At 42.3% G+C, this 144,179-nt stretch overlaps 2 protein-coding genes and 1 long non-coding RNA gene across 3 annotated transcripts; 1 reads left to right on the top strand and 2 right to left on the bottom strand.

Annotated features, from left to right (window-relative positions):
* The first annotated feature begins 15,793 nt into the window (after nucleotides 1-15,793).
* Nucleotides 15,794-16,069, top strand: LOC120241983 (40S ribosomal protein S28-like). The gene has a single exon (XM_039247422.1). The coding sequence runs from the start codon at nucleotides 15,794-15,796 to the stop codon at nucleotides 16,067-16,069; it is 276 nt and encodes a 91-aa protein (XP_039103353.1).
* Nucleotides 16,070-34,780: 18,711 nt separating this feature from the next.
* On the bottom strand, nucleotides 34,781-81,476 carry AMOT (angiomotin). The gene is made up of 11 exons (XM_039247420.1): nucleotides 80,605-81,476; nucleotides 72,848-73,331; nucleotides 68,617-68,761; nucleotides 67,420-67,512; nucleotides 64,728-64,873; nucleotides 49,110-49,259; nucleotides 48,138-48,328; nucleotides 39,398-39,520; nucleotides 38,415-38,647; nucleotides 36,612-37,316; nucleotides 34,781-36,239 (listed from the first exon to the last, which is right to left on the bottom strand). Exons 1-11 carry the CDS (start codon nucleotides 81,474-81,476, stop codon nucleotides 36,142-36,144), a joined length of 3,240 nt encoding a protein of 1,079 aa, XP_039103351.1. The 3' UTR covers nucleotides 34,781-36,141.
* Nucleotides 81,477-83,526: 2,050 nt separating this feature from the next.
* On the bottom strand, nucleotides 83,527-98,508 carry LOC120241981. The gene is made up of 3 exons (XR_005530999.1): nucleotides 98,173-98,508; nucleotides 89,970-90,042; nucleotides 83,527-83,608 (listed from the first exon to the last, which is right to left on the bottom strand). It is a non-coding gene; the product is annotated as an uncharacterized LOC120241981 (long non-coding RNA).
* Nucleotides 98,509-144,179: the final 45,671 nt, after the last annotated feature.

Raw genomic sequence — 144,179 nt, 5'->3', positions numbered from 1 at the left:
CAAAAATATACAGCCCAGGACAAGCACCAACCTCTCCTAAACTCTCTTTTCCGGCTCCGCCTTGAATTAGTCCTCCAAGTTTTTACCTTTGGCTCTCCTCTGTTCTCACTGTACATCTTTTCCCTAGGTGATCTCATCCTTTCTGGTGATTTTTACCCTCATCCATATGCCGATGCTTTCCAAATCTAAATCTTTCATCTTGTCATTTCCCTGGAGCTCTAGACTCATATATTGAAAAATGTCCAGTGACCATCTCCACATAGGTGCCTCCAAACCATCTGAAACTCAAGATGACCAAAACTAAACTCATTATTTTCCTCTAGACTCTATTCTCTATTCTTTATCTTGGTTGGTGAAACCAACCATCACTAAGACTATAAACCTGGGAATCCTCCTCAACTCCTTTCCCTTCAACCAGCATATCAAATTAGTCACCACGTCCTGCCACCTTTATTTCCCCCCAGCCTCTCCCCTTCTCTCTATCACTACTGCTTTGCTTTAGTCAAGGCCTTCATCATGAAGTATGAACTGTTACAGTAATTTCCTACTAGGTTTCCCTGCTTCTGTTCTTGCCTCCTCTAATCTCACTCCTTCCTATCCCACCCTCCAATGAAAGTCCATTGGATGAATCAGTACATCTGGTAAGCCCTGGGTGAAGTTATTTCAATGACTCCTCTTCACCTACTAAATGAATCCAGACTCCATGGCATGGCATAGAAATCCCCCTAAACTTGGCCTTTGCCTTTCTCCTTAGCCCCATCTCCTACCACTCTCTTGCCCCTTACTTTCGATGCATTTTCTGTTCCATCAATGCTGAAATACTTATGGTTCCTCCCACATCCCATGCTGCTGCATGCCTCTGCATCTTTGCTCATGTTATTTCTACAACTAAGAATGACAACCTTATCCCTACTTTTTCTTTGCTTGGAATAACTCTTTTCACCACCCAAAACTTAATTCCAGAGGTCCCTCTTATGAGAAGCCTTTCCTGAACCCCACACCCTCCAGAGCAACGTTCTCTCTCTGTGCTTCTCCAGCACCCTATGCATGTGTCTTTCTCACACTGAATGTACCACACATTATTTTGTAACTGTTGGTTTGCCTTTGGTTTCGGGTCTGTCTTCTGTACTGTGTTGTCAGCTCCTTGATGTTAGAGTAGAGGCTGCATTGCAATTGGATTTATCTCGCCATTGCCATGTCTGCTGTTAGTGCAGATCCTCATTACTGCTAGCTTGAACTCTCTCCCTATATGCAGTCTTTCCATGTCTTCAATGATTTTCTAGAGGGTAAAGCCCAAAATCCTTAGAGTGGCATACACAAATGAATCTCAGCCAACTTTCAGGTCTATTTCCTAACAATACGTACCCTGCTCACATCTGAATTACAACTACGCTCAACTGCCATGCATTTGCCTCTGCATACTTTCTTTTTTTTTTTTAATGTTTTTTAAATTTATTTCTAGGAGACAGAGAAAGAGACAGCGTGAGCAGGGGAGGGTCAGAGAGAGAGGGAGTCACAGACTGAAACAGGCTCCAGGCTCTGAGCTGGCAGTCAGCACAGAGCCCGACGCGGGGCTCTAACCCACGAACCGCGAGATCATGACCTAAGCGAAAGTCGGATGCTTAACCGACTAAGCCACCCAGGCGCCCTTGCCTCTGCATACTTTCATCCCTCATGATGGACCACCTTACATGTGCTGCCCTATGTGATGCCTTCCCCTGATCTCTGCAAGCAGAGTTAGATATTTCCATCTTTGTACTCCAATTGCACTTGCCTGTTATAGCAACTTCTATGCTCAATTGTAATCATCATTTTCACTCTTCTTAGCCTCAGTTTCCTCATCTGGAAAACTCCTCAAATTCATAGAGTAGTTGCAATAACTAAAGGTGACAATGTATGTAAAGCAAATAGCACAGAGCCCAGCACATAGTAAGTTCTGAATACATCGTAGCTGATGTCAGTTGAGCTCTCAGTATATGCCATGTACTATACTTGTGTGAACGCATTCCATTGTCTTCGTGAGGTAGGTACCACTGTTGCCTCTACATTCCAAATGAGGATACAGTGACTCAGAGGGGGAAATGACTTGCCCAAGGTCACACGGCTAGTTAGTGGAAAAGATAGTTGAATTCATGTAATCTGGTACCAGAGCCATGCTCTTAACCACTGTACACCTGAGTACACTTGACTCATTCTGACTCCTCAAAGGAAAGGAACTCTTCTAGGAAAGGAACTCCTTTGGCCTCCATCCAAAAGTCGGACCCACAATCTCTAACTCTCTTTGTGTGTCCCTGAGAGGGGATACAGACACTGGTTTCCAGCCCTCAACTCTGCTTAGACAACCGGAACTTTGCCTCTGCTCCCTCGCTTCCTTTGGCAATCAAGCCACATTGCCCTAAAACATTTCTAAGTGCTTTACATTTCTGAGCCTGTCTCCAGCTGCTGCTTTGCTCCTTCACGCTGCTTCAGTGACTTTAATGCATTCCAGATCTACCTGAGGAACCCAAGTGCACTTCAGGTGAATGGAACGGGGTTCTACACTGCATAAGAATTTCAATCAATGTTCACTAACTGTTTTATTGAGTGTAGTTTTATAATGATTACAGACAGAACTGCAAATGCACCACACAAGCTGCTATTCTGATTGATATGCCCAGGCTACAATCTGGGATCTATACACACGAGCTAAATTCAGCACATGTCACAGTCCATTTCAAAGATGGTAAATGTTGGTATTGTTTAGCAGTCTTGAAAAAGGGAGTATCATATAAAGTGAATGGCCAGCAGTAGCTCCAGAATTTCTATATGGGCCTCTGCCCCTCCACCCGCCCCACCCCATACATATGTCTTTTACTATTTGTGTTCACATTCTGAATTTATGTGAGAAGGGGCTTGGTGAGGCTGGTGAAAATTAAAGGGTTTGCCTTGAAGGTGTATTTGTAGAGCAAGCAAGCACACTTTTTGAAACCTTATTTGGAGTAACTTGAGGGTGACTAATACCTTCTTCCCCAAGCCAAATGGCAGTGTCGCTGAGAATGGCTCATGGTCACCTAGTGAGTCTTGGTAAAAGATAGAAGTTTCCACTTCTCTGCTCCAATTGCTGGGTTACTGAAAACTTACTTCCATCATCCTTTCCAGACGCCTACTAATTTAGGAGAAGATGGAAACCCTTTGTTGGTGAGAAATCCCAATTAGAAAGATAAGAGTGAAGCCAGGAAAAGAAAGAGTAGGGGGGAAATGGGCAGGAGCCAAGAAGAAGAAAATCACACCCACACCAGAGTCAAGGCAAGGTTTGTAGTTCCCAGTAAGAAATGAAGAAAGCTGAAAACAGGAAGAAAGAGGTGAGGTGCAATCCAAAAAGCAATCAGCTCACTGACATTTTATTTGTTTTTACCTGGGGTGAGAGGGTGTGGGGAGGGGGTTTGGGCTCCCTCGCTGACCCAGCAGCTGCAGCTGCTATTAAGGGAGAGAGTGTTGGAGGAGGGGAAAAGGGGAGCAGAGCAGGGGGCCCAGCCTGTTCCTCGCTCCCAAAAGAGACCAAGAGAATCTGAAGGAAAGAACCTGAGACTGTGTGAAGCCCAAGAGACTGAGATATTTCCAAACCCTGCAGAAAAGGAAGCTGCTCTCCAAGGACACAGAATTTATCCCAGCCCAGACCTGAAGACCCAAAGGAGACCTCCCACCCCCACTGCCTTTAGTCTGCACTGTTCCCTTGGGCCATTTCAAGAGTGGATGAGGGCAATGAAGGTGCAAAGGGAATGAAGAGAAAGGCATAAACTATGCCAATAAAATATACAAAATTAACTGAAAACAAGACTTTTCTGGGATCTTTCCCTTGATCTTATAGCATCTGGTTTCATTTCTCGTCCCTGAAGAAAAAAAGAAAAGAAAAGGGGTGGGGGATTGGTGACCATAATACATATGTTTCCAATGGAGTTTTTTTTTTTAAACATACACAGGGCAGCTAGCTGGGAGCTGCAGCCCCTGAGATGGAGCTCTTGTTGCTGCCAAAGCCAATACCATCCTGTCAGGTGGGTATACGGGATTGAGTGGTCCTGAGTAAGTCATTTTGCACCCTGTCCCAGCTTCTACCTCACAGAACAAGCAGTGAGACCCCCAAAAGAAGCAACAGAAGAAACTATGATGAAAAGAACGAACTAACATATATATATATGTAAGAATCATAGAACTAACATATTCTAGAAGACTTCTTGTGTTTTACCTGCATTTTCTCCTCTAATTCCCACAAAACTCAGTGTGATTATCATCATTATTGTCCCATTTTATAGATGAGAAAACTGGGTTATACTGAGGTTGACTTGTTACAGTCAAACAGCCAATAGTTAGAGGGATTTGAACCCAGCTCTGACTGATCTAAGAGCTTTTAACTCCTAGATTATATAAGGTAAGATTTGGGGGATTGTCACTAAATTGCACACTTCATGGTTTCCATATTTTGTCTGGAGGAAATGTACAATCTGAATACAGTTTTTTTTTAAGTTTACTTATTTAAGTAATCTCCACACCCAACATGGGGCTCAAATTCACAACCCTGCAATCAAGGGTTGCACGCTCCCCTGACTGAGCCAGCCAGGCATCTGAATAGGGTGTTTTTAACCAACTCTTAGAGATGAGAACTAGAGTACTTCTCTCTGGAAAGTGGGAGTTGAGAGTGGGGCATTTGATTCCACAACCCAAATTCCAGAGTTATAACTGGAGCAAATGACACCCACCTGCCATCAGGCATTCTGGACTCAGTAATGTCAGCCTGAACTGGTCAAGGAATACTTCTGCTAAGTACTGAAGTCTTCAACCTCTCTGTAATTGTTTTCTAATCTATAAAATGGGGCAATAATAGTACTTGTCACATCAGGTTTTGTGAGAATTGGATGGAAAAAAAGTACATGTAAAGCTTCTAGAAAATGTTAGGGCTATTTTTATATGTCTCCTGTCACTCAAGAACATCATCCAGGAGTTACTTCCAACTGCACCTTCCTAAAATCTATATTTTATGGGGGAAGGGGCATATGCATTGGGTATAAAACAGTGGAAAGATCTCTGTCGCTAAGGATGAGATACCTAGGTTCTACTTCTAGCTTTGTTTCTCTCTAGCAGTATAACCATGGGCAAGTCACGTGCCTGTTGGTATATGGGGTCAATCATACTTGCCCAGTCTGCCTCATGGGGTCGTGGCCCAAAAAAGAGTGAGTAGTACAGATATAAAGTTCGATAGATGGTCTCATGGGCCATGTAATGACTATGCCTTGTAATATCAAAGATTGAAAAAGCAATCTGAGAAATTGAAGGTAGTATTTTAACAAAGTGGCATTACTGTTTATAATTGGTGTGTCACACTATTTTTTTTCAGAGACTACATTTCGTCTTTGTCCACACTGAACTGGAACAGACCCCACTTCACTTCCTAAATCTCAAACATATGTATGGGTGCCTGAGAGACGATATAATGATCAGAGGCAGTTAGTAGAGGCGAATGTGGTCAGCCAGGAAATCACCGAAGAGTAGAAAATACAACTCTCCTTTCTGGCTATGGCTTAGCAAGTAAGTATGAAAAGGGAGTCAGAGAAGTGGGAGACGAAAATAGATAAAGGAACAGAGAGGCAGGAGACAGAGCCAAGGCAAAGGGGAGGAAGGCAGGGTGAAGGACAAAGAGCTGAAGAACTCCAGATGGGAGTCTTGGGTTTTAACACATCCAGCAGATGCTTGACCCTGGAGCAGACATGGAAGGGTGTACAGATTTTAATTTCCTCTGTGAAAAAATACAAAATAAGCATTTGGCTCTATCGAAGATAGCTTGAGATTTCTTTAGTCATCAATGCTTGCCTGAGCACAGACACCAAAGGGTGTCTCTGCTTGTGAGCCGACTATACCCTTCCTCCAAGTCTTCCCCATTTCTGAAACTTTGGATTGCACAGAAATTACTGGAAGTACTGGGCATGGGAACAGAGAAGAAAAGAGGGATTCAGAACCAAGGTCAACTGGATGGGAAGGGGCTTTCTGGCCTCTACAATGGTTCCCTGAGTGGCCAACAATGCCAGTATAGTATAATCATTAGGGGTATGGGCACCAAGGTTGGCCAGACCCAGGCCCCAAATCCTGATTCTGCTACTTACCAGATGTGTGTGTCCTTCAACTAGTTGCTTCCACCATCTGTGCCTCAGTTTTCTCACGGATAATGTAAATATAATATCAGCTTCTGTCTTTTGCATTACTGTGAGGATGAAATGAGTTAGGGAAAGTAAAAGGCCTGGGACGGGGCCCACAACATAGTGATAGACCCTTAATAAATGGTTGACATTACTATAATAAGTTGGTCCCAAAAAAGGTGCCACCTGAGCCATATTTTGCAGAAATGTCTTGTCTCATTCAGAGTGATTACCAGAACTAGACTAGCCCATACCCTCCACGCTTTTTCAAATGCTTTTCTCAAAATGCTGAAAAGATTTTTCTTTTATCAATCTCTCTTCTGCCTTAGTGCCCTCTCCAGCTCTCTCACGCTCTCTTGTGCTCTCTGTTTCTTTCCCCACACCCCTCCTCCCCCGCCATCACCAAAGAAGCCCCAAGTGCTCCAACTAGATATAAAGATGGGGCCATACACAGGCCTCACTTCATTTGAAGCTGGGTAGACTTGTCCAAAAGGGATGACAATATTGCTTTTGTTTCTCAGATCCTAGAGTCTCCCACAGATCCTTAAGTGGACATTCCAGCGCCTCTTCAACCCACTCCTAGCTACTTCAGCCCAGGCTCTCAGGAATCCAACACTGCCACCTTTAAGGCCTCGCTCACAGTTCTGACACCTGCATCCTGGCCCCTATAGAAACTCTTTCCCTCTTCTCAATGTATGTGATGTTGAGAAAACCACAGGATGAATGGGGAAGGCATAATCATAATGTTAATGGGACTTTAGACATGCAAATGTATGTTCTGAGCATGGGGGAGCTGAACAAAGTGGATGTGAGAGGCAGGAATGGACAAGTGCCATCAGAGCCCCAGATGTGTGACGCTGGGAAGAGAGGGCTGAGAAATGATGAAAGGAAACATAAAGGGTTATTTAGAAAAATGGGACATTTGAAGGACTCAATGAGAGGTGTGTAAATGGACGGACAGCATGAGAAAGTAAGGGAAAGAAGTCTGAGTGTCTGCAAGGAACACAGATCAGAGAATTCTTAAAAGCCAGAGAGCAGGAGAGGAGGAGTCTGGGTAGGAAACTGCCTGAAGCTGGGGGCTTTGTGCTTAAAGAGCTCCAGGACAGGGGCACATGGGAGCCTTTCTGATCGGGCTGCCAGGTACAGTTAGAGCTGTTTCATCCTGGGACCAAAGGACCCACCTAGGAGTGAGCCCGGAAGAATCTTGTTTCCCACTGATGAGTGAAGCTAGCCAGTGAATCTGGACTTATCTTCCTATCCTTTGGGCCTTGCATTTCTTCCCACTGTAATAATGCATTTCAAACGGCTACCTAAAACTCCTGGCAAAGACCAGAAGAGACTAGAACATAGGGAGGGCCCAGTCTTGGATCCAGCTGACATCTGGATCCATGTCCCAGTAAACTGCTCTTCTCTAAATAGTGTTTTTCAGACTATTCTCTCAGAGAATGCTGTATCCTATGAAAAACAAACAAGCAAACAAAACAGCATTCTATTACTAAAAATGAAGTGAAGTGAAATGAAATGATGGTCCCTCCCCCCAAATTTTCTGAGAAAATGCAGTAAGCCAATGGATAGAGTGTGATCCCATAAATTATGCTGACATCCTGCTCCCGTGTGCTTATACTCGAATATAAAAGTTACAATCTGAATTTTATGCTTTGCATATTAATATTGCATGATATTGCACAATGCTGTGTCACTGAAACAGTGTTTAAAAGCTCTGGAATCAAGGATTGAGATCATAATCTTTATCCTGCGTGATGATGTTCTCCCTTTCATTTTTGCTCTATTCCAACTCATTCTCCACTCAGTGGCGACAATGATATTTTTCACATGTTAACCAGATCATGTCATTTCCCAGCTTTGACCCCTTTAGAGGCTTCACATCGCCTTTACACTAAAACACAGACCTCGACTATGACTCCCAAACCCTGCACGAGTTGGCTCCTGCCCACCTCTCCCACCTCATCTTGCCCCACTGTCCCCCTTGTTTGCAATGTCCCAGCTACACTGGCCTTTTCAGTTCCTCAAATAGGCCAAGCTGAAGTTCATTTTATTGCAGGTGTTCATGCTGTTCCCTCTGCATGGAACATCCTTTCTATCTGTGGTAGGCAGAATTTTTTCACCCCCTGGTGTCACACCCTTTGTTATGTGACATTACATGGCAAAAGGAATTATTCAAGTGTAATTATGATTACTGATAAACTGACCTTAAGGTTGTTGCTGTCTTGAAGCTGGAGGGGACCATGTGGAAAACACGAAAAGAAGAGCACAAAAGTGGATTCTTTCGCAGAGTCTCCACTAAGGAATGCAGTCCAACCTACACCTTGATTTTGGCTTTGGAAGACTCCGAGCAGAGAACCTAGCTGAGCCGCACTGTGCCCAGAGTACTGACCCACGGAAACTGAAACAATAAATCACGGTTGTTTTCATTAACTACGTTTGTAGTAGTTTCTTATAACAACAATAACGTACTAATACATCATCCTTCCCTTTCCATGGTTACCTCCTCCCCATCTTGGATCTCAGCTTAAATGTCACCATGTCCAAGGGTCCTATGCTGACCAGCCTACTCAAAAGGAGTCCCCTCTCCCCTTTCCCATTATTCTCCTTCTCAACCCCTGTTGTTTGCTTCCTTCATGGTCCTTATCATCTTTTTAGCTATCTTATTTATTTGACTTTTTAACATAAGCCCCACGATAAACACAGACTTTTGTTCAGTGCTATGGAACATAGAAGAATGAATTGCACAAAGTATTCAATAAATATTTGTGAAATGAATAAATGAATATCTATTAAGCAGTTACTTTGTGCCCAGCACTGTGTTCTGCACTTGACCTACCTTGTTTCACTGCAATTTGACAAGACCAACTCACGTTAAGCACTGTTATTTTTCCCATTTTATAAAGGGATGATGCTCAGAGTGATTACATACATTGTTCAAGATCACACAGCTATTAAATGGTATAGCCAGAATTCAAAGCCAGGTCTTTCTGGACTCTAAAGCCTATTTCTTTCACTGTGATACACTGACTCTCAAGTATTAACACAAAGGACTTACACTCTGGCCTAAAAAAAGAGCTTCACAATGAGTCAATTTTTAAAAAAAAAAAATGCACATATACACAGACACACTAAACTTTGCATACAGTTGCAGGGAATCCAGGGGCGCCTGAGTGGCTTAGTCTGTTGAGTGTCTGACTTCCACTCAGGTGATAATCTCACGGCTCATGGGTTTGAGCCGCTCATCGGGCTCTCTGCTATCAACACAGAGCCTGCTTTGAGCTCCTTTGTCTTCCTCTCTCTCTTCCCGCCTCCCCTGCTGTCTCTCTTTCAAAAATAAACATTAAAAATGTTTTCAATAAAATAAAATAAACTTCATAAAATAAAAATTAAGAAACAAAACAAAATAAAATAAAATAAAAATTGCAGGGAATTCAGAGAACCCATAGCTTCAGGTTAATTTATACACTACCTGCATCAAAGAGTATTCACAGTTTAATAGAGATGAGCTGAGTTGACCCGGATGCACCTCAGACACCCTTCTAGGTTTTAGATGGGCATTCCTGAAGATGGGGAAAGAACTCCAAGACTCAAAAACTTTAGGTGCCAATAGTAGGATGACCAGTATGGTGGCAGTTGATATTTTAAGAACAAGGCTCTGTGTAATATTCCCTATGATTGAGAAACCATGTAAATGCCCTACCAGTAAGACCTATAGGGACTATAGCAGTTCCTCTGGTGGAACCTAATATTCCAAGTATTTGTGAAGTCACCAGAGATTTGAGAACAGCCTAAAGCAAAGCAAGTAACAAAAGCTTAGGGCAGAGTTATGAACTGAGGTAGGTCAGTATTCCTAACCACCCAGCTCCTGTGGTTCAAGGTCTGGGAACTGTAACAGTTCCCCTTTCTTCAAAAGCTCCCACCCAGCCCTGGCTCTCAGGAGCTTTCCACTCCCCCTCCGAGCACTATTTCATCGAAACCAAGTAGTATTTATGGTCCCTCTCAGCTTTGTGTAACACTCGAAATTCCTTCCAGATAAACAACAGGATTGTGGCCAAGAAGGAGCCAAGAAAGAAGTGAGAGATAAGACCTCGAGGCTTGATTTATGAAGCTGAGTTTCTTGAAAGTTGCTCCTGTCCCAGTGGCCAGACGGCAGCTGGCAGAGTTGTCTCTCCCAGCTTCGTTGCCACTGTCCCAGCTCTACTTGTGCCTGCAGCCTCGGAATGCTGGTCTCTCTCTCCCTTATCTCCCATTCCCTTCCTCACAGTGAGTCATTATGACAGCCACAGACTCCCAGGCTGGGCTTCTTGTGTGCAGCTGAAAGTATCCTGCAACAGACAGTAAAGGGAGCAGAAGTGCAACCAGTTGACACGCAGCGCTGGCTCATTCTCCGCAGACATGGTCCACCCCAAAACCTGTGTTCTCTTAAGAGTCTGGACACTCTCCAGCTGAATCCCCCTTCACTTTCCTAAATGGCCTCTTCCCTCTCCATAGGCTTCCCTGGGGCTTCAGCTTCTAATTTGCAAGGGCATAACATAGTGGTTAAGAGTCCAGGCTCTGGAGCCACATTGTCTAGTTTCGTCTCCAGCTCTGCTACTGCTTGCTAGCTAAATTGTGTGACTTGTAGCCAGTTACCCAACCTCTCTGGGCCTCTTTGCTCATCAGGAGACCGGAGATCATAATGATAGCCTTGAATGCTTGGTTTTATAAAGATTCAACAAGTTAGTACAAGTAAAACACTTAGAACTTTGCCTGGTTCACGGTTAGCACTCAATGAACATTAACTATTATTTTTTACCTATTCTGGGAGGCAAGGGATTCTCTTGTGTATCCATAGCACAAGTAGATACCTTAACTGCTGCTTTCAATGCCATTACTCTGCACCACATCGAGTGATGTACGGTGGTCTTAACTAGGGACTATGTAATGCCCCACTATGATAATAATAACAGATATGACTTATTGAGCACTTACTATGTTTCAGAATCTGCCCTGTTAAACACTTATTTTTAATGTTTATTTATTTATTTTGAGAGAGAGAGAGAAAGAAAGAGAATCCCAATCATATTCCACACTGTCAGCACAGAGCTCAAGGCGGGGTCAAACTCATGAACTGAGAGATCACTACCTGAGCCAAAATCAAGAGTCAGACAGTTAACTGACTGAGCCACGCAGGCACCCTTAAATACTTACAAAATGCACTATTTTATTTAGTGGTTATAAGAAACCTAAGAGGTGGGTGCTATTGTTTTCTTCACCCATGCCATCAAGGCACAGAGATATTAACTATGTAGTGAAAAATCAAAGTGAGCTTTGCATAACGGGTAACTATCATGGGCTGAGGCAAATAAGAAAAGATCTATGGAGGAAATAGAAATTTGCTTTTGAATCACATACTAGAATTTGGCTAAGCAGAAGGAAACAGGAGGGGGAAACACAAGCAGAGGAAATCGTGGAAATGGAAGGTGCAAAGGAACCCTAGTGTGTGTGGAGTAAAGGGAATAGACAGACTGTCCTCACTGTTTCAGAGGTCAGTGACAGAGAAAGGTAGAAACTCAGGCTGATAGCATCATCCCTCCCACCTCTCAGACTGAACAACTGAGCCTTGTCACTAGAAGAGCACCACCCAGCACTCAGATCTATCAACAACCTTTTGCTCTGCTTCCTTACCCTGCCCACTTTAGATCATCATGCCTTCTAGATCATCACTCTGGGCTCCCCCCAAAATGACCATGTGGTATACTCTCAGTTTCCAAGGCCACAATTTCTCCTTCTCAGAACCCCACTGAGATTTGGCAAGGCACGTAGGCTGGGCTAGGAGAGTGAGGCTTGTGAGGTCTGAGCTAAAGTTGATCCATTCCCTACTTTAGGATCCCAAAGCAATTCAAATCCAAGCCAGAACCTTGCCAACCTCCCCCGCCCAGACCTGTCCTCATTTAAATTTATTGTTTCACTGCTGACCCTGACTGTTGGGTTTTGCTCCAGGTGAGGAGAGCCCTCTAAGAAAAACAAGATTTATTTTTGCTACAAAAGTTTATGAATCTCTCAGCCATGTCAGACCATTGATGGCATCTACTGCAGCATATGAAATCAGGAGAGAAGAGTTAAGGAGAGCCGGATTTGCAAGGAAAGATACAGCTGGGAACAATTTTTCCAGACTAGAAAGGGTTAATGACAGCAAAGTGTTTTGTTGCAAGCAAAATACCAATGGAAAAAAAGCCTCTCCCCTCCCTAGCTTCCTTCTTCCCTTTCTCCCTCTCTCCCTCCCTTCCTCCCTTCCTTCTCCTTGTGCCTGTGGCCTCCGGCACAGGGCACAGCCTCCCTCCCTTTTACCTTCCTCCCTTCCTTCCTTCCTTCCTTCCTTCCTTCCTTCCTTCCTTCCTTCCTTCCTTCCTTCCTTCCTTCCTTCCCTCCTTTCACCTTCAAAAATGAAGACATTGCAAACAGGAAGAAAAGAATGTCCACCTTCCCATCACCCTCTTCCTGCACGCCCCCGACACACACTTGACAGTCGGAGGTCCACGCGCTTTGAGTGATGAATCCCATCTTGACAGGAATGAGAGGCCAGGCAGAATGTGAGAATTCTATCTTCTCCCTTGAGCCTGAAATGCATGCCCAGATGTTGCCATGGCAACTCACTAGTAATCAGGCTCCCATCCGCACAAGCATGATGGTTCTCTAGTGACCACCCAGTTCTATAGCTTTTATGTTTGTTTCCCCTTTTCTGGACATCAATAACGTGCTGGAGTCTTAGCAGATCACAGGCTAGTCTGGGAAACAATTGTACCACCAGTAAATACAAAAGGAAGAAGAGTAGGTTAAAACTGGTCTGTAAGGTGGAAGACAGTTTTATTTGAAGCTCTCTATCAGTGGGCTATGCAACTTAGAAAGATGCTTTATCGGGGTGCCTGGGTGGCTCAGTTGGTTAAGCATCCGACTTTGGCTCAGGTCATGATCTCATGGTTCATGGGTTCAAGCCTTGTGTCGGGCTCTGTGCTGACAGCTAGCTTGGAGCCTGGAGCCTGTTTTGGATTCTGCATCTCCCTCTCTCTGACCCTCCCCTGCTCATGCCGTTTTTCTCTCTCTCGGAAATAAATAAAAAAAAGAAAGGAATATGCTTTATCTCTCATGTCCTCTTATTCCCTTTCTAGTATATAAGAGGGGTGGACTACCCGATTTCCAAAAACTTTCTCTACCCAAAATGATTCTTTGCATATCTTTCGCATACACAGAAATGTCAGTGGTAATTGTTTCTAGAGCATCAGCTGGGGTCCTAATAATTGAAAAGAGAAGCTATTTAATGAAAAGCCCATGAAGGGAGAGAGGAAAAGGGAATAAATGGGGGTTGGAGGTGGCTGGGAGTAGGAGACAAGCTGTAACTTCATACCCTCCAGTTGCTGGGAAACCACTCAGGGTCAGATATAAGTGAGAAATGAAGCCACCATTCACTCTTCTGGCATTTGTACCTTCTGGGTACTTGGTCTCCTAAATCCCTAGATTACAGGAGCTCGTTCTCACCTTCTTGCCTCTATGAGACCACGTTCCCCATCTGAACTCCTTATCAGCTCTACCAACCAAATTCAACATGAGTGTCGGGTCTAGTGTAAGTCTCATCACCTCCATGCAAGTTTTCCGTAGCTCTCACAGGCTACAGGGATCACTCATCCTACCAAATGTGTATGACTTTCAGGATGTGCACCTCCTAATTCTTATCATAGACTGCTCTCCTGTTTTAGCTACTTTTGTTTGTTTTAGATGTATTTCTTTTCAAAATTTAGTTACTTTCATATCAACTTTAAATATGGAGAGATACAGGGGCACCTGGGGGGCTCAGTTGGTTAAGCGTCTGACTTTTCATTTCGGCTCAGGTCTTGATTTCAAGATTTGTGAGTTCAAGCCCCACACAAGGCTCTGCTCTGACTCTGATTCTTTCTCTCCCTCTCTCTCTCTGCCCTTCTCATGTTCTCATGCTCTCCCTCTGTCAAAATAAATAAATAAACCCTAAAAAACAAAAATAAATATGTAAACATACAAAGAAGGAAACAAATTGAGCAAAAATTTCCCCCTCCTAACTGCACTGGCGTTTATATATATATATATATACATATACATATATATACATATATATACATATATATATACATATATATATGGGAATATAAATATAATATATAGCAATATAAATAATTGCTTCCCTTTATATATATATATATATATATATATAAACACATATAAAGGTTAGAAAATTCAAACTGTGAAGGCACCAAATGAAAACCAAAAGCCTTTCCCTGCCATCCCTAATCTCTTTCTCAAAGATCACTCTAAAATATTTCATGTAGTATCATCCATAAAAGAAAAGAAGGTAACATATACTAACATACATATGTGTATCTATATTACAGGGCATAATTGCTTATCCTAAACCCTTGAGGGCAGAAATATGTTGAATTCAGCATTTTTTAAGATTTTTGCATGGTGATATAGTGCCTTTAACATTTAGCATGTCACTCCCTCAGCAGGGTTGGGGACAACAGGGACATAAATTAGACATGTTCACATTACAATTTATGGAGCAAAGTGAAAAATCACACTACTTGGAATAAATGAAGACCACAAATAGCCACATGTCAGTAAACACCAGGTTTTCCCCCAAATGAATCTAAGCCAAATTTGGGAGAAAAATATTCTGTTTTCAAAGCTTTGGGGATTAAGGAAAAGTAGATAAGGGATTGTTTTCTCTCTCTCTCTGTCTCTCTCTGTCTCTTTTTGTCTCTCTCTCTGTCTCTGTCTCTCTCTCTGTCTCTCTCTGTCTCTCTGTCTCTCTCTGTCTCTCTGTCTCTCTGTCTCTCTCTCTCTCTCTCACACACACACACACACACACACACACACACACAGGGGATACTATACCCACGGCTCTACTCTTGCTTCCCTTTCTTCTGAAACACATATATTACAGATATTTTTGTATCAACCCCAAAAGTTCTAACTTATTCTTTCCAATGTTATCCCCCAACATTTAAGTGTATGACGGCACCAATATTTATTTACTTATTTATTTATTGAGTCCCCTACTGGTGAGCCTTTGGGTAATTCCCAGGTTTTTCGTTGTGGTGTTTGTTAGTTGTGTCCATGTGGTTTGTTTTGTTTTCCTACTACAAAATTGCAGGGAATGTCCTTCATACTTCCTGGTGAACTTTAGCAAGTGTACCTGTAAGGGAAATTCTTACCAACAGAATTTGGTAATGTTTGATGTGTTTGGGTCTTGTCTTTTTGGATAGACACTAAGCTCCAAAGAACACAGTTTGTATCTTTAGATTCTTTGTATCCACCTCAGGCATTTGGCATACAGTAAGTGGTAGTAAATGTTTGTTAAATGACTACAAATAAGGAAGATAATGAAAAATGTGAAGGTAATGAATACACTAGTGAAGATCCTCATATAGATCTTAAAATCAGTACCACAAATTTTGTCGACTTTGTAGACACAAATATGTAGCAAGAACTTACCATTTGACACTATAGTTCCAGCGCTAGCTAAATTTTCCCTACAGAAATCATTTTAAATGTAGAAATTTAGGAATTAAAACATCAGCTGGGCTCTGTCCAACTGCCATGGAGCCGTCTTCATGGACACCAGCCATATGCAACCCATCAGGCTGGCCAGGGTCACCAAGGTGCTGGGCAGGACCAGCTTGCAGGGACAGTGGATGGAGTTCATGGATGACACGAGCTGCAACATGAAACGCCCCGTGCGCAAGGGCGACATGTTTACCTTTTTGGAGTCAGAGCGAGAAGCTCTGAGGTTGAGCTCACCTTGTGTCTGGGTCCTGGATATCTGGGTGGACCATTTGGCTCATAGGGATGATCTGCGATTATTAATAAAGCATTCATGCTGCATGTAATATATATATATTATATTACAAATATATATATATATCACTACAAATAGTATATGTATGTAGTACTTTTACACACACACACACACACACACACACACACATATATATATAGCAAAACCTTTGAGAATGCCCAAATGCTCAACAATGCTGGAGTGTAGTATGCATGTTTGCAAAACTTTATGATATGGAGAACATTTTAAGATCAAGTGGGGCAGGGAGTAAGCTAAAAATAATATATACAATTCTTAACTATGTAGAGGTGGTTTAAAGGCACTGGGAGAAAAGAGGAACAAAGCATGAACAATGGCTGCATCTAGGTGGAGAAAGGTAGGGAATGGGGATTCCCCAGGTGGCTCAGTTGGTTAAGTGTCCAACTTCAGCTCAGGTCAAAATTTTGAGGTTCGTGGGTTTGAGCCCTGCTTCAGGCTCTGTGCTGACAGCTCAGAGCCTGGAGCCTGCTTCAGATTCTGTGTCTCCCTCTCTCTCTGCCCCACACCCAGTCCTGCTCCCTCTCTCTCTCTCTCTCTCTCTCTCTCTCTCTCTCTCTCTCTCTCTCTCTCTCTTTCTCTCTCTCTCAAAAATAAATAAACATTAAAGAAGGAATGCTTTTATGGGCTTTTTTATACTATGCTATGTTTCTTGCATTTCCACTCTACCTTGTATTGTTTTGATAATTGGGATCAAGGTTTTTTTTAAGTTAGCTACAAGGAAAGTGTCATAATCTATTTGAGCTGTTGTCACAAAATACCATAGGCTGGGTGGCTTATAAACAACAGAAGTCTGTTTCTCGCAGTGCCAGAGGCTTGGAAGTCCACAATCAAGGCACCAGTGGATCAGTGTCCGCTGAGGGCCTACTTCCCAGTTTCTAGACAGTGCCTTCTCTCTGTGTCCTCACATAATGGAAGGGATGAGGGGTCTCTCTGGGGCATCAGTTATTTTATTTTATTTTTAAAAATCTTTTTAACATTTATTTATTTCTGAGAGAGAGAGAGACAGCGTGAGCAGGGGAGGGTCAAATAGATAGGGAGACACAGAATCCGAAGCAGGCTTCAGGCTCTGAGCTGTCAGTCCAGAGCCCAATGCGGGGCTTGAACTCATGAACCACGAGATCATGACCTCAGCCAAAGTTGGCCGCTTAACTGACTGAGTGGGGCATCTTTTATAAGTCACTAATCCTATTCATGAAGGCTCCACCCTCATAACCTAGTCACCTCACAAAGGCTTCACCTCATAATGCCATCACATTGGGGATTAGAATTTCAACATGAATGGGGGGGTGCAGAGGATACAAATATTCAGTCTATAGCAGAAAACATTCTTATTTCCATCTCCACATAGAGGTGTGGGAACATCTTTCGGTGCTTGTTCATACCTTTCCCCAGCCAGCACCCTAGTTGATTCTGACAAGGTCTCCAGGATGCATTGCTGATCATAAGGTGTGTGTGCTCTGTCATGTACTCATTTAATAAACTCCAGCCCAGGTTGAACTAGGCCTTCCTCAGAAAGCCTTTTTCTTCCCATCCCCAGCTCTACACACAACTATCCCTTGGACCCATCCTAATTCAGATGAGTCAGCCTGGCTACTTGATCATTCTAATAGCTTTGGGACTTCTGTAGAGGGTAGAGGTTGTTTATAAAGCCAAATCCATGTCGTATCCTACCTCTATTCAACCAAAATCATGTCCTCAAGCCAGTCTTGTCTTTATTATCGCCATAATCGTATTTTCCCAGTTTATATGCATGATCATGTGTCCTAACTGGGAGAAGGGAGCCTCTTATCTATATGCCATCTACCATGTTAATCATATGGATTCTCTAGGTCAAGAGTTGGCCAGCTACAGACTAGCAGTCAAACCTGCTCAAGCAGCCTATTTTTGTGTGGCCTGGGCGCTAACAATGTTTGTGCTTTTTATATTTTTTAATGTTTAAGAAATGAAAAAATAATATTTCATGACCATGAAAATTATATGAAATTCCAATTTTAGAGTTCATATATCAAGTTTTATGCCAATCCCATTGCTTTACAAATATGTCTGTGTCTGCTTTTGCACTACAATGGCAGAGTTGAGTAGTTGATACAGAGACTACATGGCCCACAAAGCCTAAATTATTTACCATCTGTCCCTTTGCAGAAGAGGTTTGCCAACTCCTCCTCAAATGCATGCTTCTCTATGAGTTGTTAGTGTTTTCCCAAAGTCCTGTGCTTGGAAAATGCCAGGCTATTGGCATAAATGAGTGAAGCAGCCGGGGTGTAAAGCAATAGGGAAGGATGCAGCAAATTAAACAGCACATGTCTATCTAAAGATGACAACCACGACCTGTGACCATTCGTGGTGCAGGCTTAGCTTTGTCACATTTCCTTATTTTTCGAGAGAAATCCAGATTTTTTAATGTGTACTTTCCTGATTTTTTTTTTTATCATGGCAAACACAGGTCAGGTCAAATAAATCATGTCTGCCAACTACCAGTTTACAACTCCTCCTCTATGGCTTCTAACATGCAAGGAGTCAGTTCAGGCTGTACGTCAGAGCCCCACATTGCACCAGCTTCGAAAACCAAGGGTGCATGCAAAGAACAGTTAAGCTTATTATGAAAGTTTGTTCTACTGTAGGTACCACAGTGCTGGGGGGTAAGGACTGGAAATGAAAATGAGGAGAGAAGTCCATCAATTTTTTCTGTTGCCTTATCAAAATTTAACGGCTTTTCACTCTCTTGAAACTCTCCACACTCTGGGATTTTCTCTTCCCTCTCTAGACAGGTTTCCTCTTTGTTTCTCTGGTGCCTCTTCTGCTCCCGTTTATTTTCTCTCTTTGATTAAACGGGGGTTCTTTATCTTCTATCGCCACTCTTTCAGGCAGCTATGTTGACAAGGGGTCACAGAATTTGCCCTTGGCTCAGTTGTTCTTACAGCTTCCTCCAGGTTTACCCAGAGAGTGATAGGTTCTAGAAGGAGATAGAAACCCTACTTAGGCCTATGACCTAAGCTATGTATGCAAACTCAACTTTCCTAGAAAGCCATGCAATGAATTTTCAGATTTTCTATTAAGTGATATTTTGTCCCCCATTTGCCTACTGTTCTTTGCAAATCTTTCCCTAGGAAATCCCATGATGGGAAAAACCTGACTGGCTGTGAAGGACTTGAACATGCCCAAGTACTATGGACAAATGTCATCTAAACACTAGCAAAATTTCACCCCAATTCCCAACAAAAACCTTTCCTCTTTATTCTTTTCTTTCCTCTCTGGCTGCTCCATCCCAGGCTCTATCACCAGCCCCTCTTTTTGTGCTCAACCCTTAAATGTTGCTTTGACCTAGGGTTATTTCCCTGCCCCTTCTCTTTTTGTGCTCTGTACACTCTTACTACATAATCTCAACCAATCCTGTGGTTTTAAATACAACATTGCTGATTCTAAAATCTTTATCTTCAGTCTACATCTCTCCCTTAGATTCAGACACATATATCCATCTGCCTACTGGTTATCTCATCTGGGTATTTCAAAGGCACCTAAAGCTCAACATGTCCCAAACTAGGTCAATTATCTCTATTCCTCCCCCCTCCCCACCTTCTCTTTCTGTGTACTTTTAGTGAATTGCTCCACTAGTCCCCAAGACACTCAAGCCAGAAACCTGGGAGTCATCTTACATTCCTCTCTCTACCCTCCCCTACCACATTCACTCACTCACTATGCCCTGTGAATGTCACCTCCTAATTCTCTCCAACACCAGTCCTTCCTCTCCACTCCCACTGCTACTAGTAGCCCTAGTTCAGCCAGAGTGATGTTTTTCCAAAATGCAAAGCGGGTCACGTCCCTTTCCTGCTTGAAACATTCTATATCTCTGCAAAGGGTCAAGTCTAAATCCTTGTGTGTGGCATGTAAGATTCTATATGATGTGACTTCTGCTTTGAACACTCTCCTTATATGTCTTGCCCCAGTTGTCTTGAGAACCTTGTGTGCCTCAATTTCAAACACTCTATGCTATTTCTGACCTTCATGCCTTTGCCTGGAATACCCTTCTCCATACCACCATGACCCCTTGCAAATCCGATAGCACAGCTTATCAGAGCTTTGCTGGGTGGCAAGCTGGCTAACATCTGATAGACATTCACAAATCAAATGGCTGGTGGCTACTTCTTGTCAAAGAATAATGCTAGTCATAGCCAATACTTATATAGTGCTTACCATGTGATACGCATTCTTCCAAGTATTTTCTTATATTAATCCATTTAATCCTCGCCACAGCTCTAAGAGATAGGTACCACTATCCTCCTCATTTTATAAATAAAAATAATGATTCAGAGTCACAAAAGCTTGAAAGTTGTCAAGCAAATTTAAACCCAGGCATTCTGGCTCCAGAATGTATGCTTTTAACTCCAGATCTCTCATTGTCACATTGCGTTAACTGCATCACCACTTTGTGGAGAGCAGTATAGTACACCAGTTAAGAATGTGGGCTCTGCACTGTCGTCGGATTCTGTGTCTCCCTCTCTCTGACCCTCCTCAGCTCACGCTGCCTCTCTCTCACAAAATAAATTAAAAAAAGAAAACATTAAAAAAAAGAATGTGGGCTCTGCAGACAGAACTGGTTTCAAATCAGAGCTTTGCCACTTGCTCACTGTGTGACCATGAGCAATGAATTAACTTCTCTGATTCTCAGCTTCTTCTTCCTAAAATGAAGATAGTTGTTGTAAAGGTTAAATGATAAAACAATATATGTTAAATGTTTAGTACAGTACCTGATGCTTATTAATACTTTAATAATGTTACCATCATTGATTGTTAACAGTGAATGAAAACAATGCTTCTCTAATGGTGGAGACTTCAGATATCACAGGGAAGGAAATATAGAAAAGTGGTTATGAAAAAGACTTTGCCCCTTAGCTCTGCTGCTTGATAACTGTGTGACCTTAGGCAAGTTACTTAATCGCTCTGTGTCTCAGTTTCTTCATCTATAAAATGGGATAATAACAGTACTTATTTCATAGGATTATTTTGGTGATGAAATGAGTTAATAGATGTAAAACATTTAGAAAAGTGTCTGGTTCTTAGTACTACATAGCTGCTGGGTTATGACAATGAATATATTTCTCTGAGTTTCATGCCCCTTTTGCTCATTCCACTCTACATGCAGCTTTGTTTTGGGGACATTTGTGCTAGACAGCTACTACTTCTTTTTTTAATCATTAATGTCCTTAAAGGCAGATACTTAACTTCTTCACTCTATCTCCCAAGCCAGCACAGTATCTGGAACATTGTTTGATGAATGAATGAATGGGCGTGAATCAAAACATGAAAAAATAAACAAAAGAATGAAAAATTTGATTCAAGTTCTGAAGCTGTTATAACATCAGCAGGTAGGGCCAATTTTTCTGACCAAACAGTAGAATGGAAAATTCCTTACTGTACACTTTGGGGACTTGTTAAATACTTAATAAATGGCACTTAAATGGCAATATGCAAATGACCTATTCCCATTCCATTTAGCTCAATAGGCTACTTCATAGTTCTTCATTTGAAAGCAACCACAACAGATCATTCATTTGCCTTACATATCAAGCATCAGCATGAAATAATTACCTTTTTTCAAACCATGGCAGCCTGAGGGTCTGGAACTGATCTAGTTAAGGAAAGCTGACATTGGCACTTATCCTGTTATGTACACCTCCTAATTGTGGAGACCCTCTAAAGCCAAGGGTTTTCAATCCTGACTGCACCACAATAACCTGGGAGTTTGTTAAATATGCAGATACCCAGGTCTCATAACCAGCCTACCAAATCATATCTTCTGGGAACAGATTCCAGGACCCTGTATTTTTAGAAATCTGCTCAGATGGCTCTAAAGTGGTACCTTACAGATAGTCAAGATTGGCCAATAGATGTCACTGAATCCTTCCCAGCCTACATCACCCACCTGTCCTGACATCCTAACCTTTACACACTAACTGAGAAAACTGTCTACAGCAAGTAGCTCTGACCACTTCCCAGAGACATCCATAGCTCAGGTCACACAGATCATGAGAGAGAACAAGGGCCCTGTCATACACAGCATCTGGGAACCAAATGTTTTCCTGGGCATCTTGGTGAAGGAAGCTTGGTGAGGCCTGTACATGAAGCAGTCCTCAGCCTGTGGTTTTTCGTTCCATATTGATTCACTGACTGTTAAGGTGATATAGTCTGAACGAGCCACTATTCCTTTGGAGGCTTGGAAATAAATAGATCTGTTAAATGGAGCACAGAATCACAAGCAGCAATAGTAATACTTAAAAAAAAAGAAAGAAAAGAAAAAGAAAACTATTTTGTTTAATTTCTAAATAGACTTCAATTTTTAATTTACTTTTAATTCTAAAGAAACTGGAAAAAAAAAAAAAACGTTGCAGAAGAAGGTACAGAAATAATCCCATCTGCTACAGAGTGCTTCTACAGAACTTGACCACTAAAAAAAGAAACAGACTCTTCCTTGCTTCAACAACTCAGCTTCTCATGGTTTAATCAAGCCAGCCTTACTACAGAAGGTTTCAACTATTTGCTCAGAAATGTGGCTTTAGTTTAAAACACAAATGACCCCCTGCTGGAAAACAGTTGTTGATTCCACAAACCTAACAGTGACTTTCAGTGATCCTTGTCTGGGAATACAGGCACCAGTCATTCACACACCACACTCCACTGTTCCCCATGTTTAGGGGCCTCAAATCAGGGTGGAGTTTCTGTTCCTCTTGATTTGTAGCCGTTTCCTCCACTGCTTCTGTGTGCAAGCCTGCATGTGCCCCAAGTGTGAAGGAAGAGAAGTGTCTTAGTCAGTTCAGTCTGCCATCCATGACAAATACTGTAAATTGGCTGCTTAAACAACAGATATTTATTTTCTCATGTTCTGGAGGCTGGGAAGTCCAAGATCAGGGTCTGGCAGGATTTGGCTTCTGGTGAGAGCTCTCATCCTGGCTAGCAGGCAGCCACTTTCTCACTGTGTGTTCACATGGTCTTCCCTCCCTGCTTGCTCAAGGAGAGTACAAGACATCTCTCTTTCTCTTCTTATAAAACCACAAATCCCATCAGATTAGGACTCCACCCTTATGACTTCATTCCACCTTAATTACTTCCTTTTAGCCCAATCTCTACATACGATCACATTGGGGGTTAGGGCTTCAACATATGAATTTTGGGGGGTCACAATTCAGTCAATAGAAAAAAGGCAGCTTAGGAAGACTGAAAACAGACACATAGCCCAGCTTGCTAGCAGCTTTTGGAAAGACCAGCGCTTCTGGAAAGAGAAGTGCACCATAGACAAAGGAGCTAACCACCAAAGGGCCAGTGAGTCTGCACTCCCTAACTCACATCCTCCACTCCCACATCCACCCTGTTGCCATCTACAATAGTTGGATGTGTATGCTTTGCCAAGGAGTGTCTGCTTTAATTCACTTTTCAACAGGTACCCCAAATAGTAGATTTATGCTCCTGAAGGCTCATTTTTGCCTTGGTGAAAAAGTAGGGGAAGTTGGATAAATTGTGTATCAATTATCAACATGATATGTACTAAAAACAAATACTAGCTAAGTATGAAAAGAGCAGAGACATGAAATACTTGTACAGCGATGATTATAATTGCATTTATAGAGCATGGCTTACTTTGGGTACATTTTAGTACATTATCCCATTTGGGCCTCAAAGTAAACCAGGAGTTATTGTTCCCATTTGACAAATGAGGATATAGATATAAATGAGCTATGACTGTGCCCAAGATCATAAGCCAAATTACTGTTAGAGTCAATACTGGAGTCTTCAGGAATGTCAACAGTCATCAATAAAGTAATGGGGACACACTGTTATACACAGGAGGTACTACTATGTAGATAGCATCAAACATTTAGTACTGAAGTCCTCTCCTATTATTTCATGTACATTTATGTAGTCTTCTTAGATTGTGAGTTTCTCAAAATCAGGGACTTAGGTTTTTATATTATTGAATTGCCCATAAAGTCTAGCATAGAACTGGGCCAAGAAGATGAACTCACTAAAAATACTTAAATGTTGATATCTTAATTCACAGCTTGCAAAGTGCTTTCATATATCTTATTTTATTCCATTTTTTATGGCAACCACCAGGATATCATTTCAGGAAAGATCATTTTGTCTTCTCCTCCTCGTGATGCTTATTTTAATTCTATCATAATGCACTCATTTTATTAAACATTAATTCAGAACTTACCATTACTTTTTTCATTAAAAACTAGCACTGACTGAGTACCTACTAGGTAGCAGGCATGGAAGCAGGCGAAGCAGGCACTGTGCCCAGTGCTGAGAGGACAAAAATAAATCCTGTGTGTCCCTGCCCTGAAGGAGTCTTGTGAATAACTATGCAGTTTGATGAATGTCTGTTAAGTGATCATTTGGCCTCTGGACTGGACTGCTCCAATGATGAGTATCTAATCATCCTCTAAGCAGCTCATTCCATTTTCAGATAGTTCTGATAGAAAGCTCTTCCTCACCTTGCATAAATCTTCCTCACTTTTGCTGCCACTCCCCACTCCTCGCCCTAGCCCTAGCCCTGGGGCATAGAATGTAAATCTTCCTTTTCACTTGACAACCCTTCAAAATATTCCAAGGCAACTATCGTCATCAGCCACCCCCTCTTCAGCTTCCCAGTGTCTGCCTCTGCCTGCTCCAGCTCCCCCACCCACAGTTTGGCCTGCTGATCTACCCCCAAGGACGGGGCCCAGCCCTAGTTTCCAGAGCAACTGAAGCTTGAGGTGAGAAGTCCTCAAGTGGCCCCCCTCAGCCTCTTCCATTCCAAATTGCAATCACTGCCCACCCTCTCCCCCCAACACACATTAGGACACTCCTTGTTCTGTTAGTTCCTTGAAGTCCAGCTTCTTCCCGACCTGTGCCCTAGTTTGTAAAACAAGAGCCACCTGCAAATTAAGTGCATTAATTAGATAGGGAGGAGGAACAGGGAAGGAGAGGAGAGGTTACAGATAAGACAAAGAGGGGACTTCATGGGTGGATCAAAGTGCACAAGATTAGGGTGAAGTCCAGAGCAAAGATGGAGGTGATGGGATTGATTTTGATCTGGAAGAAGCACGCCTTATCCACAAAGACTAGAGGGGGAAAAAAGATGAGCACAGGTTGTGTGAGAAGAGTGCTATCTGTGGGATACCTTTGGAAGGGAACAAGAAACTGGCCAAGGGTAAATACCGCTGAAATTGGAGCCTCTGAATATGTAGTGGCACCAATTTACTCATCTTTCTCCAGAAGCCACAATAACTCAGATACAAGAGTGGAGAATGTTGTTGGCTGGATTGAAAAAAAAAAAAAAAAGGTAGTGAGCACCTATTTTTTAATCAGTCACTCTATTCTAGGCTCTAAGGATATAATAATGAGCAAAAGTAGAGTCATTTACAATATCAAAGTGGTGCATGAAAGCATTTTCCCTTTCGCTCCCTGGGAAATCATGCGAAATGGAGAATGAAGCCTGGAAGGCTACTCTGGCCCCTTTTCCATAGCTGGAGTCTTCTGCAAATAGCTGAGTCCAGATAATCCAAATCACTCAAGGATGGATAATAAAAAAGGAACTGAGACAGGATTGATGAAAGTATACTATCTTTTTAAAAGTGGTAAAGCATAACAAAAACAAAACACCATAAAAAATTATACCACTGAGTAGATGACAATTGTATGCAAACGGGTTCTCCATAAAATTAAAAAATAGTGAGGTAACTAACCTTTGACAAATATAAAGTAGACATGAAGAAACTCTGGAAGAGATGGTGATACAACAGTAGAAGATTGAACTAGCAGAACTCAGTGGAATGATCAGATTCTGGATATATTTTGAAGGTGGAGCTGATGAGATTTGCTGATGGATTGGACATGGGATATGAATTGCATGGGCCCATTCCAATGCCATGGGAGGGGTTCTGCTGTGATCATTGACTTTATGTGCCAACTTCACTACGCCATGGTGCCCAGTTGTGCGGTCAAATACTATGAAGATATTTTTAGATGTGATTAACATTTAAATCAGTAGACTTTGTATAAAGCAAATCACCCTTCATAATAAGGCAAGCCCCATCTAATTAGTTGAATGCATTAACAGCAAACACTGAGGTTTCCCAGAGTAAAAGCAGTTCTGCCTCTATATTTGGGACTTGACAGTTTCTGTCTCCCTCTCTACATAGACACATACATATACATAGACACATGCACATACGTATATACATATACACATACATATACATATATAATTGTTGTTCCTCTGGAGAACCCTAAAATACCTCTTTCCACTCTGATATCCTTCCATTACATTCCCTCTTATATTTGACACCGAACAAAGGGGAAGTTCAGTTGGAGATATATTTAGTTTGTGTTTAGTGACTTATATTTATGTGGTTTGTTGTCAGTCCTGTGTATCGACAGATCTTTGCCAAACCATCCTGGGGAAAGAATGGCTTCCAGAAATACCCTTATTGCTCACTCTGCTGCCTATCCAGCATGGTAATACAAAGGTGCAAAGCCAGATTCTTATCACTATATGAATGTGTCTTATGGTACTTGAGTCTGGAAGTATGTGGCTATTGAGGTAGGGTTTGAAATGTATGGGTCCAGAAGCTGATCTGTGGAAAATGCCTTTGATTACCTGATTTGCAAAGTGGTATGCACAGTATCCAATTCTCACTCATGTATAAAGACAAAGGAAGTTTTCTTCTGTTAGGAATATACTTGGGGCACCTGGATGGCTCAGTTGTTTATAAGTGTCTGACTTCAGATTAGGTCATGATCTCGTGATTCATGAGTTCGAGCCCCGCATTGGGCTTTGTGCTGACAGTTCAGAGCCTGGAGCCTGCCTCGAATTCTATGCCTCCCTCTCTCTCTGGCCCTCCCCAACTCACACTCTGTCTGTCTCTCTATCAAAAATAAATAAACCTTAAAAAATAAATAAAAATAAAAATAAACAATGTTGTTTTTCTTATTCATTATCATGTTTGTGAAGATTGTCAGCTTTTAAAAATTATAATTAGTTGTGATTCCTCATTCTAAATAAATATGTTACTATCTAGTGGATGTATAATTATTTAAGATCCCTTTTTATTAAGAGGACCTTCTAAATTGTTTAGTTTCAAGAGTCACAAGATGTTCATCTCCCTCTGGGCATGAGAGAAAGAAAAGAGTTTTAAAAGATACATGCTTTTTATTTTTTGGATCTTTTAACTTTGGTTGCCGGAAAGAATACATATTTTATGTATTTGTCCCGCAACTAGTCTCTAACACCTAGCAGGTTACAAAAAGTTATTTCCCTTTCCCTTTCCCTTTCCCTTTCCGTAGCTCCACTTAGTCTCATGGGTGTAATGGTGGCTCAGCAACTGTCTTCTTTCTCTTGGCCATCTACTGTGACATGACACATGCCTTGATTATTTCCCTTCTACCCTACCTTTTTTGTGCCACTCAGGCCCCTACAACTGGATAAATGCAAGTTACCATAGACTCATGGCTTAAAAGAAGTGCAAAACTATCCTGCTTTCCTTCTGTTTTGATCTCAGATTTTCCTGGGAAATTTATTCTTGCGTACATGTCTTCTTTGGAAAATGACAGGCCTCATAGGAGAATGGAGTAGGTATAGCCAAGACGGAATAAAATGTCAAGTATGGGCACAGCCAGTGGGGGACAAATTGAAGCCTGATGAATAAATCTTAGGCCTGTAAAATATTTTCAGTATATTCAGATTTTAAAATGTCTTTTATCTGTGCCACATGGCCAATTTTGGATCCACGTGAAAGAATTTATGACCTCAGAGGTAGTATTTAGTCTCATGGAATCAAGGAATGTAAGAGCCCAAAGGGACATTAGAGATCATAATCCTGTGACCTCATATTACAGAATGGTCACTGGGGCTAAATGAGCTGGCCAAGATCATAAATACGGCTGTGGTTGTTTCAAAGACTATAAACCATGTAAACCAATAACAAAAGTAACCAACAACATGTCTGGTTTGATCAGAGCAGTAAATCCACCCACTTAAGAGTCATATCTGGGAGAAAGAGACAGCCATTTCACCATCAGTAGTAAGAAAATAAAACGGCTGCCTATTGAAGTAAGGGTGTGTGTGATAGCTGATGTCCAACTTGGACTTTATCGTTTCACTGTGTGCAGCTGGGAGTCTTTTATGCAGCAGTGGGGCTGAAGAGGAGAAGGGAAGTAACATAAATCCCAGGAAATTCTCAGCCAGTGTTTGTCCAAGTATGTAGTCTCAGGACAAGCTTCATCAAAATCTCCCAAGAAGCTTGTTACAATGCAAATTCCTGGGTCTAATCCTAGAACTACAGGATAATCTTCTCTGTGGCAAGACCAGGGAGTGTGCACTGAATAAATGCTTGAGGCAATTCCAATAACATGATTTGAAGATGACTTCAAGAAACACTCTTCTGGGGGCACTTAGGTGGCTTAGTTGGTTGAGCATCTGACTCTTGATTTCAGCTCAGGTCATGATCCCAGCGTCATTGGATAGAGCCCTGTGTCGTACTCTGTGCTGAGTGTGGAACCTGCTCTAGATTGTCTCTCTCTCCCTCTCTCTCTTTTTCTCTCTCCCTCTGTCCCTCTCTCTCTCTTTCTCTCCCCCTCTCTCCCTCCCTCCCACCCACTCTCACCACGTGCACTCTCTCTCTCCCTCTCTCTCTAAAATAACTAAATAAAAAGACACTTAAAAAAGTAAGTACTGTTCTAGGTTAGCATCAGAGAAAATAATGATGCTATAGTGCAGTAGTGTACTGTAAACATAAGAAAAGAAGGTACTCAGAACAAAGCATGATGATGATGCTACTGGAATGAGTCCAGGATATCTGGGTTTTAGTTTTAAATCCATCAACTGTAAACCTTTAGGGTAGTTGTTTTACCTCTTGCAATAGGTAGCTTTAGAAAGATTTTAAGCTGGGGAATGACATGATATGAATTATATTTGTTGCTGAATAAATATAAATACAAATACAAGTATAAATATAAATATTTGTTGCTGAATAAATATAATAGTAGTAGTACTAGTAGGGTGAACATAGCAAATAAGTTAATATGCAAAGGAAATAGTCTAGGTGAAAGATAATGGTAGATTCAAATAAGTTGTTGACTATAGATGGAAAGCAGTGAATGGATTTTGTTTGTTTTGTTAGGATCAATGATGGATTGGCTATCAGCTATGAGAGGAAGGTGTCAAAGAAGACACAGGAGATTCTGGCTTGCAGTGAATGGTTGATATTTTAAGGAGTATGTATGAATTGAGGGTTCAGGTGATTGAGCACGAAGTCCAGATTAAGCAGGTTGGGGTTAAAAGCCTAGGAGGAAATGGGGGCATCGTGGGACTTTGGGTGTCTTGGAAGTCAAAGGGCAGATAGAGTCATATCAGGAGAACTGGGGCGATGGGAGACTGGGTCCAGAGAGTGAGGTACTGGTGTATGTGATTTCCGTAGTGGATCAGTTCTACATGATGACCAGGTCTGGGTTAGCTGTGAGCACAGTAGGCTAAAGTGTAGTGGATGTGGAGGTCAGTGGAGTTGGAAAGGGCAGCGAGCTAATTAAGGCCAGGCTGCTAATTTGGTCTTTTGGGCCTGGAGAGGACAACTGTGACTTAGGGACCAAAATCATCAGTGAACTTGGGATAGTGACCAATTTAGTAGATGATGATAAATAAGAAACAGGTGGATGACAGAAACTTTAAAGAAGGTGGACCTTATTATATGAGTGGAGGAAAAATAATAGCTTGGAACCTGCACTGGAAAGACTTTAAAGAAAATACATTCCCCTTTGATATTCAGATTGTGTGAGAATGAACCCTTCCATTTTTGAGACAGTAGGTTTTGGTTTAAGGGAGGAGTTGTGAGATCAAAGAAGCTTTGGTTTTTTTAAGTTTAGTTATTTATTTTGAGGGAGAGACAGTGAGTGAGCAGGGGAGGGTCAGAGAGCGAGGGAGAGAGAGGAACCCAAGCAAGCTCTGTGCTGTCAGGGCAGAGCCCCAGGTGGGGCTTGAACTCACAAACTGTGAGATCATGACCCCGGAGATCATGACATCTGAGATCGTGACCTGAGCGAAAACCAAGAGTCAGACGCTTAACTGACTGAGCCACCCCAATGCCCCTATAAAGAAGCTTTGTAAGTGGCAAAGCACAAACGTGCTATCGACTTGTTTGGTTATGTATTTTGGTTCCAGGAGTAGCATTTTATACATTTCATTATTTAAAAAGTTCATGTCTATGCATACTGAAATATTTATGGATGAAATGCTATGATGTCTGGGATGTGCTTCAAAATAATACAGGGGAGATTGGCAGCGGTGATAAGTGAATTGAGATTTTCTGTACAATGATAATGCTGAAGCCCAGTAATGGACACATGGAGTGCCCTGTACTGTTGTTTTGTGTATGTCTGAGTTTTATTTAATAAAAAGTTACAGAAACTTCATCTTTATAGATTCAGTCCATTATTTTCAACTGGCATCTTTTTATGTTCTTATTTTATGAAGATCCTTATCCTCCTCTCGCGAGCCCCACAAGGATAGATACATACCTCCATTTTACTGACCTCTGGTTCTGTTAAGGGACTTCTCCAAAGGTAAACATCTATTTAGCTGCAGATTTAGGACTAGAACTCCCATGTTATTTTGACTTCTGGACCAATATATTTGATTACCTAATTGAGTGAGTTTGTAAGTTTCCATTAAGAGGTATAAAATTCAGAGTAGCTCTCTAGGGCTTTGATCTTGGAAACAGTGGTCTTCATTTGCAAAAAAGTGACATTGCCTTTGCACATGATTTTCCTCCACCATGGAATGTTCATTCCCATCCCCTAGTTCACCCGGGTTAACACCTATACATTGTTCAAAACTCAACTTAGTCTTCCCCAGTCCCCACATACATGCTCTGTGCCATCTCAGCAATCATTCTGTCCTTTGCATTAGTTCTGAATCTTGGTCAAACTTTTTTTCATTTCATATGCCACAATGAATTGTAAATGTGTGTATGTGCATGTCTATATGTAGTTTTCTGTAGTAAATTAGAACCATTGATGCTTTTTTTTAAATTTTGGGGCTTTTTACATAATGGCAACATCTAATACGTAGTTATTCAGCAACTCATACATGCCTGAAACCATCAGTTGATGAGATCAGCAAATGAAAATACATGGGAGCTTAAATAAATACCTTGGCTTTGGCCAGTTTGTGCATCTCAGGAGAGAGTACTTGTGATGTGTATGAAACTCTGGCATTGTTTTCTTTTTGGAAACAAAGTCCTATCACCTGGGGGTCTTCACTCAAGTATCAGTGTGATTGCCAACCCATGTAAAAAGTATTCTAAAACTAAATCACGTACACTTTTTTCCTCCAATAAAAACCTTCCTGTGGGATAAGATGGAGGTAGAGAAGGTGGGAAGCAGGAGGGGTGTTTTTAATTCTGCAACTGTGTAACTCATATAGACTGTGAATAGCTTATCACAGTAAGGGATGCTCGCAGGAGGGGAGATGAAGTACCACACGGATAATCGGATCAGTGATAATACTGGATAATATCTACAGATGCTCCCACAAGGCAATCTCCATCACTTTTGAAGTAACACTTGTCTTTTCTCCCCATGAGTGACTGCTCACTAAGAACTGGCACAATGTACTTCTGAAAAGAAATGCCTTGCAAAGCTTTGTAAGAAGGGGTGGTTGATTGAATACAATCTTCTTCGTCCCAAAAAAGAGGAGTGGGCTTTCACGAACAGATTTCAATGCACTCATCATAAATATGGAAGGACTATGTAGTCCAACCTAATAAAATAATCAAATTTCAAGTTTAATGAATTCTGTACCGTCTCCCGTCCATGTTGCAACACCCATCAAGCCAATTTTGCTGTAAAAAAAGTGCCAATTCAAAGTCCATCTCCTGTCCCCAGCCAGGGTGGGACCCAGTGGTAAACAGGAGGTACAGGGAGGGCAGTGTAAAAGCAGCTTTAACATTTTCAGTGAAAAAAAAAAAAAAAAGCTGGCATGTTCGCGGTTTTGATTTGCTTTTAATAACAAGTTCCCTCAACCAAAACTGATGAATTGGCATAAGAATAAGGGTACAAAAGAAACATCAAGGGGCCTTCCAAATTGCTAACTAAAGGATGAATTCTCTGCTTTGGGTGGCCATCATTTTAGCCCTCAGAAACAGGGAGATAAAAAGATGCAAAGCTTTTAATATATGCTGCTTAAATTTATAAAGGAACCGATTAGAGCCTGTGGCCTGTGGTGTTGTCTTAAAACTTTATAATCACATTCGGTACTTTAAGCAAATGCAAATTCTGTCGAATGCTGCCCTTGAAAGGCAATTTCACTGCATAGTAAATTGAAAGTAATCACTGATACAGGGTAAATACAGCTTCTGTTGGCTAAACACCAAAGCATTTCCACACAGTACTGCATTTTAAAATAGCTAATTTTATTGTCAGTGAAAAGATAGGCACAAAGTGGATTCAAACCTGCTTAACTTTATTGGAACTAGCTCAGTCGATTACAGAATGGGGTGGCAATCAACAAGGGGCCACATACATTTTACACCGAAGGTGATTCTTCTCTAGCCATCTGCCAACCCCAGCTATCCATTTTATTAACACATACCATTAATCACAAGGGAGGCCAGAAAGGAGGTTTGATGATTCCATGTAACCCATCATTGCTACTGGAAAAAAATAAACAAGCTCTGACACTTGTCCTACTGATGATGAATGACACTTGGGAGATATATTTCCAATGATCGTAGCGGGCTGAAATTGATGGCAATTAGCCCATACTGATGCCTTCCTTCGAAAACATGTTCCGTAAGAATGCACACATTTTAAGTAACACATTCCATATGTGAACGAGCAGTTGAGATAACAGGAGATTGTATGGCTAACAGACATGAGAATATAATTTATAAAAGTTAGTCCATATGTATACACTGTGAGCTGCCACATTATGAGTGTTTAGGCTCTTCATAAAAAAGTAGTTTGCACAATCAGTTTGTTCATTTTCCAATCGTTGTGCCCACCCAACTGTGTAACAAGAGAACACTTGGTATGTTTTCTATGGCAGATGATGGCAGATATTTCAGGTTCTTGCTCTCCCTGTCATCCTGAAGCTCAAAAGCAACATTGATAATAAATCCTTCATTAAAACAACAATCGAGATATCCATGAGTTTAAGAGAATGTGCAAGCTACTTTTCTTTAATAAAAAATGGTTAATAGGAGTTTTCTATCAAGTACAATTCATTCTAATGAAGTGTTTCTGTACATGGGACATCAGGATACAACTGACTTAAATAGGTCCCCAGAGACCACCAGGCAGTACACATTAAGACAACAAGGTCACCCTTCTGTCCTGAGGTGCCAGTAAAATGCATAGATTGGTGGGAGTCCAGAAAGATCCCCCAAATGTTATACCCACACAATTGTGAAAAGGTGACTCACTTGACATTTCTCCCGTAAGCCTGAATCTTTAGAAGGACACCTATTTGAGGTTTTTTGAAAAGGCTAAATCTACCTTGTTCTATTAGTAAACATAGTACACTGACATGGACTTCTTCCATCTCTTAGATGTATGATATTACTTGAGAAAATTACTTGGGATTAAAAAACTGAGCCAAAAAGGATTTCCTCTGGTGTGAGGGGGCAGAGATGCTGTGGAAAGTTCAAAGTAGTACTCAGCCAAGAACTTCCTCCTTTCCCCAAAATACATGAGGCTAAAGAGATGGCTGCCACACCGTGTGGAATGTATGACATTTGTCACCTTCCAGAATCTGATTGAAATCATGGCTCCCAGAGCTAGCAAAAATTCTGGCAATGTGCTATAAACATAAAAGGAGCAGATGAAAGGTTTAATTTTATTTTTATTTATTTATTTGGCTAGAAAGTAGCAGTCCTCAGGTTTGCTTTCTATTTGAGAACTTTTCCCCTTATGACTGAAGGGCGGTATTAATGAGTGTTAACAGAACGGCACTTATGATTTCTATCTAGGATTCATTTGATGGCTGAAAACTAACGTGCAGGATGATCACTTCTTTAGTGAAATGTTTAGACTGGCTGAAAATCACGTCACTCTCCCTCGTCTCTTCCCCTGCCCCACAAAAAGAATTCCTTTGGAAGGTAATTAAGAATGACACAAAAATACTGTTAAATATGTCATTCCCATGGTCACAGAGGAACCCTGTAAGATGACCTGAGACAGCCAATCCCATAGTAAGACAAGCAGTGAGGGGGGTTGCTTAGGGGGAAGTTTCATGTGATTCAATGTTGAAATGAGGACCAGCGAAGAGAAAACCTTGCAAAAAGGCACTGCAGGAGAGGCAAGGTAGGAATCTAGAACCTTGGACAAACCAACAAAGCCAGGGACATTTTACAAAATACATATGCCCTGGTCCATGAAGACGCCTTTTCTTAAAACGAAGCTTTTTGTATATAAGGATTTCCCAAAATAAACATGATAATTAGCAGAATGGAAAGCTGTGTTGGGTGATCTTGAAAAAGTAACCTCTCCAGGTCTCAAATTCCTCATCACTAAAATGAAGGGGTAGGGCTCTATTGCTGAAGTTCCTTCCAGCCACTACGCTTCCCAACGTAATATATCAGGCCTACTTTTCTATTAATCTGGTTTCTAACTAACACATCCCCAAACTTCTACCCCCCACCCTTACCTAACACCCCCCACTTCCCTCACCCTCCCATACCCCTGAAAACTGATCTTAATGACATTGTCTGTGGATCTGTCACCTTAACTAAGGGCAGAGAGGTGACACAGAGCAGGGACCCGTGGCAAGAAGCAGCCCCTTTGTGTTCCTGGAGGCAGCCCTCTGGCAAAGCTCCAGAGACATGGCCTCCTTGGTCCCTGTCCACATGCGCATTTCCTGCTGCTCTCCAAAGGTATTCCAAGATGGAGTCACTGGCAGTGAGAAGGGACAGCTAAGAATACATCTGCAGCCCACCTCTCCCCCGACTGCAGCATAGTACTTTGGGCTTCTGATGCTATTCCCTTGGAGGTTATAGTCAACGATGCCTTTTAAGACGTATGCTAAGAATTGGGGAAAACAAAATGAGTTCTTTCAAAGTAGTCACCAGAAACTCAAAGCATTCAGCCCATCTACAAGAAATGCTTCTTCATTTTGCAAATGATTGGAAATCTGAAACTGGTGACACAGCCAGTGAACTTGTGCTGGAGAAAAAAATGAACACTAGCAGATTGGTCTCAGGAAATGCAAGCGAGCTGTGTTCATGGCCACACACAGCACCTCGTGCGACTCTCCATCAAGGCCTCCGATGGTCTAACTCCCTAAGTGGGAGGAAGTTGTACAGCACACAGCTAATTTACTCTCTTAGCATCTGAAAGCAATATATTAATTATCCAAATGCATAAATTACTCCAGAGTATACGTATGAATGTATGAACCTCCGCGAGGGAACCAAAAGAATCCACTTCCAAAGCACCACTGAAATGAAGATAAACACAATCTCCTGGCACAGGGTAGCTGGGAAATTGGGAGGGAAAATTAGCTCCAGCACCCTTCCACACCCCAATATCCCTGCCTTTTCTTCTGCTTACACAGCTCCTAAAACTATTTCTTTACATGAGCCCAAGATGAGAGCTCTCTCTCTGGATGCTGCCTAGATGGTAAATATACAAAACAGCACACATGCAAATTCTCTCCAGCTTCCCACTTCTGAAATCTACATGTTACGCACTGTCTCCCAAACATACTGTGCTCTTAAATGAAAATGATCTGGAATATGGAAATGCTAAACAAAATCACGCACGTTGAAAACATTCATGTATATCCAGCTATTAACAGTTCATGTATTTGTATAAATGCAAACTATAAACTTTAGAGCACATTCTGATTAATCTGTCTTTAGAAGTACTCTCTGAGTGTGTACCAGAATAGACTGGAGTTTGTATGGTATTACTTAAGCACTATATTGCTTCAATAAAAAGTCCCTTTAAAAAACATCCCTCCCACCCCTTGTCCTTACCCTCAAAATAAGAACAAACAAAAGGGAAACATGGTTAAAAGCACTCTTGCTGATAAACTGCAGCTCTTGAATAGGCCATTTAGATGAGATACTCCACCATCTCTGCGTCAGGCTCTTGTCCCAGGATCTGAATGGGAGCTTTTCTTTCCAGAGTATTGGAGTGGAAAACAGGGCCATCTAAATGGAAACAGGGGGTTAGAAACCACTTAGGGATCAGGTAAAGACTCAGATTTCTAGAAATAGACCTCTTTCGAGCAATGAAGCAGGGGCAAAGGGAGACTTGCCGGGCACCGCCTTCCCTGGCTCACCTGAGCGTTTACAGCTACTGGGAGGAAGAACCACCTTGACACACCCCTGTTGCATCCCTGTTCCCATCCTAGTCTCCCAAGAAGTCATTTATGGACTCTACACCCATCGCTTATTATCAATCCCCTTCAGAACCTGAACAACTCTGGCCAAACGACTGGCTGTGTCTACACAGCAAGGTGCCGACAAGCAATCTGTAATAGAGGGTAGAACCTAAGTCTACCCGTTATAGAGGATCCTTACCTGTCTTATCTGGATTGCAGGTCAGACTTGGTATAGACAAACGGCGTGGTCCAGAGCCGACAGCTGGACTTGCAGAAGCCTCAGCCTGACCCAGAGCTGGAGTTGGAGCTGGAACTGGTGTAGCAGCCGCAGTCGGAGCTGGAGTTGGTGCCTGAGTCTGAGCCGGAGCAGAAGCTGTAGACGCTGTTGGAGCCGGAACCGCAGTTGGAGCCGGAGCTGGAACCGGAGCCGGAGCAGCTGGAGCAACCTGAACAGCAGCAGGAGGCGCGGCAGCGGCAGCGGTGGCGGCGGCGGCGGTGGCAGCAGAGGCAGCGGCTGGAACCTGAGCAGCAGCAGCTGGAGAAACGGCAGCCGCAAGAGCAGCAGCAACAACAGCAGTTGCTGGAGACGGGGTGGCAGCGGCGGCAGCAGCAGCCGGAGGAGCAGCAGCAGCAACAGCAAGTGGAGCAGCGGCTACCATGGTGGTGGTGTTGGTGGCAGCGTTGGCAGTGATGGCGGTAGCAGTGGCGGCAGCAGCGACTGGTGCGGGCACAGAGATTGGAGCAACAGCTGCGGTTTTGTTCGGTTCCGTGCCCCGTTCCGTCTGGGTGCTGCAATCCCGGCTGCCCGTCTTAGAGTGAGCAGAGAGCAGGGGAGTGGAGGGTGGCACGGGGGAGGGTGTGGAGGGCACAGACTCTGCGCGGTAGTCCCCACCCAGGAGGATACCTACAAAGGGAAGAGGGGAAGAGGTCAGAAAAGTACAGGCTCTTCAAATGCAGACACCGGGTTACCTCTTCTTCCATGTGGGAGGTTCAGGAGAAGCACAAAGGGGACGTGAGTCTCTACTTGCGCCTCCGAGGAACCCAGGAATCGGGTTTGGCAGGCACATCCCTTCTGGTCATCAGTTCTCCATCCCAGTACAGGGTATTAAAACCTTTAAGTGTCCTGCGAATCTGTTTTCATTTACTTTTCCAGTGGTGATTGACTTCCACTTCAAGTAGAAGCTTGCAGAAGGCTTCTACTAGGCTACACTTATCACCCATGTCATCCACGACCAGACAGCTGGGAAGGATTGGGGGAATGATATGTGATCTGTGGTCACGGATGAGCGCGAGGACAATTGTGTAACCTAAGGTTCTCATCAAGACCGGGGTCCCCGAAATGCCTACTCTATCCAAAGGTCGCTGCAACATCACAGGACCAAGTAAGGTATTAGAAGCAACACAAAGACCTAAAATTAAAACACAAAGCTGGCTTTCTCAAGCTCTAAAAATGTGCCTGGTGGTATCCACAGTGTTTCTGGGGTTTTGATTAGAGGGGAAGGAATGGACAGAAATTGAATGAAAATGTACACTCAGTTCTCATCTCAGAACACTCTGGTAACAAAAACCTGCCACCCAGCTCCATTTAGCTTAATTAGAACTCTGAGTTCTTGTATTATATGGGAGGAGAGAACAGAGAGAAATCTGGAATTCTGAACTTTTGATTGATGTGATGGTCACATGGGCTTTGCACAAAGACAAAAGGTCTGGCATGGCAAAGGCCACATCTGAGAATTTTCTAGAGAAAACTGAAGTTGTCTTCTTTCCCACCCAAACAGAACTCAGAATTCTTATCTTCTAAGGCTTTGGCTTCAACCAGTGCTCTGTCAGTGAGACATCAGAGTGTGAAGGAGCTCCTGAATAGGCAGCTAGCCTCTCAGGAGGACTGATACCCAACCCGGTGTATCTTCCACTCTAGAATCTGAACCATCACTCCTTTTCCTTGCTGAATGGGCACATATCTAAACGCATCAATTTAATCTTCTTTATCTGCTGTCATTACCTAGGCTCCCTTTCCAGCTCTTGTCATCTCGCTTCTCTTCCATGATGGGGGTGCCAGTCAGGGTGGAAGAATGTGAGAGCAGGCCTGATCCAGCATTGGAAATGGACATCAGAGACTTCGCTGGTCGCATGGATGACAGCTGCTCTGTCTTACTTGGCTCTTTCCGGGAACGCTGCTGGAGCACTTTGATCATGGCGTCCTTCTCAATAATTTGGGCATGGAGCGTCTTAATCCTAGGAGCCAAAGGCAAAGAACATATAAAAACCTCGTTGCCACCTCCATGTTATGGTCTCACTGCCTGCATGGACTTGAGTTTCCATTCTCTTTTCAACTGAGGAGTTTAATCCTTTTGGCATTGAAAAGCAAGGGGAGGTGTTCTGTATTTTTAAAAATGCCTTTCTCCATACCCAAATGGATCTAGTGGAGCATCTAGGAGTTGTTGCTTAAACCTCAGGAAGCCAAAGCAAGGTCCGAGTGGGAAAAAAGGCTGTATGTAAGAGAGTAAATGGATGTCATGGATGCTATAGTGGAGAATATGAGTCAATGGAATGATGTATTTAGTGAGAAGATGAGGACTTCTTTGATTGGGCCGCAATTTCAGTTAGTAAGTAAATGACCCTGAGTTTATAAGACATATTAGGTGCCCTACCTCCAAGTGTGAATGGATATTCTTTTACTGTGCACTCTGCTGCATCACAGGGTTGAAGTCCAATGCTAGAAAGAATACCCAAGAGTACAAATACCAACAATACAGTTCTGGCAGAGGGAAGATGGAAAGCAATTACCAAGGCCAATGGGGAAAGCAAGGTAAAGGTCACTGTATTTCAAACCCAAGTTAACAGGCTGGCAGGGGTGCAGGGGTTGGGGGAGGCTGCATTATCAGGTTTCTCAGTTGTGAATGAAGATGCCTGCCCTTCCCTACTGACCTATCTGGTCTCTATACCTTCTTCTCAGATCCACTGGGGTCCAGATTGATATTTTACCTGCCCTCCATGTCAAGGCAACGCTTGTTGGCCATTAAGATCTCTTCCTCCTCTTTCTGAATGCGAGCTTCCAGAGCCGTGTCATAGCTGGTGTTAGGAGAGTGGCTGATGACTGTTGTATCCCTAGGAAGGAAAAGGACAGTCATGATGATAAGGCAGCAAGATCAACAAATCCTATCATCTCCCGCCCACTAAAGGTTGCTGGAAAGCAGTAAGCTATGGCCAGACTCATTAGGAATGGTTGGTTCCTGGAAGACTTACTGAAAAGAACCTCTAAGATGGGAAGGTTCAGCTTTCAGAGCTAGCTAGAAGAGGTTCTGAGCAAAAGTCAGTGATGGGATTATATAAGAGATACACGGGCTTGCCTTCAGAACTAGACAGATATCTTCCCAACGCCTCCTGGCAGAGAGTCCTTTCAAGTGTTTAGATCATGGCCAGGTTATAGGAAAATCATTATCTTTTCACTTTATATCATTATTTATATTACACATAAGATATTATAGATTTTCACTTTATTTTCATGATAGATATGAAGGGGAAAAGGCTCGACTTTTAATGGCTATTGCTACAGATGTATAGCAGCAACTACACCTGAGTGCTAGGTACAAACTGTAGAGATGGCACCAGTAAAGGTCAGATCAGGCATATGAGCTGAGTGAGAAGCATGGCCTTTGAGTCAGCACCACTTAATTCCTATCTAACCTACATCAGAAACATTCTAGTGCCAAATCAAGGAGTCTCTCCCCACAGCTATGTGACTGTTCTCTTGCCAGAGTCCCAACGTCATGAGGGGCCATCATGTTTCACTTGGAAGTGTCTCAGGCCATTAACTCAAATACTCATTAAAAAGGAGCAAAAGGTGTGGGGTGGGGGGGCGAAAGGAGAAGTAGACGAAGAAGCGGAGGGGGTGGGGCAAGGCTGCTGTCAAAGATACATGGGAATCCTGTATCGTCCTGATTAAGTGAAGTTATGCATCTTTCTTTAGTTCATTTGGAACTAGTGGTAGAAAAAAAGAGGGAAAGGAATGAAAAAAACCTGGATCTTTTTTGAGTAGGTTGGAGGGAAAGAAAAAGGGATTAGGAAGACTATTGATGTAATTATATTGGTCTTAAAGGAAAAGCCGACAAAAGACTGAGAAAACAATGAACTGGCACTGCTTCATTATACTTCCTATGAGAACGGGGAGCAGTGGGAGAATTTCCTGCTGGCAACTAGTTACGTTCTCTTAGCTTAGAGACTGTGACCAGTGCAGATGGGAGTGAAAGGGCAGGGGACTGAAGATGCAGAAAGTGAGTATTAAAGTTCAGGAATTTTGGTGAGTTCCTGTAAAATAACTGTCACCCAAAATGCTTACACTTGAGATGCCATTGATTTGAATGGTGAAATAAATTGGAGAGCAAGAAGGAGAAGGGCTTACAGTGGCTCACATCAATTGCTAAACTGAAAATATTTTAGCCTCTCAGGATTCTACACTTGCTGTAGCAAATTCACTTGCTTATAGTTCTATCAGGAATGGCATTTGTGTTCCGAAGCACCCAAGGGGAAATGGCATTGTGTGACATTGAGAGCACAGGCTCTGACCATAGACTCCATGAGGGTCCAATCCCACTTTCCCAAGTACCCTGCCACGAACAAACTCTTATGAGCTCAGAAAGTCAGTTCACTGCTCTAGACCTCGGTCTCCTCATATGGAAGACAGAAGTCATAATTATACTTGTATCTCATGGCATTTTGGGAGGCTCAAATAAAAGTATGCATGTAAAAGATGCAGTGTCAGACACAGTAAAAACACTCAACAAAGTTATTGTTGTTAGAGAGAAAAGTATGAGTAGGTACACCTGGGTGGCTCAGTCAGTTAAGGGTCCAACTCTCAGTTTCTGCTCATATCATGATCTCAGGGTTTTATGAGTTCAAGCCCCCCATCGGGCTCTGTGCTGATGGTGTGGAGCCTGCTTGGGATTTGGGATTCTCTCTCTCTCTCTCTCTCTCTCTGCCCCTCCCCCACTCACTCTGTCTGTCTGTCTCTCAAAATAAAGAAATGAACTTTTAAAACAAAATTTAAAGAGAGAAAAGTATGGGTAGAAGGAGAGTAACATACAAAAAGGTATGACTTGAAGGAATTTCAGCTCTAGGTAGAATCTTAGAGGCAGCTCCTACAGTGCGCAGATCCCATGCAATGGCTGCTTCAGAGCCAGGCCTCTCTAAAGTGTGTGTGGTGTCTATCGACACTGGGGACATGAGTGTACGGTTTGTCACTGGGGGAGCCAGTGCTGGCTCACTGCCACTTTGACTGCATAAAAGACCATTCTGGGGGACTCAGAGCCCTGCCAGCTAATTGATATGGACACTGTGAGCTCCTCAGGAATGGAGCCTGAAAATGTGGGGCACTTAGCGAATTCCTACAGAGCTGCCAGGATGGCCTTCAACATCAATCTTCCTTCTAGAAAACTGGAGCTACTAAGCCAGTGGCTCAGGCAAAAGCAAGCAAGCAGTGTTTGAAGGAGCAACTTGACCTAACTCCCAAGATTCTGAGACTATCCATAAGCACATCAGGAGAGAGATGCTGGGCTTGAGAATACAATCTGCAAATTCCAGACTGTAGATCCCTGATTTTGACATCCTACATCCAAATTCTTTTTTTTTAATGTTTATTTAGTTTTTTTTTTTAAGTTTATTTTTTAAAAATTTTTTCTCATGTTTATTTACTTCGAGAGAGACAGAGACAGCACGAGCAGGGGAGGGGCAAAGAGAGAGGGAGAGAGTCCCAAGCAGGTTCGACACTGTCAGCACAGAGCCTGATGCGGGGTTCCAATTCACAAACTTTGAGATATGGCCTGAGTTGAAACCAAGAGTCAGACACTTAACTGACTGAGCCACCCAGGTGCCCTTTAAAATATGGATTTATTTATGAGAGGGAGAGAGAACATGAGCAGGGGAAATACAGAGAGAGAGGGGGACAGAGGACCTAAAGCAGGCTCCACACTGACAGCAGAGAGCCCAATGCGGGGCTCCATTTTGTAAACCATGAGATCATGACTGGAGCCGAAGTCAGACAGTCAACTGACAGAGCCACCCAGGTGTTCCCTACATCTAAATTCTTAAGTAAACGATTTCTGGCAACTATCCCTCCAGTCATCTCTCTCCTTCCTTTGATGAAATTAACCCCATCACATTGCTTACATCACTTTCCAGAATGTCACCCATGACTTCCTAATTAAAATATCTAGAGTTTTCAACTTTTAAGCTTCAAATCCATCTCTTCCTATCAGTAGCATCCTTTTGTTTATTTAATATGTGAACTTGACCATGAGTGGAGCCCTGTGGTTGAAGTTACTGCGATGCTAAAAAGTGGCTAGACATTCATCAGACTAGTCCCTGGCTGCAGGAAACTTGCAAGGGGAGAGAAGAAAATGTAAGGGCAAGTAATTAATTGTTACAGAGGGGAGTGTGAACTTTATTCCAATTGGCACTGAAAATTATTAGAGCTTTTTGAGGGGAGTAGAATGATCCAAGCTACATTTTATGAAGATAACATTATCTCTGGCTGAAATGTGATGGGGGATTAGGGGAACAATACAGTGGACTTGGTCAAACCAGTCAGAACGGTCACTGTAATAATCCCAGCAAGAGATACTGAAATCATGAACCAACGCAATAGCAAGGGGAATGCAAACAGGCCATAGGAGGCACAAATGCTACAACTTGGAGACTATTTAAATGTGGGTGTTGGAGAGAGGGAAGAATGAATGAAAGCTCTGGTGTTTCTAATTCAAAAGACTAGAAAAGATGGCATACTGCTCATTTGCTATGATAGGAATAGAAGGAGAGATTTTGGGGAAAACATTATAATGAGTTTTGATTTTAGTTACATCAGAGTTAACACATCTTATGAATAGCCATATGACAATATCCAACAAGTTGTTGACAATTCTAACTTTAACCTAAGGGATGTCAGACTTACTATTTGAAGCTGTAGTAGAGAACAAGACAGCTAAGACAGAGTGCAGAATGAGAAAAAGCAGAGGACGGAAACTGAGAAAAGCCTATAAGGAAGGAATAAGTAGGCTTTATAATGTGTGTGATCAGCTTCTGCCTCCTGCTTTCTCTTCCTTTCCTTCTTTCCCAGATTGACATCATCCAAAATAAAAACAATACACTGCACGTTTGGGGAAGGTTAATGACCGGATTCAGGAAATGTGGACTAGTAAATTACATGGTTGATTGGATTTATCTTTTTTTTTTTTGAGAGAGGAGAGAGAGAGAGAGAGAGAGAGAGAGAGGGTGTGTGTATGTGAGCAGGCATGCATGCACACACTGCGGAGGAGCAGAGGGAGAGGGAGGGAGAAAGAATCTTAAGCAGACTCCATGCCCAGCGCAGAGCCCCACGCAGGGCTAGGTCTCAGGACCATGAGATCATGACCTGAGCAGAAATCAAGAGTCAGACACTTAACCAAATCAGCCACCCAGGTGCCCCAATTATCTTTTTATCCTTTTGCTGTTATTCAGAAATAAATTCACCATTTGCAAGCCGCAATCTGCAAAGCCAAATTTATTCATATAGGTCAAACTACTTGGTAACAATTTCCCTTATGTAAATTAAGCATCTAAAGAATCTCTAGGAACACGATAATATGGAAGTTATAATATGGACCATATTATTATGATTATTTATCATACTTTTCAGTGAATAAATAAGAAGCCTCAAATTGTAAATCTTAAACAGTTCATAATCCCTAATCACCATCCTGAAATCATCATATCTGGAAGGCAGCAGAGTCTAGTGGTGAAGGTGTCAAAATGTCATTTTCAATTCCAGTTCTTCTGCTTAGTAGCTGTGTGTGATCTTGGGCAAATTATTTAACCTGTCTGTGCCTCAGTTTCCTCACACATAGGACAGATAACAGTACTTATCTCAAAGACTTATTGTGAAGATAAGCAATACCTGTAAAGCACTTAGAAGAGTACCTTATATAGAAAACACTACCTGTGCTTTCTTGCCTTGACAGCTGTCCCTTTGACAAGTGGTGCTTTGTAGAATTAAAGTGCTAACAGGAGTCTAAACAGATCACCTAACAGGCCTTATCACCTGAGAAAAGACCGTTCTCTATTATTACATTAAAATCTGTACTTTAGGGGTGCCTGGGTGGATCAGTCAGTTAAGCATCCAGCTTTGGCTCAGGTCATGATCTCACGGTTCATGAGTTCGAGCCTCGCGTCCAGCTCTGTGCTGACAGTTCAGAGCCTGGGGCATGCTTTGATTCTGTGTCTCCCTCTCTCCCTCTGCCCCTTCCCTACTTGTGCTCTGTCTCTCAAAATTAAATAAACATTAAAATTTTTAAAAACCTGTACTTTATTATTCACAATGACTAAAGACCTGAAACAATCCAAATATCCATAATCAAGTGAATGGATAGACTATGGTGGTACACCCAGACTATGGAACACTACTCAACAATAAAAAGGAATAAACTATCGATACATGCATCAACTTGTATGAATCTCAAAATAATTACGCCAAGTGAAAGAAATCAAACAGAAAGGATATATACTACATTACTTCTTTTGTACAACATTCTAGGAAAGGCAAAATTATAATAACAAACTGATTGTTGTCTAGTGTCAGGTGGGGGAGGAAGGGATCAAACTGAAGGGGTACAAGAGCACTTTAGAATGCACCCTCTATTTTGATTGTGGCTACATTATTGTCTATAACTGCCAACATTCATCAAGCCATTCATATAAAATAGGTGTTTTACAATATGTAAACAATACCTTAATTGAAAAAATTCTACAACTACCATTGATACCACCCAAGTAACACTTCCCAAATGTGCAACCTGTTATTCACCTATAAGCTATTACATTGGGAACGTATGAAGTCAGAGATACTAGCAGAATACACAGAAACCAAGCATGTCATTAAAATGTGGCACTAGATTTAGGGATTTAAGTTATAGAGTTAGAAACCATTTCCTTCTCTTTCACTTCTTTAAAAATTATTTAGAAAGAAAATAGAATATAAAGCCTTTGCCACAGAAAGGGGCAAAGAGCAGAACCTTGGTCAAATTTTTTTTTTAATATTTTTATTTTTTATTTCTAGGAGAGAGAGAGAGAGAGACAGCGTGAGCAGGGGAGGGTCAGAGAGAGAGGGAGATACAGACTCTGAAATAGGCTCCAGGCTCTGAGCTGGCAGTCAGCACAGAGCCCGACGCGGGGCTCGAACCCACGAACCGCGAGATCATGACCTAAGTGAAAGTCGGACGCTTAACCGACTAAGCCATCCAGGCGCCCCAAATTTTTAAGGTTGAATGAAACCACTGGACAGAAAAGAAAGGGCAAGAGATGTTGGAAGGGAAGGCAGAAGAGCCCATAGGTTCTGAAATAAAATTTTCTGAATGTTACCTTCCAAATTGGAAATCTCATTAAAAAAAGAGGAAAAGGAAATCAATCTCTGTGGCCAAGCATAAGAGGCACTATCTCTGGAAAAAAAAATAGTATAATCCTAGAAACAGCAGGGTCTGGAGGAATTACCTAGTCCACCTCTCTCATTTTGCAAGAATGTGAACACAGTCTCTCAATTTCTCCTGTGGGCTGGATTAACAGGCATGCAAAAAAAAAAGCATACAGTCCTGATAACACGATGTTTGACCAAGGAACTAACATAAGGTGTTTCTGGTCAGGTGGAAACTAGCTGCTTTTTATCATATTAGATGATAAGCATGCACATTTAAGTGAAAACAGTGATTACATGGAAACTTTCTACCTGGTGATTTAAACAAATGTGGTTTAAATTAAATCTACTTTGTTGAAAGCAACGGATTCTGGGAAGAAATCTATCTGAAAGATATCAAAACTCCCAATATCAAAACTTAGGAAGGAAGGAAGGATGGGAGTAGTTTTTTTTATACAAGGACCCCAGTGACAACCTCCTAGCTTTCTTGCATTTCCTGACCTGAAGTCTATTCTGAAGTCAGTTTTAGCCATGAGCCTCAAAGCATCAAGAACGTTGGCTTTCCAACATTTTCTCACACTGCACACCTTTATGAGCTAGATCTTTCTCAGTTTCTGCCCAAAGATGACAAAATCACCCTTTATCTCCTTTTCAGTGTTAGGGTTTCCTGAATAACCTTTGAATAACCATTTGGGCACAGGTGTTTTCTTAATTCTTAACTCTGCTTCTAATCTGCCTACAAACTTCCTGACCATCTTCTAGCACAGCTGGGGCTTCCTTGCACTTGGTTACTGCCCTAACATGCAGCGAGCACACTGTTCTCCGAAAAGAAAGACAGGTATGCATAAGCCCATGATGACCTCAAAATCAAGGCACAGGCAATTTCTTTCTTTTTTTTTTAGTGTTTTTTTAATTTATTTCTGAGAGAGAGAGTGAGAGAGAGGGACAGCGTGAGCAGGGGAGAGTCTGAGAGAGAGGGAGATGCAGAATCCGAAACAGGCTCCAGGCTCTGAGCTGGCTGTCAGCACAGAGCCCGACGTGGGGCTCGAACCCATGAATTGGGAGATCATGACCTGAGCTGAAGTCGGATGCTTAACAGACTGAGCCACCCAAGCGCCCCGTGGTACAGGTGATTTCAATCCATTTAAAGTTTATCTATTCTCCATGTACTTGGAGGCAGGCAGAATGTGTTAGAGAAACAGTAAGATGTCTTCCTGGAGAATCAGGAATACACGTGCAGATCACCAGCCTAGCTCTTAAGCACTGACCTCCTCCTGATTTGGCATGAGAAGGACTCACAAATAAATGTATCTGCCACCCCACCACACCCCACATCACAGCCTAAATTCTGGCAAGCGTCTCAAGATTCTGTCAGTTCGCCACCTTTAGGCGAATGTTTGAAACGACATCGTGGTTTTTTAATAACTTTCTGGGTAGAGCTTCAATGGGTGCAATATGCTCTAGCCTCCCTTAGATATCCAACTGGACACCAAAGCTCTGTCTGTCTCTCCAACAGCCCAGGCCATCTCCTGATTCGAATTTAGTTTTTTGTTGTTTCTCTCTTTCTTTTCCAACCAATGATTATGAACAGCAGTGAGACATACAAATTGGACAAGAGCACTGTTTCCTCTAAAGACCAATGTTTAATGTTTTCCCTTGAAAAAGGGGCATGGAAGAGGCAAAAAATTAAAAATCCTTCTGCCACTTTCTCTTCCTCATCAAGTGGAATGTGACTGTTTACATGTGATGAACTCAGGGACCCAGAGAGTGTGGCCTTCAAATATAGACCTTCTCAAAGGGCACGGATGGATCCATGTTCAGCACAGCCTCTGGCATACCTTGGGTAAGCCAGAGCTATCAAATGGCAGCAGCCACTCCTGAGTGACATTTTGTTTGTGAGTGGCATTTCTCCAGAGAGGCTCTCACTCCCGTCCTGGGACTAAACAAAGAAACCTACACATGTGGCCGAAAGAAGTCATGACTCTGGTGAAGGAGGCATGCGAATGTTCACTTGACCCCATCTGCCATCATCCTGGCTCCTGACGAAAGCTGAACTTTCAGTAAGTTCGTTAAGTTAACGTTCATTTTCAAATTCCTGACCCAAATTCCTAAACAGTCTCTGTTTAACCAGGTGAAAGGAAACACACTTAGGTAGACCCTGGTGAGGGGAATAAAGAGCACTATAAGAAAAAAGCAAAAACACCCAGAACAATCTTTTAACCAGTCACCTTTCTGTTCTGCCCATCACCCACACCCTCCAAGGAAGAATTCCAGAAGCCAGCTACTTACCTCTGTGCAGCTACGGTTGCAGCGGCATCTAGAGCGAAATGTCTCATCACATTCTCCTCCAAATACTTCTGCTCCCACTTGGTCATATCAGCTTCCAGGGCCAGGATCCTCTCCTCCTTCTCGCGAAGCAACTCCATCAGTGCAGTAGCGCTGTGTTCTGAAACGCTGGCAGGCTGAGGGTTACCCTGGCGCTGGTTGGGGAGATGCCGAGACCCCTCGGGTTAGTGAGAGAACCATGGTGACCGAGCCCCATTTGAAGAGCCCCTATTCTTAGAGAGCATGACTGCCCAAGCCACTTCAGTTTGGATTCTGATCCAGAAGCAAGGGGAATTCAGATTTCCTCCCAAGGCAACAGCACTTTCTGTCTTGGAGCTTGAACAGGAGACTCCTTTGATCAGGAAAGCAGCTTGCCGTATCAAACAGTCATGCCACTCAGAAAGTGGGACGGGTGGCTGAAAAATCACTATCCCTGCCTACCAGCATGGCATACACTAGAAATGGACATTAAACACCTAGGATTGAGTCCCTGCCTTGTCCCTAACTTGTTGTGTGGTCTTAAGTGAGTCATGCAACCTTTTCTGGGTCTTGATTTTCTCCCATCTGAAAATGAGGGGGTATATGGCCAGATGAGTCTAAAGACTGGAGCCAATTCTAAAATGTCTGGAGTCTATGTGTACAGCATCTTCATTTTTTTTTTTTTGTTCACCAACCCTAAACACTGCATCTTCACTTCTTAGAGGGTCTGCTGTTCATATGAAAATAAAAGGTGCGAGTCAATAGGCATTAAGGATTTTGCTGGGCTAGGAGGCTATGGAAGCTGACTTCACCATCACAATTAGGAGGTAGTCTGGAGTAAGATCAGGTGTGGGGGGGGAAACCTAAAAATGAGCACAAGTGTGGTTTTTATCTTCATGTCTGACACCATATGAAAAATAACAAATAAGGAGCTATCTCATTTTAAGTTCTCAGTACCTGCTGAATTCGGAGTGATTCCAGTTCCCTCTCTAGCCGTGTCCGGAGACGATGCTCCAACTGCTCACGTTTTTCACATGCCGCCTGGAGCTGTACCAGGGCTTGCTGCATCTTCTCGACCTTATCTACATACACTTGCTTCTTTTTCAGCTGCAATTCCAGGTTGGGAGAGTTGCGAGATGGCACAAAAGAGAACAACAGAGTCGGTTATTGAACAACAACACAATCCAGCCTTGTGTTTCGATCTCTTTCCAACCAGCTCCAAAAAAAAAAAAAAAAGAATGAATGGCAAGAAGGTTCTTCATGATGAGTCTTATACTTATCATGCAGCGAATGTGATGGGGAAGAGGAATTAGGAGCCCCCCTGCTTTTTTAAACATTTTCTTCTTTCCCCATAACTATGCCTTCCCCAGACCTATTTGGATCAGTAGGGTCTGTCTTACATGGCAAGCTTTTAAGATGATTAAAATGATAATCCTTATAGAAAGATCCTCACTTCTGCTTTTCTTCACTCTAAACTGGAATATTTTGGGAGAAAGAGATGTCTTATTTTGGTCATTACAATAGACAAATACTAAAAAAAATAAAATGGGGGGCTCTCCAAAGAAAAAACCCTAACTTGGTATGGAAAGGGAACCCATCCTCTGCCCCTTATTTAGGTGTTTCCTCTCCAAGTGACAATCAATGGGTAATGAAGGTACAAGGAGGCCAGAACTGTCTTTTTGAAGTCTGTGGTCCTTGTAATTACCCAATATAGTCATCACTTCTCTCTTGGACAGTTTTTGCTTCTCAAAAGTAAAGTTACCACCCAATAGATTAAGAATTTTTAAATCTCCTCATTGACTAGCACTGCCCCACTACCTGCACAGGTAAATAAAAGAACACAGGTTATTTGTCATTTCCGCTTCACTCATGAGCCTGAGTTGATAACATTGGACTCTGAGAACACTGGACTATAATTTCTCAACTTTATTCTGGGCCCTTTAAAGACATCTAAAGACTAGAACTAATGAGTCTTTAGATTTAGAACTAAATCTAAACCTAAATGAGTCAAACATGATTCTTCCTCTTTACAAGACTAGGAACCATAACAAAAAGCAAAGGTAGAAGCAGGTTGGGACAAAGAATCTGAACTTTTCAAGTTATTTTTAAATGTTTATTTATTTTTGAGAGAGAGAGGGACAGAGTGTGAGCAGGGAAAGGTCAGAGAGAGAGGGAGACACAGAATCCAAAGCAGGCTCCAGGCTCTGAGCTGTCTGCACAGAATCTGATGCAGGGCTCGAATCCACGAACTGTGAGATCATGACCTGAGCTGAAGTTGGGCGCTTAACCCACTGAGCCACCCAGGCGCCTCTGGTACTAAGAATCTGAGTTCTTTGTGCCCTTGTAGTTTATAAGCCAAATCATGGCTCCACTGGAGTAGAGGAATGAGGATCTCAGGGCTCTTTCAAGAAAGCATATACATCCTCAACACCTAAGAAGATTGGGCTAAGTAAGTGCAGCTTCCCAGCTTGTTAGCAAATGAGGTTATACTGTTCATCATATTCGTGCAGTGCCTCTCTTGCTAATAGAATCAACCCACGGACTCTCTCTTTTTTATTTATTTATTTTTACAAATAGTTTATTGTCAAATTAGTTTCCACATAACACTCAGTGCTCATCCCCACAAGTGCCCTCCTCCATGCCCATCCCTCCTCCCCCCACATCCATCAGTCCTCAGTTTCTGTCAGCATTCAAGAGTCTCTCATGGTTTGCCTCTCTCCCTTTCCCCCACGGACTCTCTTTCTAATGCAGACATTCTTCCAGGCTTGTCTCACATCGGTTATTATCCTTTTCATGGAAGCTGAGGTTAAGGATACTTTCACTTTAAGATCTAAATCAAAATATTATTGGTGACCTTGTGAAGAGGAAATTGAAGAATTCAGCTCAGCTCCAACTTTTCCACAAATTCCCGAGCCCTTGAGCTAGCTATGTAGACAGTTGCAATGTTAGAAGTTACCCTTCCAGAACTGCCCATATGCATTTAGTGAGGGCAAGCCAGCAGGCCCAACCCGGCTCCGCTATTGCAGAAACCTGGTAACTTAATGGTAATAAGTCCAAATCATTGCTGTAAAGAATGTCCAGTCAGACAGCAATGTGCCAAACTCTCCTTGTCTTATAAATGCCTTCTCCCCAAATTAGACTCGCCAAACTTTATCTAGGTTGCAGAAAACCTATCTTGTATTTTTCTATCAGAACTGTGGTATACTTTGCCTAGGTGACTTGGAAAAGAAAACTTAAAAGTTTTTTTTTCCTATGCTTTCTTGACATTTACTTTCATTCTAAGACCTTCTTCAATTTAGCCTCATAGACCAGTTGAGGTGAGTTATAAGTCTAGATGCTTTTTATCCATTAGATCTTTTCCTAGGAAATAACAGAAATCAAAACCATTCTCTTTCTTTCAGCAAGTTTACACTTTTCTTTCCTGGGATACATGACTATTTGTAATAATAATGACTAGGGCAATCAAGACCTTTAAGCCATGGATGTCTTTGCCTTCCTATTTGCTAAGCTTTGAATAATTGGAGAGCAGGGAATATCCTTTAACTTCACCTTTTGGATTCCATAATCCTCAAGAGCTATTTCAAGTTGAATGCATTTATTTGTGAATCACTCTGAAAATCCTAGGGGAGCAGTGCAATGTTAATGCAGAGAATGCTAACTGTAATTATGGAGGCTTACAGCAGTTATACTTAAAGGCAATTAAAGTTAGCATGGGTTTTTGCCTTGATGGTGAAGTACTCTGGTGCAACCTCAGAGAACTGAAAAACAAGCAGTCCAGGGCCTGGTGGAGATCTCCACACCCTGCCTTTCTTGGAGAAATGAAATCTTAATATCTTGGCAAAAGCATCTCTAGCAGTAGAAGTCACTGAGCCAACCTCCTGGAAGGGAAAAGCAATAAAGGCCCAGGAAGTTTTCTGAGCTGGCTGAAGACAGGCATGCAGGTCAGACAGCTCTCACAAAGCAGGCTGAGAAAAAAATCCAATTATGCTTTTCCATTGAGATATTTATACATAAGGTACCAGGACCATGGTTACTGGCATAATTCGCCTCCTACCTCCTTTAAAAGAAGAAAAGAGTGTAGGTCACCCATAAATACCATGGTCACTTAGCAAATGCTTAATTTGTAGATAACTTATGACAGAAAGGGACAAATCTTGGATGCTACCAATACAAGACCCTAGAGATGAAATCAACAAATCAGTTGTATTCTGTTATGTACACTTTTTTCCTAGATCTCATCTGTATTTAGAAAGGAACAAAGGTCTATATGGTTTATTAATTCCTCTATTATTGTCATATGCTTCGCTTTTACCTTCATTGTGATAAATCCCCTTTTCTTTTCTGCCTCACCTCTGTACACTTATCTCCTGTGCTAAGTTCCTCAAATGTTAGATCATTAATTAGGACATTCTGGGTCCCCAACTTCATCTTCCAATGTCATCAGAAATGCCAGTGGCTCCTCATCAGTTAAAAGAGAGACCACATAGTAAAATGGTTATGGTCATGAGCTCTGGCCTCAGACTATCGGAGTCTAAATGCGAGCTCTCCCACTCATTAGGTATGCAAACTTAGGTAAGCTACTTAATCTCTCTGACCTTCCATTTATTCATCCATACAACATGGAGATGATGATAATGTGATATACCTCTATAAAGATCAAATGAAATAACTCATGAAGTGCTTAGTAGATGGCCTAATACAAAAGTACTTAGAGTTGTTCTTTTTTTTAAAAAAAGTTAATGTCAAATCACACATGCTCTAGTCTTTTCAACTCTGAACATTCATGCTAGATAGCCTTGATATAGATCTCATTATTTCTGTAACTCTAATTATCACATTAATGTTAAGACAAACCAAATGAGCAAATAACAACAAAGACAGAAACCAATTCATAAATATGAGAACAAACTGGCGGTTGCCAAAGGGTAGGGGAGTGAGGGGTGGACAAAATGAATGAAGGAGATTAAGAAGTACAAACTTCCAGCTATAAAATATACAAGTCATGGTGGTAAAAAGCACAGCATAAGAATGTAGCCAATAATATTGTAACACACTTATCATGGTGTGTATTTCATAATGCACATAATTGTTGAAACACTATGTTGTACACCTAAAATTAATATTATATGTCAACTATACTTAAAGAAAAAAAATTTAAAGACATTAAAAATGCAGCCATTTTCCCCTAAGAAAACATATAAAACTAGGCCTCAAAAATTTCATATGATGGTGCTTCAGATACCTTTGTAAGGCAAGGCCATTCACTGGAGATACAATTAGAAGCAAGGGCTAAGTAGCCACAAGACACCATATTTTCTCCAAATGACACATTTCTCCAAATGAGAAATAAATACTTATAGTCAAAGGTACTGCTTAAAAAAAAGAGCCTTAGCCATTTGTAGCAATGTGGATGGAACTTGAGGGTGTTATGCTGAGCGAAATAAGTCAGGCAGAGTACGACAGATACCATATGTTTTCACTTATAGGTGGATTAGGAGAAACTTAAAGGAAGACCATGGGGGAGGAGAAGGGGAAAAAATAGTTGGGGAGAGGGAGGGAGGCAAACCATGAGACTCTTGAATGCTGACAACAAACTGAAGGCTGATGGGGGTGGGGGAGAAGGGAAGGGGGGTGATGGGCATGGGGGAGGGCACTTGGGGATGAGCACTGGGTGTTATATGGAAACCAACTTGACAATAAACTATGAAAGAAAAAAAAAGAGCCTTAGGCAGAGCTCATTCCCCACAAAACACACACATACACACACACAGAGTCAGATTTTAAATTTTTAATGTTTGATGTTTAATGTTTTATTATTTTTGAGAGAAAGAGAGAGAGAGAGAGAGAGAATGAGAGAGAACATGAGCGGGGGAAGGGCAGAGAGCAAGAGGGAAACACAGAATCTGAAACAGGCTTCAGGCTCTGAGCTGTCAGCACAGAGCTTGATGTGGGGCTTGAGCTCACAAACTGTGAGATCATGACCTGAGCTGAAGTCAGAAGCTTAACCAACTGAGCCCCCCAGGCGCCCCCATGTATATCTATCTATTTGACAGTGAAATGAAAGGTAAATGAACAAAGGGGCAATCAGGAAACTTGGATTCTAGTCCTAGCTCTGCTATTGATGGTAATTTGTTTCCGTTTTCAACTTCAGCATCCCCGTTTGTAAAAAATGAGGAGGGTTTTAGGAGTCAACAAAGGAAAATGGTCAGCAGCGGGCCAAATCCATCCATCTCCATTCATTTACATATTGGCTATCGATGTATTCTAGCTAGAATGGCAGAGTTGAGCAGGTGCGGTTACAAAAGAAACTGTATGGTCTACAAAACTTCAACTATTTACTATCTGGTCCTTTGCAGATAAAATGCCAGACGCTGGACTGATTTTCAAATTGTTCTGTGGAGTGCCTCAGAGGCCACTGTGGTGGGTAAGTTGTATCAGATGGCTTCTCTTTTATGTGTTTTATATATTAGGGTTCTGCGTAAAACTTAACTTCAAAAAAGATTGCCACGTCTTCAAAAATACATATGAATATATACATGTTCTTGTGTGTTGTCTTGTCTTCCCTAGAGAATGGGCCTCCCATCTTACCTCACTCCATCATCTTTTCACACTTGACATCTCAGCATGGTTAAATAATTTAAGGTCCCTGAGGAACCCATGGTATTTCACACCTCATTGCCTTTGGATATGGCATGCTCTCTCTTAGGAGAGACCATTGACCAGTAGGTTTTAAGAAATTAAAAACAAATACTAGGCTAGAGAGATGATCTCAGATGGTCTCTAATAGTCTTTCTTTTTTTTTAATGTTTATTTTTGAGAGAAAGAGAAAGAGAGAGACAGACAGACAGACAGAGCATGAATTAGGGAGGAGCAGAGAGGGAGATACAGAATCCAAAGCAGGCTCCAGTCTCTGAGCCGTCAGCACAAAGCCCGACGGGGGGCTTGAACTTACAAACCGCAAGATCATGACCTGAGCTGAAATAGGCGCTTAATCGATTGAGCCACCCAGGCGCCCCTCTAATAGTCTTTCAATTCACAAATATTTTATGGATTTTATCTTCCCCTTTTCCCCTTCAACATTGGCCAACAACTAAGAGAGGAGTCAAAATGAAATCCCAGAATTCTGTATGGGCACACTCTTGGAGGCAAAAACAAAATAGAAGTTCTGCTTTAGTTTGTGTGTATGTGCATGCAAAAGACAGAACATGAACCGTATGTACTCTCCATAGGATCCTAGATGATTTGTTTCTCTATGTCTTCAGTATTCAAGGAAGTGAAAGTTCACTTGAAAAGTTTCTAAAGCCAAGGCAGTGGCTCAGGTCTAGAGATGAGTACCCATGGGCCTCTAGAAGAAGCCAAGTAAATCCATCACTTAAACCAATTTCTCTGGGTACCTGGGTGGCTTAGTCGGTTAAGTCCGAGTTTGGCTCAGGTCATGATCTTGTGGTTCATGAGTTCAGGCCCCGGGCTGGGCTCTATGCCGACAGCTCAGAACCCGGAGCTTACTTCGGATTCTGTGTCTCCCTCTCTCTCTGTTTCTCCCCTGCTTGTTCTCTCTCTCTCTGACCCTGTCTTGGTATTTTAGACTCACCTTCCCTTCCAACCCTATCCCTACCTCCTACTATACCACAAAGGTGTAATCTATGGTTCTTTATTCTTTTGCCTCTATTCCAATGGTTCTTAACTAGGGGCTCTTTTTCCCCCAAGGGGTCATTCAGCAATGTGTGGAGACATTTTTGGTTGTTACTGCTCAGGGTAGGTTGCTACTGGCTTCTTGTGGGTATAACATCCCACAATACACAAAACAGCCTCCTCTACTATTACCAGTAAAGAATTATCTGCCTCCAATGTCAATAATGTTGAGGTGGAGATTCCTTGATCTACACTTGAGCACTACTGGAGATTTCATTCATGTCACACTTTCAACACTGCTTATATTCACATTTTATTACCATACTCTCTTTAGTCACAGACCTCTAGCTGAGTACAGGATTTCACACTCTGACACTTCATGTGTCCCAGACTGCTTTCATCTTTCCCCAAAAGTCTATCCTTTTGATAGTTCAGTCAATATTATCACTTAATCTGTTGTTTCCAGTCACAATACCTTGAAATTATTGTTCTTCCTCTTCCCTCTGTCCACCATACCCAATCTGTCACTGTTACTATGTGAATTAAACACATCTCATATTCTTTTGTGTCCTTACATTTTCATAGCTTACATAGTTTTAAATCCTAATTTCACAACTAAATTATTATAATAATAACCTAACAGATCTCCTTACTCTCAGTTGCTCTCTGCCATTGACACAACGTGCGTGTGCATGCGTGCACACACACACACACGATCAGTGCATCCTACACACAGTTATAACATACTTCCTCAAGAAATACATTTTGGCATTGCTCTCTTTAAGGACAAAGCAAGCTACTGCTAGCATATCCATTCAAGTAGTATTGATTAGGTATCTACTATATCCAAGGCGCCTCTATACCTCCTCTCTCACTTCTTTAGACCAAAACTCTTCTTTCTCACCTATATCTCAAGCTACTTGATGCTTCTCATTTCATCCTCAGTCAGCTAAAATATGCTTTTATCAATGTTTTATCCTCCTCTACCTTAAAATTCTACCAGGCCTCCCTTGCAAACTATCAAGCTTTGTATTAGTCTGATCATTTCTTTCTTTCTTCCTTTTCTTTTTTTCTTTAATCTGATCTTTCTTCATCCCTCCTCCACATCACTAAACTCTCCAGGAGTTTTTCCTTGAATAATCTGATGTGACCCTGATTGTTGCTTTTCTCTAAAGTCTCTCATAATGTGTAGCAGTAATTGTATAAGATTTTATTTTATTTTAATTTTTTTATAGTTTATTTTTGAGACAGAGAGAGACAGAGCATGGGGGGGGGGGCAGAGAGAGATAGAGACACAGATTCTGAAACAGGCTCCAGGCTCTTAGCTGTCCACACAGAACCTGACGCGGGGCTCGAACCCACAAACAGCAAGATCATGACCTAAGCGGAAGTCGGACGCTTAACCAACTGAGCCACCCTGGCGCCCCTATAAGATTTTAATTCATGTGTGGATTCATTCGTTCGTTCATTTGACGGACAGATATTTACTGAATGCTTATCATGTGTCAGGCCCTATTCTACATCTGAGAGCAGAAGTGATACATGGGAAGCAAGACAAAGTCCCTGCCCCATTATAGAGCATCATCCCATAAGCCACATAAGGGCAGGGCCTTTCTTTTTCCTTTGCATCTCTCTGAGGTTCTAGATCTAGTTCATTTTTCACTGCCCTCTTGGTGACCAGCTAACGTTAAATAGCTGTCAAACAGAAGAATAAAAATGAGCATAGCATAACAGCTATAACACTACAACTATATGAAAAATAAACACACATTCATTAATATATCTGCTTTGTTTGGCAAGTCAAGTTAAGGCTTTCACGTCATTCTGATTAAGAGACAATTTTTTAAAGGAGAATCATAAAGTGGGAAGAATGGCAGAAAGGCAATCCAGTGAAGAATAGGGCAAATACTCTTGAGCTCAATCAATCATATTTTTCCATTGCACTTCTGCAATAATTTGAACCCATTCCCAAGCATTTGGCAGATCTCCTAACCCCCTTCTGACTCAGGAAAATCTGATCCCTGCAAATGAATACCACGTGATGGCATCTCTTCCCTCCTTCCAACAACTGTGGACATCTTTCAAATTTATTTTTTTTAAAGATGGTTACATACAAAATTACTTCTGGGGCCCCTAAAGCTACCCATTTATCTTGGCCATCTGAAAGAAACTCATTTAATCATTTATGCACTTTTCCATTTATGCACTGGTGGACAAAGCAAAGGGCACGATACTTTAGAATTAAGAGATCTGGATTTTGTCCTAGATTTGTCACTAACTGTATAATCTGCCCGCACTTTAATTTCCTAATCTGTTGAAAGAAGACAAAACTTGCAACGTTCATAGTGGGAGATATAATAATGTTTTCAAAAAGTTAAAAAAAAAACACATGGGGGTAGAGATGAATCAACAGGGCACAGAACCTTTAGGGAGTGAAAATAATCTACATGATACCATAATGACAGATACATGTCATTATACATTTGTCCAAACCCAAAGAAAACACAACACCAAGAGTGAACCCTAATATAAACTATGAACTTTGGAACACTGATATGTGAATGCAGGTTCATCTAGTGTAACAAATTTTACCTCTCTGGTGGGGGATGTTGATAATGGTGGAGGCTATGCGGGTGTGGGAGCAGGGAGTATATGGAAAATTTCTGTACCTTCCCCTTTTATTTTTAGGGAAACCCAAAACCAGTCTTTAAAAGCAAAGTCTTGGGGCACCTGGATGGCTCAGTTGGTTGAATGTCCAACTTCGACTCAGGTCATGATTTCACGGTTTGTGAGTTCAAGCCCCACATCGGGCTCTGTGCTGACAGCTCAGAGCTCCTCTCTCTGCCCCTCCCCTGCTTGCACTGTCTCTCTCTCTCTCAAAAATAAATAAACATTAAAAAATTTTAGAGTAAAGTCTTACTAAGTAATAAAAATATACAGATGGATAGGTGGGGGGGTGGGATATTGTTACTGGCTGGCTGAACACCATCATATACACACACTTCACTGGCTAAAAGACACTGAAACTAATTACACAGAACTAAGTCCAGTGCCATAGAAGACATCCTTCACTATGACTGATTTTCATCTTTCCCTTCCATTGCCCACAACTCCACTCACTGTATCACAAATGTCACAATTAAAGTACACTTTCTGGGGCACCCAGGTGGCTCAGTTGGTTAGGCATCTAACTCTTGATTCTGGCTCAGATCATGATCTCACAGTTCATGGGTTTGAGCCCCATATCGGGCTCTGCGCTGACAGTGTGGAGCCTACTTGGGATTCTCTCTCCCTCTCTCCCTCTCTGCCCCTCCCTGGTTCATGTGTGTGCACTCTCTCTCTCTCTTAAAATAAACAGGTCAACTTAAAAAAATAAAAATATAAAGGGGCGCCTGGGTGGCTCACTTAGCTATGCATCCTGACTCGATTTCAGCTCAGGTCATGATCTCATGGTTCATGAGACTGAACGCTATATCAGGCTCTGTGTTGACAGCACAGAGCAGACTGCTTGGGATTCTCTCTGCCTCTCTACATCCTTGGCTCTCTCTCTCTAAAAATAAATAAATAAATAAATAAAAATTTAAACAAACAAACACACAAATAAAGTGTATTTTCCTTGCTCCTCTCTTCTCCATACAACTAGTTATATGTTGCTCCATGACCCTTCTGTGATTTCTATTTGATTTGATTTAGCCTTACTCAGGAGCCCGAGGCTCCAAGTAAGAGTTCCTTCTGAAGCAATTTGGTAACACTACCCTGGTATTAGCAAGCTGCCTCTGTCTATTGCCAAGAGGCTGTGGTCCACTGGTGGATATTAAAAGAACTGAAGAGTGGAAACCACCTCTAGAAACTTGGTACCAAGAGGATGGAGTTCATTCTGTTAAGGAGACTAAAGGAATTATACAAGGCTTCCAATTTGGTAACTTTAAAAGTTAAAACCATAGGAAAAAACTGAGAAAAATCAAGCTCTGAGAGTTCGTTCCATCTCTATTTGGGGTGGAGACATAATTTCTTAACATAGTGGGTGGAGCAACACCTACTTCAATAAAATATGCAGCCTTAAATATGGGAAATATCATCCTTAGATGAAATGACCTTCAAGTGAGTCAATAATTCATCAGCAGAACACTGTGGAAGATTCTTGGGGAGATAACGTACTTTATCCGAATTCCCATCAACCCTCTAAGTGCACACATAATTAGTACCCTCAGATCTTCTGTCCATACTTTATAATCCAGCGAACTATTGTGTGAGTTTTACCTACTAGTAACAAAATCCTATTCGTTTGAAGATTATTTTGGATGAGACATAAATGTCGATGCCTAGCACAGCTTCCTCTAATACCGGGAAAGGAGACCAGTTATGATACTGAGGATGGCGTAAAACTGTCCATCTCTCAAACCAAAATGACAAATCAAGTAAGTAACAAGGGAACTAGAAATAAGAGAAATTGTCAGCCATAAAGACTAATAGTGGAAATGGAGGGAAACAATGTGAATGTTGTTTAGAAGAACTGAGTGGAGTGGCAAAAGGACACTGGAAAACGCACTGCCACCAAGGGTTATCACTGCGATGTCTAAAGCATCACCAGCCATCATAGTTCAGCAAAGGTTAACACTTGGCCCCTTTACCCTGAATCTCTGTGGCCGTCATTCTAGCCTAAAGCCAAAGAACAAGGCTCACTCGCTTTTTTTTTTTTTTTTTTTTTTTTTGCCAGCACTCCCACATTCTGCTCTGTCCCTTCCAGTGCACTCTTCTCAGTAAGCAGCCCACCCGCAGCATCTTCCCTCTTTGATCTTGCCAGGGTCTTTTTCCCACCATCCCTGAAACAATTACCCAAGCAGTGGCTCGGCTCTGGGTCATCATAAGACAGTAGCCAGCCAGAAGCCTGGGCTGCCTTGAGCCTTGTGAGTGGATATGCCAGGCATCTGTCGAAACTCTCCAGTGAGGTCAAATTAGTAGGGGTGGGGAGGGGAGGTGGGGGAGATCTCTTTGAATGGGAGAATACCATGGTTGCTGTGGGACACAGAGTTCTTTTGACTTGGAGTTTAATGAGCCTACACTTCAATAGGACCTACGTGTCCCGAAAGATAAGGGCAAGGATGGAAAGGCACCATTTACCTTGGTTGCTGCTTGCTGCATAGGCTGCCGATTGGTGGCAAGACCTGGATCATAGTGAATCACCAAAAAAAAGAAAGAAAGAAAGAAAGAAAGAAAGAAAGAAAGAAAGAAAGAAAGAAAGAAAGAAAAAACCAAGACAAGTCTGTTCTCTAGTAAAAGTGCTAGCCCTGTTCCAGCAAGATACCTTCCCTGATGTCAACAGAGTGGGGTCGACCAGAGAATCTCTGCTGAGCGTAGAAGAAGAAGGAAGTTGTGACTACGGGAGAAAGTTCTCTGTAAGCCTGAGGCACATTTCTGTATAGAGCTTAGAGCACGGTGAATGTAGACTATCATGGGCAAGAGACTTAATGGGACTAGAAAAATAAACTGAATTTCAGGAAAAGCATCTAAATGAGGACTTCATACAGAAAAAGACATAAATGCATGCAAGGGTCCTGGAACTGTTAAAGTAGTCATAATCTTTCTCTGACTTTTTTTTAATTGAGATATATTTGACATATAACCTTATATTATTTTCAGGTGTACAACATAATAACTTGATATATGTATTGACCTGCCCTGACACTTAGCAGGCTAAGAACATACTCCTTAGACAAATGACTTAATTTGGGAAAATTTCCCTAATTGTCCTTTGCAAAGCAGACTACAGATATTTCCCCTGGAAGAACTTCTAAGAAAAATTCAAGGTGCCATTTGTGAGCCATAACTTAATTCTCTGTTTATATAAGACATAGGCAAATGTCTGACATATCTTTCTGCCTTCCAAAAGGACTTTACATCTCCAACAGATAGAGAAATACAGATTCTATTCATGAATACCCTTTCCTGATTTAGAGATGTTCACTAGTTTTGTGAACAGTGAAGACTCCTTACTAGATTATTTCCAGAGCCCCTTTCTCTAATGTCTCATACTTAAAAAGTTGACACCAGGTAGAATGAGCCTAGTGGGCATGGAGTCACAGCAGAAAAGCCAAACTTCAAGGATCACTTCCTATATTTGAGAATAAGGAAAAGGAATGTTTTCCTTTGACTATTATAGAGGAGAGAAGGCAAACACCACGTAGGAGCAAAGCCATCTCTGATAGGCTGCTAAAAAAAAAAAAAAAAAGAAAGAAAGAAAATACCAATCAGTGGACTTTTCTTGAGATGTGGTTTCAAGCCCTTTCATGTGCTAGAGTCTGGAAGACATTACATGGCCTCTGCCTTTGTGATTCCACTGGGTAGAAGGCTCCCAGCCTGCTCTCCCCATCAAATGTTCCACCTCTTGTAGCAACAGCAACTCAGAATTTCCCAACCACTAGCCTCTGAGCAAAAGCGCAAGCTGGACGAAGGCTAAAAAATTGACAATAATTGATGAGTTCATTTGACATATCTGGCCGCTAGATGCCACGATTCAAACCTAGCCCAAGTTTGCGAACTTCTTTTTTACACTGTCAATCTACGTGTTTTGGGGACCCGGCCCTGGAAAACGACTAAATATCTCTGGAACAAATGCCCAGAAAAGCCTCAGAAGTCTGAAGCCAGAAATATATTTCAGGCAACTGTTTCAGTGAGGGCTGCCCAGTGGGAACTACAAATTAACATCCTCTCCTTAGATGTATATTATTTTCATGATTAACAACCAGTTACTACTGAGCCCTAGGACAGAGCAAACCGAGAGAGCTGCAGAGTCTCTGTCCCCATTTATCTTCTACTGGATGGGCCCGCATCCTGGAAGGGCATCAGTGCTGTGTATATATACCCAAATCTCGAAGCAGGCTGGACAAGCTTCTTGTTGAAAAAGAGGGGCCTAACGGGTGAAGAGGTTTTTTGTGTTTTTTTTTAAATGAAAAGATGCAGGGGTTACTAAATCTGAACAACAAGCGCCCACATTTTCTCCTTGGGAATGGAACCAAAGGATGATTCAGATGGGGAGACAAGCAGCAAGGGCTAGGGAATTCATGGGCTAGGGAGTCATGTGACTCCAGTTTTATTCCTGGCTCTACCCGACACTTGCCATGTGACCCTCAGCCAGCTACTTCTCAGCCAGTCTCTTTTCCCTTCTCTAAAAGAATACAGTCTTATCCTTGTCTTGTCATTGACTCTGCGACTTCCTCACAAAAGGGAGAGGGGAAAGAATATACGAGGAGTAGCACAAGGTTAAACGGGGTGCTCCTGAGGTCTGGATACCAGACATACACGAATATTCCTCATGTTCAATAAAGCAACTCAATATTTCTGATGCAGACCACGAATGAAGCAGGACACTAGCCAGACTTTATACAACCTGAAGTTTAATGATGACATAAGTCAGGTCAAGGACATCATAGGTCAGGCAACATCACCTACTGGAAATGTATGAAGCCACAACCCAGTTCCAACAAGTGTTTTAATTCCCATCCCAAAAAAGCAAAAGGTATCCGGGAGTCAGGAGATCTCTAGGTACTAGAACCATTCTTCCTGAGGGAACGGAGGCAGGTCATGAATGAAGGTAGGAAAGACACCGCACATGCAAGAGCTGCAACGCTGAGGGCTTGGTCACTAAACATTTTTTTTTTTGGTCTCAAGTTTATAAAGCTTTCAATTTGTTACAATGGAGGCTATTTTTTGTCTTAAAAATTTTTAAATTTTAGGCGCGCCTGAGTGGTTCAGTCGGTTAAGTGTCCGGCTTCTGCTCAGGTCATGATCTTGCTGCCCCTGGGTTTGAGTCCCGTGTCTGACTCTGTGCTGACAGCTCGGAGCCTGGGGCCTGCTTCAGATTCTGTGTCTCTTTTTTTCTCTCTCTCTTCCCCCTCCCCATCACATACTCTGTCTCTCTCAAAAATAAACATTAAAAAATTTTTGTAAAAACATTCAAATTTTAGACTAGTGGGATGTGAAATTTTCTTCACCAAGTTACACTTTGGCATCCACTTTTGTTGGAACAAACCATTCCCTGAAGTACAAAACACTGAAGCCTTAGTAGTACTTCAATACAATGACAACGGATACCCAAGATTAATTAATGACAGGCCAGCAGCAATATTCCTTCTCTTTCAGATGAACACAGTTCAGTGTTGCAATCGAGTAACATCCACATCAAGACTAATCAGATGCACATTTATCATATGCTTAGGATTTGGGGGGCCCTTGTATTTGTCAAAGAAAGACCCCATTCTTGCACACAAATAACTGACACTTTTTCCCCTTCACATAGCCAGTAAGACCCAGGGCGCAGTTCCTGGCCTGCCATAAACTGTAAGTTTTCCCTGGAACCCATCCTGTCCCAGAGCCCCTCAAGATTGCTTCTACTTCAAAACCAATCTGCAAAATAAATCCTAGAAGAGAGGCCTACCCATCAAGATTCTTTCTTTTTTAACCCGAGAGGACCAACTTCCCACTGAGCATGGGGAGACAAGGACCATTTTGATTTTAAGATTGTTGGACTATTTTAAAATATCTGGAGTCATTTTTTAGCCCTTCTGAAATAAAGCTTTAAAGCTCTATAAGGGCAGGAATTTTTAAAAGAATATGTATCTGTCACAGGCCGAAGGCAGGGCTGGGTCCATAGTAAGAACTTGGAGGGGGGTTGTCAGTTTATTAGATGAATGAGCAAATGGAAATTACTTCTTGACCTTGGTAATTTTCTATTCTGGAACCAAAGGAAAGGACTTGCAGAGAAGAAGAAGAAAATCAAAGTCCACTCACATGAGGACAACTGTAAGTAGAAGTAGCATATGGTACCTTCATGCTGGGGGATAGCATAGCTGCCAGTTCACCAAAATGGGGAGTCCCCAGTGCCCCTGATTTTCCAGCTCTCCCCCTCCTTGGGGCTCATATTCTACCTAAGGAAACCACACATACCTCTTCCTCCAGCTTAACCACCTTGGCCTGGGCGTTGCTCAGGGCCTGGTCTCGGATTTCAATGTGTCGTCGTTGGTCCTCATTGGTAGAACGGGCAGTGGCCAGCTCGGCCTCCAGCTTCTCCTTCTCCCTCTGGCTTTCCTTATCTATCAAGACATGAATTATCAATACCGCCATTCTGGAGCTGGCTCAAAAGCTTACCTAAGCAAGACTGACAATCATACCCTACTAGATATCCTCTAACACACAGCTAAATGAACCAGGATACCCGAGATCGGGACCCTATCGTTGTTTCTACTGCAAACTTGTTATGTAAACTCAGAAAAGTCACTTAATAATGGTTGTTATACAGAAGCAATGTGAAAGTGTATGTAAAAATGTTTTTGAAAGGTATTATGCAAAGAATACACACAGACAGACACAGACACACACACACACACACACACACAGGAGAGCAGACAAGCTTGGGTCTTCAATTTTATTTCCTCAAGCGGTCTTATATTGGCAAAAGAACAATTGAGCCCCCCAAAATTTTCCCAGCTGTCTCCTCAAGACAATATATTAAACCAATCTAAAAATGGTATTCCATAGAATGTATAAAACTTCAAATCCCACTCTTTACTCACTAGCATTATTTTCTAATTGAAATAAATCCAGGATTGCCTTGGAGGTACAAATGACCATGACACATGTAGATATCCCCCCTGCTTTTCTAAGTCCCTCCCCTTTTATAGACCTCATACCAGAAACGCAAAGGAACCATTTTGATTCTCACTTGGAGGTTAAGGTGCCCTTCCTCTGCAGACCGTGATACTTAAGTTTGTAAGAGAAACTTTAACAGGGCAGCCCCACGCTCCCTCCTGCTCTGACTTTACATACCCATATAGTTGTAATTTGGAAAGAAATGAACATTTGTTGAATACTTACTGCATACCAAGTATTGTACTAACTTTATCCTCAGAGGAGTCATGCAAGGAAGGTATTATTCTCTTTTCCATTTCGTATATGAAAAAAAAAAAACAAAAAAAAACAGAGACTCGGAGGACTTGAGTAACTTGTACCCGGTCTCACAATTAGTAAATGAGTACACAGTGGAGCCCATACTTAAGGTCAGGCTGTTCTAAACTCTAACGAGACTGCCTTCTCCTAGGGTTGAGCTGGTTTGGTCTCTCTAACGTAACTGGAGCACATTCCCCAGGGAGGCTTTTCAAGAGGGCTTTCTTGGCTCTTACCCCAATTCCAACCATGCAGCACCCTGTTGATGCCCAAAAGTGAAAAGAACTAAAGGGCTGCAAGTCATGCCTTCTTCCTTGCTTACTAAGCAGAGTCCATTTTTCCATTCGACAATCTCTCACCCTGTTGTGAATACATTTTTTTCCTACTAAATTCCCACATTTTATAAACCAGTAGCATAGCTTGTAGGACACCTGAAATACCATTGCCACACATGGAGGAATATGAACTAGCAGATCCAGGGAAAGAATTCATACATTTTCTCTTTAGTTTTGTTTTGTTTTGTCCCGGGAGGCTGCCATCTTCTCCACCAGTGAACTAACTTCCAGGGTTAACGGTGACACCACAAAGGCAACTTCACAACAATTTTCACGAGGTACTGATGACACCAGAAAAACTACATTCTTCCCTCTAACACATACTGACAAAGGAACAGGAGGCCCAGGGAAATGAGGAGAAAAAAAGCCCCACTTCTGAGGTCAGAGCACAACAGAGCAACTCGGGAAGGGAGGGGGATATTGTAAGTGAAGATCAAACAAACTTGTAAAAGCTGACTAGAAGCCGCATGGAATGACTTGAAAGGGTCATGTGGAGGCCCAGCAAAGATGGGGCCTGACAAGTCCCCACCATGCACTACTCTAGCTGGGAACCACAGTGAGGGAGGCTGGGGGTAGGGAACACTAATTACGGACATCTGCAGAAGTGAGGGTAGTTCATCTGTTTCCCTCTGTGGACTCAATCCCTGCATAGTTTATATTGCTGGTTTTATTGTGGCAATTGGAAAGAATGAGGCATTGTCTAGCTGGGTGGAGTCTATTAGGGACCGATAAAGAAGAGGATTAGTTCATTGTCACGGTCCTCGGAGTATTTCCAGACAAAGGAAACAGTATTATGAGGAAGACATAGTTCTGCCCTCCTCCCTATCCTCCAACTCTGCAACCAGTCACTAGTTCAGGGCTAGCAGCGGGTCCTCCTGTAGCTACTGTTGGAGTCTGCCAACATGTGACAATATGATATAATACAGGGTGTTGAACTAAGGGAGCCGCAGGTGCAGATCAGGTATTCCAAACACTAATCATCAATCCTGCATGTTGATCCCATCTCTCCTGGAGCCAGCACATGGAGGCTTCAACAATAAAATCCCTTCAACATTAAGCGACACCATGTTCCCTGAGGTCCTTTGCAGCTAGCCATGACAAAAGCAGGGATTTCAAGGGGGCTTCTCTGCTTCAAAACAGAAGGAGCCATGTTGGTGTGACTAAACGTGGCAAGCGGCCTTCTTGGCATAGAAGGAAAAGAACAACAATCCCAACTTTATGCCTGAACAGGAGAAAGAATCCCTCGATGGCATTCACTCTGTTCTGGCTGTTCTAGATGGATCAACAGAACTGTATGATATTTTTACCCATCTTGCTCGCAACCACGCATTCATACCTGCTGCTGGAGCTTTCAGACTTACTTTTTGCAAAGAGCTGAGAGATGGTTTTTCTAGTATCTTCTGACCCCTCATATTCCTTCTCCGCAAGCTGCTTGTTGGCAGTCTCCAGACGCTCTGTGGAATTCAGAAACAATCAACAACCAGGTCCTCATATACAAACTTCCAAGCACATAGTGTTTGCCCGCTAAATATTGATCTCGGGGGCACCTGGATGGCTCAGTTGAGCATCCAACTGTCGATCTCAGCTCAGGTCATGGTCTCATGGTTCATGAGTTTGAGCCCCACATCGGACTTTGCACTGAGAGCATGGAGCCTGCTTTGAATTTTCTCTCCCTCTCTCTCTATCCTGACCCCACTTGTTATCACTCTCTCTCTCTCTCCTAAGATAAAAAAAAAATAATAATAAAAATAAATAAATAAATACTGATTTTGGGCAAAACAAGCCTGCCTCTTCTTGTTACTCAGGAATAGGTGACACAGACACAGATTTGCAAATGTGGAACCCCAAACAAAACTAAGCCATGGTAGGGAAGGAGGAGGTGAGTACTGAACACTTTCACTCCTCACTGACAAAACCTAAGTGCAGAATCCTAAATTCCAGTGAAGGAATCTAGCCCTGAATATGACATCTTTCATTCCCCAGGAAAAAAGAGCACCAAAGTTATCATAAAGTCTTAAAATCGTGTGACATCAGAGAGCTAGAAGGGGACCATGGACAGCATCCAGTGTAGCTGTCTCGTTTGATCAATAAGATCATCTAAATCCAAAGACAGAAGATAACATCCCCCAGGTCATCAGTTTCGAAGGTGATGAAGGTGGTCATTTCTCACCATCTTCAGTATTATCATGTTAAAGTAGAAATACAAGGAGGGAGTCCTAGAAACATTGGAGGATGTCACTATTTCAAGCTTGCACAGCCCAAATACAAGCCTCTGCAAAACCTATAAAGGAAGAAAAGCAGTGTAGATTGTGGGGACAGGCCAGGAGGGTCCAGGAGTCCCGGGAGGGATATTAGCTGATTAACACACGAGCTCATCCCACTTCAATTAAGCAAACTTGGGACCAAGTTCTATTGCAGTCCCTGAAACTTAGCCTTGCCTATGCCCTGCAATTTCATCACCATACCAGTGGGCTGGTCAAGCCCTGAGACGCTCAAGCTATACTCCTCAGACTTTCCCTTCACTATCTTGGCCAGTGCTTCAGAAATAAGTCCCTCACCTCTCAGATCCCTGTTGAAGTCGTGCATTCTTCGAATTTCACCCTCCAGCTTATTTCTCATGGCTTTCTCCAGGGCCTCTCTTTTGGAGGATGACTTCACAAGGTTCTCATATGCCTCCGAGACACGCTGGATTTCTGTCTCCACCTGAAAAAAAATAAAAAGAGGAAAGATAGTGGGGATGTTAGGAACTTAGTGGGAAAGATGGTCTGGAAACCTATCTGCAAACCCTTAATAAAACCTTCTGCCAGGGCTTTACAAATGGCCCAGACACCAGCATAACATAGTCAGATGAGAGAAGTTTCCCAGAAGGATTGCTAAAGTCAACCTTCAGCTCAGCAACTAATTCACAGGTTAAAAACGAATACCATTTCTGCCTTCTTCAGAGAAGGTGGTAGGAGAATAAATTTCATCAGTACAGTTAGAAATGATTTTCATTTCTGCATAAGAATTGTTCTTAATTTTGAAAATACTATTAATAATGTATATAGTACACAGATAACATTACTCCAGAGTTTCCAAAGGGCTTTCCCATGTTTGTTTCAATTTGCCTGAATATCTGCCTTCACAAGGACACCTCTTTCCATCTTAGCAGACAGAAAAGTAAAACTTCCCTTTCTGAGATCGAGTTAGTGGCAGAGGCAAACCTTAAAACTCTAAGCCTCAGCCTTATGCAGTAGTTCAGTTCAATCTAACAAACCTTTACCAAGGGCCAAATAGTTACAGAGCTCTTAAAAACATAGTGGGTAGGGGCACCTGGGTGGCTCAGTCGGTTAAGCATCTAACTTCGGCTCAGGTCATGATCTCATGGGTCGTGAAATCGAGCCCCACGTTGGGCTATGTGCTCAGAGCCTGGAGCCTGCTTCAGATTCTGTGTCTCCCTCTCTCTCTGGCCCTCCCTTGCTAATCTCTCTCTCTCTCTCTCTCTCTCTCAAAAATAAACATTTAAAAAAATTTTTTTAATGTTTTATTTATTTCTAGGAGAGAGAGAGAGAGACAGTGTGAGCAGGGGAGGGTCAGAGAGAGAGGGAGTCACAGACTGAAACAGGCTCCAGGCTCTGAGCTGGCAGTCAGCACAGAGCCCGACACGGGGCTCGAACCCACAAACCGTGAGATCATGACCTAAGCGAAAGTCAGACGCTTAACCAACTAAGCCACCCAGGCACCCCAATAAATAAACATTTTAAAAATACGGTGGGGTGTGTAAATATGAGTGAGGGCATTACTGTTTCCCTTCAAGGAGCTTTCATTCTAATCAATAACAAGAATATAGAGAAGGATGCATTATTCAGGACAGTAGAAGTAAATGCCAGAAAAGTGCAGGGGAGGAAAAGGTATTCCTGGTTGGGGTGAGTGGAGAGGAGAACAATTTCAGGCAGGAGGTGGCATTTCTAGTCAGATCCTGAAAGCTGGGTCAGATTTCAATAAGCAGAGGTGAGGGGAAGGGTATTCTATTCTGAGTGAGCGAACGCATTCCCAGAATGACCAATAGTCTCATTTGGCTGGACACTGTGGGGTACACAGACGGAAGCTGGTGAGATCTGGCTGCAAAGATAGACTGGAGTCAGATCATAAAAGGGCTTTAATGCCAGGTATTTGGACTTTCTCCCATAGTGGGAGACTGGAATGGATTTTTCAACAGAAATTTGTGATCGGAGTTGTGTTTTATGACACCAGGGCAAATCCTGTAGAATGCAAAATAACAACAACAACAAAACCCAACAACACACAAAACCTCACAGAGAAAGGGTCTTGCCCCAAATCAGCCCGAATTGGGAAGAAAATACGAAATTAGACCAGTATAGCTTCATTGCACATAAAATAGCCACAGAGATATTTGCATATGATTTGTATAAGATAAATAAACCCCATGGCCTATTAAGCAATTTGCAAATTAAATCTGACTCCTATAACCATTCTGCATTCCTTCTCAGTTTTCCACTACCCTCCTTAACACAGCTCGGGGTACTTTCTGGAGAGAAGTATCAGGCCTCCAGCGGGAGACTGGGGGAAAGGCTGGGTTACCAAACAACTCAGATTCCACCTGCCCCAGCTCCAAAATGATGCCTGAGGCAGGACTGCCTGCAAACAAATGAGGCTTACACCACAGAAAAGAGCGGACTCCAGAGTGTTTTTCTCTTTGCAGATGGCACCAAGATAGCAGCACAGAAGGTGAAAACTGGTGAATGGCATTTTGAGACAAGATCTGCGAGGCCTGGGCCCGATAAAGCTTGTGCATGAAATTCAAGTGCTCGGTACAGAAAATAAACATTTCCATTTGAAAGAGCAGGCTTGGTATTAGTCGGCTCTGGGCAGCCTTGAGAAGGCAAAGCTTTCCAGTCCCCCCACAGAATGCCACACTCGGAGGGCAGTCCCTTCACTCAAATTGTTGAGTACTATTTCGAGATCTGATACCAAATCTTTCCCTACCCCCTGTGTAGATGCTGTACCCCCCAAATGGGCCAGTTTTACTGCCATCCACAGGACCTTCCAGGAAAAGAAGTCACAGAAGGGCGAATCCCCTGATTTGGTCTAGAATGGTAGGGGCAGGGAAGAGGGAGGTGGTGGGGGGTTTCTGTCTAATTATTCCCCTCACGAGCCTCGGCCTTTCCTATCTTGTCTAGCACCAGCTGATACCTACCATAGTCTTCCCACTTTCCTTTCCCTCTTCTGCCCAACTTATGCCTCTCATCCACTGCGGCACTGGGTCAGCCTTCACTTCCCCCAACACTCACGCTGTGCCAATTACACTTGGTTGAGGCACCTTTCCCCTGGCTGGGGAACAAGCAACAACAAACAACAACACAAATCCAATTCTGCTTCTCTCGCCTGTCACCCACCTTGCCAATTACTGCATCAGAGATGGGGCTGGGGCCACCCTGAATAGAGTTTGGGGAGGGGTATCTATCAACCCCAATCAGCCAAACTGGGCCAGCCTTCTTTGAGTGTGCAAGTATGGTTATATTTGTTGTACCAGTGTGATTGGGGGCGGGGTGTACAGTTAAATGAGAGGAGAGAGAAAATGCAAAATTGGCGGTGGGGGGCAAAACCAGGGAGAAACAGTTCTCACTCAACCCCAACAAATCCCATCAAGATTTTGGAATACTATGGGGGGGGGGGGAGTTGCTACATAAAAAAAAAAACCTCAGCTGACAGTAAGCCCTCCTCAACTGTAGGACACAGACCTGTTTACCTGTGTGTAAACACACATTCTCAGTTTCATTCGGGCCCCTGAAATTTCCAGTCCCGGGTGTCTCCTAAGGACAGAGCTGCTGAACAAAACCGGGCAATGTCCTCTCCCTCCCACACCTTCACCCTCACCTCCCCTGAACAGTTCACATTGTCGGGAGATCAAAACCACATGAGCTCCACAATGACAAACGCTGCAAGGAGGCTGCCAAAGGCATAACCCTATTCACTGACAGCCACTGGAAGCCAAGAGCTAAGGTTCCTAGCTTAGGGCGCTCAAGAGCTAAAGTCCCAGCTGGAGGAGACGGTTGGGGGTGGGTGGGCAGGGAAGCCTGTGAATTCTATGCCTCTATGGGACATACAGCCCTTTTTCTACTTCCTCAGCCTAGGGCTGGCACCTGTCACCCAGCTGTGGTGCTAAGCCCCTCCTGCCCCCCACCCACACCAGAAAGAGAGACAGCAGATGTTGAATGTGAGCTGCAGGGAAAAACCAAAGCAAAAAGCAGGAAAAAGAAGAGGTGCTGAAAAAGATTTACAATGAGAACTCCCACTTGGAAAAGTGCTCTAAGCCTTTTCCAGAATAAGGCAGGGCTGGATCTGGATGTAAATACAGTGGTGAGATTTTTGTAGGAATTGTGGTTTCACGTTGAAGATCCAAATTCAGTATTGGGAAAGATAAAATCAAGGCAAAATGTCTTTAGACTGGCAGGATGTTCACCTATATAGGTAATGGCCAGTGTTCTTGACCTTATGAAGACGTTTCTCTGCCTTTTGGAATTTGGAAACAATCAATCAAGTTTATATTAGGGCTATGGTGTTTAGGAAAACTGTGTAACTATGGGTTTTTTTTTTCTCCTCACATAAATGTGAAATGTGACTTCCCCTAGAAAGTTAGGCAGAAAGCCTTTCCCCAAGTTTGATCCATATCTAACTTTCAGAAGACCTTCCCACAAGTCATGCAGGCACCAACAAGTGGAGACTTGCATCGATCTGAAACAAATAAGATTGAAAGACAACTCTAATACCCCGAAACGGGGGCCTCACCTTCTGCAGTCTTGCCACCTTTTCATAGCATCCTTCCAATTCTTGCCTCAAGTTCCGGTTCTCATCTGACAGGATCTCAACCATCTGCTGGGCTCTGGAAACAATGGCAAAGGGGTCCGCTGGCATTGGCTGATAGGAAGCGGATGACGGCTGAGCCCGAGGCATAGCTGAATAGGCTTCTCCCGGCTGCTCCTGGTGATGGTGGTGGTGGTGCTGCTGCTGCTGCTGCTGACTCAGGCCAGGCTGAGAGAGCCGGTAATGATCACTCTGGTGAGCCGGGTTCGGAAGGAAATGCTGTTGTGGCCTAGGCAGGTGAGCTGAGTGGTCTCCTTGGTTTGGGACCAAGGGGTGTTGGGCAGGAGACAATCTTGTGGCTGGTGGAGACTGCAGCAAGGGCAGGGAACCCCCAGATGTGAGGGAGGAAGTAGGACTGTGGGGCCTTGAGCTCCTGGCTGACAATGACAATGAGATGTCCTGCGCCGGCCTGTAAAACATGGAGGGCATGCTCAGGTTAAGCTCTCTCCAAAGGCACTGGGGGACAAGGACACAAGGAAGTGAGATGAGGAGGCTTCCAATGACCCCAGGATACCTGCTAAGTAAGGAGTAGGCAGAGTTAGACTAAGGAATCTCTGCAAAGACATCCACAGTCCTTTCCAGGCCTGACCTGTGAGTGCCTGACAGAGGTGTGATCCCATGGATGACTGAGCCAGGTGATTTCCAGGGTTGTTTGGTGAAAATCTAAGTGACATATGCCTGTACTCTGGTTGCTCAAAACTAAGCATCTTTTTTTTTTTTTTTTTTTTTACAGAGAGTGTGTGTTCGCACGCCAGCAAGCAGGGGAGGTGCAGAGGGAGGGAGAGGGGGAGGGACGGAGAGAGAAAGAGAGAGAGAGAGAGAGAGAGAGAGAGAGAGAGAGAATCTTAAGCAGGCTCCATGCTCAGTGTGGAGCCCAAGGCAGGACTCGATCCCACTATGGCCATGAGATCATGACCTGAGCTGAAATCAAGATTTGGATGCTTAACCAACTGAGACACCTAGGCGCCCACCAAGTCAAAGAATTTAAAGAATTTTTTAAGTTTATTAATTTATTTTGATAAAGACACAGACAGTGTGAGTGGGGGAGGGTCAGAGAGCGAGCCAGAGACAGAGAATCCCAAGCAGACTCCATGTGGCCAGTGCAGAGCCCAATGCGGGGCTTGAACTCACAAAACCGTGAGATCATGTCCTGAGCCAAAACCAAGAGTTTCGATGCTTAACTGAAATTCTAAACATTTAAATGAGTCTTCTAGAAGGTAATCTCCATGTCATCATTTTAAACTAAACCTCTTCTGACAGTCTATATGTGGTCAGCACGTGTAGAGAGTCAGATTTAGAAAATATGTTCTACTTGCCTACAAGGAAATGGCAAACTACAGTCAAAACCAGCCCTCTTCTTGCTATCAGTAACTCTCTTTTTTTTTTAGTAACTCTCTTTCATAATTCATATAGTCACAGAAAATTTCTTAACGAAATGCAAATACTCAGGATATTAGAGACACCAAATAAGTATTGCTGATTATAGTTAATAATTGGATGAGGCTGATTAGCAGCAACAATACCAAGATTTGGAGGGGATTACCGGCAACACTATCGTATTATCTTTGATGAACTGAATCACAAAATGTAAGGACCAAAAGAGCCTTAAAGAAATCATTTGATCCATTCTGTGACTGAAGTCTAGAGAGAGTAAACAATCTGTCATATATCTCAGAATGAGTTATTGGTTGCTCCAGGGTAGAACCCCTATGTCCAAATTCCCTTTTTTGGCTCTTGCCACTATCTCAAAACATTAATTTCCACACAACAATGTTCAGATCCCCAACCTATTTCTTATAGAAAGTTCTAGAAAGAGAACTTTAGTACACTGCTTAATATGGCTTTCCTACTTTTGTACCTCATACAGGACTATTAGTCATTAATGGCAACAATCACAGTATGTGAATGGATCACTTTCACCATCAACACAACCAGCAAGAAAATCTGTAAGTAAATGCTGAAGCTGAGAAGCTTGTTCAGCCCCCAGCCCATGCCCAACTAACCTCATATACTCCCACATCCTGTGGATGCTTGTCCTACAGTTGATATTTCTCAATCCAGGGAAGACAGATGGCTAAGAGCATGGGATTTGGATACCAACAGAATTTGGAGACCTTTTCTACTGCTTACTAGCTGTGTAACCTTGCTCAAGTTACTTAATCTGCATGAGCCCGTTTTGTTCCTGAGGTCATGGATGAATTGCAAAAATACTGGGCTCTTCTCATTTTTTAGCTCAATAGGAATTACAAAGAGTCTCTTGTCTACCTCTCAGTGAGATAGGTTGGCCCTGTTAGGGATTTTACTTATGGGATATCCATTTAATCTTGGCATTAAATCGCATAAAATTCATGGGGGACCTGGGGCAAATCACCAGGAGCAATTAACCTTTAAAACTGGTATTCCAGATGCTAAAGCACACCCCTCTGACATACACTTCAGTTATCGTTATTGTTCATGTATCTATCCCTACAAGAGATCCTCACTGAGGGACCTGGGTGGCTCAGTCGGTTAAGCGTCAGACTCTTGGTTTCACCTCAGGTCATGACCTCACAGTTCGTGGGTATGAGGGCAGAGCCTGCTTGGGATTCTGTGTCTCCCTCTCTCTCTGCCTCTCCCCTGCTCAGTCTCACTCTCAAAATAAATAAACAAATTTTGAGAGAGAGAGAGAGAGAGAGATCGATCCTCACTGGAAGGGCTTTTGACTGCTGCAAAATCATTCCAAACACTTGCTAATGGATACCCAATAACCCAGATGCTCACCAGAACCCAGGCTCAACCCCTGAAGTCTGTATCTCAGCTCCATCAATGTCTCTGGTGCGCTGCCATTCTTCTGATTTCCTACATATGACACTATAAATAATTGCTAAATAGTGAAGAGGGCATGCGACCTATTTGTGGACAGAAGAATTCACAGAGTGCTCATGATTACGACTGGAAAGTTGCTACCGTCTATTACCTTTCTTTGGAAGTGCTCAAAACACTCATCCAATCAAAAACCTAAGAGCTATTTATAAATTTATTTGGGGAGGGGTCTTTCTCTATTTTCTGTAGTGTAGATCTTCAGTTTCTTTAGGGGTAAAGAGACTATGTGCTCTCCTTCCTCTGAGTAAGAGCCGTCACAATTTTTGTATCTCCCTGGAGTTAAAATATAATGTACTAGGAATTGTTGGGGCTTTTGGTTCTCCTGGGTAGAAAAGAGGGGCTTTCAATTTCATGTTCTCCAATCCAGCTCTCAGAATTTAAGGGAAAAAATGACCAAAGTAATCTTCATCCTTGTTGCCAAGATTTGGAAACCCCAGGCCTTGGGAGGTGTTCTCTTTTAAAGACTGAATGCCCAGTTTTGAAATGAGTTTCATCCTCCCAGTGCCTCTGGGCCCCATCAGTAGCCCAGGCCTCTCTCTCAAACAGATTGGCCATTGGCCTCCTTCCTGCTTGGGGGCTGAAAGGTCCCTCCATGCCCTGGACAGTACATGGCCTCCCAGGGGCCTCAGGAAGGAAGAGATCACAAGGTCTCTGGAAAGAGGTCTTTAGAGTCAGTTAAGCCCAGGACAGCAGTGGCTCTGGTGCTGACTCTGAGCTCTACTTAGAAATAACAGAGACATGGGGGCGCTGAGGGGCTCAGTCGGTTCAGCATCCGATGACTCTCGGTCTCTCGGCTCAGGTCATGATCTCACGGTTTGTGAGATCGAGCTGTGTGTCCATCTCCACGCTGACAGCACAGAGCCTGCTTGGGATTCTCTCTTTGCCCTTCCTGAGCTTGCTCTCGCTCTCTCTCTCTCTCTCTCTCTCAAAATAAATAAACATAAAAAAAATAAAGGATGGAGACAAGGTAGCTAGCCCTTGGGCTCCCCAGGCTGGAAAAGGAAGCAGATTTCAGTGCACCATGATGTTGGGAAAACCAGGCAGTCCGTCCTTGGCAGGTTTGCAAACATGAAGCAAGGCTTGGGCAGTCACAAAAGGAGAGGAAGCCCTCCAGCCAACGAACTCCATCTGGGCTCCAGCATCCACCCACCACAAAAAAAAAAAAAAAAAAAAAGAAAAAGAAAAAGAAAAAAAAAAGCAGGACTGTATGAACACTCCTGTGAAGCTCCTTCTGAGAGGAGACGGACGCATGACAGGGTGGGGGAGGGCTGGGGGGATGTCAGAGGAAGCAAAACGACACTCAAGATTAAATAATAAGAGTTCACAGTACTGCTAATATTACAGGTGGCAGCTGGGTGAGCGGCACACTCCCCAAGCGCTTCCACTGCACAGCAGTGCGAATCACTTCCCGCTGACATATTAACCAGGAACAACAAGTTGCCTGCAGACAATAGAATCACATGATCCCATGGAAAGCCCTGACCTGCCTCCCTGCCCCTTCCCTCCCTTCATCCTGCTCCTTCCCAAGACAACCTGGGCCCCTGGTGCTTGGTGGAAAAGGGGACATGGCAGGCACACGGGACAGAGACCAATGACCAAAATCAGCATCCTTCCCACCCCCCACCGCCCCAAGCCAGGGGTACTTTCTCCCAAAGACAGGTTGCGCTTGCGAGGCCACAAAGGGAAAGCAAAAGAGTATCCATTGAACTGACATAGCACCTTCCGCCCTCCCACCTCACTGGGAGCCCCCGCCCTCCTCAGTCACACACCCGCCTCCCCACACCCACACACTACACACTCCCTGCGCACACGTGTGCAAACCCACACATGCACACTCTCACCAGAGCGGGTGCCACCAACAACCTGGAACCCAATTTATTCTCCCCCACAGAAACTGTGCCTTTTTCCCAGGCTCTGTGAATCCCGGAGAGGGCTGAAGATTCTGGACTATTTCTCTTGCACAACCAGCCCTGCTCTGAACTACAGAGTTAGGTCACCCTCAGATTCCACTAAACAAGGATTTCAAGAAACCTCAGATCTGGGCATGATTTCAACAACTGAAAGGAGGTGGCTGCTTTACAAACAGAAAGGTTTTAATTTTTAAAGGCAGTTGATAAATGTATAAACCCCAGATGCAGAAAGGGCCCAGCACTTAGAAAGACAAAGATTCAGAAATCTTTTAATTCTTCAGATGGTTTGGCCTTGTTCCCCATCTGGAGTTCTGGGCATTCAGGATATTTATTTTTCAAGCGGGGAGGAGGGCAGAGAGAAGATGAAGCAATAAAAAAGATTGTTTATATCATTTTGCTCATTTTAACAGCAAATCTCTAGCACTTTCACTGCACCTCTAAAAGCACACAAAGGTTTTTGAACGGCAATTTGTTCAGAGAACCTGCTTTGTGTCCCGATCTGTAATTTATGGATTAAGAACTAAGAATTCCGTCTTCTAATTGGGGCTAGCAGCAGTTACTTGGAAAGGTACTCGCAAACTGTCTAGCAAGTTGGTTCAAGGAAATAAAGGAGGAAAAATGTGTCACCACCTAAAAGCAGCACATTTCTGGAAAGCAGATCAACTGCCTCCCCTTGCCAGTAATTTGTCAACAGGTGCCACTCCCTTACCACAAGCCCTGGAGACATTTTATTGCCAGAATTTGTCTGATGCAGACCCCAAACTCCACACAGAGCACCTTCCCATCAGGACCAGTTTAGGTTTGACTATTCACCAAGCATATGAAGTACCGTGTTCCTCTCCCATAGAGAGAAAAAAAAAAAAAAAAAAATATATATATATATATATATATATATATATTAGAGCAAACCTGCGTATTAAAATTCTGCTCAAAAGAGGGTAATCAGCATGGGCTCTACTGCTTTTGGGGATAGGTAGAAAGCCCACAGATAACACAGAAGGGAAGATATCTTCCTGTAACATATATGCAGCTAAATTTCTCTGGTGGTTTAATCAGTAAGGGAAGAAAAAAAAAATCCCTCTTTGGGCTCCTTATTATTTATTTAGGCAGATCAAAGGGCTTTTCCATCTAGCTTCAAACACTGTGGGAGTCATTTCAGATCACAAACAATACTGGTGAATGAGTTCTGAAAATAGCTTTCCTGGGAAGGCGGTCCTTGTGCTAAGCGGGGCTTTGGATTCTGCTCCACGCCCCAGCCAACACACTCCCCTCCCACAAGGCAACAGACGTCAGACCATCCACAGAAGGGACAGAGTCCCACAGGCTCTTCCATGCTGATGGGAAGAGCAAAACAACATCCCCCAGCTTCATTGACATTTTGCTGGCTTGGATGGGTTTCCACTAAGCTAAGCAGTCCAACTGACCAACCCCTCCCTGGGTCTTCCGTTTCATTGGGCAGATGGGGCTCTCATTTAAACCAGAAGGGCCCTGTCCGTTACCCCATTTCCTGTTCTAAGCCACTTATCAGAACTTAGGCTCCTGCCCTTTGAAAGCTGCACAGAGGAGGTTGAAAAAGGTTAGGAAATCAACCTGGGTTAAGGGGATAGAAAAATCCTACACTGGCCAAGTTATGGGTGGAGCCCAAAGTGAATTGCTTCTGGCTATAAAACAGGACCTGGAGGGGGAAAATGAAATACCAGGAAATGCCAGGTGCATTCTCTTACCTTCACCCTACTCCACCCCGACTGCCTTCTCTCCAGAGTCACCCAATGAACTTCAAGCCAAGTGGCTCTTTCCCAAATAAGTGAGAAGAAGACAGGAGGCCAAGAGTTAGACCGTAAAGAGATCATAGGCCTAATCTGGGAAGAGGCCTCCGCTAGGTCCAGGGACTTCAAGCCTCATGTTTACCCGTAATTATCCATGGTAACAGGACAGGGACACCACACATAACGGCCATCATTGTTGCCAGTGGTTGGAACCCTCCCTCTGCCCTGTATACCAAACTGCTGCTGATAGCAGACATCCCCCCACCCCCCCGCCCCGTAACAGTAGGAACAATGAACACAATCATGGAATCACGAGGTCTGGTTGATAAAGCAATGGGACTTCTGGCCTCTGAATAATTCAGAAGTATATTTATGAATATATGAAATAGTCTTCCTGAACTAATGACCAGTGGTAAAGAAGTCCTGGGAATATTACTCTTCCTGCATTTTAGCATCTGACCAAAACTTCTATGTGACATGATGTGAATTTAACTTAGACATTAAAAACGAGACATGCAGCTAAGAGACTCTCTACAGAAGAAAGATGGAGCAGTCCAGACTTGATGAACTGCAACGGAAGTACAAGGCAAGTAACATTCTGAACCTGCACATATATAGTTCCCCCTCCCCCAGAGTAATATCGAGGTGTTTGTTTAGTGTCCGAAAGAATTATAGTAATTCTTCAGAAAAATTCATTCCTAAAAATAAGTGATGAGACTTTTGTGGAGGGGAATAACTGAAAGTGATAGGATATTCCAGACTAAAGTCCAAGATAATTTGCTTCTGCTCCTCAAGGAAAGGCTTAACAACTCCCAAAAAGAGGAACATGGACCCTTCCTTCAAAATCCTGGGGAACAGGACAGAATATCTCTGTAGATATCAAGACTCACGTTCCTGCTCATCCACTAGGCAGCTGGGGCCATGCTCAACCTATAAAGTCAAGGGAATGTTAATACAGTACTAATTATGGCTGAAGAGACTAGAAATTCAGATGGGGAAGAAACTGACTAAGCCAGGGGCCAGCCATGCATTGCAGAGTTTGTGATACCAAACACCTGCCCATTCCTTCCCTTAAGATTCCCAACAAACAGCAGAAGCTGGTTGGGGATGATGCCAGGAAATGACAGAAAGGGAACTCTCTTACCTGGCTGCTCCATACTCAGGGGGGTGCTGATACCTCATCAGTTGCCCCTCTGTTCTCCCTGGCTGGTTCAGACGATGCTCACTATAGAAGTGCCCTGGCTCTTGGGGCTTGCACACTACAGACTGGGGTGGCATGCCCTTGAAGGGATATTCTGGTGGGGGGCCTCGGTGTTCCAGGCCCTTCAGGCTATGCTGGCTGGGAGGTGGCCCTTGGGCCTTGTAGAACTCACTGGAACTTGTGGGATTCTTGTAGAGGTCATTGGGTTGCGGTGGGGAGAGGGGAGCGCTGGTAACAGGTGGATGGGCCTTAACTCCACTGGTGGCCAGTGACATCTGCATTAGTCGTTCGCTCAAGGAGCGGACATGTCCTTGCTTAAGGTCTCTGAGTCCTTCATCCTGGTGCATCTTGCCAGGATTGAGCCGCTGAACTGACGGGCGTCCCTCGGTCCTCATCTTCTGGTTGGTGACTCCAGTGACATAGAAGGCAGCTCCAACACTGGCATGCTGTTGGCCCCGAAAGTACTGGGACTGCACCTTGGCTTCTTCATAGGTTGGGAGTTCTTCATTATTCTGCATTCGGGGGGAAAGCTGCTTCTCCATGATGATGTTTTCTGACTGGATTTCCTGACCCTGGGGTTCCTGTCGAGCAGCATGAGCCACAAGCTGTTGGTGGTGGTCTTGGGGACTCAACACATCATTCTGAGGGCCCGGGTTCCCACTGCTACTGGGGAAAGGAGGGCCATTCCCTGTGGCTTGCTGGTGTATGGCAAGCAGGTTGCGATTCTCATTAGGGTTGCCATAGCGGAGCTGCTCTTGTAGCAGACGCTGCAACACTGTGGTTCCTCCACTCGGCTGTTCTTCAGAATTTCTCATCTCTATTGCTGGTGGTGCCTTGTGAAGAGAGAGAGAAATTGGGCACCTGGGCTGCCCTTGACCTGGGAAGGGGAAACAGGAAGCTTAACACCCAGTTGATGGATAAATCATTCCTCTAAAGGGGAAGAATATGGGTATTTGGGGGTGAGGATTCCATTCCAGAGAGAATCTAGAATTAATAATAGGTTATTTGTTGGTGACTCCTGGCTCTAGCATTGACGTGATGAGGAACTTGGGGGCATAAGAGCTCACTGTTTCCTCTTTCATGTTTAGCATCGGTTAAATATCCAATCTTGACTTAATTCCTAAGAGAACTAGGGAACCCTGGAGCAGTCAGGTAGGGTGACCAGAGAGGGCAATTTCTAGGTCCTTACTCAGAAGATTCATCTCTCCATATTCTACTTAAATGAAAAATCCATCTATTATGGCTGTGGCACAGGGGGCAGGCCAATAGGGAGAATTTACCCCATAGACAGGATCTGTAAAACAGGCCAGCATGTGAAGGGAGCCACGAAATGCCAAATAAACAACTAAAATAAATGAAAGATGAAGAGAGTTTGGCTCGCACAGGATAAGAACGATCCCCTCTTGATGCAAATCGTTTTCTCTGATCTCTCATAAAACTCTGAAACATAGCTTTTTTTAAAAAAAATCCTTTTTGTATTGTCCATTTTGGATTCTCCTTGGCTTAATAAGAGAAGGGCTTGAGATAACTGATATTGACAAAGTTTCTCTTTCAGCCATCCAGGAATAGTCATTGAGATTTTTTTTTTCTGTTGTTGTTGGCTAGGGAAGAGCTTAAATGGGAAGCCCTCTTTCATTTGAAGTGTGCCTCTGACAGCATTTAGAAATTGAAAAATAAAAAGGTCATCCTTCTAGAAAGGGTATGATTACCATACCCCTCCCCTTCCACCACCACCACTAATTCTTCTCAAGGAAGAAATACGGGTTGAGTGAAACAGATATCAGTAGTAAGACGACTCAAGATTCAAATTCTAATCCTGATATGGATTTATAGAGTAACCTAAGCAATTGATTCTTCTTTTCTTGTCTTGTATTTTCCCACCTGAAAAACTAGTGCTGGTGACCTCTCTCCCCCTCTCTGTCTCCCCCTCTCTCTCTTTACCTGGTATAGTACACACACAAACTCATTAGAGGCTCATAAAAACCTTTGGAGAGAGTCTGTCATGTGAATACTGCAATCCAATATATTCAATAACGAAGGTTTTTCTCTAAGGGCCTTAAGCAGTGTTGGAGAATGGGCATGATGTCACACAAAAAGTCGCAGTAAAGGTCAACCTAAGCAGCCTCAGGTTCTTAGATGAGAACTCTGGAATCCTGGCTCCCAGGCTCTGATTTCTATGATATTAAACAGCCTCCAGTCTCACTGGAAACATGATCCCTTTCCTCCAGTCCTGCAGGGGATGACCAGAAGATGTGTGTGGTAGATAGAAAAAGGTCATCTTCTCTTCTTTTTTTTTTTTTTTTGTACTTCTTGCATGATTACTGCTACCTGGTTTCCAATTGTTCTAAGGAGCAGTTTGACCCCACAGTTAACCTCCCAAAGTCCCTTTTTAAATCCTAATAATCACATTCTTTGGGGAAGTGTACACCAAAGGGCTGAGCAACCTGCCCTTTCCCTCTTACCCAGTGACCATCTGGGACTCCTGTTTTTAAACTGTCAGACTGGGATTTTGTGATAGGCTGACAAGCGAAACATGTAAATCTCTTTTGGTGCCTTTAAACTGAAAAGATGACTCCCAAACTACTTTTCCTCTCTCAGAAGAAAAAAAAGGAAGTGGGATGGGAGCATGTATGGTTAAAACAAAATCACTTGCACACCTACCCTACAAAGCAGGGAAATTCAGAAATTGAGCTGCCCCAGACCCTCAAAGCACACCACCCCCTCCCATTCCACACCCACCCCACCCTGCACACACACAGACGCACGCACACACACACATACACACATATGGTCCATACCTATTTCTGCTTTCTTTTAGGCTTAAAGCCTTGATCAGGATAGGGAATTCTTGCTTATGAGCAGCTCCAGAAACCGCAACGGCAGATTCCCTCTCCCCTAACACACAGGTTCAGGGTAAGCGCCGCCAAGAGTCCAACCACTGGTCACTCTGAAATGTTCAGGAGGGGGAGGGAGGGAGAAATAAAAACGTCGTTTCTATTTTGCCACCAATGGCCAACAGTTAACCAAACCAGTCCTTCCAAGGGAATGACTTCTCCTCCCAGGTATTTGCCTTTCCTATGAGTGGCAGACCATTTCCATTAGGACGAAAAGAAACCTCGCTACCAGCACCTGTGTTCAGGCCAGCCAGTCTCCAGAGGATGCAAATATTCAGGTCCCAGACTGGCAAAGATTGCTCTGTTCTAGCCTCATGACCTCCAAAAGCGGCTGCTTCCATTCTGAGTTGGCATGGTGGGAAATGTCAAAAGGCATAACCAAGTGACCCTCAGGGTGAGACCTTGAAACTGCTATCAGTTTCAGGGCAGGTGAAAGGGGCCCGCTGCCTCACATCCCAGAAGGGGAGGCAGTCATCGGAAGGTAGGCTTTTGGTCAAATTAAAAAAAAAAAAGTAAAGAAAAAAAAAAGGATACTCAAGTTCCAAATTAAAAGCCACAGCCTCAGATAGGCAGAGGAAAACCAAAACTTCCTTTCAATCAAGTCATTAAGTATTTATTGCATACTGGCCATTCCAGACATTTGCCAGCCTCCTGCTAGACATAAGGAAGGGTACAAAAGATACACAACATATAGTTTCTGCCCTCACAGAGCTTACAATCTGATTGACGGTCCATCCATTCTTACTGGAGTAGCAAAGGTGATTGCTCTTCTCAGCACATAGTACCAACTCTTCTCCAAGGATAAAATGCCTCCACTTGCTTTCTCAGCATTTCCACTGCCCAGGAGCTCCCCGAAAGTAAACTACTAGACTCACATTAGGAAGACTAGATGCAAACACCCACCGGATAGGATTTGTGAAAGTCCTCATCCTGAATTACTGTGTTAACCCTCTGCAAAGCCCCGTAGGCCCATCCGAGATGGTTATAAAACTGAGGAGTTCGTGTTTATGTGAGATGCACATCATCCACATTCCTATTTTCTGTCCCAGCCTTGCCATGACTCATTTGTGTCACTTATAGGAAAGGCTTTAATCCATATCAGAGATGCCATTTGAGGAGCAAGGCAATGCAAAAAGGAAGCACACAAGCATCTCTGTATTTTGGGAGCCTGTCCAAAACATCCAAGTTTAAAAAAAAAATCCACAAAACCACACAGTGATTAATTTAACATTATTTCCTTGCAATGTTGCCAAAAATAAAGTGAAGAGATACAGAGTGAGCAAACACGGAAATTTGTCTTTCCATCTTGTTTTGGCCCAACATATAATTCCAATCATAAGCAAAATCATCTCCAATCTGCAAGGTAATTATTTTAGGATGTCTTCCCTAATTTCAAAGCAAAGGAACAACTTCTAATTGGAATCGAAGCTGGACTATTAACAGAGTGTGGTAAATAACCACCGTGCTTCTATTGTGCGATTCTGAACAAAGCAGTTGTCTTTTTTTTTTTTCCCCAACTGAAACATGCAGAAAACAGCCTGAGGCCTTTAAACTTGAGCCCCTGGCGAGAAACCACCATACAATTATTTTCCAGGGCTATTTAGATTCTTCATGCCAATTTTGACTGGTTTGTTCCTCATACCTAGCTTCTCACAAAGAAAACTTTACTTGTCCAAAATCTTACTCTCTTCCCTTAATTTTGTCCCCTCTCCTCCGTATCCTTTTCAAAACCCAATCACTTTATGTCAACCGGACACAGATTGTCCCTCCCCACCACCCCGCCCGCTGGCCTTTTTTGTTTCTGGTCTAAAAGAGGAAAAGAAATCAGCCTAAGAAAAGAGCTTTGCTGATTCCTCTCCAGTTTACGGATTTTTTTTTTTCTTCAGGAACTTAAGTTCATCTACATGTTTAGAGTCACAGAAGAAGGAAAACACTAGTCCATGTATTTACTAGCGAAAGGAAAGGAAAAGATTCCTTGTCTCATGCGCAAAAACTAAAGTAGTATGAAGTCTGCAACCTTCAATCTGCCCACACCTTCAATCACGCCACTGCCAGGGTTCTGACATCATCTTCAATCAATAAAATAACCTTGTTTCTCCTGGACAAACAGGCTGTCCCTGAGGACATTGATAGGGGAAGAAAGGATATCCATGGTTCTCTCTTTGAAAGTACAATTTGAATCTACATATTCAGCTCTTCTGTAATAACAACAGGGGAGCAGGGCCAAGCTAAATTCTTGGCCTCTCCCAGTATACCTCAATCAAACCCAGTTTTGGTTGAACCAGAACCCATTAGTGAGAGCCCAGATGTTTCTCAAGCCAAGTCCCAGAAAATCCACGCTACAAGGTGACCAGAGCAGACCAAATTCCTACCCTTCAAATAAGCTGTAAAATATACCTGTAAGATCTTTCTATCTCTTCTACCTCCTCTTCCTAGTCTTCCCCCCATCCTTACTCTGGCCAATCAAGATGAAGAGCGTAAGTCTGGGATACCTGTGTCTCTGCTAAATCTCGGTCAATTTGTTCCATATGATTTTACTTCCAGCTAAATGGAAAGGAGCCAGTTCAAAGCTTCCCCTATGTCTATGTATCTATGTGGATATATTTGTGCAGCACACACACACACACACACAACCTCACATACAAAGAGAGAGGCAAAATAGCCCCCTGAATTCTCTCATGTCCTCTCAGGTTGGTTGATGTTGTGTTCTAAAGAGTCCTAGAGAACACCTTTCCCAACAGTCTTGCAATCCAGGATACAAATTCCCTTCCTTTGGGAGGTAAGAAATAATAGTTCCTTTGCCGGTTACCCCTAACCTTTCAATGGATGACAGGCAGGCAGTATAAACACCATGGTTAAGAGCCTGGACCTAGATTCACACTGCTTAAGTTCAAATCCCAGATCTATGGGTTATTAACTGACCTCATATATTTCTCTGGACTTCCCCAAATCTTATTTCATTACCTGCAAGACAGGGATAACAGTGCTACTACCTCATAGAGCTATTATAAAGATTAAGGGAGGTAATCCATGTAAAGTACAAAACAGCCTGGGACATAGTAAAGGCTCAACAAAATCTGCCTCTTAATATTATTTCAAAGTGGTCTTTTTTTTTAGAAGACCACAGAAAGTTTATAAATTAAAGTTTTTGGTTGTCTTTAAAACTTTTATTTGCCACTTAGTCTTTGTGCATGCAAGGGTTCTTAGATCAGCAAAGGCCAAAACTAGAAAGACTCTTAGGAGACCATCTAGTGGTCCAAACCCCTCTTTCTGTATAATGAAGGTACTAGAGCTTGACAAGGTTCAGAGCCAGGGCCAGAATGCAGGTTTTATTACTCCTCAGGCAACAGTCCTTCCACTATAATATATTACCTAACATATTAGATTCTATGTAGAAGATGCTTAATAAATATTTATTAAATTGAATGGGCTCTGGTTTTAAGAGACTATAGACCTGGCTCAATACTACCACCAATTTTCAATTCCATCAGTAGTAAACTGTTAATGGCAGGAGGAAAAATTCAAAGAGGGAAGACAGATGTGTGTAGTTAGAAGTATGGCAGAAAGACCTTGCAAAGCCTTTCCTCTTTAGGCCAAGATTGGCAGGTGGGTCGGAATGTAACATGAACCTCCACTGATCAATATTTCCAGGCCTATGTTCTTGGTCTGGTCAATGCCATACCAACTTAGAATTTGGCCTCACTTTGAGTCTAGCGCTGGCTTAAGAAAAGGGTTTGAGCTGGCCCCACCTCTTTGCTTCTAGACCTACCTCTATTTAGATTATGTTGTAAGATTATTTTAGGAACCACAACAGGCCTTCCTTCGCATTTCCAAATCTTACTGACAATCAGTGTCAGTTATCTTGTGTTTGAGATGGTAACTCAAAGGTGTGGTCAACTGGGTCCCAGTTTTACTTCTGTACTCTAAAGCAATTAACTTGAACATATTCATAGGGAACAGGAGATGATTAACCCCGAAGTGCACATGAGCAGTGGCAAATTTAGGAACAAGAAGAATACTGTTGCCATCACCATGCCATCTCCTTCCACACACATCCATTCCATGGGAAAAGTAGAGCATGTCCTCACATCCCATATCTCCTTGCCTCAGAAAAGGGGTAAGTAGTCCATGAAACCAGACTGAGCATAAACTGAGAAAGGTTTAAAAATACACCTAGAAGCTGCCTACTTTACCAATTTCCTATCATCGGTGATATACTACTCATGTTTATTTTTGTTTTTAGTTTCTTTAAAAGTAATATAAACACAACATGCAAACACTTGTAACTAAGAGGAAGACATCACTCATACTCCCAGTACCTCGAACTAAACGTGGTTACCAACAGAGAATACTTCCTTTAGTTTTTTCTATGTGTGTTTGTGGTTTTACAAAGCCATGAAATATTAATGTACACAGACGTTCGGATCCTACATTTCACTTTATCATAACCACTTTCACCATGGTGTAGACTGCGGTATAGACTTCACAACATGAGTGTGTCAAGATTCACTTACCCAATTCTCCAATTGTTAAGACATTTAAGTGGCTCTCAGTTTTGTGCCACTCTAAATAATGTTACAAAAAACATCTTTGAGACTTGGCCTTTTCAATATTTTGGATTTGTTTCCTAATGAGAGACTCTCAGAAGTGAAATTAATGGGTCAAGGTACATGAATGTTTTTAGACAACCCACTACAAAAATGAAACTAGAAAACACCAAAGCCCCATGAAATCTCTCCTTCATTTAATGAAACTTTCTCCTCTCCCATTTTTCCACCAGGGCAGAGCAGGACTCCTGGGAGGGAAAGAAGCCAAGAGAAGCAGTGTAGTATCCCAGTGACTTGCGAAATGGCAGAGTGGAATGTGGGCTCCCCTGTGAAGCCAGCTTGCATGCACTTGCCCCAAATTGCCACCCGGCCAAGAAGCTAATTAGTAAAAGCATCAGGTGGGTGAGAACAGGTTCATGGCCTGTAATGGCTTATATCATGTTTCATTTTTGCCCTTGGAAAGATCTGACAGTCAGCTTGAAGACATTCAGTTCTAGTGACCCAGCCTGCTACATTTTGAGAATGTGTTAGTTTTTAGATACCAATCTTCAATATACTGTAAGGGCATTTTCTCTGTATAGAACTAAGTATACATGACCAAGGAGCCTATGTGTGTACCTCTATTTTCAGCCCCAGTTAAGGTGCCACATTTAAGGTCAGCTCTGTTTAATATTATATGACTAAGTGGCACCTGTCTTAGATGGTCAATGTGTTATAGACAGAGGTTTATTTGCAGACCCAACCATAAAAGTGATCCAGTTCTAAGCAGAGAAGGCAACAGGCCAGAGACGTCCTGCTTGGCAAGAGCCGGGACAACAGGCATTTCTTTCCTGGGCTGCTTAGTCAGAGCTCTCAGAAGAGGGTAGGTCCTCTTTCCACCTTCTCCTTGAAGGTTTTTCTCTAATCCTTCTCGATCTTCCCTCCCCTCCCACTGCTCAATATGGAAAATTAATTCTTTTCCCTTGGTATTGCCACTGGACTTTTAACACATCTCTATCGCAGCGCGACCACACCATATTTTCCAAATTTATTGAGCATTTACTGTAGCCAGGCAATGGATAGGTCCTAGAGTGGATAAAAAAAGAAATAAACCAGAGTCCAGTTGAGCAGAGGGGACACAATACAATGGGAAACACAGAGGACCCTGCAAAAACATCTGGGCCACCTGAGCAAAGCTTCTCAGAGGAAAAGATCAATGAGCTAAAGATGAGACATCTGATAACCAGTTTGATACTGGGGAAGTTGGAAAAGGAGGAGCCAAAGATAGGCTGAGATATATCTTTGGGAGTCATTAGCATATGGATAACAGGTAAGGTCAAAGAATGGGCTGGAACGTGTAGGGCAGAAGCAGAGCAGAACCAAGGATGAAATTAAGGATGGACCCTTGAACCGATCATTCAAGTGTCAGGTACTTTGCACATGTGGTAGTGAGACAGAAATTTCTTTATTTACCACACGGTAAATACCCCACCCCATACCCATACCTTCAATCTAGATGTTGGAGTACATGCTTCAGGTACAGAAGTCCCCAGTTGCAATGCAGAGAAAGAAAAAGAGAAACAGAGGGAGAGAGACAGAGACAGAGAGAGAGAGACAGAGAGAAAGTTAATTTTGTCTTTTAAGCTTCTAAGTAGCAAGGCAGAAATTGGAAGTTGCTAGAATGCAAGATATTAGAGGTTATGGACTGGGTGCATGATCTTCCTCCGTATCCTTCCCAACACCAAAAACGTGAACTAGCACATAAAATATGCAGAAGAGTTGCATACTGCATGTTGAGTAAATCACAACTTCCCAAAAACTTTGCTAGAGGCAACAGAAAGATGACAAGGAGTGAAAGAGAGAAAACCAAGAACAATAATTCTGTTACCTTTAGTATCTTAGCCTTTCTTCCAAGGAGAGAAAGCCTCTTTCCCTTCTGCTATTTGTCCTTCTCAGCAGCTCTGTGAGGAAATAAAGGCAGATGTGATTAATTCCATTTTACAACTGGAGAATCTTAAATCCAGAACAGACAGCTCATGATAACTAAGTTGACCAAGGTTTCACTGTGGCTTACTGGTGGGGCCAGGATCAGAACCCAGGTCTTGTGACTTCCCGCCCTATACTGGGTTACTAGACACAGACCTCTATGGAATGGACTCTCCAGGGTTTGTTTTTTTAAATGTTTATTTATTTATTTTGACAGCGGGGAGGGGCAGAGAGAGAGAAAGAGAGAGAGAATCCCAAGCAACCTCTGTGCTGTCAGCGCAGAGCCCAATGCAGGGCTCAAACTCATGAACCATGACATCAAGACCTGAGGAGCAATCGAGTCGCTCACTCAACTAATGGAGCCACCCAGGTGCCCCGACTCTCCAGTTTTTAAGAGGACGGTTCAGAAGAGAAATACGTTAGGAAAGTGAAATTCTCTCAGAACTCTTAACAGTATCTTGAGCAAGCCAGTGCACTGCACCTATAAGAAAATATCTAAGACATTTCCCCATATCAACACTGGAGCGGTTAAATGGAATTTGCAGGGGTGCTGCCCTAACATCATTGGGAGTTCCCTGTTCTGCTGTACCCCTTTTAAGGGAGCCCCATCTGCCTTCAGTCTGGTTTTTGTGTCTGACTGGGGCTCAGGTGCTGACTGCAGGTGTGGCATCCAGCAGGTGCATGGACAGGAGCCAGAGTTTCATATCTTCATACCAAAGGGCCTGAGTCACTCCCCAAAGGCAGCCCCTCCTCCTCATGCTGATTGCAGGGCCCGAGAACCTGTCTTGACTGAATGGCCACTGCAAAAGTAAATCTAGACTCTGCCTTCCCAGGAAGGCCTAGGGTGAAATCAGTTAAAGTGCAAATCAGAGAACCCAGCCAACTTTCCTACTCTCGGAAACTAGTGTAGGCATATGCTGTGGGCATAGCGTAACAGCATCAGGGAGTATACATACAGCACGTCTGTCCCCTACTAGTTACGGGGAACAGGGAGGACCACAGCAGACCCATGTTACATATTTAGCTACAGAGTTCTTATGCTACTGCAAATGGCCCTGAAACCTCATGAATGAGTATTCAGTCCGCTAAAAAAGAGTACAGGAGAAAGAACCCGCCAGGAACCCTGCCCTCCGGAGCCCATCGTGACCACGCTCCTTCAGGCTGCCAGGAGACAACCACTTAGCCTAGTCACACAAAGTACCAGATCAGAATAGTCATTGCATTGCCCTCAAGGAAGCCTAACTGAGAGCCTGAGGCAGACAGAATGCTCCCGGGGGTAGAGGGAGTCATCCAAACTTTCTTAGCTCCAAAAATTGCATTAAAAAATCGGGGCACCTGGGTGGCTCAGTTGGTTAAGCGTCCGACTTCAGCTCAGGTCATGATCTCACGGTCTGTGGGTTCGAGCCGCACGTCGGGCTCTGTGCTGACAGCTCAAAGCCTGGAGCCTGCTTCAGATTCTGTGTCTCCCTCTCTCTCTGCCCCTCGCCCGCTCACTCTCACTCTGTCTCTCAAAATAAAGACATAAAAAAATTTTTTTAATAAATTAAAAAAATCAATTTGCCTCCCCCTTCCCCCCTCACACACAGCAAAGAGAAATGAATTGCAGACAAAACCCACAAATGTTACCTTAATAAAATGGCTTATTGTCATTCACCGTATTTCTCCAATTCATATGGGAAACTCAGATTAATAAGCTTTGGTTTATAGCCCGTGATCCAAAATGTAAAACTGGTTACTAAACTAAAATGTGATCACTGTATATAAACAGAGTGAGACAAAAATCTGAACTGAAAACCTAAATGTAATAAAGTGGAAATTAGATTTCTTCAAAATAGGCTATCTAAATAATTTTCCCCATCTGTGATTTTTATCTTAGTTTGCTATCACATGGAAAGAAGTGCCATTAATTCAATGTGAATCCTGCCCCTTGAAAACAACCAAAATGAGTAAGTGATGTACTAATTATAATTAGCTTCCTAATGGGGAAGGTTTTAATTGAACTATTCTATAACAACCTTCATCAAAGTTTCCAGGGCAACTTTGTAAAAGGATGTCAAACCTGGCCCATATTTTTATCTCCTTAAAAATAATTCTCGATGCACAGAAACACAGAAAGCTTATTTCTCTTCAATGCTGTTAACACTCAGGCCACTACATTTTCTGATGTCAGCAATCCCCTTCCCACAAATATTCCAAGTATGCACCACCGTCATTCTCCTTTCAATTATGTGGTTTCTCTGCTCCTTTACTGATTGAGTCCAGGCCTCTCGGATAATGAGAAGCATGTGCAGGGAAAATATGCTCTTAAAAAACACATACATCAGTTCCATCTACATTACGAAGGGGGGGATCATTTGTCCATATCAAAAGGATCAGAATGTGAGGTTTGCTATGGAATACATAAAGGAAAAATACATCAGCACCAGTGCCTAAAGTTGGGGGGCAGTTATGGTGATCTGAAGCAACACCAATAAGAATAAGGGAGACCCCTCCAAATCCACCCTTTCTAGCTTGGCCACATTTATATTTAATGTTATCTTAATGTTGCTTTGGGGGGTATTTGAGTTCTGACATACACATGGAAATGAGCCACGAATTGTACAGCAAGCATAAATATTCCATCATTAATAAAAACCAGCTGTGTATAAAACACTACAATGGCTGGGTTTCAGTTACTGGCTATCATCAGTATGTGTCACAAGCAAATATTACTCAAAACTTTCTCCCTTAAAACACACATACATAGACACACTCACACACACAGACACACGCCGAAATTTGTTTTACTCTTTTAATCTTTTGGAAGAGCTTTGAAGAACTCACTGATCTCTATGGCACATTTCAACTGATGTCTCTTTTTGAAGGTATTTTTCATCACCTTGCAAGATGCTAGAGTCCTCTTACTCGAACTTCAACTCACCCCATGGAAGGAAAATGTTTTAATTTTTAAAAAAAAATAAGCCATGAAGGTCCATAATATAAACGTCGGGATGATCAATTATAGTCAGTAAGGCACTGGGGCACCAAAGGGCACTGTAAGTTATAAGAGCAAAGCTCATTAAAAGTGAACACCTGCTCAGGACCTTATAATAAGCCTGCTCTGCCATCATGCAAACACCTTTCATCCAATGACCTCAAAGCATGTGTCCAATATGAAGCATGCCTAAACACCTCTGTGAGGTATTAATATCCCTGCTTCCCAGAAGGGTAACTGAAGCTCAGAGCAGCTAATTCATTTACCCTTGGTCACATGACAAGTCAGAGATGGTTGGGCACAGAAACCCGCATCCTGGCTTCAAGTCACAGAGTCTAATGTTATTTCATGGAGTTGGGGCAATAATGAAAGTGACTTTACAAATGTCGAGGACAGCCTATAGAGTTGAAAAAAAGTAGATTTTCAAAAATTATCTTATGAGATATTAGCAAATATATCCATCTGCATTTTCCCCCATGAATATATAGCATTTAAAAAGTACTTAATTTGGAACTAAGTACTAAAAACCCATATTTCCCTTTCCTATTCTGGTTAAAGGTATTTTATCTAATTTCTGATGAGCCACCAGTTTCCAGGAATGAATTCATCCAAAATGGAGATCATATGTATATTATGCCTTCTCTATGAAAAGAAAGTTAAAGGACTACGTAACTGAGCTTTCTCTATACAGTGAAGACCTCAAGTGAAGAACCCATTATGTGCGGGTCATCCTGCAACACCTACATGGCTTTAATTGTTTCGAATCCTTAGTTTCCTTACTATTTTTCTAGTCTAATTTAAACATATTATTTTCAAAGCTATGAAACAAAACATTTGTGCCTTTCTGCTTTTCCTTTCTTATTGGGGAAATTTTATAGTCTATCCAAATTTGTACTCTCTTGATGGTATATCATGATACAGTGATTTAAGAACTCATTACTAATGATTTAGACAAAGTAAACAGTGAACCTTAGTTTTCTTTTCTCTTAAGAAAGTGGGGAGGGGTAACAGGAGGTCAACGGAGTAGAGTTAACAGCCTTGGTAGATACACAAACACCCCTAATTCACAGAAAGGTTTCGGGATTACTTATTAAATCTGTTAGTCTCTCCTGGCATTTCGAGGAACAAACATACATGATTCTTCGTGTGTACTCAGTCAGGTTCTGAATTCATTCTTCCACACAGGTTTACAAAACTAAGTCTTAGGTGGGCTTTTATTTAAAAGAAACTTTGTAAATTTCTATGACCCCCTCCCTCAACACCTATGTAAAATTCATGTTAAGAACAGAAACAAGGGCTTGAAAGGAACTAGGAAAAATCAAAGCCGGTGATCTGGTAGGATGATAGGATTCTTGATGAATTTTTGGGCAGGATCTTAGCTTTTTAATTTGATATGTTGTTAAAATACAAAACACAATGCATTTATATTGATATATGCTTGGAGGCTTTTTTTTTTTTTTTTTTACATCCAGACGACTACATGATTGTATTTCTAACAACTGCTCTCCACCTCATTCTGGTACGAATCATTCACACTCACATCCCAAGTAGTGGTCTAGAAAGGGAACCATAAACTTTTCAGAACCAGCTCTCAAAATCACCCCGTCCAGCTCCTCACAATGTACAGAGGAGGAATTGCCAAGGGCAGTAAACTGAGTTAGAGATGGGCCTAGAGCCCACATCCCATGCACCAAGAGGCTCACTAGGAAAGCTTATTGTAGATTATTCGATGAAAAATGGCATCAGTTGCTGTCATTTACCAGAAGCAATTTTTTGGACCCTTAGGTTATTCAAATACAATAACCAGAATTAAATTTCTTTACGAACATGGGGTAGAGAGTCCTATCCTTAGACTTAGCAATATCTGTGAAGTCTGATTTATTTCCAGAAGGTCATACTACCTCCCATCTACAAGTGGTTGTAGGCTGGAGCTAAACATGGCCAGCATTATTATAAGCCAGAATGATTTAGAAAATTAACTCCATCCCATATAACAAAAAGATTTCAGAGTCCAAATAATCGCCTCACTTAATTCAAGCTATAATCGTTACAACAAAATTCAAATGTCTTCCTTTATGCAATACAGACGTTTCTGAGAAGGCCCCCATTATAGTGAAGTTTTATATATCAAGTCATAACTCAAAGGCACTAACTAGGAAAGCTACTTCTTTCAAAGAAACCTGTAGTGGGTTCTTTTATAAAGCAAATGACCTCTTATTTTCCTTTTTTTTTTTTCAGTTCAGATTTTGTGTGTTGTGTGTGGAAGGGGAAACTTCCCTCCCTTCTCTGAGTTAAAAGGGGTCAGAAGCCCACCATGGAAAAGTGCAGTGCAGTATGCGCCGCCTGTTTAATGCCCCCTTAGTTCCTAGGACCAAATTCTAACCTTTGACTTGGGGGTGGAACCCTAGATTTTGGACCAAAGTCCACAAAAGGCAGCAAGGAACGAAGAAGTAAGCAAGACCAAAGACAACACGTCATAGAAAACCACCAACAAAAATTCCTGGGGACAGGAAATCAATGGAGCACAATTCTGAACAAATTGGTTTAGTCCCAAGCTAATTAACTTGTCAAGCAGATCTCTAAACCCACTGAATCCATGGGGGAAAGAGGTGATGTAATAGGAGATTTGGGAACATTTACCCATTTACCATCCTAAAAGGCTCCGCCACGACCACACACACCTCTCTCCACCCTTTTCAGTGGGTTTTAGCTGCACTTAATGGGTGCAAAGGACAGTTTCTTCCAGACAGTCCCTAAGAATAGACTGTTCTCATGCATTCCAAATGCTCAGTCTCCATGGAAGAGGCTACCTGGTCACAAGCATTTCCCAAGAGCGAATATATCCTCTACTTCTCCTTGCTGATAACATCCCCTCCACTCCAACAAAACAAAACAACTTATAACCATCCTGAGAACTTTGGGGGACTTTTTGGAGGGAAAGGAAAAGAAACCTTAAGAGGGGAGTAGGAGAGTGTGAGAAACTCCTCTTGTTTCCAAATGGAAAAGGCCTTAAAAAGCTGGATCAAAGGAAGAAAGGGGGGGGTGGGGGAGACAGGCTGCTTAATTACAAAGACACCCTTTTAAAGAAGGCACAGGCCCTGGGAGAGTGTTCCTAGGAGAGGCATAGAAGCAGATGTACCCTCTTAGAATTCTGGCACTCAATGGGACCCCAAGGTCATAGCATCCATCCCTCTGTGTTCTGAATAGACTCCTCTTAAGGCATTCTAGAAAGCGTCTGATTTGCTCTTTACAAAACTTCAGAAAAAGCAAGTCCACAAAATGCCATGGCTATGCATTAGTCTAATAATCCCTCCTTCACCAACCAGAAATGAGCTTTCAGTTTCCAAATCCAAAATGGTATCGAATATGAATTTTTAAATTTCCTTCTGAAACCTTTTAAATTGGTAAACAGATCCTCAACTTTCACATAAAACTAACTACATACAAGCATGGTCAGAGGTTTACTTCATATCTAGCCATGAAGTTAGAAAAAGCACTTTTAATTTTATGGAGCCGCAGACTTTTCCAAAGAAAGAAGTATCTTAAAATGAAGTATGATGTAGTGCCAGAAAGTGTCTGTAAATGACACCGGATAAACCCATACAGAATAACTGGAACCTGAGTTATCATCTGTAAATAGACGCAACTACTCTACAACCACCTGGCTATTAAAATGTCCCAGGCCAGTTATAAAATGCAGTTTGGTCAGGCCAACTTTTCCCTCCCAGCTGATCTGAAAGATGATAGCCTTTAAAATTGTCGCCCTGTAACGTTCCTTCTCTCCCTTCCTGCTTTCCTTTTGCCCATTAAAATCAACCAACACAAGTATTTTAAAATGTAAGTAAATAATTTGTTCGTGAATAAGCAATGGATTGGTGACATCTTGGTTAACATCTTGGTGGTCTTTGAATGCCACCATTCTTAAAAGTTTGCCATGCTTGTCCAATTGGTGATAGGTGGGAGACGGGTGAAAATTTACCCTGCATCCAAAATGGTATTTCAAAGTATTCTTAGCTATTAAATGAGAATGTTGAAAGGTCTAACTGAGAAGGCTTCACAAAGGCTGGCCTGGGAAAGGATGTTTCACAAAACCTTGTTCAAGGAGACTTAAATAACCTTAGCCCTCCATTATTGAAGATTATGGTGACTAATTATCTTCCTCTCTGAATGGGAGAAGAGGGTTATATTCAAAAAAGTTTTAAATGCCTCCCAACTTCCACTCTTAATGCGGTGGTCCGGAGCAGCAGGAGGACATAGGAGAACTAAATTAGACACTCCAAAGTGTTCTACAATTCTTTCTAAAATACATGTGAGAGATTGAAAATGCTGTTTCTCACAAAGGGTTCCTTTACTCTCATTTAATGGTATTTCGTCCTTTGCTGCAAATTATCATTGTACTATCATTAGTGGCGATTTACCAGACTACAAAGACTGTCACTTTCCCTCTCCCTTTTCCTTTTCTTTGTTTTCACATATCAATAAATCCTTCTTGCTGTTGAAGTGCCAATGTACAGTGACCAAGGCTTGGGACCCTCAAGGCACCTGCATGATCCTGAAGAACGTATTACTAACATCTATAAAGCAGATAACGCGCAATCCCCTCCTCACCACCAAACACATACACACACACACGTATATCAAAAGGAGTATAGCATTGTAGATTACTCCCAGACTTTAAGACTTCAAGAACTCACAGCCCCCGGGGGAGGGGAGTGTGAGCCCCCACCCCAACTCTAAACATCTAGGAGGAACGCATCTGCATCTAGCAATCTGAGATAAACGCCTGTAGACATTCCTTCTGAGGTAAATGTTGACCTGAAGTTCCTTCCCTTTTTTTGTGCTTAATTACCTAGATACCTAGAAGCACCCCAGGAGCAAAGGAAATAAAAGTACCATCGAGTAGTGGTACCCACTAGCATCTCCGTAGGACGAGAAAGGAGCGCACACTCTTTAACCGATCTGAGTTGCTGCTCATCCTGGAAAACTCAAGGCCAGCTGCAAAGAAAGTAGAACACCCGGGCATCCCCACACGCATCTAGATCGACTCACTCACGCCGAGGGCACGATCAAGTTCAAGCCACCATGGATTCCTGCCCCAGTTCCCCGCGAAAAGTAACCATGCGTCTCCTACCCCTGAAGGCACCGAAGACAAGGTGACGACTCTCTGCTCGCTCAAGTGGCTTCGGTCCCGGGCCGGAGGCCAGGGATGGTCAGGGGGAAGCCCCAACTCCCGCCTGGTCCCCTCCTCGCTGCTCTGTCCGGGCTCTCCTTGGTGGCAGTGGACAGGCAGGATACCGGGCCGGAGGGTGGAGCAGCGGATGGTCGGAGGCAAGACAGACTGGAGGTGGGGGTGGAGGGGCGGTGAGAACTAAGAGAAGATGAGGCGAAAGAGAGCGGAGATGGAAGAATAAATCAGGGGGTCTACCAGCTTGGGCAGGCAGAAAGCTCCTCGGAAGGAAGGGGCGTGACTGCGATGAAGGCAGCTCCTGGGCAAAGGATGAGAGGTAGGGGAGGGGGACGAATGGGTGGCTTTTCTTCTTGCGGTGAGCGGCTAGGACCGCCCAGGAGCGGGGGGTGGACTAGAGAGAGGGGCGGAGTAGTGGGCGGGGAAAGAAGGGAGGGAGACGGCCAGGACCCCGGGGGGGGGGGGGGTCGGTGGGGTGGAACGGAGGGGCGGAAGAGAGGCGGGGCTTGGGGGCGGGGAAGTTTCAAACAATTGAACGGCGGGGTCCGGCCACTCCGGCGAAAGCGGGGGGATCCTAGCTCTACTCTTACGCGCTTACTGTAGTTCTGCAGCTACTCAAGAAATGGCTGGGAGGAAGGAAAGGGTTCTGCAAAGACTACAATAATAGTGTACAACACCAACGGAGCGGAGTCGCGTGGGGGAGCCAGTGCTGCTACCCGCCCCACAGCAGGAGGAAGAAGCACAAATAATAGAAATGCTGAAAAGCAGCTTCTCGCAGTCGACTCGAAATAACGGAGGAAGGCGCAGCGCTCCTTCGTTTCCCTTCCCCTCTTGCTTCCTATTATCAGCAGGCCCCCACCCAAGTCCCAGCTCTGTGCGACATCCTTCTTTCTTCCTCCACTCCCCCCAGCCTCCCCCATCCTACCCCACCCCCGCCCCCCTTCCCTTTGGCGGGCTGCGCTGGCGGCCGGGATGGCGTGGGCGGAGCTCCGCAGAGTCTCCGCCTCTTGGGCGGGCTGGGAGGGCCGGCCTGGGTGGAGCAGGCCGCAAAGAGTAAGTCCCACCCACCATTCTATTGCGGCTACCGGTTGGCGAATCCCGGCCTAGGATTCACTCGGGATTGGTCACTTGCGTCGTCCATCTGATCTTTTTGTCCCACCCGCCCTTAAAATTAATAAAACTAAACAAGAGACCATTGTCTAGCTCTCCGTTCTCCCCCAGCTATTGCTGAGAAAAGAAAGAGACACTTGGTTTCTCAGTCTCTTTAGAGAGTGGGACAGTGTGTCCGGTGGCTCCCGTACACCTTTGTGGCACTGTCCGTCCCTCTGGGAATAGGTAGCTTTTCTTCCCCCTTAATTCATTAAGCCAGGAGGGGGGAAAAGTACCTGAAGTGTCAATGTGACACATTTCCGGGCTGCGAAAAAATGATGGTGCCTGAGAACACAGAGGGTTGAAAACAGCATCCGGGGGACACTGAAAATCTACCGTTTTACGTCTGGGAAACAAAAGCACGAAGAAACAGCAGTGTACGGGTAGCAGAAATACATGGAATTTGGAACTAAAGGAAGAACTCCTTTTGGACTGTTGCACTCACCAGGTAGTTGTGCCACTATTAAGTCGCTTAACTTCACTGAACCTTAATCTTTCTATCTGTGAAGAACGGCTGTAAGACACACCCTATTAACTTAGTGACACTGGCATATGAAAATAAAAATGAGTGATGTGTATAAACTCTGTAAACCACAGATCACTCCACACATGTTAGGCTTCCTACTTTTGTGTATGTCACAGGAGGGAGAGTCTCACCTGTGTCCCACAATCAACTATTCTGTTCATCTGTTTTAAGCATCTGCTTTATTTTTTAAAGTCAACTTTTTTCCTACAGTTTTTAGGGTGGATATGAAGTTAGATCCCTGAAGTTAGAATAATAAATTAACCCCTTTTCTAACAAAGTTGGGTGAGATTTCTCTTTTGAACAATTCTGCAGTGGCACCGCAACCTATATCTATTGTGGCGCTCGGACTGCAAGAGGAAATGACGCTGTGTATCTCCGAAGTGAAGTTGAGAAAACAAACACAAGGGAACACTCTCCATGGTAGTCACCATTCTCCACAGATCCAAATTTCCTAGAAAACATTACAAGGAGGAAACGAGTCTATGGCGCCTGGGTGGCTCATTCAGTTAAGCATCTGCCTCTTGATTTTGGCTCAGGTCATGATCTCACTGGGTTTCATGAGTTCCAGCTCAGAGTGGGACTCAGCCCACTGATCACGTGGGGCCTGCTTGGGATTCTCTCTCTCTCCCTCTTCTTTCTGTCCCTCCCCAGCACCCACATGCTTTCTCTGTCTCTCTCAAAATAAGTAAACAAATAACACTTTAAAAAAAAAAAAGGAGGAAACAAGTCTAACTGTAAAGGCCTTGACAATCCAAGGGTATTATCATGAACTCATGCCACTGAAAATGGGAAATCCAATTCAAGCCTACCGAAAGGGAGCCCTCTGAGAGACTGTAGATGAAGGCATACAAGAGGGAATGTGCTCAAAGGAGACACTAGCTCACTGTGAACGAGGTCCCAGAATATAATGGGGTCCAGGAAAAGAAATAGGCTGGTAGCATGTTGTGAGGTAACCTGTACGTTCAGAGTGCTTTGCTTGGGCTGCTCAGAGCTTCAGAAGCAGGAACATGGGCAAGAAAAGATTCTTGGTGTAACCCAGGTTATGTGTGAGGTGAAGTTATTTCAGTGATTTTTAAAATTTTTTAATGTTTATTTATTTTTGAGAGGGCGGGGAGGGGCAGACAGACAGGGAGACACAGAATCCGAAGCAGGCTCCATGTTCTGAACTGTCAGTCTAGAGCAGGACACAAGGCTCAAACCCACAAACCACAAGATCATGACTTGAGCCAGGTGCCCTGTGTGATTTTTAATGGGGAAAGTGAGATGATTTTGAGTGTTAAAGACATGGAGGCATCTGGTTTGTGAAGGAAGGGAAGACTATTCCAGCCCTGTTATTTGGAGGGGTGGCCAACAGAGCTGGACAGGGTCGGTATATACTACAGGCTACCAGTGATCACAATAGCAACAGGAGGATACTTGTTAAAATGAACACTGCTGATAAAATGGAAAATGTAGTATATGCACATGATAAAATCACAACAGTACTGAATGGAGTAGAGTTCCACTCTACCACTCTGTTCTCATAGTCCCTTTCTCTCATTCTCTCTATGCCTGTGTAGAATATTAAAATATATATATATATTTTTTAATAATGTTTTTTAATCTTTTTAACATTTATCTATTTTTGAGAGAGAGAGACAGAGTGTGAGCTGGGGAGGGGCAGAGAGAGGGGGAGACATAGAAACTGAAGCAGGCTCCAGGCTCTGAGCTGTCAGCACAGAGCTCGATGCAGGGCTTGAACCCACAAAGTGTGAGATCAAGACCTGAGCCGAAGTCGGACGCTCAACCAACTGACTCACCCAGGCACCCCTCAAAATATATTTTTTACACACACACATATATATTTTAAATATATATATATTTTATATATATATATAATGTGTGTATATATATACACACACACATGGGATCATCAATCACAGTGCACCGTGCATTTCTTTACTCAACAATGTCTCTTAAATATCTTTCCATCACAGGATAACTTCCTTCACCTTCGTTCTTTTCGTTCTTTTTCATGATAGCTCAGTGTCCCATTGCACAAATGTGCCCAAATTCTTTTATGCATGCCCCTATTGAGAGGCCATTTAGGCTATTTCCTATCTTTCTGCCATTACAGAAAATGCTGAGAAGCAAATCCTAGAAGCAAAGTCATGGTGGCTGTTTGTAGAATGTCTGTCCCCAGCTTTGAAGTTGTCCTCAAACGCCTGTGTTCCCTACGGCTACTGGGGCCTTCGTGAAATGGAAACTCCTAAAACACTGAAATCCTTTAATACCCCCTCCTCAAATCCTGCCTCGGGCATTACTGTTGTCCAAATTTGAATTCTGATGGAGTAGAGTGAGGGAGCCCTGAATTAATGGTGGATCAGGCCATGTGTGAGTCACTTCTTAGGCCTGTGGCAAACAACAGGTTCTTGGGTACCTGGGCTTGGCCCAGGCCTTCAAGCGTCTTAGGTGTTCCTTCTCTCCTGCCACGCAAGACTTCCTTTTGTTTTCACCCTGAAAACCCTTCAGTTTGTTTAAACAGGGTTTGAATTTAAACTTATGCTTTGCCAGCTCCACTTAAAAGGGAGGGGGAGGGGGAGGCCAACATCAACAAACATTGATCAAGCCCCTATTATGGACCGGACTGAAAAAACAAAGAGGGATGAGGCTTGGCTCCTGCCTTCAAGGGTATATACAGAAAAAGACAAGCAACAAGCATATGCTAAGTGCTAAATGAATGGGATTGACAGTAAAAGCTGTAGAAGTTGAGAGCAGGGAGCGAAAACTTGTTCCAGAGAGTGAGTTTATACAGCAAAGTATGCCACACGCATTTAACTAATCCCCAGAGCATCCCCGTGTCTTCATATCCTGACTATAAAATATGGAGAGGCCTCTTGGGGGGGGGCGGGTACCAGGAGCATTAACCATTAACCGAAAAACACCTGTGTAAAGACACTGGGTTGCCTAAGTACATTAAGACCCTCCATATATTAATAGTGGGTATAATGATCATATTAAGCTTAAGAATAAAGAGCCTCTACACCAAACCACCCTGTCCTGTTTGGCCCTTTTTTCTCCAATAAAATGCAACTCCTCCTTTAACATGCAATAAAAATCAGTGCCTATGCTCTTAAAAAAAGGCAATTTAAACAATCAGTGTCTCCTTTAAAAACATTACACTAAGTGAAAGAAGCTCAACACAAAAGGACAAATGTATGATTCTACTTAGGTCAGGTGTCTAGAATAAGCAAATTCAGAGAGACAGAAAATAGCATAGTGGTTATCAGAACCCGAGGGGAGGGAGGAATGGGGAGTTACTGTTTAATGACCACAGTTTCAGTTTGGGATGATGAAAAAGTTCTGGAAATAGATTGTGGTGATGGTTGTACAACATTTGGGATGTATTTAATGCCACTGAGTTGCATGCTTAAAAATGGCTAAAATGGTAAATTGTAGTTTATGTGTATTTTTACCACAATTAAAAAATGTTTAGGGGCGCCTGGGCAGCTCAGTTGGTTAAGGTCCAACTTCAGCTCAGGTCATGATCTCACAGTCTGTGGGTTCGGGCCCCGTGCTGGGCTCTGTGCTGACAGCTCACAGCCTGGAGCCTGCTTGGGATTCCATGTCTCCATCTCTCTCTGCCCCTCCCCCACCTCTCTTTCTCAAAAATAAATAAACATTATACAAATTCTTAAAAAAAAAAATTAAGGTAACAACCTTCAGGCTCCATGTCAGGTGACAAGACCAGTGGTGGGGGCTGCCTTCTTGGCAGCAAAGGGGGTGGCTTGGTCAATACCATCGGAAATGCAGGCCCGATGTGTCCATGATTCCTGATTTTTCAAAAGAAACCGGAAGTGACATGTTTTAATGTAAAATTTCTTGGTTTTTAATTTTGGCAATTAAGAAAGTTTTCAATTTTAAAAAACATTGTATGCAATGTTTTCCCCTGTGTACAGGAAAAGTAGGAAGGAGAATGTAGCTTGTAATCTATTGCTCAGCCCCTGGCTAGGTTCTTCTAGAGGGAAAGACCACGAAACCATAGTGCTTTGTATTGAGTGGCATTCTCCTCCACCCACCAAGTCAACTGGGAGTGCGAAAGGAGCACATCTTCCTCTAATTGCCTGGTGAACAGCTGAATCATTTAAATGCATCTCGAAACAAAAGCACATGGACCAGGGAAAAGAAATCTTAAGGATTTATGGCTCCACATAACTCCCCTCCCCGCCAAAACACCCTACAAAATATATCAGCCAAACCCTGAAAAGCAACCTTCCTTCTTCAGGACCTCTCCTAAACTCTCCTATTAATTCACAAGGATACCAGCCCTGAACATGCAGAAGCCAGCTGATCAGAAAATAGCAGCTTTTTCTGAACGGGAAAGGAACAAAGGGACACGTATGCAATATAGACATTGAGTTGAACGCTCTTCCTTTTGGATGCCTCCACCCCCTTCCAACCCTTTGCACGCATACAAACACACACGCACACGCGCACACGCGCGCACACACACACACACACACACACATGCACACAAACGGTCCAGACACAGGAAGTTTGAAGCCTGATTCATGTGTGGAAAACAGCAATGTGGGAATTCAGGAAACAACACCAGAACTGTGCTCCAAGGCCAAGACCTGCTCCAGCATCTGGGAGCCAAGTTAGTCCTGGGGTTCTTGTGGGCCCCAGCATTTTGGAAGTAAATCGGCTGTAGAAAAATAAAGCTGCCTGCAAGACTATTCCCCAAACACCTCCTAGGGTCCTGTTTGAGTAACCCGGGTTTGCCTCTTTATGATTTATGCAGGGCTTCACTTCAGCTTAACTAAATACCGTATCTCCTTCAGCAGCTTGAGTTTCTGGAAAGGCCCAGACTGTCCACACTTCTCAGTAGGGCTTGTTTGCAAAGTCCTAGGTTAGCTAGAGCAAGAGGGAGGTGGGAGGACCTGGGAACACACATCGAAGTCTGCACTCCAAAAGGTAGGTGGGGGGGGAGGAGGGATAAGAGAAAGAATATGACTGAGTCAGTGATAAAACACAAATCTCTGAAAGCAAGTCGGAGGGAAATCAAATTCCTGAGCCAGTTAGTTCTTTAAATGTACAAAGTTGGCAGGATTTAAAGGAAGTCCGTCCTCTGACATTACCCTTTGCAAATAAACTCTTGATTGATTCAGCTCTCTCTCTGTTTCTGCAGTTGCCAGAGTGTCTGAGAGCTGTTATCCCAGTTGGAGAAGAGGCCTGGGAGTGGAGTGGAGATTTATCTTCCCTGGCACATTGCCCCACTTCCGGAACTACAGGCGAAGGTAGGTCAGTGCCATTCCGGTGTGATTTAAGGTAGGCCCACCCTGCCGTCCCCAATCAGCCTTCCTTTCCAGTCTGCCATGGTCCTGTGAGATTCACACAGGAAAGACCCTTGTTAAAGTGCCAATGTATAACCTGGGAAGGGCTAAACATTAAGCCATCTTTGGTGTGCTCTCATGGAAAGGGTATAGACTTTTGGAGTCACTAAAGCCTGGATTCCGGTCACAACGCTGGCACTTACCAATGAGGTAAACAGCTTAACCACCTGGGGCCATAGTTCCCGCATGTGTGAATGGGGGCTAATAATTTTTTCCACCCCGAGGAGTTGCTGTGAGGATTAAATGAAAGGACACATTTAGAGTTATCTATCTGGATGCCTGGCATTTGGCAGTCACTTAACACAGTTTATTTCCTTATGCCCCTCTATTCAATCTTAGGGAATTCTGGGGGCTGGAGGGGGGGAGTAGGACAACAGGTTTGCTCAGCCGCCTGCAGGGTTTTAGACCCTCATAATTGCTCTTCCCTACTAACCCTGCTCAGAAGTGCAGTGTGGTACTAAGTATATGAGCTTCAGGGGCGCCTGGGTGGCTTAGTCAGTTAAGCGTCTGACTTTCGCTTAGGTCATGATCTCGCGGTTCGTGGGTTGGAGCCCCGCGTCGGGCTCTGTGCTGGCCTGTTTCAGAGTCTGTGACTCCCTCTCTCTCTGACCCTCCCCTGCTCACGCTGTCTCTCTCTCTCTCCTAGAAATAAATAAAACATTAAAAAAAATTTAAGTATATGAGCTTCAGTGCCCAAAGGACCTGGTGTCATAGTCTTTGTTCCACTGCTCACTAGCTTGTGACTTTGGGTACATTCGGAGCCTGTTTCCTCATTTGTAAACTAAAAATAGTAGCAGCGTCTATGTCAAAGGGTGGCGGGCAAGATAAAATGATAGCCATATACAAATATTAGCTGATACTGCTATTTTGAATAGTTTGGACGGTGAGCTGACTAGTTTCCTTTTACGCCAAGCAGTTTCTAATCTAAACTTGTGGATGGTTTCAGCAAGCATGTTGAAAATCCTTAAGCAATGATAGCTATGTGTTCCTGGCTTTCTGGCCTTGGCTAAGGAATTTGGGGGTGATGCTGGAGCAGCTGTGGACATCTCAGTTCCAGGCTGTTGGGCCTCCTACCCCTAGATGTTCAGTGTTTTTGCAGGATGTGAGCAAAAAGGGACTCCTAGTTGGTGGTCCGAGAGATCCTGGGATAATAGAACATTCTCACTGTGGAGTGTGGGCCTGGGGCACTCCAGCTTTTTGTGTTTTTTTAAGTTTATTTCTTTTATTTTATGAGAGAGAGAATGACAGAGAGACATAGAGACAAAGAGCACTGGGGAGGGGCAGAGAGAGAGGGAAAGGGAAAGAATCACAAGCAGGCTCCTTACCATCAGCCCAGAGCCTGATGTGGGGCTCCATCCCAGGAACCATGAGATCATGACCTGAGCTGAGATGAAGAGTCAGATACTTAGCTGACTTAACCAGCTGAGCCACCCAGGCACCCTAGTCCTCCAGGTGTTTAAATCCTTCACTTTTTCCCTGCCTTAGAACCCTTGCACATATTATTCTTTCTGTCAAGAACACTACATATACCTCCCTTTCCACTGTCTTCCCACTCTTACCCTTGCTAATTGAATCTTATTTATCAGGGCTCAACTCAATTATCACTTCTTCACGGAAATATTCCCTGAGCAGTAACCTCTACCTCAGTCTCCTGTTTATCTTTAAACAGTAGTGGGAATTGTGTATTCTGTGTGATAAACTATGTCAGAAGTGGTTTAAATATAAAAATAATATTTGGGGCCCTTGGATGGCTCAGTCGGTTAAGCATCTGACTTTGGCTCAGGTCGTGATCTCACGGTTTGTGGGTTCGAGCCCCACATCAGGTTCTGTGCTGACAGCTCGGAGCCTGGAGCCTGCTTCCGATTCTGTGCCTCCCTCTTTTTGCCCCTCCCCTGCTCAAACTCTGTTTCTCTCTCTCTCTTTCAAAAATAAATATTAAAAAATTAAAATATATATGTAAATAACATTTTTAAATTTTAATTGGTAAATTATTTAATGTTGTCTCCCAACCTAGAAAATTATTGGTCCAGAAAGAAGCCGCAGGCTTATCCTGTAGCTTTGTGTACACCCTGGTTCTCTCTTGCCTCCCCCACTTTAGGGATACCCGTGGGCTGGTGTGAGTAATTTTTTAGAATTATTCCTGCATGAACTGGGGACATTGAAATAGATGATGTTTAGGGTTCCTTGTAACTCTCGACAGCTGACAGTTGTCAAGAGTGCTGGCAAGTTTTCTTTTTTTTTTTTAAAGATTTTTTTTTAATATTTTTATTTTATTTCTAGGAGAGAGAGAAAGAGAGACAGCGTGAGCAGGGGAGGGTCAGAGAGAGAGGGAGTCACAGACTGAAACAGGCTCCAGGCTCTGAGCTGGCAGTCAGCACAGAGCCCGACGCGGGGCTCGAACCCACGGACTGCGAGATCATGACCTAAGCGAAAGTCGGATGCTTAACCGACTAAGCCACCCAGGCGCCCCAAGAGTGCTGGCAAGTTTTCTGAGGGCCACAGTGGGGAGCAGTATCAGAAGCGTCACCCATGTACTCCTTCCTTCCAGTTCCTTGATCTTGGTGCCTAACGGGGAGTTTTGAAAAGTGGTGTGCAAATGTGGGTGTGAACTGTTCCAGCAGGAAGGGATATGTTTATCTGGTGCCTTGCAAATGAATGCTGCCAGATCAGAAGAAAGGCAGTGCAGGCCATGAGTGCTAGAGAGTAGATGAATTAGAAAGGCAATGGTGCCTTTGATGTTAGATGCTAGAAGTGATGCTAGAAGATGGTTCCAGATGACTTTATGGATGGTGTGACTTCCTATACCCCCATCAGAACTGTGAACCTGGAATAGATTTACCAAAAGGCAGCCCAGTATAGTGGAAGAAACAAAGAGATTGTCATTCAGATAGAACTGGGTTAAGATCGCCACATTCAATTGGTTACGTGGCCTTGGATAAATCACTTCACCTCTCAAGTCTCAATTTTATAATTGGTTGAACAAATATGTATTGAGTATCCACTATGTTTTCAACACTGTTCTAAGCAGTTGGGATGCTTTGATACACAAAACAGACAAAATCCCTGCCCTTATGAAGATTATATTTTGCAGGGATGTGAGAATGGTGGGTAGACCTTTAAATCTGTGAGGATTCATGCTATTGTCCATACAGTCCTGGGACATGGTGAGTGCTCAATAAAAGGTAGCCATTATATTATTATTATTGTTGTTATTTTTATTATTATTATCATCATTATTATATTTTTAATCAAGCAATCACCATCAATGAAACTAGGTAATTTCTATACAGGCTTAAATTTCTATATGAACGATTTATTAAAAAGAAGCAAAGAAGAAAACTCAGGTGAAGCCAGGTAACTTGTATACAAGAGACAATAGATGGCTTGAACAAAGTACTCAAGATTCTTACTATATGATAATAGCAGGTGGTTTGTATGCGTTTTTCCATTGTAAGTGGCAATATTTTTTCTACTATGGTTTCCTCAGTAGCAGTTCCAGCTGTGGCAAAATTTAGCCCATGGTAGCCCTAAGCAGTAAGTTGAACCTCCATTTGGACAAAACTTCCTCTTTTATTATCTCCAGAAGATCAAAGAGCATAAATCTGGGATCATGACATTACCCTACAACCACTTGAGTCATGTTCCTACCCCTGTGACATCAACCAACCAAACTTTTTTTTTTTAAATGTTTTATTTATTTCTAGGAGAGAGAGAGAGAGAGAGAGAGAGAGACAGCATGAGCAGGGGAGGGTCAGAGAGAGAGGGAGTCACAGACTGAAACAGGTTCCAGGCTCTGAGCTGGCAGTCAGCACAGAGCCCGACACGGGGCCCGAACCCACGAATCGCGAGATCATGACCTAAGCGAAAGTCGGACGCTTAACCGACTAAGCCACCCAGGCGCCCTAACCAACCAAACTTTTAACGGAAGTTCCACGTTCTACCCTTCTAGTCCCATAGCCTCCTTTCTAGAAGCATAGAGTGGGAAAAGGGAAAAGAAGGGAATACAGCTCGGAGGTTTTCATGGTTCATACTTTCAAGCTTGATTTAAAAAAATGTCGTTTTTACCTTGTTACAGAACAATAGAACCATGACTTACGTTTCACAGTTTATGTAGTTCATTTCACAAGGTGTCCTGTTTCTGGTGCTATCACATTTCCAGAATTACTGCTCCCCTCCCACGTGGGAGTGGGGCAGGCATTGGGTCAGGGAGTTAGGGAAGCCTGGTGCACTGTGGACTTCCTCCCCCTTTCCCTAGGCTTCGATTCTCATCCTTGTTCCTCTCTCTATCAGATTACTTATCACATTGTTTTGCAGCTATTTATTCTCCAGATTTCCAGCTAAACTTAGGGTTCTTCTGAGGTCATGGACACTGTCTTTTTCACTGCTGTATCTTTGACACCTAGTTCATGCTGTATCTGGCACGTAGTGGGTGCTCAGGAAATACTTGCTGTGTGAAGGAAACATGGAGTTTGTGACACAGATTTTTTGTATAAATGAGTCATTTGTCACCCTTTTTAATACTTCTATCCTACGTTGTGTTGAGATCCCAAATCAAAGCTATTTTTCTCAGCATCCGGGATCAACTGAGCAGGCAAATTTATTGCTCTGGTGTCTCCCGCTGCCCTGGTGAAAACCCGTCAAAGCCATCCCAACCCAATCTTTGTGGCTTTCCAAGTCTACGCTCAAATTTTTAAAAACTCATACCCCCATTTCCTTGGAATGTGGACCTGGACTTCAGAAGTGTTTCCAGTTAGTTAATGGGGCGCCTGGGTGGCTCAGTCGGTTGCAGGTCTCACTTCGGCTCAGGTCATGATTTCACAGTTCATGAGTTCGAGCCCCACATCGGGCTCTGTGCTGACAGCTTAGAGCCTGGACCCTGCTTCAGATTCTGTGTCTTCCTCTCTTTCTGCCCCTCTCCAATTAAGCTCTCTTTCTCAAAAATAAATAAATTAACATTAAAAAAGAGAAGTGTTCCCACTTAAAAGCCTTTTCAGTTCCCAGTGTTCAGCAAGCCTTAAACGTCTTCACAACTCCATCATCCTCACCTTCTAATTGTTCATGTCTGCCCTACCCTCTCCAGCTCCCAAGTGAGTCACCTCTCCCACGGATGTACTTCTTTGCCGGTCATTCACCACTTGGTGTTTCCTCACTGAGAACACTGGCACTCGTTTGAGAGTAAGCATCGCATCTGGAATCTTGAGAGATTGGAGTGTGGCAGCGTTACCTGAAAGCTGTGTGCACTTGGGCAAATAGCCCAACCCTTCTGAGCCTGTTTCCCTATCGCACACAATTTGTGAAAATAATCTCTGTTATTGTTTTAGGATCTCACTGGCTTGTGAGCCTCAGATCAATCAACAATTGTGAGAACTCCTGGGAGAGTGAAATATATGGTTATTTTTAGGACACCTGTGGTAAGTGTGGTCACCACCCACACTAACCCTTCCACCTCCCAATTAGGCACTGAGCATTTATTTGGTCTTGAACACTCTAGCCCTGGGCTAGAGCTGGGTGGGGGAAGCATTGTTCTTCCTATCTTCCTGACAAGTTGATCTCAGCTTAAGACTTGTTGCCCTCAGGTCTTTTCAGTCAGCATCTGGGGAGGAGGGAGCCCCTCCCTTGGTTTCTCAAAAGCATATTTGTCAGGTGTGCTGTAGATTCTCTGTAGTTTCTACCTTCAGGCCTGCTTTGTGCTCCCTAGTGAAAAGTGGTTCCTGTGGGGGAAGGGGAAAGGGAACATTTCTAACCTCTTCTCTTGCACCAGAACTCCCAGTTCTGGTCCCCAGACACCAATTTTTTAGCCATGATTTCTTTACATCCATCAGGGTGTACCCCAGAAGGTATTTTAGACTGATCCCAGGCAGGTAGGTTAGATTTCGCAGATATTTCACTTATTCCCAAAGTGCAGTCTCGGCTGCTTGGTAATTACAAAGCCCAGGACTTCCCCTGCCTTTGTGGTCAAAAATCACCCTCAGCGTTTGCCTCTCCTTGACCCCAGCTTCCAGACTGCATTTGGGTCTGTTCTGAAAGCTCCTGGGGGAGTTCCCCAGCTTTAATTTGGCCAGATGCTCAGTGTCCTGCTCAAATCACACTCATTGAATTTTTTTTCACTTTGAATAGCTTTTGCAAAGACCCTTAGACTCACTCAAAGCAGCTCCCCTCTAGCTAGTACTCCGTGGTGGGAGTAGCTGCTCTATTTGTGGGCTGAGGATCCCTGGTTAGTCTGTCAGTCTTGGGTTTTAGTCTTTCTCTCATTCAGAATCCTCTTCACCTTTACCCTAGATGGTTTCCACTGCCCATTCTGCAGAGTTAAATCTTACCACAATAAGACTTTTTCAAGTTGAAATCTAATTGAAATTTACACATATGCCCTCTTTTAGAGCAAAGGTGCTAACATTTCTTGTAAACGTTTTTAAAGGGTCGTTAAAAGAAACCAAGGATAATGTGCCACCAAGACTATAGGTTTGTAGCTTGTAAAGCCTAAAATATTTACTATCTGGCCCTTTATAGAAAACGTTTGCTAACTCCCAGAGTTTCTCTTGATATCCAAAAACAGCATGAAGCTGTGTGACCCTATCACCTTCTCTCCCAAGGTTACAGGAAATTTCTGACTTATTTATTGCCACATTTTACCATCTCATCTATCTCTTCCATTCAATTTCTAGCCTAGCTGTGAAGAGTTGAAAAGGTTTCTGTTCTACCTAATGAACTCACATTTCATTTCTTTCCCAGGGAATAAACGAACTTCATTTGGTGAGACCAACCCCTTGATCCTGCCCCTCCTGCCTCTAATTAATGTCCCCTTGGCTTTGGTGGACACTTTGGAAAGCGAGAGCTCCTTGCTCATTTTCACAGAGTTTTAGAAAAATGCTGAGGTAACTTGAAGACGGAGCAGATGGTAAATATGGGGAGATTTTTGTGGAGGACTGAACCATGGAGACACTTCAAATCCCCCTGCAAATGAAGACTAACTCTGTTTCACCCACAAGGTGATTTATTTCCGTAGTTCTTTAGAAGAAGGCAGGATCAGTTTACTAGGGCTCAGCTTACTCAGCTGAAGGTCTAATCTGCTCTGGTAAAATGTATTTTCTGCTGAATGTTGCCAAACTCAAACAAAGAACATCAGAAGCCAGTCCAAACACAAATACTTACCGTCAAACTATTACATACCTGCCATATGATTGGTGCCATGTGGGGTGCAAAGAAGTCTAAACTGGGATTCAGCCTACAGCACCTCCAGGGTAGCTGGAAAGACAAAATGTGAATGTAACTATGGAAGGGGTTCTCTGATACAATTTAGATGAGCGAATAGCCTCGATTTTAGAGTCTCTCTGTAATTGTCCCACAGCACCCATATATTTGCTACCTTGTCATTTTATCCCGAATATATGGTTGCTGTCACCATGCTCAGTGTATAAGGAAGAGAAGGGAGAGAGCTGAATGTACTTTGGCAAAGGAGGTACACAGTGTGCGTTCAAGGAAGATTCGTGGTAGGTAGAGAAGTTCATGAAATAATAGCATTAGCAAGGGTTTGCCGTGTGAAAACATCTGGTTTGTTTTCAGCACAAGTGAGTAGACAGTTTGTGTAGAGGCTAGGAAACGTTTAGTTCAGCTCTGAAAGGTAGGAACAGAGTTTTGAGGAACCTGAATGCCAACTAGAACAATTGGAAATTGTTCTTTTGGAGGTTTGGGATATTGACGAAGGTGGTGTTTTATGAAGAATAACCTGGTGGTGTAGAGAATGATTTAGAGGGTGTGTACCCACTGGAGGCCAGGAAGACTTTGCAAGACATTAAGAACAAAGAAAGCCAAAGCCACGAGTGTACAACCTCTTACTCTTTCGACTGACAGGAACCACGTTTGGCTTTCTAGGGTCTCTTACCTCTCTCTGAAGAATACCTTAACCACTGCATACATCACACTTCACAACTAAAGTCCACACACCTATCCTGGCTCAAGTGCAGCTAGATTGAACCGGGAGAGATAAGACCAGCTAGTGGCCAAGATCATGAAAGTGTTTCAAGGCTACCTCGAAGTTTCTACCCCTTTAAAAATGTCTCTTCCACCTACTGTTGAAGATTTAGAAGGCACAGGCTTATTATGACTTCACAGAACAACAAAGAAACATGTTGACTGATGATTCCAAAATCAATACCACCTGCCACATCTCTTATACAATCTGTGTATCAAACTGCCTGCTGAAATCCTCTGAAAGCTACATGGGCATCTTGAAATGAACATCTATAAAGCCAAACATATCATGTGCCTCCATTCCCTACCCATAATTCTCATCTGCCTCTTCATGTATCTTTCATCTCCATAAATGACACCACTATCCAACTTATTGCCTAATTACTCGAGCCAGAATCACAGGAAACCTACAAAAATTTTTTAAAAAATGACAGAGTATAGAACTCCTGCCCCAAAGGATTGATCTACTGTGTGCCAATCCATCATTAGAGCCATATTCCTTTTGGGTTTGAGGATGTTTTGATCTCTAAGATAGGCCCCCTTTAAGAATAATATACTTCTGGGGCACCTGGGTGGCTCAGTCAGTTAAGCGTCCAATTTCGGCTCAGGTCATGGTCTCACTGTTTGTGGGTTCACCCCCCCATGTCAGGCTCTGTGCTGACAGCTTGGAGTCTGGAGCCTACTTTGGATTCTGTGTCTCCCTCTCTCTCTGTTCCTCCCTTGCTTGCTCTTTCTCTCTTGCTCTCTCTTTGAAAAACAATTAAAAAAAAAAAAAGAATAATATACTTCTGTGAGGGGGTCACACCTCAAACTGACCCCTTGTTATTGGCTGTTACCTTACCAGGCAAAGTTACTATAGCCAAAGCAAGACTGTGGCAAGGATACAAGTAAGGGCACCTTACTGGGAATGGGCAGAGAGGAGAAGGTGGAACATTATGGAAACTGGGGTCTCTAGCCATGAATATGGGAATAAAATAAAAACAAATATTGCCTACTTCATTAGTTTACCCAGGGCTTACCATGGGTGCATCAGGGTTCAAATGATAAGGCCTGGGCTGTGTTACTGAGGTTGACATTTAGTTGGCCTTAAATATGGACTCTCCTCTCCCCACACCATAGACCCTGAGGTGAAGGCCTCATATTGTCTCATAAAATGAACTGTGTATTTTATTAAATTTCAGGAATGAAACAGTGCCACATTGTGGTCCCTGCATAGTGTTTCATAAAATGTGTGAAGAGCTCCTCACTTTAGAGCAGGAGAAATAACAATGCGAATATGGATATATCAGGAAAGATACAGGTAGGAAACAAAATGAAAGGTGCCTTAGAACCTTACCCCACTCTTCTTTCATGGCCACCCCAGGGAGGGGGGCCTTGTGTGAATAACTATATCCCTCAATAAATGAAATGGTCAAAAATGCCAGGAGAAACCTAAGTACTCTACATACACGAGCAAATAAGACAAAAAATAGGTGTTTGCAAGGTTGCAGGTTAGGGAAAGGCATCTATGGGGCCCTGAAAATAGCCTAGTTTATCATTGAAAACTGAAGTCTGCTTTTATTTATTTATTTTTAAAGTTTATTTATTTTGAGAGAGAGAGAGAAAATCCCAAGCAAGCTCCAAGCTGTCAGCACAGAGCCAGATGTGGGGCTCAAACTCATGAACCATGAGATCCTGACCTGAGCCAAAACCAAGAGTTGGACACTTAAGCAACTGAGCCACCCACGTGCCCTTGAAGTCTACTTTTAAAGCAAGAACAAGACCCATCTTGGGGCGCCTGGGTGGCTCAGTCAGTTAAGCCTCTGACTTAGGCTCAGGTCATGATCTCACGGTTCGTGGGTTTGAGCCCCACGTTGGGTTCTGTGCTGTCAGCTAGCTCAGAGCCTGGAGCCTGTTTCCGATTCTGTGTTTCCCTCTCTCTCCCCTCCCCTGCTCTCCGCTGTCTCTCTCTCAGAAATAAATAAAAACCATTTTAAAAAATTAAAAAAAGACCCATCTTATCTTTGTATAACCTTGGTGCCTAGCACAGTGCCTGGCCCATGGTAGCTATTAAGTAAATGTCTCATTGAGACACAAATAAGGGTGTGTATTAGTTTCATAGGGCGGCCATCACAAAGTGCCACAAATGGAATGGTTATAAAAATGGAAATGTATTCTTGCACAGTTCTGGAGGCCGAAGTCCAAACTCAAAGGGTTAACAGAGCCATGTACCCTCTGAAGGTGTGAGGAAAAACCCAGTGTCACTTGACTTCTGACAACTGCAATCTCTCCCTGTCTTCATGTGACCATCTTTCTTCTGTGAGTCTCTGTATCTCCTCACGGTGTTTTCCTCTGTATGTGTCTCTTTCCCTCTTATAAGAACACCAGTCATATTGTATTAGAGTGCACCCGTATGACCTCATTTTAACTTGATTACATCTGCAAAGACCCTATTTCTAAGGTCACATTGACAAATACAGTGGGCTAGGGCTTCAACATATATTTTGGTGGACAAAGTGTATCCGCAACAGGGCCCAAATGAGCCCAAGTTCCTAACAGCATTTCCCGGTTATTAAGTTTAGAGAACATAATCATTCTGCAAAACTAGCTTTAGGCTTGATCTCTACCATGGTCAAGGGCTCACTCTCTCTCCCAAACATTTTTTTTTCAGGGAAAAATATAGGTACAATCTTTTTTAAAGGCCATGCTTTTAACATCCTAATTTACTGGACAAATGGTATGCCCATCCCCATTGTGTTAGGTTTTGCTTACTTTCTTTTGTAAAGTGCTCTTTGTTCAAATTCTTTCGGTGTGACAATATGTTTATTTTCTCTAGTTTGCAAATATTGGGGGTGGGGAAAGGGGCGCTGGAGGAAGCAGGAAGGACTGAGATACTGATGAAGTAAACAGAAAATGTTTCAGTCCTATCCCAGGATTTGCTACGCCCAGCTAGTATGGCTGTGTTCCCTAAGGACATATCTCCCATATCCTCTCCTGACATCAGGGCCTTTGAGTTGCCACACTGAGCGCCTCTCCCTGCACACCCCCCACCCATCCCTGCACCAGTTCAATACCTGGCTTTAGGCCCTACGTGCATTCTTGTTTCCTGATCAGTAAGTGAGAAAGTAAGTTACAAGCAGAGTTTCTCAGGGGCGCCTGGGTGGCTCAGTCAGTTGAGCTTCCAACTCTTGATTTCATCTTAGGTCATGATCTCATGGTTCGTGAGTTCGAGCCCTGCATCGACCTCGGTGCTGACAGTGCAAAGTCTGCTCAAGATTCTTCCTCTCACCCTCTCTCTGCCCCTCCCTGCGCTGTCTTTCAAAAAAAAAAAGAAAAAAGAACAGTTTCTCAGCCTGGCAAGCATGGGGGTGGGAGGTGGGGCATTCACAAACTAACTGAAATCTGCAAGATTGTCAGTGACTATGTATGTTTCTATTAGTTTCCTGAGGCTAATATAAAAAACTACCACAGACTTGGTAACTTAATGCAAGGGAAGTTTATTCTTTCCAGGTTGTGGAGGCCAGAAGTCTGAAATGAAGACCTCAGCAAGGTCATGCTCCCTCCAAAGGCTCTAGGGGAGGTTCCTTTCCTTGCCCCTTACTGCCGCTGGTGGCTGCTGGCATTCCTGGACCTTTGGTCACATTCTGTCTCCATTTTCACATTGACTTGTGTATTTCTTATAAAGACACCTGTCATTGGATTTAGGGCCCATAGGGGTAACTGAGATGATCTCCTCATCTCAAAATCCTTAATTTAATTATATCTGCAAAGACTCTTTTTCAAAAGAACGTCACATTCACAGGTTCTGGGGATTAGTTCATGAATGTATCTTTTCTGGAGCCACCATTTAACCCACTAGAGTGTTGCTTTTTTTTTTTTAATCCCTGAGGGCATTTCCATAGAGTTTTGTTTTTTGTGTTTTTTTTTTTTTCTTTCTTTTTCAATTTTTAAGGCCTTTTGAAATCCAACATTCTATGATTCTGGAGCTGGTGAAGTAAATATGACTTGACCTTAGTAAAATACTTTGCACATAAGAGGTATTTGGTAAATTTTTGACTTGGCAATGGAATTATAGAAACAATGATATTGATGTCTGTAACATTATTGAGCACTTACTATGTACTATGTGCTTTTCTAAAGTGTTTTATGTACCTAGGTGGCTCTTTCAGTTAAGCAGCTGACTCTTGATTTTGGCTCAGGTCATGATCTCACAGTTTGTGGGATCAAGCTCCGTGTCTGGCTCTGTGCTGAGCCTGCTTGGTTTTCCTTCTCTCTCTCTCTCTGTCCCTTTCCTGCTCCTGTGTTCACTCGTTCTCACTCTCTCTCTTTTACAAATAAATATTTAAAAAAATAAGATGTTTTATGTGGATCAACTCATTTAATCCTTGTAACAACATTGTGAAGTACCATTATCAAGCCTATTTTTCATATGAGGAAGCTGAGACACAGAGACATGAAATAAATTGCTGAGGGTTGCACAATTAACTGGTGGCAGAGCTCGACTCTCATTCAGGCTGGCTTCAGAGCCTATGTTTTTCACCACTATGCTTTGTGAAAGAACTGTGTTTCAATGTTAAAATTTAAAATCCCATCCTAAACGGGGTTCTGTATGAGAAAGTGGCAATATGATATAGAGGACATTATTGGGCCAATGGACAAAGCTTGGATAAAATATTGTACCAAAGGTAGTATCACTGATGTTGTTAAGTAGACGGTATTATGTAAGAGAATACCTAAGAAATATACACCAAAGCATTAGGGGCAGAAAGTCATGATGCCTGCAACTTACCCTCAAATGGTTTAGGAATGTAGATAAATAGATAGATAGATAGATAGATAGATAGATAGATAGATTAGATGATACATAAAAGAAAATGGGGTAAAATGCTAATAATAGGTGAATTTGGGTAAAGGGTGTGTGAGTGTTCTTTGTGTCATTTTATTTTTACAATTTTTCTGAGTTACAATTTATTCCCAAATAAAAAGCAATTAAAAATGTATGGAACATTAATTGGGGGAACTGGATGGCTCCCCTTTATTAAAATATTTGCATTTTATGCTAAATAAGCAAATAACATAGTTTAGCATTATTGTTCAAATTTATTGAGTGCCTACTGTGTGCGAGGGATAGTTATACATATTGTCTTATTTATGAATTTTCCCAAACCCTATGCTATTTATTACTAACCCTCTTTTACTGATGAAGAAACTGAAGTTCATAAAGGCCCAGTGTTTTGCTTAATTTTCACAGGACATTTATGTGCCAGAGCTGGGGTGGGAGCTCAGCTGCTATGGCCCCCGGTCTAATGCTTTTTACACTACACCACAACTACCTCTGATTACAAATGGCTCATTTCAACATTTCTGAACTTAGAAATCTTTAACTATTTTCAGCCTGACTTTTCTAACCCAATGGTCAGGGGGTCAGTGGGAGGATTTCTCCCCTCTTTGACTCCACAGGGATTATAGCCTTGGGCCTTGAGGAGCCAAAAAGGGAGGATCAGCCTAAAGAAACAATGTTTCTGTCTTTACTTGATAAATGGAATTAGCATTCCTAGGCGAACAGGAAACGTTGAATTGTTAATAGCCTCCCTTGGGTTTATTATATACAGTATATCTACTTGCCTTAGCTATACCCAGGAGGTATTCAAGATAAGCAGTCCCATTTGAAAGTAAGGCTGTCCTGTTTTTTGTCAGTCTGTCTACTGACAAAAGTACAGATTAAGCATATTGCTTAATTGTATACTATTACAACATGGCACAAACCTATAAAGTTAGTTGCATGTTGATTGAAACATTTTTTATGATAGGATGGCCATAAGTCAACCAGCATATTTATTGAATGTCTCTTATGTACATAGCACTGGACTAAGTACATTGGGGGGGAGGGGATACTGCAAGGTAAATATAGACTATGTGCCCAGGACTTAGAAACTAATTGGGAAAATGAGACATAATACTACAAGGTGATACAGGCCAAATGTGCTATGGGCGCCCAGAGGCTAGATAACCACTGTGGTCTGGATTCCCTAGGGAAAGGTTCTTCTTGGATAAACTGGATCTTGAAGGATGAGGAAAATTTGGATAGGCAGAGAAGAGGTATTCAGCAAATGGTCATTGAGATGGGAAGGCATAGGGTTCATGAGACAGAATTGAGTCAGATTGTAAAGACCCTTGATGTTGGTCAATGAATGGAGGGTTATTGAAGGTGTTGAGCCAGTGAGTTACATAATGAGAGCAGTGTCTGTAGAAGCCCTGGAAGCGGGGAGGAGAATGGAATAAGCATTGATTCACACACAACCTTGGATGCACATTAAAACCAACTAGCGGCTTTACAAAATACTAATTCTTCGGTCCTAATGCCAGAGATTCTGACTTAATGGTGTGAGGTGTAGCCTGGGCCTTACAGTTTTAAAAAGATCCCCAGATATTACTAATATGCGGCAAAGTTTGAGAGCCTCTGCAATGGAGGAAGGAGAGATACTAGCATGGAAATCAGCTCAAAGGCAATTACAATGTAAGCTTAAAATCATGAGTCCTAGAACTACTGGAGTGAGTGGCAAAGGGAATAGAGAGGAAGGTTGGGATGTGGGTGACATTTCACAAGAACTTCCCGAGCCCTCTGGATAGGCTGAAGACAGAGAATGAAAGGGAAGACTTAGGCGGAAGATTTAAAGATGCCAGCATGATTTCTGGGCTCTTCATGTCTTCTTCGTGGTAGGCACCCACCCAACTGATCTTTGTTGAAATAAATTGAACTTAATAGAATGATTTGGAGACTCATGCTCCATTAGCAGAAGTCTGTATGTCATGGAGAAAAAGTCAGTTTGGGAGGAAGAGGGAGATTTTGTTCCTAGGCCAAGTATGAGATGACAGCCAGTTATCCAGGTCATGAGTCCCTTTTGAGAGGTAGCACTGGGATTCTGAGGCAAAATCAGAGCTGGAGACCATCACTAAGAAATCAACTTCGTGGTTCATAGCTGAAATCCTGAGACTGGGTGATATTATCTAGGGAAGAGAATATACTAAGAAGAGAAGCCAGTTGAAGATAAAACCTTAGGGAAGGCAGACTTATATTTTTGTTATTTTTACCAATGGGAGGGTCCTGTGCATGTTGGTAAGCAAAGGAGATCCAGGTAAAATATCTAACAGGAGCAGGAAGAAAAGAGATGCCCAGCGTTGCAACGCTATCCTAAGAAGTAGAAGTCAAGGTCCCTCTCTTCAGATAGATTATAGTCCAGTTGTGTAGACAAGCCACGGTACTGGTTATATCAGTCAGTAGAACTGTCCATGCTAAATATAACAGAAAGTACTAAATATGTTATAGGAAAGGCAGGAAATTTGAGCTTGGACAATGATTGGGTGCACAACTTGTGTTGAGGTTGAGGGAAGGATGAAAAGATGAATTCAGAGATAGAAAAAAAAGCAGGTAGAGAGGACAAGTTTACTCTTCTTAAAAAGCAGGGCCCAGCACAGGGTGGGGGTTGGGTAAAAAAAAAAAAAAAAAAAAAAAAGCAGGACCCAACGTCACCAGACAAGCAGATCAATCCCCTTCATTTGTCTTAGTCTAAGATGACCCTGGGTGAACATTTTTAAAAATATTGCACATCTGAGTAGATGATTCATTTAAATGAGTATGAATCAGATGGTTAAAATAGGACAAAATCAGGTGATTTTAGTACATCTCAGAAAGGACTGAGAGTCTTAAGGCTCGTTCATTGAAGTATTTAATGAATGAATGTGTTCTACATGTCAGTACAGTGTATCAAGATGAGTTGTGGCAGGGTGGCCCAGACAATGCCTCAACGTCACAGGACAGGCTTGACTGTGCCCCTCAGAAGAATCTCAAGTTGCCAACCTATGATGTAGGCACAACCTGAGACCCTCTACAAGTTACTGAATCAGCTCATTATTTGTTTAGTGCCCTACCATTTGTTTGACATTATGTAGACACAAAGCTCTATTGAATGAGGAGAGTGTGTTCCCTGGTAGGGTCATAACTGGGGCCTTGGAATTGCAATCCAAACAACCTGTCACACATTTCAGTCACACATAGCAGCAATATAATTCTGTTGCTTTGGAAATAGTTAAAAGCTAGTTTTACAATAAGAAGACAAGCTCTTGAAAACACGGAGAGGTGGGGTTGGGGTGTGATCGACAGACTGTCATTAGTATTTGACAGATATCCATGATTGTTTTTTCTAACAGGAAAATGGTGATTCTTAAAAGCAGTTTTAGATTCCTGCTTCTATTTTTTTTTAAAGAAGAAAGCCTCTTTCTTCAACTTTTCTGTGGAGTGTCAGTAAATGAACTGTTTCCTCTCAAATCATGCATATTGCCTTGCAGCCTTCAACTGCATAGTAATATATCACAAACATTGGATGTGGGAAGGAGAATAGCCAGAAATAACCATTTAGGTCATATGGGCTTTTCAAATGCATCTGTTTACGCAAAGAGGGTCCCTACAGAAGACTGTTTTATTTCAGGGAATATTTTACCCTGATGACAAACTGTAAGTCAGTGAGTCATTTTCATGGTCTGACATTTTGCTGTAAAAGTGCTTAAAAGAGGGTGCGTCGCTTTTACAGGCAGCTTGTGTCCTGAAGCAAAGTTGCAGACATCTTGTATGACACTCATAGATTATACTGGATGCTGGACCTTTATGAGATCGGGTTGAAATGGAAACTTGCATCTTCCAACTTTATTTTAATTACCTTGTTATAGAATATACTGGTTGCAATAATATGTAATTCAAGAACTACAGAGTAGAACTAGTATAATCTAGTTATGATACCTGTAATGTGACCGTTAAATACAGCCATCATCGCTTTCCCTTGATTAAAACCCTTCATTTTCATATATCCCTAGATTTCCATTGATATACTCATGGTACTTTCTAAAAGAATTCCGGAAGCCATCAAATTCAGTTCCAAAAGTTTGTTTTTTTTTTGAACTCAGAAACAATTTTCCCATATAAACAATGTTATAAATTATGGGTACACTCCAAAACCAGTTCACCCAAGGCTTCTTAACCCACAATATGCTTGAAGTAAAGTAGTGTGTACATCATATATAACAGCATTTCTATGAAAATCAAAGTTCAGTTCCAAAGTGGGAAAGCCAGAATAAATTTCCCTTTCCTTCAGGGAGTCCCCTTCAGTGCTGCTCCCTGCCCTAGCTCTGAGTCCTTTATTAGTCAGACAGCGTGAAAATGAAACATTTGGGGTTCCAAGACTGATGCGGTTTCTTGGGGGCAGAAAAGCAGAAAGAAGGCAGAGACTTTAGGCATTTGAGGATGGCCGCTCTTTCTCTTTTCCACCACCAGGTTTGGTCTACCTGCTGTCCTGACAACACAGCCTCTTTAAGGATTTTGTTTTAGAATTTTTATTGATAGTAGTGATGGAAATGGGGATAAAAATGAGCAGATCTGTGCTTCCACTTCTCTGTATTTATTCAGTCACTCAACAATGCATTAATCAATTCTATGTAGCAATCTCTGAGCTCTAAACCCTGGGGATACAAACGTGAATGAGTCCTTGAGGTCCTCCCAATCAGACATATAAACAAACCATTGCAATGCCCCGTGCTACCTGCAGTGATAGAGCGCTATATTAGGTGGAGCGGTAGTACAAAAGAGGCAGTGTTCTTCTTGGCTTGAGGGGTTGGGGGTGTCAGAGAAGGCTCCACATAGCAGACACTAAAACGTAGTCTTGAAGGATGAGGTGTTTGTCAGGCAGATAAGGGAGTCCGAGAAGGCATTTTAGGTAAAGACATACCACGGTTGGAAAAATAAGAGCAGTTTGGTATGGTTTGAACACAGATACAAAATTGGGCAGTATTAGGAGATGGGGTTAGGCAGAGGCTTTAGGTGAAGAGCCTTGCATGTCAGGCCGAAGACTGCATTTTAACTCATAGTGGTTAATAGGGAGTGTTGTGGTCAGACTCACCATTCTAGTGGTAGTATGGGAAACTGGCTGAATGGGAGAGAAGAGGGAGGCAGGGATCTTTTAAGAAAGACAAGCAGGAAAGAGAGAAACAGTTTTGTTTAGTTATATTCTTAATTTTAATTTAAAAATTAAATTATGGTAAAACACACCTGACACAAAATTTACTGTCTTAACCAATTTTTTAAGTATACAGTTGAGTGATACTAAGTACATTAACATTGTTGTTCAACTGTCAACACCATTGATCTCCAGAAAATTTTCAGCTTCCCAAACTGAAACTCTAATGGGTAGCCATTAGTAACTCGCCATTCCTCACCCCTCCAACCTCTGGCCACCACCATTCTACTTTCTGCCTCTATGAATCTGATTGCTCCATATACCTCATATAAGATGGAATCATACAGTACTTGTCTTTTTATGACTGGCTTATTTAGTTATTTTAATTTTTATTTATTTATTTTCTATTTTGAGAGAGACAGAGTGCAAGCAGGGGAGGGGCAGAGAAAGAGACGGAAAGAATCCCAAGCAGGCTCCACACCATCAGCACAGAGCCCTATGTGGGGCTTGAACTCATGAACCGTGAGATCATGACTTGAACCAAAACCAACAGCAGATGCTTAACTGACTGAGCCATTCAGGCGCCCCAGTTATTTTAATTTTTTTTTTTTAATTTCTAGGAGAGAGAGAGAGAGACAGCGTGAGGAGGGGAGGGTCAGAGAGAGAGGGAGTCACAGACTCTGAAACAGGCTCCAGGCTCTGAGCTGGCAGTCAGCACAGAGCCCAATGCAGGGCTCGAACCCACGAACCGTGAGATCATGACCTAAGCGAAAGTCGGACGCTTAACTGACTAAGCCACCCAGGCGCCCCTATTTTAATTTTTAAAGTAAAGGTGATTCATGTTTGTGCTTTAGAAAAAATTCTAAATAATATTAAAATATGCACAAAGAAAAGTAAAAACATGGAATAGAAGGTACCAATTTTGTTAAAGAGATTTTTAATTATACATTTGGGAACTCACATTTGCTGAGTGAATGCCATATGACATTCATGTGGCATATATGTGTTGAGTGCTTTACATATGTAATTTAATTTACCTCTTAAGATGTATGTGATTTTATTTACTCACCATACTTAATCATTTAATCATCTATAGTCCCCATGGAGAGGGGTATGACACTAACTAGGCAGACAGGGTTAATGCCATAAAGACTGAAATCTAGAAAAAAGCTTCTATGCCAGTGAGAAAATTGGAATATAATTTCAGGAGCCAAGAAAGTCTAATCTTCAACATTGAGCACAGCAGAGCAAAGCGGGGGGAGGGTATATAGACCAGGGGAGCCTGGAGCTCACAGGACCCTCCTCAGACACACTGGTTTCTAAGTTTGAAAGACTTGTCAGACACACTGCCTCCTGGGGATAGCGTTCTTACTGAGCTTTCTTTGGGTTGACTTGAGAGCTTTTAGACTGGCTGCCAGAAACTTCGGACACCACTGCGATCCTCCAGTATAGACAGTTGATATATGTCATTCTTATTGCTACACTAGCCTCGACTAACATTCCTTAAATTGTATTTCATGGAACCACACTAGTTTTCTATATGATGTTCGTATGTAGTCCTCAAAAAGAAACAAACAAGCAAATCCCTGGTCAAGTACATTTGTAAAACTGTTCATCCTAGATGCTTCTTCTAAAGATTCATAGCATATACAAGCTTATTAAAACCTCCAAGATGTCCCATAATGAATGCTATATCTGTTGAACATTTAACTACTGTTTCCCAAACATTTTGACCCCATACTTTAATTTAATTTAAATTTTACTTTTCTCCCTAGAAATATGAATATATATGTGGTAGGACCCTAGTGTTCTGTGGAGCCCAGAAGCCCAGTGAATAGGTAGCAACCATCCAGGAAATGATAAAGGCTGCCCTGAGGAAGCATCCCAGATATGTAGGATTTAGAACTGGGCTTAATAAGCAAGAAGCCAAGGAGATATCTTCAACTTCAAGTATGATTAGACTATCGCCAGAATGTCTGGTGTGATGGTTTCTGTCAAGAGGATTAGCTAACTTATAAATCCCTATGTTCAAAGTTTTTAGAAACTGCTTACAAAGAGCTAGCCTACCCCATCCTATTTCCCACTCCAGTTTTATAACCATTTAACATTTTTTTTCAATATTTATTTATTTTTGAGAGACAGAGCTTGAGTAGGGAAGGGGCAGAGAGAAAGGGAGGCACAGAATCCAGAGCAGGCTTCAGGCTCTGAGCTGTCAGCACAGAGCCCAATGTGGGGCTCAAACCCACAAACCGTGAGATAATGACCTGAGCCGAAGTCAGATGCTTAACCAACTAAGCCATCGGGGGTCCCAAGTTTTATAACTATTATTGGAGATCAAATGCCTTCAGTGTCCAGGGTTGAGGACTGAAACCTCTTATCTGTGACTTCCTAGGCTACTTTTTCTTTTGCCTAGGTTCCTGGAAGACATACAAATCTGGTATGAATTTGGAAGTAAGGTGAGAAAATCACCTTCCCACTGAATATAGACAATGTGAAAACCGGCTCACTTTCCTCTATGTAACAACCGCCATGTTTCCCAGAGACTTATGAACATTATATTTCATTATGCACTAGAACAGGAGGGGATTTCAGTCTACTGTAGCAGTAATGTTATGTACAAACATAATATGATGTACTCCAATATTCTTGCTTGAGTGAATAGAACACCTCACCCTGAACGGATCTAGTGGCATCATTAATTTTATGAAATGCTCCAGAAATGTCAATCCAACCTTCTAAACATCAGATTTATCATCCTATAATGGATAAAGATACTAACTACCAAAGTCCATACCATGCTCTAAACATCAAAAATACACCATAAATTGCCTGATCTTTCTATGTTTCATGGGATACCATCAGCATTTCATGGGACGTAGCATGATGGTCAAAACACAAACCTTGGAGTCAGATCAACTAGATTTAAATTCCAGCCCTGCAAACAAACATTTCTGTTATCTTTGCATATTATTTAAAATAGAGTAACAGTACCTATTAAATAGGGTTATTGTCACATAGATTATATATACTACCCGGCATAATGCTGTGCCCATAATAATAATAATAATACCACCATTGGCTGAATACCTAATATGTGCTTATCATGCTAAATACTTTATATGCATTAATGTAATTTGGTATACCCAATACTATTTTGTGCATGGGCCTTCATAATTGGATACATCACAGCTTTGGAGCTATCATGCCATCCACTGCTTTGAAACTGAATTCTCTCAAAAATATGCACAAATAAATGCATCCTTGGGCACACATCTTACTCCCCATCTACTTGGACCATCACATCTCCAATTATGCCTCAAATTCATCTCCTGGATCTGGAGGGTTTATCTTTGACACCTTATTCATTACGTTACACTTCTTTTTCACACATCATCCCTGGATTTTTGAACAATGACTCAATTTCTCTACCCATTATAACAAGAAATGCAGGTTGCTGTACCACCTGGACTTCTTATATTTCATATCTTACAAATTACATATCTACCGAGAATCCTCCATTCTACACTAAACGGGGCTTCACCTTTGTATCTTTCAATTCCAACCATGCCCACTGCTATCTTAATTAGATATTAATGTCTGCCTGGCAAAGACTGTAACAGCACAAATATTCTTCAGCTAGCAACATCCTAGAACAAATTTAGTTCCAATCTGTGTCAAATCCCTGGATAATATCTGAATAGAAGTCTGAGTCTGGATTTTTCTGAGAAAATTAGATTACAAGTTCTTGACTCTGTAGTTGTTCTATCCTGGTTTTTCTGTCTAACATCCTCACTTCCTTTGGGGAAAGGCTCCTCCTGTCCAATCATGTGATGCCAGTGATTCTGCTAATCATAGTGCCGTACCGCATTGGTCACAGGGGTGGACTTCTGACCCATGCTCCTCCAAACATAACACTCCATTCCTCTAACCACACTGATTGTTCTGGTTTGAGCACGTTACCAAACTTAGCTCATTCCTTGAGGTTTTTTATTTCGAGCTAGAGAAAAATGGCCTTGCTTTCTATACATCTAGAAGAATAAAGAGAAGTATAAGCAGTCATCATCCCTGCCATAAGGAAAAAGCTAACTTATTAGATGAGAATGAAGCCAATAAACAAAGGAAAGCAAAGGCAAAATATGGACAGAGATATTCCTGATGGCATCACTTGAGTGTCTGTTCTAGATATTTCAGATGCACCTTAGATTCCAAGGTTACATGAGCCAATGACTTTATTTTTCTTTTCAAGTGACTTTGATTTGGGATTATGTCATTTGCAAATGTACTTTACCATAACTACCATTGCCTAGTCGGTTGCCTGGCTGTCGCCATATTTCAGATGTATCCTGTGTTCCAGCACCTCCTTCTCCTTTTGTGTAAACAGAACCTCACTCCATGCCTGGCTGTTTGTGGCCCATGACCACTGAGCACAATCCAGCAGTATTGGGCTCTAATTGGTAATGGTGCAGACATTTTGCAAGTTGCCATCCAGTCAAGAAATTGGTATTCAACATCAGGGTAGTGTGAAGTAGGAGCAGATAGGGTTTATAACAAAACAGTGAGGCATCCCTATTAACAGGGGACATATTACAATAATGCAGAAATCCAGAGATAAACAATTCTCAGAATGTAAAATAAGTTAAAGTTGAGAGGAATGTGATTTTCAGTTTTTGGTGTCCTCTGGTTGTTCTAGTTTTCTCTAGTTAACTATTTACCTAGTTACTGCCAGCAATAGTAACCCATTGTTATTCAAATAAGAAATGCAACATTGGGGCTCTTGGGTGGCTCAGTAGGTTAAGCATCTGACTTTGGCTCAGGTCATGATCTCATGGGTTCATGAGTTTGAGCCCCATATCAGGTGAGTTTGAGCCCTGCTTTAGGCTCTCAGAGCCTACATGGGATTCTCTCTGCATCGCTCTCTGCCCCTCCCTCACTCGTGTTCTCTCTCTCTCAAAAAGAAATTTGGCCATTTGTAGCAACATGGATGGAACTAGAGGGTGTTATGCTGAGCGAAATAAGTCAGGCAGAGAAGGACAAACATATGTTTGCACGTATAGGTGGATTAGGAGGAAGTTAACGGAGGATGAAGCGGGAGAAGAAGGGGAAAAATAGTTGGGGAGAGGGAGGGAGGCAAACCATGAGAGACTCTTGAATGCTGAGAACAAACTGAGGTCTGGGGGGGTGGGAGAGAGGGGAAGAGGGGTGATGGGCATGGAGGGGGCACTTGTTGGGATGAGCACTGGGTGTTATATGGAAAGGAACTTGACAATAAGCTATTAAAGGAAAAACAAACAAACCAACAAACCTAAAGAAATGCAACATTAGTATTGAGTGGAGTGTGTGTTTCTGTTTCTCTTGGCTCATTCCAATTATTCTAGTAGTCTGTAGTATGTAACTGTGAGTTATCTTATTACTAGGTAACTAATTATATGATTTTTCTATTTTTCTCTAGTCCTGTAGTTCTCACTTGCTATTCTAACAAAAAAGAGTAAGAAGTTAGATTTGGAAGGAATGAAGTTTTTAGCTTCTTGGTTTACTCCGGTTATTCTAGTGATCTTGACATAAGTGGTCGTGTAGTCAACACTACTTACATCTAGTTATCAATAGTTATCCAAGCAAGAAATGAGGATTTAGAATTGAAAGTATCATTCTAAGCTTCTTGGCTTACTCAAGTTATTCATTACCTAGTCATTAGTTAGCTAATTACTAGTTAATTCTATTTTTTCTCCAGTTTTCTATAGTTCTTAGTTATTCTAACAAGAAATAAGAAGTTAGATTAGAAAGGATTTTTTTTTTTTTAGTTTTTTGGCTTCCTGTAGTTGCCATTAGTTACATCTACTCATCAATAGTTGTTCACGAAGCTTGTTTCCTTTTCTTAGGGACACAGTTGAACTACTTTTCCCAGTCTTCCTTTGTCTAAGTGGGACTACCTGCCTGCTTCTTCCCTGTGCAGTGTGAGCAGAGGTGATGTGTCTTTTCTGGGCAGAGGCAGGTAAGAATGAATGTGCTTTCTCCACACTCCCTTTCTTTCCTCTCCCTAATGATTTTAGAGATCATGTGAATTGATCTGGTATTATTACATTATTATTATATTGATATGCCATCATTATAAGACTGAAGGAGTCTGTGTCGCTAAATGACTGGCCAAAATAGAGGCCCCTCTGCTGCCTTCTAATTACATTGGACTTTAACTTGAATGAGCAAAGAAAAAAAAAAAAACTCTACAGAGTTTTGACAAAGTATTTATTGACATAGTATTTATCATACTCTCTTGTAAATTGTTGTTTTATTTCTCTGTCTCCTCCACTAGACTATGAGTTCCTCAAGGATAGGGCCAGTCTCTATTTATGCACTATTATATCCCTAGTGTTTAGTGCAATGATCAGCACCTAGTGATTAAAATAATGGATATTACTGTAAGAATGCAATAAACACATGGCTATGCACTGACAGGCTCCCCCTTACTATCTCACTAATAAGGACCCCTCTTTGTTAAAGAGATGTTAATACTTTAGTAATGGAGCCTCGATCCTCTTCCTTAAGTTTTGATTGTAGGTAGGTAGAAGAATTTTGTAATGTTTTGCTCGAAGTGATAAGGTTCAAAGATTAGCCAGTGGCTTACTCCCCATAGATTTAGAGATTCTTCATCTACATAGTTGAGTTACATTTTAAGTTGCCTATAAGCAGCCAACACAATTTTTCTAAAAAGCTGAATTTCTCTTATGGAGTCCATAGATGTCAGTATAACATAAAACAAATGTACTGAAAACTGGCTTCAAGGCATATACATAGCAGGGATATTTTGAAATTCATACATAAGGGGGTCTATGAAATGGCAATTTGCTTATTCATTCTGGATAAAAATCCAACCAACCAAACAAAACACAATCAGCTAAACTAGTATTTGGCAATAGACAACAAAACAGAAATCTGGTTTTTTGAGTTTTTCACTTTCCCAGGTTGAGCAATCATATATAGAAATGTGCCTAGTGTTTTTTAAGTGTTTATAATCATCAAGCAAATTTGACTAAAATCTCATCAATCTTTAGCACATGTTTTGAAATGTGACAGTCATTTTCTAAGCTGGTAGGAAAAAGAAACTTGCAGTGTTTGGCGGAAACATTTTTCGAGTCTTAGAAAAGGTCACTGAAAAGATTTCTGAGAAAATTCTAGAACATTCGGGCTATGCCACTTCCTGAATCGGTTTGTCCAGTTAAAAAGGAAACTGAATCCAGTTTAAAAAAAAAGAAAGAAAGAAAGAAACTAGGGGTTATCTCAAGGTCTACTTCATGCCAAATAACCATTTTGCTTTTATTTTTCAACTATCCTTTTGACTTTGTTCGATGCAACCTGAGTATGTGTGGTATTAAAGAGTGCTGCTGGGCACTGATTGACTCTGCTATAATTCAATACACTGGGTATACTTGTTTTCACTGTGCCACACATATCCTTATAACAGATCGTCTAAGGAAAGTGCAGACTGACAGGGAGCTATTGTGCCACCACTAAAAGACAATGAAGAGATATGGTTGCAGTTTTCCAAATGAAAGTTTTTAGTTATAATTGCATATATGACACATTTCTTTAACCCACTTACATAGAAGACATTGCTAATTCTTTCTGAGTCAAAAAGGGACAATTAGGTCCATATTCATACGCTAATAAGCACTGCATTATTTAAGCCCGGTTTACTTTTTAAACTATGAAAATGAGAATTGAGCAGGGGCAATGGAAACATATAAAAGTCGTGATTACCTGTTTCAAAGTGCAGCTTTCTACATAAACACATTTTATCTAGAAGGCTTAGTAGCTATTTTTCAACAATAAAATTTGGTTAATAAACCTCATTTTCCCCCATAGAAGTAGCCTTTATTATTTTTTTTTTAAATTTTTTTTTAATTTATTATTTCTAGGAGAGAGAGAGACAGCGTGAGCAGGGGAGGGTCAGAGAGAGAGGGAGTCACAGACTGAAACAGGCTCCAGGCTCCGAGCTGGCAGTCAGCACAGAGCCCGATGCGGGGCTCGAACCCACGAACGTGAGATCATGACCTAAGCGAAAGTCGGACGCTTAACTGACTAAGCCACCCAGGTGCCCCAGAAGTAGCCTTTAAAGTAGAGACTATCAAGTTACCTTGAAAACATCTCTAAGGAAAGCAAAATTTGCTACAAATGCTGCAAACTTCCCATTTTTAATTTTTGAAAGACTGCCTTCATAGAATATGCTAGAACCTCCATTTAATTTTTTCCTTTTTTTGGGAAAAGAATCAGCAGGAATCAGAGCAGAAGGTATTCCCGTGTTCTCATTAATTGGTATTTGTTGTTAAACTCCAGAGAGTTTGGGGAACATGGCTATTTTAGGTCTTGGAAATTAATCCCAATAGATATCACAGAATATCTCAGTCTTGAGATGTGTCTGTCACAGTAAATATTCAATAACAGGCTAATGTTTGACATTTGTTAGGTGGGCTGCCTGATGATTAATAAAAAAATCAAGCCATGAGGAAATTACTCCCTGACTTACTCAAGGGGTAAATTTGAATTTTCCAAGTTTATAAGGAAATAAACCATCATGAAATCCAAATGAATTCACCCTTTAATCAGAGTGCTTTGACGTGCTTGGGTTACACAGGACATTGATTATTTGCGCATAACATTGAGCATTAGCTCATTATTGAATATTAGCTACCACATCTGCATCATGCCAGTTTCACTGAGCAACCTGCATGTCTGCTGCTTCTCACGTTTAACATCCTGAACACACTAGTGGAAATAGAGATGAGAATGCCACAGGCTGCGGTGGTGAAATTTTCCTCTCAATCAGGACTCTTAGGGGAGAGAATTGTGAGTTCTACAGATTCCTCCATTCCTCTGTATCTAGCACAAAAGGCAACTGATTCTTATGCATACCAGCTCACTTTGCAACCTTGGGTAAGTCACTTAACCTTTTGGTGCCTGAATTTCTTCATCTGTCGAATGCCTGTATTGATGAACACCTGTCCCCCAGGTGGCTGGTGTGAGTATAAAATGAGATAATGGTTGGAAAGGGGTTGTGTAAATTGTAAGGTGCTGTGCAAGTGTCCTGTTTTAATAATAATAAATAATAATAATAATAATAATGTTAAACATATGGATGTGGCTTTTGTTTCTGCTGCTGCCTTTTTGCCTTGGAGAAGCTGGCCATTTGTCCTCTTGCCCTTTAAAAAAAATCAGAAATTCTGAATCAATCTATCTGCCTACTCTGTGCTCATGATGTTGTTCTGGGGTGAATTGCCCTTTAGTAAACTGCACAAGCTTCAACTCTGGTTCAAACCAGAAATAAGTGGGAAGGTTTGATCTGCAGCATTTGAAGTCTGGGAAAAGTCATGTCTCTACAGGATAAAATGATCCAAGCAGAACTACACATGCAGATTCTCCTCCACAGCGCCTTGAAACAGGACAGCCAAACAAAGAAACAATCACGTTTTGAACCTAATATAATAAGTAGTGTGAGTGAATGAAACAGGGTGAGTTGTCATTTTTGTTTTTCCCCCAAGAAATCATCCTAGATATTGATCGAGTCCACAGTGAAATCCAGACATTGTGTAAACATTCTTTTAATCAATAGGAGAATGAAATATATATGAAAAGAATAAAAAGGTTGGCAAGCCACAGAATCTCAACGTGCAATATACTGTTAGGTCTGCATAAAAATATTCCTTTGGAAAACCGATGTCATTGCTGATCCAAACGTGGGCTCACTGGCACCTGGGAAATCATAATTTTTCTTATCAAGGTATTGCAAGCGCTTGGGTGTTATTTAAAATTTTAGAAAACGGGATCTGTGATTTACAACTGAAAGGAAAACAAAATTAGGCAACCTCTTGACAAAGAGGAGTCACTCTCTAGGTTGTTCCTCACAGACTGAGAAGGATCCCCAACTCCTTTTGTGAGAGCAGGGGTGGATCATGAAATAGCATCTGGAGAAAGAGAGCCTGAGGTTATTGAGTGCCCCCATGGAAGGATAAAACTTGTAGGCCGAAGAGGCCTCACTTTACTTAAGCATTTTCCCCTTGTAGACACAGCCAAAAGAGACGTTTTATGACAGCGGTGACCTTGGAAAGACAGGATTGCACAATATCACACACCTGTTACAGTGGCAATCTTTAGAAGTTGGCTTTTATCAGGCATTTGGCCAACTTAAAGATAATTTTAATTAAGAAGAGGTTTATGAGCTAACATCACTTGGTCTCTCTCTTCTGCGAAGCCCTTTTTGATATGAAGCAGGAGGTTGTTCAATCAGTTGCTTATCGGGCCTATCTTAATTATACCTTGGAAATCAGTATGCGAGGTAAATTGTTGTTAAGCTGTTACCATACTGTCTTAGAAAGTGTGTGCTCTGTCTGTTCATTTCTGAAAGGAGATTTTCTTCATCTTGAGAGTCACAGCTGGAGCATGACTAAAACCTAAAACCAGCCAGGAAACCTCCTGCTGGGTGCAGTTTCCCTAGCTTTCAGCATAATTATGCAAATCCATCTTTGACATTAGAAAAAGGCCAGTGACAATGTCAGGCAAATGTTATCCAACTTTCACTTAGCCCCATTTTAGGTATTCACAGAGCTGATGTTCAAGCGCTAAAATATGAATGCCATTTAAATGTCTGTGGGGGTTGCAATTTGGTTCCTGCTACTTGAGTGGTTCGATCAAAGGAAGAGACTCGTCTGCACAGAGGCCTCAGAGACCTCTCCACTTCTGTCTCCTCAACCAGCTATGCTGCTTTCAGTTTACTGGTGGTGGCAGTTTCCATGACACTGGCCACTGTGAACTCTGTTATTCTGGAATTTGGTTATGTCTGAATGTAAAACAGAAGCACCTGCAGCCAGTATTTTGTCTGGACTCTTCTGTTTTGTTTTGTTGATTTGTTTTTATGTAGCTCCACCCAGCACAGCCACAGTGGACTAGGAGCCATAAACGCATGGCTTTTCACATAGAATAAAATGGCTACAGAAATCTATATTATTGGTTACAGAAGCTACAGAGAAATAGGTTTGTGGACACCATGGGCTGGAAACAAAGTATGACAGAATGGCCTTTACATTCTGCATGTGAGTTACCAGAAGGCCTGCCCCAAAGGACTTGTCCAAAGTCTCTAAGTAAATCCGAGTCATTGCAAAGAGGAGAGCCCAGATTTTCTGATCCAGTCGAGTATCTATTCTACTCCATGACAGTTTTTCTAAGTAGTGTTTGAGGACTAGATCTAAACTTCCACTGAGGCAATATGGGCATATTCTTACGCCGTGGAATTTGGGAGGTTTTCAAAACCTCTGGAGAGGACCAGAATCCAAATCCTTACCTCTACCAAAGTGGGGAGGCTGGATATTTGCCCAACAGCAATGATGACCATGAAGAGCAAATGACCCAGAGGATGATGTTTCTAAGAAGGCTGAATTACCTAAGAAGTTTGCACATTCCAGAAAAGATCAGTTGGTTTGGAGAGACTCTGATGGCTTCACTGAAGTAGATTTCTTTGGGCAAGCTGGATTCCATGAGTGCTATGTCAGCCTTGGTATTCAGGAAGGCCGGAAAATATGCACAGTCCATTAAGAAATGTGTTATGATGGGTGGGGGGGAGGATGGCATGGAAGAGGACACTTGTGGGGATGAGCACTGGGTGTTATATGGAAACCAACTGGACAATAAACTATTTGTAAAAAAAAAAAAAAAAAAGGAAATGTGTTACGGGTTTTCAGCCTTTATCAAAGGGTGACTTGGGACATTACCAGTGTAGATTACCAGGGCTTTAAGGGGTACAGGCCAGAGGACAAAAAGGATGAACAAGAGGGATAGAAGGGGAAAATAAGACCAATACAATGAGAGGATAATTGAACAAAAGAGAGGTGTAAGAGCAGGCATTCGAAGAAAGGAGGCAGGGATCTTAGTATCCATAAAGGGCTTACAAACCAGTTGAGCTCTTACTGTTGAGGTAGAAATAGCAAAGCCAGATCGACAGACCCTGTAAATATTATAGGACATAGGGTGCCAAAGGCAGGATATAATCTAAGAGTAGAGCTGCTGATAAACCAAACTCTGATACCTGAGTTAAGAAACTACATCTCGAAGTCTGAGTAAGAGCAAACAAAAACCCGAGATGGAAGGGACAAATCTGATATAAGAACCAATAACGTGAAGCCAGGACATTTATCTCCTGTGCAACTTACAGTGTTTTTTGTTGGTGGTGGAGGAAGCCCCATTTAAAGAAGACACTCTATGTTTCTGCAGCTTTATTCCCAACATCTAACATAGTGCCTGGCACATAGTAGGAACTCAAGAAATGTTTGTCAAATGAAGGAATTATTGAAGTACGTTCTCTCTGAAAGACTATTCTTCTGAGTTGGGTGATTGGTGATAGGGACAGAAAAATGAGAATGAGAAGAACATGGCATAAAGGTGTGGGGAGGGGTAGATTTGAAGGTAAAACTTGGGGGCTGTGAACGATGCCTAAAAGACAGACTTAGTATAGTTTATTAATCTGCTGAAAGCAAACTTTTTGTTTCCTCTTAAACAAAATGAGATAATATCTCTTTGTGAACATACTCTGAAGTTTGGAGTGTCAATATAAATATGAATTATCATCATTGTGCAACTTAGCTGAGTCAAGATATGTTTGTTTTCCCTGGTATATTTCCTTGGCGCCTTTGTGACTTACAGAATGGGCTTGGTATATACATAGATTGGATAAATCTCAATGTATTTCTTTTCCTCCCCATGTGAAAAGGACTAATGTGAGGATATTTCTTGTTAGGCTCATATGCCACTACTTGTATCAACATTAAAAGAGAATCGTTAATGCCTTTATGATCAAAAGGTACAAGGAAAGTCACTGAGTTACCACTCCAAAATATTTATTAGTCATGAAAATTCAAAAGCACCATGTTCATGAGAGTCTCCCACCCCCTCAATTTTTTGTTTCTCTGTGTTTTCATGGCACATTGCAGATTGACCTCAAATTCTAGTTCAGTTTAGGCCCATAGGAGCTACTTAAAAAATGCACAGTAAACTAATGAATCAATGAACTCAGAGGCATGGTATATGTTGTACAGTAAAGGAGATATTCAGGTGTCTCACTGGTACTCATTAAAGAATGAAAATAATATTATAATCTTCCTCTCTGTAGTCAACTTCTTATAATCCCAGCTGCTGGGTCATGATGTTCTTGACATTCACCAAAATTGACTGTGTGAAAATGAATCATTACAGAATATTAACTTTTTATTTTTTATTTTTTTAATGTTTTATTTATTTCTGAGAGACAGAGAGAGACAGCGTGAGCAAGGGAGGGTCAGAGAAAGAGGGAGACACAGTATCTGAAATAGGCTCCAGGCTCTGAGCTAGCTGTCAGCACAGAGCCTGACGCGGGGCTCGAACCCATCAACCGTGAGATCATGACCAGAGCCAAAGTCGGGCTCTTAACCGACTGACTGAGCCACCCAGGCGCCCCAAGAATATTAACTTTTTAAAAAGTCCAAATTCTAGATGGTTGAATTTTTGCTTACTGGTCCTTAGTAGTTTAGCCTAGCACCTTTGGGTTTGAAGTTTGCCTTTCTTCCTTTGCACGTGCAAGTTATTTAATTTTTGGTGTCTCACATTCCTTTTCCATGCAATTATGATAATGACAATGTCTTTTCTGCACGGTTATTATGAAGTTTGTATAATGCTAAATGAATATCACTATGTAACAGCGTTTGGCACGTAGGAAGGCCTCAACAAGTATTTTCTTTTAGTATTTTTTCATTATTATTATTTTAAAAGATTTTTATTAGCAGATAGATGGAAGTCTGGAAGAATTGCTGGTTTGTTAGTTGTGTCTGGTTTTGGGAGACTGAGTTTAATGTGCTGGTAAAGTATTCTGTAGTGCTTTCCAACCATTTGTTTTCTGTTTTCATTTTTTTAAATATTTATTTATTTTTGAGAGAGAGAGAGAGAATGGGAGGAACAGAGAGAGAGGGAGACACAGAATCTGAAGCAGGCTCCAGACTCTGAGCTGTCAGCATAGAGAGTGATGTGGGGCTCGAACTCACAAACTGCAAGTCCATGAGCTGAGCCCAAGTCTGACACTCAATGGACTGAGCCACCCAGTTGCCCCACCAACAATTTGTTTTAAATGTACAATGATGTTTTAGGATAGTAATTGAATTGTAAAAGCTGTACATAGATGAAAGTTAAGAGAAGAAAAAAGAATAGCTCAAGAGAGTATAGAAAGAGAAAAGGAGCTCAGGCCTGAAACTTGGAGCAACCCCACCAACTGGAGTTAGAGATGGAGCTAGCAAAGCCAATAGATTAAAGTTCCAGAAGTAGAACTAGAATATCTACGCAAAGCGCAAGGGGGGAGATACCTTTTACAAGGGATAGTCAGCAGTTTCAAATACATCTGCAGAGGAAGTAAGGATGATTAGGTTGAGAAGTCTATTCATTTTTGTTAAATTGCTTCTTGATAGCAAGGATTGAATTTTATCAATATATATATTCATTTTGCTGGCATGGTGCCTGGCTTATGGTGGATAGTCAATGTACATTTGTCAAATGAATGAATAAAAGGGACATTGGAAAGGGGATTTTCCATGGAGTTTCATGACAGAAATCAGATTTCAAAAGTTAAAAAGTAATAGGATGCTGAGAAGATGGGAGGTACCAGTTGAGGAAATGGTTATATCACAGGTGGGAGAATTAGGAATGTAACTGAAAGAAGTCACAGGGTAAATAAAAGGTCTTTTTGAAAACACTGTGTTGGGAGGGAACTTGGGTAGTTCAGTCGGTTAAGCATCAGACTTCGGCTCAGATCATGATCTCTTGATCTGTGAGTGTGCGTTGGACTTTGTGCTGACAGCTCAGAGCCTGGAGCCTGCTTCGGATTCTGTGTCTCCCTCTCTTTCTGCCCCTCCCCCGCTTGTGCTCTGTCTCTCTTGATCTCAAAAATAAATAAAACATAAATAAAAATTAAAAAAAGAAAACACTGTGGGAGGTGTTGCGGAACCTGGGCATGTTTTTAATGAAGAGAGGACGAGATTGAAGATGCCCCCAAAAGAAGGGGTGAATGATGGAAAAAGAAATAGGGATGGGAAGGAGAAACTACAAGTGGAACACCTTATCCTCTGTGATTTGAGAAAAGAAGGTCTGACCAAGCTGAGGTTTAGGGATGGAAGGGAGGGACCAGTAGAGATCTTGTGTTGGGTGGCCTAAGTGTTCTTGGTGTTGGAGAGTATAGCGGGGGCTAGGGATTTGAACCAGAAAGATCAAAAACAACTCTACAGGACGCTTTATCTCTGATCTACGGGATAGAGAAGTGGGCCCATTGTCCTTAGCCAAAGGCTAAGGGTTTCACATGTTCCTTGGGTTCTGAAATTATTTCCTGAGAATATTTTGTATATTTGGAATTACTTTAAGTCATTAATACTAAGGCTAGAAGAAATAGAGATAAATCTTTTCAGCACCAAGCAGCACTTTTATAAAATGGTGTAAAATCACATCGAGTCCTAAGAATGTTCATTATTACCAATAGTCACTTTGGCAGAGCACAGTTAGTTGTATTTCATTTCCTCTCTCAATGTTAAGACAATAACATTTTTAAATCTAGAAAAAGAGATGCTTTAGTGTTTTCATGACAATAATTCAAATGTGTCAATTACTGGTTTATAGGCACACACCTTGTAAATGTCACTATCACATTTGTAGCCCTGTGGATTCCAGGGTTTGAATTTAATCAGCCTCTGTTAAATAGTTTTTTGGGTGAGTTCTTTTTTTTTAATGTTTTTGCCTCATTATTTTAAAAAAAAATTTAAGGTTTTATTTAGATTCCAGTTAGTTAACATACAGTATAATGTTAGTTTCAGGTGTATAATATAGTGATTCAACATTTCTTTTCTTAAAATTTTTCATGTTTTTTTTTTTGAGAGAGAGAGAGAAAGCACACATGGGAGGAGCAGAGAGAAGAGGGAGAGAGAGAATCCCAAGCAGGCTCTGTGCTGTTTGCACAGAGCCCAACACAGGGCTCAAACTCATGAACCATGAGATCATAACCTGACCCAAAACCAAGAGTCTGACACTTAACAGACTGAGTCACCCAGGTGCCCCATGATTCAACATTTCCATACAACACCTGGTGCCTCATCACAACAAGTGCCTCAGCATCTTTTTTTCAGAAGAGAAGGATTGACACATGTCTAAATGAGAGCAACTGGACTGAATCTGAGCTAAAAATTTCAAGTTGATTTGGTCCATTTTCTTTAGAGTTTTGGGATTCTTTTAACAGGAAGAAAGTTGAGTGATAGCAATCAGCTACAGCTAAGAACTGTGCAACCATGTAGTCCCCATCTCTTCTAGCATGTAAATAAATAACACTAGGCTTCTAAAATATACAACACTCATCCCATCCTGACAGCACCCTTTTATAACAGCATGTGTGTGTGTGTGTGTGTGTGTGTGTGTGTGTGTGTGTGTGTGAAGGGGAGACTTCAGTATGGGGATGTTTCTGTTACAGGAGTTTGCTTAGAATTTTTAGGCATTTTCATGTCCACAGCTTTTAACATCTAGATTTCATCCTCAAGATCTCTTTCCATTTGCAGCAGTGGAGCAATGTTTGTGAGTTGTGCCATTTTATATCTGGGTCATTTTTTTTCAACATTTATTTAGTTTTGAGAGAGAGAGAGAGAGAGAAAGAATGAGCAGGGGGAGAGGTAGAGAGAGAGGGGGACAGAGAATCCAAAGTGGGCTCTGTGTGCTAACAGTAGAAAAAGAGATGTAGGTCTCCAACTCATGAACCATGAGATCATGATCTGAGCAGAAGTCAGATGCTCAACTGACAGAGCCACCCAGGGTGCCTCAGATCTGGATCAAATTTAATACTTGGTGCTTCCTTGAATTTTGGGGCAGGCTGTAGCTTTTATATTGACCAGCTTATAACAAAAGCTGATTTTCCCCTGTTGCAGTTCTTCATGATTTTCCCCTTTAATTCTGCTCTTTGACAGCAAAATAACTCTTTAACAACTTCAGAGTGTGGTTTAAAATCTGAATTTCTATTGCTGAGAGTTTCAGGATTTTGCACTTTTTGTTTTTGTAAGGCAAAATCTTTTGATTTTTGAGAATGTGTTCATCAACTATCAAGCTTATTTTGTATGGGTTTTAAATTACCTTTTAACATCTCTGTCCTTTGTGTTTAGTATATTTAGAATGGACACTATTGTTATAACCCATTGGGTATGAGTTCCTGAGGCTCAGATTCTACCACATTTTATTAAATTGTAAAGATACAGTTTTCACTCTCAAGCATATAGATGCAAAGGCTGGATTCAGATAGTTGTTTTCTGCCCACAGTAAGTTTTATAACTGATCAAGTTTCCTTCTTCACTTTTGGCCAATAGATATTTTAAAACCAAATTTGAAGTCTACTTTGAGTAACTTCATATGACCACAGGTATACATTTCTGGTGGCTGATCCTCTCCCCGCCCCTGTGCAGTTTTACGATCTTCCATTTGTCCTGGTTTTTAAAACTTTTTGTTTGGGGCTCCTGGGTGGCTCAGTCAGTTAAGGGTCTGACTCTTGATTTTGGCTCAGGTCATGATCTCATGGTTAATTAGTTTGAACCCCCTGGCAAGCTCTGCACTGACAGCCTGGAGCCTGCTTGGGATTCTGTCTCTCTCCCTCTCTCTCTCTGCTCCTCGCTTGCTCACGTGCTCTCTCAAAATAAATAAATAAACTTAAAAAATAAAGAGTTTTTTCTTCTTTCATACATGCTTATGACTTCAAGTCCTTGGCAGAAAGAAGTGGATGATAAGTAAATACATATAAATGGTGTCTATAGCACAGTCTTCCTATAACTTCCCAGTTTTCTGGAAGACACTTTAAGAAATTTGTTATCACCTCCTAAACCACCACTTCCATGGATAGAAATGTTTACCTAGTCACTTCCTAAGAGGCTTCTGTATCACCCTCTTACTGTAACAAATGCAAGCATCTCTGTGGAGGAGCCACACTACATAAATCTGGGGAAACTTCCAGCCACATCAACTGTTATTTTATTCCTGAGGGGTCAATAACCTTGGAGAGTAGGCCTTTGAAACAGAGCTGTGGCAAGTGCCTTAGCAAGGTAGTGCCATGCCATCTTATACTCATGGCCACTGCTTAGTACTGCTGCAAGTATTATAATACTCAGAAATGTCTTACTGTCAACTCTCTTGAATATGCTACAACTTCTGTCTTCTGTTACCTTGAACCACACATGCTTACCTGAAGTAAGGCGATGGATGTGACATTATATGATACTGCTAGCACATTAAAAAAATACATATTGAAAGGCAAGTCTAAGAATGGCCCTTCCTTCTTGAGAATCTGCATTGTATAATCTTGAGTCATCGAGTACAACTTTAATCATCCAGAGCCTGAACATAAGTTCGTATATTTGAAATGACCTGCAGATTTGGTGCGGTCTGTGCTCTGATGACTCACTTGGTCAGAATTATGCATATTTTGACCAGGCTTAACATTGGTACCTGCTCTTTTGATCTAGGAGACATTTAGCGATACAGTTATACCACCTAGAGACTTTTTCTAGGCCATTAAAAATGTCAAATTGAGTCCATTCAAGAGTTTTACCATGTTCTCCAGATACAGGGTGATTCTGCAGAATCTTATTGAAGAAATCATCAAGTAGTATTGAGTCTGATGGTGCAACTCAGGGTTGTAAGCACTCCGAGCTATTGCTTAGGATTTTGTTATTTACATTTTGACCTAAGGGTGGAAATGTGCTTCTTTTGACAATTTCATGCAATATGTGGTTCTCAGGTGAAGATAGTAAGATGAGAGATACTAAAAAGGCATATATTTGTGACCTACAGATGGTCAAGAACACATTATGAGTCTGCCTAGAATTTTCAAAGTCTATTTCAAGGTAAAACGGAATCTCTTGGCACATTTGACTTCACAACATTCACCTAGCACCAGAGTACCATTCCTTCTACACAACACACAAATATTACACATAAGCATTACCTTGCTTCCTGGAAGAAGAACATTTAGTAGTTCATGAAAGAATAATCTGAAAGTTTGTACTTAGCTGGCAGTCTAGATTGGAGATGTTATTTAGGCCCAAACTGGGGAGTAGGCTGATGTGGCAACAGGTGGTTAAACTGACCTAGGCTGATAGGGTGCTGGGTGTCAGCATAGCTGAACTTTCTACTGGAGACAGGATGAGCCTCTTGTGATCTACCCTGGTTTTCCCTATGCTTCTGAACTATCTTATTCTTTTTTTATTGAACAAATTTTGCATATAACATTGTGTAAATTGAAGGCATCCAACCTGTTAACTTTGATAAATTTATATATGGTAATTTGTTGCCATTATAGTGATATTTATCACATTACATAAGTATAGTGCAACATTGTTGTCTATAATCATTACACTGTACATTAGAATGCTATGGCTTGTTTACAACTCATTGCAAGTTTGTACCCTTAAATAGCATCCACCCCCTCTTCGTGCTCCATCTCCCCTGGTAACCACCATTTTACTGTTTTTTTTTTTGTTAAAACAGGTTTGATTTTTTAAAAACTTTTTAATGTTTATTTATGTTTGGGAGAGAGAGAGAAACAGAGCGTGAGTGGGGGAGGGGCAGAGAGAGAGGGAGACACCGAATCTGAAGCAGGCTCTGGGCTCTGAGCTGCCAGCACAGAGCCCAACACAAGGCTCAAACCCAAGAACTGTGAGATCATGACTTGAGCTGAAGTCCAGCGCTTAACTGACTGAATTACCCAGGTGCCCCTGATTTTTAAAAATTCCATATATAAGTGATATTATACAATACTTGTCTTTCTCTGTCTTAGTTATATCACTTAGTATAATGTGCTTAAGGTCCATCCATGTTGTCACAAATGGGGTATATCCTCCTTTCTGATGGCTGAATAATATTCCATTGTGTATATGTATAACTTTTTTATTCATTCATCCATTGATGGGAATGGAACAATCTGATAAAAAATGGCAGAAGAGCTAAATAGACATTTTTTCCCCAAAAAGGACATGAAAATGGCCAACAGGTACATGAAAAGATGATCAACATCACTCCTCATCAGGGAAATGCAAATCCATATAATAGTGAGCTATCCCCTCACACCTATTAGAATCATCAAAAAGACCAGAGACAACAGGTGCTGAAGAGAATGTGGTAAAAAGGGAACCCTTATACACAGTTGGGGGAAATGTAAATTGGTCAACCACTATGGAAAACAGTATGAAGTTTTCTCAAAGAATTTAAAATAGAAATGCCATACAATCTAGAAATTCCACTTCTGGGTACATACCCAAAGGAAATGAGAACAGGATTTTGATGAGATATCTGACCTCCCTTGCTCTTAACCTATAAATAGCAGTCTAACTCTGACTTCCTGTGTCCCTGACAGTTTCACCTCTGAAAAACCATAATTTGACATCCTAGTCTCTATGTTTAAAACCACGCATGATACAATGATTCCATCACCACCCCCAATGCCTGCCCCTTTTTCCTGATAGTTTGACTTCTCTATTTGATCCTTGATCACTTCCAAACTCAGATAAACTCAAGGTCTTAAACACTCTATGAAAACATGTTCAAATATATATGTCTTTTTTCTCTTGTGCTATGGCATTGTGTTGCTAAAAAAGATATTCAAAATATTTAATAATCAGAACACAATGAATGCCAACAGTCAAGGTGACTCTGCAAGTCTTGAAAACTTTTAAGACTGTAATTGTGCATATCAGCTGAATATCAGCCTTGGCCATAACATATCCACCAGATGAATCCTAAAGCATTTTACAAGCATAAAGTCAGTCTTTAATCAATCAATCAATCAATTAATTAAATGCTTATTGCAAACCTACTATGTGCCACACACTGTAAAGTACTGGTTATAATAAGACCTATTAGCTAAAGGAATTTTACAAGCTATTC

Source organism: Hyaena hyaena, unplaced genomic scaffold, assembly GCF_003009895.1.
Source record: "Hyaena hyaena isolate Hyena2069 unplaced genomic scaffold, ASM300989v1 scaffold_297, whole genome shotgun sequence".
In the NCBI taxonomy this organism is placed as follows: Eukaryota; Metazoa; Chordata; class Mammalia; order Carnivora; family Hyaenidae; genus Hyaena; species Hyaena hyaena.
The sequence above is the reverse complement of the archived record's forward strand: the minus strand, read 5'-3'. Positions and strand labels throughout refer to the sequence as shown.

Bases quoted from the DNA above. Each gene is read 5' to 3' on its own strand.
- AMOT (XM_039247420.1), bottom strand. From the start codon at position 81,476: ATGAGAAATTCTGAAGAACAGCCGAGTGGAGGAACCACAGTGTTGCAG. The intron at 49,260-64,727 runs GTATGTGTGGTT...CTGGAATTGCAG, and splicing joins TGGTTAAGCTGGAGGAAGAG to CTGAAAAAGAAGCAAGTGTA. The intron at 36,240-36,611 runs GTAAGGATCCTC...GTTTCCATTTAG, and splicing joins CTGCAATCCAGATAAGACAG to ATGGCCCTGTTTTCCACTCC.
- LOC120241983 (XM_039247422.1), top strand. From the start codon at position 15,794: ATGGACACCAGCCATATGCAACCCATCAGGCTGGCCAGGGTCACCAAG.